Source organism: Phocoena phocoena, chromosome 3, assembly GCF_963924675.1.
Source record: "Phocoena phocoena chromosome 3, mPhoPho1.1, whole genome shotgun sequence".
Lineage (NCBI taxonomy): Eukaryota > Metazoa > Chordata > Mammalia > Artiodactyla > Phocoenidae > Phocoena > Phocoena phocoena.
The window spans coordinates 40,589,296-40,718,622 of record NC_089221.1 but is presented as its reverse complement, the minus strand read 5'-3'; the positions used below and the strand labels follow the sequence as shown (position 1 = coordinate 40,718,622).

The window sequence follows — 129,327 nt, the reverse complement described above, 5'->3', positions numbered from 1 at the left end:
ATTTAGAAGGACTCCACGTGGAGTCAGCTGCATCTAGTTCAAGCTGAGCTGGTTAAGACTGGATAGGAACATTGATCCTTCAGCTGGGCATGCCCGTACAGTCAGCACACGGAGGGCAAGGTGAGACCCAAGAAAGAGGCAGGCCACTACAGATTGGTAGGTGGCAGTTTTAATAAGCAAGGGAACTTGCATATGAGGCTTGTCTTGGGTAAGATGAGTGGATCTCTGTGCCCTCCTGCAAGATGATGAGTTTATATAGAGGCCTTAATAGCATTCAGTCACATGTACAGTTCAGATGGTCTCAGTAACATTACTCTCTCAAGGCTTGGAGTGACTCCTGCTGTGGGAACAGTGGATAGAAGGTACTGGGGGGCGGGGAAAGCCTGTGAAATTGCCTTGGTCCAGCTCACAGTTATCCTCTCGGTGACCTCCTCCAGCACCTGGTGCACTAAACTTCATTGGTCCGTTGAGTATTTTGACTAGATCTCATGCAAGATTTTGTCTCATTGTGGCTTGCATTGTTCATTCGGAAAACACTAGTTCATGGAGTGATGCAGCTCTTTGTTGATACATCTCATTACACGATATCAAAAAACTCATATCGCCACCTATCTCATGAGAAAAGCCTTTACATATCGGAAAGCTGTCGAGCTCATACTGGCAGATACACATTTTCCAAACTTCTCATTTTCATTTGAAAGCTTGAATTTTATCATTGGCAAAATAGACTATCGGTTGTTTCACTTGAAATGAAAGGCCCACTTTGTTCATTTTTGAGAAATGTCTGTGAAATACCCAAGTCTGGATAATCATAGTTTGTCTACCAGTTGCTCTTTCAAGTAAAACTGGTGTTCCATGTGCATTCCTGAGACCACCGTTCAACTTCAGTGCACAGCAGAAGTGCTTTGTATGTACCACCCGATTTCCTCATGCAAAATATAAGACATGTACTCGAGTCAAGATTTAATGAAAGTAATAATTTTTACGGGTTTGTCAAGGACATTCTCAAGTAAAACTAGCCTTCCTTCCCTCCCTCCCTCCCTCCGTTCCTTCCTTCCTTCCTTCTCCTTCCATTCTTCCTTCCTTCCTTCTTCTCTCCTCCCTCCTCCCCTTCCCTTCTCTTCCTCTTCCTCCCTCCCTCCCTCTTCCTCCCCAACTCTCTCTTTTCCCTCTCACCCTTTCTCTCTCTCTGCTAGTGCTCAGGGTTGAAGAATGCAACGATTACTCTTACTGATCATTGTTCTTGCAATGCAAGATCAGGGCACCATCCCGTTGCACCATCAGGGCAAACATGAAAACAGTGAAAAATGCAACTAATGTCTCAGTATTATTATAAAAGTAGTTTTGACCTACTGATCACTTAAAAGGGTCTTTAGGGCTTCCCTGGTGGCGCAGTGGATGAGAGTCAGCCTGCCGATGCAGGGGACACGGGTTCGTGCCCCGATTCGGGAAGATCCCACATCCCGCGGAGCGGCTGGGCCCGTGAGCCATGGTCGCTGAGCCTGCGCGTCCGGAGCCCGTGCTCCGCAACGGGAGAGGCCGCAAAAGTGAGAGGCCCGTGTACTGCAAAAAAAAAAAAAAAAAAGTCTTTAGACACCCAGGGACCACATTCTGAGAACGGCTAAGAACTCTATTCCTCCCTTCAGCTCTAGGCAGGAGTTCCGGGGGAGGAGGCTCAGATGAGTTTTTCCCAGCATTCCCTTCTGATCTCTTTTTATCTTCATATCAGGCTCTTCTCTGCTTATCTCATTTCCATGTATACATTCACTTAAACCACAAACCTCTGGTTTTTGTCCTCAGAGCTACCACCAGGCCTCCCGGCCACCGCAGTGTATCAATTCTCTCTTTACCCTCTACCCTGGTTATCGATGTCATCTCCTACCTTCTGTTCCATTGCTACTCTCTTTAAAGCCCTTTTGATCTTGTACCACGAGACAGTCTCTTAAATCGTCTCTCTGTGCTTTCTCCATCCCTGTTTCCAAACCACTTTTTATACCATCATCACAGTTTTCTTTCTAAAATGCAGGATTTGTCTGCTGAAAATCTTTGGACGTCTACCAGAAAAAGTTCAAGTACCTTAGCGTTTAAGCTCCCACTTGAACCCCAACCTGCCTCTGCCATATCTCATGGTTCCTCCCTACACTTAGGGCAAATTCACCCATTCACTGGCTGACCTCTCCCTTCTTTGCTAATTTTAGCTATTTTTTCCACCTGGAATAGTTTTCTCCCTTTTCTGCATTTCTTAAAATTCTACTTCAAGGCTCCAATAGAATTGTGTATTAGCTGCCCAGCCTTTCCATCTCCTTTATTCATAATGAATTATTCTTTCTTGGCTCCCATCTCCCACAGTTTAAAAAAAAAATCTTTCTTTTGTATGTATTATGGTGTGACTTGAATTTAGTTACATGTGTATACTCCACCTTCGCACTTAAATGCTAGATCTCTTAAATATATGTTTATATCACAAGAGTCTACTCCTATACCTGGCAAATAAGTTCCTAAAAATAGTTACTAAATTGAAATGAATTCCCTAACAGTTTGATATTCCTCTCCCTAGACCTGAAAAAGGCAATGAATGTGAAATTCTGTGTAAGTCCTGAAAATTTTGAAATGAAGTAACCAGTGGCTCCTCAAATGTCACCCAGTAAATCCATGACAAGTCTGAGTGACATTCAGAATCCACTGAGTTTGACTCACCATGGGTGTCCAGGTGCTGGTTGAGTTGCATAATGTCCAAAAGTAAGAGACATTTCAACTAAAAAACAAACAAAACAAATAAGCAAAAGTAAAATACTTCTATGTTTCTCAGTTCTCTGCACTTATCAATATACCTACACATTTTAGATTGTCCGTATCTGTCTTCATACGTGTGCCAGATGCACAAAGGGTCGGCTCTGCCTGTAGGTCATTCTGAGGTTGCCGTGACTCTCCTCCAGAAGTCACTGACTCACATCACCCTGCCTCCTAGTGATACGGGTAGACACCTGACCCCAGCTGATCGATCAGACTGTCTCCCAGGGATTTGTATTCAGGGTATAGATTCTAGAGACTTTGCTGACTACATGCACTAGAATTCATGCTCACCCGGGGCAACCATTTTCTTTAATGAGTATAGAAAAAGCCAGTCTGTAGCTATTCATAGAAAACAGAGATGCAGAGATGAGAGGCCTAGAAACTGAAGCACACATGCGCTAGGGAGAGAGGGAGTGGGAAGCGAGAGATTGCTTTAGTTATTACCTCTTTCTATTTTCTGTTTCCAGTCATTTGTGAGATCTGCCTGCCCTTCCAAACTTTATTTCCATGAAATGCCCCAGTATCCTCCTAATATTTTTTCTTTTTCTTTTAATCTGGTTTGAGTAGGTTTCTATGCTTAGAACTAGCTTACCTTTAAGGCATATGTGTCTCTCCAATGGGAAATCCTTGAGGACAGTGAACACGTCTCATTAACTTCTTTTACTCACGGTCCCTAAAACAGGGCCTGGCATAGAGCTGATGCACAATAAAGGTTTGTACATTTGCTCAACTAAGGACTAACGTCTTAATTTATTAAGGGAAACCAGAGAAAAGGAGTTAAGTTTATCTCTTAGAACTTAGGAAAAGCTCGATGGAGGGGAAACATTATTCATATATACTTTAGATTCTTTTAAAGAAATGCGTCATATGATGGATCCAGCCAGCTGTATGGCTCTCTGCTGTTCTGCTTTCTCGGGAAAACTTAGTTATGTTTCAGTTAGAAATCAGCTGTTTTTCAGAGGGGAAGAAATCAATCTTACTTGGTCTAAGTCAAAGAATAGTTAAGTGAATGGACATGAGGAAATTTCAGAGAACCCAAAGACATGAATTAGAGCCTGGTCTTAGGGACCTAAAGTGGAGACTGGGAAGGCAAGAACACAGTTCATTCTATAACTTTTAGGGATTGTGTGAGTTCTTGGCTTTGCCTTCCTGTGTGTACCTGCTCCATTCTCCTCTCTGTAGACTGACTTCCTCTTTAATTACTCATCATTCCCAGTGTCCTGTAACTTCACCCAGCAAGTACCTTTAGCTTTCCATGGCCTATCTCTAGTCCTGATTCTATGAGACCTAAGTTTAACTCAATACGCGGTCTTTAGTTTGACACACTCATAAACCATTCACGATATCTTTTTTCTTAAAGTCCTCTGCCAATCTTTGATTCTTTAGGTAGCTTTTATTCTTTTCTGAAACCAAGACCCCTCCTTTCTCAACCATTTGGCAATTTAACTTTTAATGCATCCTATGAGTGACATTAACTCCTATCTTATTTGAAGATAAGATAACTTTGATTATCCCATTTGGATTGGAGTCAATCCTTTTGGATGGAAATGAATTTCAAATGTTTAACATCAAAAAGTCAAACAGAGCCAATTTTGCCATTAGGATTCATCTGACTGGCAGGCCAGTGAATTTTGTTTACACATCAAAAGAATGAAAACAGTGAAGATGGGAGAGCCTCAAAAGATTTTGAACTTAAATTTTGCCAGGAATCTCAGTCTTAATCATCTAATCTAAATCTTTTCTGCTTCTACATCCCCTATTATGCTATGTGAGAAAGCAACAGCTACATTCCTGCCTCACAAACTTTGGTCCATTTCATGGTCTTGTAATATTTGCCTCTAAGTTTCTTGTATAATTCTTTTCCAGACTTTCTCTCTTTCTTATAAATTCTTATAGTTTCTAACATGATCTTTCACTTGAATTAAGTTGAGAATCTTGCAATAACTTTTACGCATTCACTTAACATTTATTTAGCACCTACCACGCACAAAGTAATGGGCTCAGTACTGTGGTGAGGACCAAAATGTTAACTGCCTGTCCTCAGTGAGCTTGAAATCTCATTCCCAAATATTGTCCTTAGAGTCTTGCTCTAGCTGAAATTATATGAAGCATATGAGCAGAGGATACGGAAGTTCAGTCTGGTGTATGCCATTCAGTTCAATGAAAGAACATTTAGGCTCATTTTCTTTAGATTCAGTATGAACCTTTATAAAGGTATAGTTACATGAGAGGTGGTTTATACCATTGAAAACCTCTAAATCTGAAGGTCAGTGCAGATGGTTCAAGGCTTAAAGGTGAGGAGATTTAACATTTTTCAAGCCCTTAGAACAACACATTTTCACATGCTACACTAGGGTAAGGCCATTCCTTTTCTTCTTAGAGTTGCCACCCGTGACATGTACAAAGAGGTTGTAAACTGAAATTTGTCAGCTGCCAGTCTCTGAGTACAAATGCGATCCCATTCATGCAAATACCCAGATGTCCTCCTCTCACTGTATAGGGCCCTTCTTGAGTCCCTGGGCTGTGACTTACACACCTGTGCTCGGAGATCAGTTGCGACTGCTGTTGGCCCCTACAGCTTGAGAGTGGTTCTCTCCTCAACCACCAAGTGTGTGTAGATCCCTTTCCATTTTCCCTCTTGTGATAACTTCAGACTTCATGCTGCCACACTGGCTTATGAATCTGCCTAAAAATGAGGAGGCTGCAACCTCCTCTCAATCTGACATTTTCTTAGAGGGATTCCCCAAAAGGCTTTCTTTTGCTCCAGTGTGATACCCAGAGCCAGTGAGATTCACCTGTGGCCATACTTCCTTCCCCCTCCCCCAGGGTGCATATCTGCATCCTGGGAGGCTGAGTTTCAAAGCATTCAGACAAATTACCACATTATATCCAGAAACGCTATTTCCTCCTGATCCTTGGCTTTGTTTCTGAGCCTGGCTCAGCATTTTTTCCATCATACTTCCTTGAATCTTGGCTTCTGTTCTTTTCCATTCTCCGCCTTCTCCTTCCCCAACTACCTAATTCCACATGACACATATGACTAAATCTCAGCTCCAACCCGAGCACAAACCCTTGCCATATACTTATATATATATATATTTTTTTTTAAGCAGAAAATTATAATAGTGATTATATTTGTTTTTCTTTAATAATTGCATTGAGGTAGAATTGACATGTGAACTGTACATACTTAAGTTATATGATTTGATAAGTCTTGGCATCACATATTTATATTTTGAATAAACTTTTAAATAATATTAAAATTTTTTTTAAAGTACCAACACTCTTATGTAGGAGTGTGTGTGTATGCATGTGAGTGTGTGCTCCCACATGTGTGCATATTTGTGTGTGGGGTTGGAGGGTGAGGAGGATGTACTCACAGGAGGCAAGCTAACTTGAGGATCCAGAGTCTGGAGGGCTAATCTTACAGACCAACATATCCAGGGGAGGAACTATCCCTGAGACATAAATCAGGTGTGAAATATTAATCCAAGAAACAAGGAGTTTTTCAGGGGGAGATATTAATTTGAGTAAAGCAAGGTGTCAGCTCTAAATCCCAGAGCAGGGGGTGGGGGGAACATATTAAAAGGATTACAGAGAGAATGGTAGACGGTAGTATCATACTAGGAATAGAGTAAAAGATAGTGCTATATTTTGGCTAAGTTATACCACAAGTGGTGTGGTAGATAGCTTCCTCATTTCAGCAAACACAGACTGGATTATGAACCAAGAGGAGGGACTGACTACAAATCAGAAGCCACAGAAGTGGTTCAGAGTCACCACAGAGCATGCCACTTTGACATAAAGGTTATTTTGAGCCCAAAGCAATTGAGAATAAACAGACTGAAGAAAGACCCTGCTTTCTCCTCTCTACCAGGAAGTGCAGGACAATTCTTAATCACCAGAGATAGCTCTAGACTTACCAACCAAGAGAGGGCACCAGAGAAACCTATATGACAAGCCTTATTAACCAGCCCTTTTCTTTCGTTTCCCTGTATATTTACCTTTCCACGGTTTGCAACCCATAAAAGCCTAAACTACTTTTCCTTTGTCTTGTCATTTCTCTACAAAATTATTGTGCTTTGTTAAGATGCTATATAAACCCCAAGTTCTAACCACCCCTCCTGTTGGAGAAGGTCATCTAGCAGATGTGACCAGTGGTTGACCCTCAAGCTGGACAGGCAACTGGAAGCTCCTCACCTCATCCCCTGTCCTGGGAATGTGTGTTCCACCCACTTACCCACACTAGGAGCCCCTTCAGGGATACAGCTTTGAGAGACTAATGTGCTGTTGAGACCAACTAGACTGTGTATGTGACTGAACCTCTTTAAGGCCTCTATATAAACTTTGATGATCCTGGCAGGTGACTGTGCATTTCTACTCATCTTGCAGGGGCCCAAGACAAGCCTTGAATGGAAGTTCCCTTGCTTTTTAAATCTGCCACCTACCAATCTGAAGTGGCCTGCCACTTTCTTCGGTCTCTCCTCGCCTTCCTAAATGGCAAGGGACCAGTTTGCAAACCAACACCTTTGAATTACTCATCGCTGAGTTTCCCATATATATGCTCCATGCACATGTTAATAAATTTTGGCTTTTTCTTTTCTTGTTATTCTATCTTTTGACAGTCAGATTCACAGGGGCCCAGGCTGTGAACCCAAGAGGGTAGAGGGGAAGAGCACCCTCCTCCCCGCTAACACCACCAAGCATATCCAAATGATCAATATCAAAAGCAGAAACAGCCAACTATGACCTGGGCACCATACTATGCAGTCTGGACCATCTTCCTAGTAAGAGGAGCAAAGGAAAATGAGGACAGTCTTGCTGCTGATTGATATCTGTGAGATCTACATTCTAGTGACCCACAGAAGATCAGAGGAAAGATTTAGGTCTGGGGGTCCTACACATCTCTCAACAGGACTTGATTCAGAGAAATCTTATTGTAAAACTCCAATCCATTTACTGTATGCCGCTATAACTGCTCTCATGCCTGAGAACCCAAGGGTTACACACAAATGCTTGGTATATTACAGGCAGATCTCATTTCATCGCGTTTCTCTTTACTGCACTTCACAGGTTTGCGTTTTTGACAAATTGAAGGTTTGTGGCAACCCCGTGCCGAGTGAGTCTATCGACGCCATTTTTCCAACAGCATTTGCTCACTTCATGTCTCTGCGTCACATCTTGGTAATTCCCACAATATTTCAAACTTTTCATTATTATTATGTTTGTTGTGATCTGTGATCAGTGACCTTTGATGTTACTACTATGACTTGCTGAAGGCTCAGATGATGGGTAGCATTATTTAGCAATAAAGTATTTCTTAATTAAGGTATGTACATGAGGGGTTTTGAGACATAATTACATTACACACTTAATAAACTATAGTATAGTGTAAACATGCCTTGTATATGTACTGGGAAACCAAAAAGATTGTGTGACTTGTTTTCTTGCATTATTGCTTTATCGTGGTGGTCTGGAACGGAGCCCGCAGTACCTCTGATGTACGCCTGTATGCACTGCTGCATGTAAGTTGCCTTTTGTTTTTGTTTATGGTCTATTTCCACCCCCAGCCCCAAAGTAGGATTTCCTTATATACTCCTCTTACTGGCTCTCAGTAATTGCAGCAAAGCAACAGAACTTCCTGTATTTCTCTTTGAGTTGTAGGCTGCAAAGATGAACATGAGGATGGAGGGGAAGGTCGGTGACAAGCATCAGTGCTGATTAGAAAAGATTAGATCAACCAGTTGCTGAATCACTTTCTATCCATTGACACACAGTTTAATCTGAACCCAAACCAAAACTAACTCTTGCCATTTCTATATGCTTAAAATTATAGATGTATGTTCTATAAACTGTGGCAAAAAGAAAATGTGTCTATTTTTGACTAAAAAAATATTTGTTAATGTCAACCACAGTGGGAATTACATTTGAAATAGTTTAAAAAATTTACTTGGAATCTAAAGGAAAAACAATTTTCTTGTCCTAAGTTATTACAGAAATTTAAAATCTATATATCTCACTAAGAAGAAAGCAGTGAGATAATTATTTGACTGTCTACCATGTGTTAAGAATGTATGACATGCCACATGTATTATTATGTTAAGTTTATTTTCTTTTGGCTTCTCATAACAACTTTATGAGCTATTGTTATGATGTCCATTGTGTGAGTGAAGAAGCTTATTCTTAGTGGGCCAAGGTCAGGAAACAGGGCCTAAGAATGCACACCTAGTAAACAGCAGAACGGAGATGTGGACCCAAGCCCCCCAGACTCCAAAATCCATTCTCTTTACAGTATATTGCAGGGCCAAATTACACTTTGAGATACAAAATCCCAGCTTACACTCTTCAAAACTGCATTATAGGGAAAAGAATCACATAAATGTATTAGGTTGTTTTTGCAGCATTTAGGATCTGAGCATTTCAGCCTGGTCAGTACAAGTAAATATGTAAGAGAAATATCCGTTCTGTTTCATCAGTTTCTAGTCAAGGAAGCCATATGGGCCTAGATTGAGAATATCTTTTAAAGATGTGATTAAATATGAATAATTAGTCTCTCTTCTTTCCTTTCCTAGACATTGTGGCATTAATATTGGCATTTAGTTTCCTTAAATTGCATCCTAAAGTCCACGTCCACCACAGCTCTTTCCCCAGATGTCATTTCTGGAGCCTAGAATTTAACCCACACACACCCTTGCAATCTCCTTTTCTATAGACTTATATTTTATTTTCTTTTTTAATGTGTTTTTAATAAAATATCTATTGGAGTATAATTGCTTTACAATGTTGTGTTAGTTTCGGCTGTACAACAAAGTGAATCAGCTGTATGTATACATATATCCCCATATCCCCTCCCTCTTGAGTCTCCCTCCCACCCCTCATCCTCATTTCAGAAGTAAAGACAACACAGCACCTTTGTACTGAGGATGCCAGCGGCAGGACATGCCAGGAGCAAGAACTAGAGGAAGAAAATGGCAGATGCCCCTTGATAACAAAGAAGCTGTATTCTTTCTTTTTTTTTTTTTTTTTTTTTTTTTTTTTGCGGTACGCGGGCCTCTCACTGTCCTGGCCTCTCCCGTTGCGGAGCACAGGCTCCGGACGTGCAGGCTCAGCGGCCATGGCTCACGGGCCCAGCCGCTCCGCGGCATGTGGGATCTTCCCGGACCGGGGCACGAACCCGTGTCCCCTGCATCGGCAGGCGGACTCTCAACCACTGCGCCACCAGGAAAGCCCAGGAGCTGTATTCTTCAGCATGAGACAGCCTTTTGGGGAATTCCAGAAAGAGCTGGGCTATTTGTACCTAATGTCTTCATCTCTTGAGAACCTTACAAGATTTTCTCTCCAGATCATATTTAAGGTTGTGCCTCTTTAAAACAATCTTGACTGGAACTTGGTGAGCCTCTTTCATCTGAAAATTCTAAATTTTTTTCAGTTCAGGGAAATTTCCTTCTGTTATTTCATTGACTATTGCTTCTACTTTCATCTCTACCTTTCCATCTCTCTAAATATTATATGCATAGTGGGTCTTTTCCTTTTCAGTATTTTTGTTGTTGTTGTTCCTGAGAACGCTATCTACTTCTGTCATCCAGCTTCACCATCATTTGAGTTGCTGACTTTCCATCAGTCTAGATATTTATAATTTCCATTTAAAAATCTTTTCTTCTTATTTTTCTTACCTTTGTTGTGATATACTGTCATTACAATAAAATGTACTAATTTTAAGTGTGCAATTTGAAGAGTTAGGACAAATTTATATAGTCATGTAACTATCACCACAAACACAACGGGGAACTCTTCCTTTGCGCTAAAGAATTTCTCTCACGGCCCTTTGCTGTCAATCTCCACTTAGTATTATTGATAGAATTAAAAAGCATAATGTTGACAAATTCCTTAGCCCAATGCCTGGCATGTGAGATATAGGCAATAAATATCAGTGTCCTCCCTTTTCCCCCTTTCCTCTGAGTAAAATGGGAAACTTCACCAAGCCTCACCAGCTTCATGCAAAACTACCTGCTTCACATCCTGCAATTCCACTCCTGGGTATACAGCTGGGAAAAATGAAAACACTAATTTGAAAAGATACATGGACCTCAATGTTCATAGCAGCACTATTTACAATAGCCAACCCAAATGCCCATCAACAGAAGCATGGATAATGAAGATGTGATATATATCACATCAAGAAAAGAAAAAGAAGAAATTCTGCCATTTGCAGCAAAGTGGATAGATGTCAAGAATATTATGGTTAGTGGAATAAGTCAGACAGAGAAAGACAAATACTGTATAATTGATATGTGAAATCTAAAAGATAATACAAATGAATGTATACGTAAAACAGAAACAGACTCACAGATATAGAAAACAAACTACTGGTTACTAATAGGGAGAGGAGGGGCAAATTAAGGGTATGGGATTTAGAGATACAAACTACTAAGTATAAAATAGATAAGCAACAAGGGTATATTGTATATCACAGGGAATTATAGCCATTACCTTGTAATAACCTATAATGAAGTATAATCTGTAAAAATACTGAATCACTATGCTCTACACTTGAAACTAATATTGTAAATCAACAATACTTCCATAAAAAAATTATTAGGAAACAAAACAAAATAAAACTACCTGATCGCTCGCATGTCCCAGCTGTAAACCTCTTGCAGAATACAAATGACTCCATTTAAATATACAGTCTTCATTCATGATGATGTGGTCCATCTTAGATGGTAGAAAACTGAGGTGCTGTCAAACAATGCACTAATTGGAATCTTTGCACAATTACCCACCTTATAATGGTGAGGTATGCAGAGTGGGCAGGAGTGAAAGAAAGGTTTGAAAAGTGTGTGAAAAGGAACAACAGATGGTACTTGGGTGCAAATAGAATAGAAAAGTCTGAGAGTAAAGGAAGGAAATAGCAAATGAGAGACTCAGCATGTAAAACTAAAAAGCCCTGGGCCTTTCATCAAGGACGGTTAGATTCTTTGGCATGGCTAATTTCCAGCTCCACTAATTTCCAGCTCCACTAATTAATGGTCAATTCTGGAGGCTATTCTTTATTTTCCAGGTTGGGCATTTCCATGCTTGCCTTTGGAATGCCATTTGAGATTCTGATATCTAAATGAATTCATGCCACACATACTCAGTTGAAAGATACAACAACAACAACAACAACAAAAATATCTGGGTGAAATGGCAGCTAAAGACCAAACCTGCAGATGTTTCAATGCTGCTTTTATTAATTCAAGCCAGTACTTGCCAGTCGAGTACTAACTAGAACTCTGGCACATGACCAAACAGCATTCATCTGTGAAGTGGCTGGCAGCCTGGGTGCTTGCCCTATTATTTCTGAAATCAGGAAGGAATTGGACCATTGTAACTAAACTCTGTGCAGGTCAGAGATGCTATACACTTTTAAGACGCAAGTCTCAGAGTGAGATGACTCCATGATTCGGCTCTAATCCACACAGAAGTTTAATTTCAGGCACCAATGAGTTCTTGAAAACCTGCAAGACAACTAAGTCAACTCAAGTATAAATCTAGGATTTCTATATATTTAGAGGAATTCCAGGGGTCTCCTTCTCCCTCATAAGGATAGAATCTTCCCAAGTCTGGAATTGCACTCATCTTAAAGTTCATTTTGCTTGATATTAAGATAGCTACCCCCAGCTTTTTTATGGTTACTGTTTGCATGGTATATCTTTTCCCCATAATTTTCCTTTCAATTTATTTGTGCCTTTGAATCTTTCTCTTTTAGAGGACATGTAGATGGACCTTATTCTTTTATCAGTCTGACAATCTCTGACTTTTGATTTGAGTGTTCAGACCATTTACCTTTAATGTAATTATTGATATGTTCAGAGTTATGTTTGCCATATTACTATTTGTTTTCTATCTGTCTCCTAGCTCATTTGTTCCTGTTTCCCCTTCACTGACTTCTTTCTGTTAAGCTTGTATGATACTGATGCCAGGCCTTGTTTTTGGCAAAAATTCTTTCTTTTTCTAGGCTTGTTTAAAAAATAACCCAGCTGGTTTTGCATGATAAATGGGGTCACATTTGCTATTATTCTTAGTGAGATTACCTTTCCCATCTTTCCCTATCTACTCCTTGTTCTCTACCCTGTCCCACTGCTGCTTGAAGAAGTAGTTAAAGAAGTAATTATTTGACACTTGGACTATGGAGAATTCTAGTATGTCATGTGTATATGTGTATAATGGTTGTCAACTTGAGAGAATGTGGGAGTAATTTTCCTCCCTGTTGTCAACTCCAGAATAAGGGAAAGACGTTGATGGCTATCACCCTTTTAATGTGAAAGAAGAGTTAAGAAATGTAATGTTAAAATTTTTTAAAGTACAGGGAACCATATTCTCTGCGATTTCAAGTATGTCAAAATAGAAATATGGAAAAAATAAACATGTTTGCTCAGAAACAAGACAACTTAATGTTAGTAATTTCTGGTGCTGTGTAATGACTGTTTTACAATCATTTTTCTGAATTCCAAACTTTTTACAATGTGAATATATTCCCTTTAGCCCTAAATAATTTTTTTCTGACCTAAAAATTGATATTTATTTAAAAACAATTCAAATAATATAGCTATTCTAAAGAAGAAAACAGAAATCACCTCCGTCCCTTTTAATGTTCACTTGTATTCGGTGAACATTGTTACTGAAATCTGCTTATGATTATCACGTTAATTTTATAATCAGACATCACGAAGGGAAAGAAAATCAAATATTGTGTCTATGCTCCAGACTTATAAGTAATAAATTTCTATATATGTCATTTATTTTACAGAGAATATATCCAGATTCTTTCTAGTACCTGCACTGCATTTTCCTCCTGGGCAAATGGTGAAATGGGAGAATTACTTACCTCACAGTAAGAGAGAAAAGACAGCACACTGGGGCCATGTACTGACACACATTTAGTACAGGACCTTACAAATAACCTCTTCAAAACTCAGTCTTTGTCTTCCATAAAAATACCTCCCTCACTCACCATACTGCATAGTTGGAGGATAAAACCTTTTACAACATGAACATGTTGGGACTTCCCTGGTGGTCCAGCGGTTAAGAATCTGCCTTCCAATGCAGGAGATGCAGGTTCGATCCCTGGTCGGGGAACTAAGATCCCACATGCTGCGGGGCAACTAAGCCCGCGTGCTGCAACTACCGAGCCCACATGCCACAACTAGAGTCTGTGTGCCACGACTACAGAGCCCACACACTCTGGAGCCCACGCCACAACTAAAGTGAAGCCCACACGCCTCAACTAAGACCCGATGCAGCCCAAAATAATAGAATAAATAAATATTTAAAAAACCAAGATGAACGTGTTATTACTACTCAAACTTCTTCCTGCATTTTCTTCTAGCCCTTATATATGAAATAACTTTACTTCTTTAAACTATAAGCTGAATAGAGAAAATACCTTTTTTTTTTTTACTTCTTAGTATTTTTTTGTTCTATACTATGTGGTCCAATCTATTATTGTATAGCAGACAATTTATTAATAAAACATCTCATTAGAAGAAGATATGTAGTAATAATGGATTCTGTGGTTTTTGTCTCAAGTTTGCAAAAGACTAATCACATTGCTATATTGTGTACAGGAAACACCACAGACAGACTTAATTTGCTTTCTGTTTTTCCCCTTTAGAGCATCAAAGTGAAAGCCTACCGAGGAGCTAAAAAAAAAAAAAAGTTGGTGCATTGGAAGAAATATTAATCTTGGATAAAATTTATGTATTTAAAATCACAGCAGTCACATTCTTCTTTTAAAAAGTCATCTTTTTAAATTTAACATATAAAACAGGATGCTCATTTACCTTGACGTAAAATACACAGCTGATGCATAAGATAAGACAGAATTATACAAAAATACCAAACCTCTGACCTCAAATCAGTATACAGGATGCACCATACATAGGACATTCAAAACACTCTTTTACTCTTTCAGCTATTTCTAATTATATCAACTTAAATCATTGTAATCTGATGACCCATTTCTTTTTTCAAATGGGTTGAAATTAGGCACTTAATAGATTATTAGAATCAACAAATTTCGTGCTTCTTTGTTCTTGAATGCAATCAAAATATTTTCTTCTAATGAGTTGGTCCAATAAAAGTCTTGTAGAAATGCACACACCCTTAAGCTATTCATTTTAATGAGTTTATTCTGAGGTAAATAATAATAATAATAATAAAAAGCAATGAATATACTTTATGTTAGACCATGCAGAAAAGTTTATTGGAGTGAGTATGATACATGCTTCAGGGCAGTAGTTATTATATGCAGTGTTTTACTTTTTAATAAAATGGACACAATTTTTTATACTGTCTCTTAACAATTTTACAACCTAATAGTAGTAACACACAGTACCCCAATCTCCCTTCAGGCTGGTCCTCCTGATAAGGAACGCACAGGGTGGCTCTCGTAACCTGAATAAAGGCAGTGGTGTCTCTCAATTAAACACTAAGTATCGGGATGCACTGTGTGAAATGCTTCTGGAATGAAGAAGATCTGAGCTGTTGTTACTTCAAATGATAGCTTTTACTTGAGCCAAAGCACGTTAAACTTCAGGATATTAGCCCTAGTTAATAGACAGGTAAGAATATACTTTTACTCTTATTTAATCAACAGTTTACTTGTGTGAAGTACATGTGTTAGTATTGTAGCCAGGTATGATGTAGGCTAAGGAAGCTTACAGTATTTTTGAGGAGTAATGGTGTGTACATAAAACATGAATAGCTTCATCCCCTCCCTCTCCCCACATTTTTTTTTCTGTCTCTCAAAATGCAAGATGCCTCGGGGGCATGGCAGGAAGACCGTCACCTGTCATTGGACCTATGATGCTAAGATCTCGCAGAAAGCCACAATTAGTGTGCCGTGTGGTGACTTCCTTCTGCTTGGCAATATGTAGCAGAAAGAAACAATTATGATACTCACTTTTCCCCATCCAATCCTCTTTCCGCTTCTTGAAAAACAGGACTGGGGACAGGGACTGTCAGCAGGAGATTGCTGAATCCTGCCTTTCATTCTGTCATTTGGAACATTTCTTTTAAATTTTGTCCCCAATCTCTATGCATAGATCAAACTGAAATAAAAGGTTAAACACTGAGTCTCAGTCTCTTGCAGGAAAGCTCCTGAAATTCCAGACTTAGTCGTTTTTCATCAAGATGTGACTTCAAATATGGTAAGATCAAACATAATCACAGTTATGAGTGTCACTGGTATCTGCCTAGTATATTGCCGTGATTTCCATGGTGTGTCAGATAATTAAAGGATTTCCAAGCCTCAATTCACCAGTAAAGAATATCTAGATCTCAAGGCCCTGCAAGGAGTACCAGGCTTAGAATGGCCTTGCCAAGAAGACCCAAATTAAGACCAAACATCCCCACTGTACAGTTGAGAAGAGAAACAGCCAACTGGAAGGCAGAAAGCAGAGAGATCCTGCAAATGGGCCCTGGGTCCTACTGTCCAGTCTTCATGGTATTGAAATTCTCTAGCCTGTAATGGGAGGAAAATGCAAGGAAGTCTTGTGTAAAGTTCTGAACTCATTAGCTATGGGAGAAAGCCTTTAATATATTTTAAAAGGAAAAAAAAAAAAGGCTGATCTCAAAGCAAGGAGTCCAACATTAGAAGTGAGAACTTATCCTTGTATATTTTTCAGTATGGTAAAATTTCAGCACGTGCTTATGTGTGTGTCTGATGTGGGAGGGCTGATCCTGGGATGTAGTGGATTTGGGAGCTTAGGCCATTTACAGCAGCAGAGGATCCATTCTCATCAGTTAGGAACTGGACCTCCTGGGCACCACATATTGTAGGGGACAATGCACCTGGGGCTGAAGAGCCGGCACAAGCTCCTTTACTTTTCCTCAAGGTTGATGGTTAAAGGCTGTTACTTGGAATTGCCAAATTCAAGGTTACATTTTAATATGAGGATCAAAAATACTCGTTCACCAGATTACAATGCTAGATTTTAACTCTCTTTTTATCCTTCTACTTAAGATGTTGCACAACAGTGCTCCCATTGAAACGGCAGCCTTTAGCCTTCAGTGATGCACTGCAAAGTTCACTTCCAGTGGCGGTGTCAGAATTTCTGGGCAGGAGGTATTTAGAGACAGCAGTCTGATTGGAAGGGCTGTCTAGTGGATTCACCTGGAAGTTGTGTTTGCATTAAAATGCCTGCTGTTTACAATTAAATTGGAAATCTTAGTTAGAAAGTAGCATCATTTCCAGGATTTTAAAGCTCTTCTTTTCTTTCTTTCTTTTTTTTTTTTTTTTTTTTGCGGCACGTGGGCCTCTCACTGTTGTGGCCTCTCCCGTTGCGGAGCACAGGCTCCAGACGCACAGGCTCAGCGGCCGCGGCTCACGGGCCCAGCTGCTCCGCGGCATGTGGGATCTTCCCGGACCGGGGCACGAACCCGTGTCCCCTGCATCGGCAGGCGGACTCCCAACCACTGCGCCACCAAGGAAGCCCATTATGTTTTAGATTATAATTTCCATGGGTGAGGACGGGGATTGGGGGTGTGCTGATGGAGACCCACCAAAGGGCTAAATCCTGCCAGCTCCCCACTGGAGTAGCTAGCTGCTGACAGTGTCCCAGTAACAGTCTGTAAATTTCTTCAAGCTGTTTCATCTCTTCAAGCCTTTCATTCTGTCCCTATTACATTTACCATACCAACCCTTTAGATTGCCACAGAACGGAGGACTGACATCCTGTGTAAATGATCAAATCACAGAAGCTGGTATTCGTAGCAAACAGAGCACACATTTTAAAAAGATTTTTCTGTAGTAGTCTTCTTGAAAATCTCCCTTGGGTGAGAAGACTAATCTAATGGAGGGAGACTTGAGAAGTGTTGAAAATCAATGAAGGATACATAGGATACTATTTTTAAAAGGCTGATTTGCCAGAAGCCTCTTTATTTGAACGATACTGTGACTATACTGGGCACACGGACCATGCTCCGAGCCCGGGTCTTTCTTAGTTTTCTCACTGTTGTGCAAAGCAAGACAGTTAATTCACACGGAGCAGATTACAACATGTTTGACAGAGAAGATATCCTGTAGGAGAGCGCAGTGCGTAGACGCTGGCGGGTAGCCTTCACACAGTGCAAGCCGCGGCCCTTCGGGGGACCGCCTGGAGAGAACATGCCAGCCCTTCTCTCAGCTTCTCCTTCCACCCAGGTTTACTCAAGCACTGCGCAACCACCTTTTGCTTTGGTGCAGATATTTGTTTTCTAATTGAGCCTAGATATTGGTTTTATAAGAGGTAAAATTATAAATTACTGTGGTTGAGTAAACATCAAATTTTGTAAAATATGTCCTCCCACAGCCTCATTTCAAGCACAGTTATGACATAAAAAATATTCAGAGATTAAATTGCCCATGAATCTAGTGCTCGGAGAAAATAATTGAACAAATTGGATCACTGAAGTTCAAACTGGGTCATAGAAATTACAAATATTTACAAAGGATGACCTTTCACAGTATGGCTGCAGGGCTCTGGATTCTGAGAGAAAGTGAAACAGCGACTTTGTGGTTGTGTAGTTCTGATTTTCAGTGTCACCCTTTATATATATATATATATATATATATATATATATATATATATATATATATATATATATATATATTGCTTTCAACTCCTTTTCCTGCAAGTTCGTATCATTTTATTAACATTAAAGGAAGACTCTAATTTTAGAAATTGAAATTGAAGAATGGGAAACTATGTAGCACTTTGCTGGGTTTGAGATCAACGTTTTAAGAATAATTTGAAATATGATTGTATTGTGCATGTTTGTGTGTGTGTATATATATATATGTATTCATGTTACATTTCTGTTTATCATCTACACCTATTTATCTATCTATCATTCATATTTATCAATCCATCTATCATCTATATCTATCTATCTATCATCTGTCATCTATCTATCTATCATTTGTCATCTATCTATCTTCTATCTATCATTGTCATCTAATCTATCTCAATGGTGCACTGAAGTTAGCTCATACTGGTTCTTGAGAACTGACAAATACATTTTCAGGAATTCTGCAAGCTGGTTAGGGCTATGTTGGTAGTTTGAAAATGGCCGTGACAAAACTATTTAGACCATGAAAACTGGTAAATGACACAAATCAGGGATTTTTTTTCCTCCTGGAGAGCCAGTTGTTCAATAATTTACCAATATACCATTGTAGGCTTGGTATGGAAAGGGACTTCATGCATAGTTCAGTCCACAGTGGAGGAAATAATTAATTAAAAAAAATACCAAAGTTAAAAAAAGAAACTATTTTGCAATTTAATTTAATGAATAAGCTCATAAATTGTCTTAAATATCACTTTTCTTATTAAATGTTTTAAAATAAAATAATAGAGGTTAGTATATTTCTTAATCATTGTCTCTGTTTTAGGATATCTGTACAAAGCTAATTTGGGACATCTGTTGACTTATTAATTTAGTCAAAATAATAATTATACATTTATGATTTTTAGATAGTTGCATAAATGTATGCTACAGTTAAATATTAATGAAAGTGAAAACTATATGCAAAGTGGATGAATCAAACTTTTCTTGTGGTGTAGCTTTTGTGTGTTTATTTCTTGTAAACTCTGTTATTTGGTGTTGAGGTATTTTTTCTCCAATTTGTGTCCATGCACGCATGCGTGTGTGTGTGCATGTGTGTTTATACACACACATGCACAGATGCACAGACACATACATACATAAACCTCAACAAATCACCATATTAAGGAAATAGGATATCTGGCTCATTTAATATTCTACTTAAAAAACAGGAATGAATTATGTTAAAAACTGTGCTGAGTTTATAAGTAGCTATTTGATTTGGCCAAACAGCTCTTACTCTCTTTTCTAAAATGTTAAAAATGCCATCTTTTCTATTTTTCCCCTTTACGTTAACAACATGTTTAGTTGAAATGTGCATACTCCTGGTTCAGTAAATACTTTGCCTAGGAGTCAGAGGACAAGTGTGAATTTTTAAAAATTTTATCTATTAGATTTATTTCTAAGAATGTGCTGAGCTTGGATCAGAGCTGCTGATCAGGTTGTGCACCGGAGTTGTGCCCCATGGTGACTGAGTATGAGAGACCTGAGTTTTGTTGGGCAAAGAAAGAACAGGTGGAAAGAATGATTTTGGAACCTGGAGATAGATAGCAGGAATGAAGAAAATTCTAAAACTGGACACTTCTGAGCAATCACAGGCCAGGAAGAGGATACCAAATCTCTGGAAAAACTTAGCTTTTCTTCTAGCTACTGAGGACCTCAACACTCCCCAGGTGCATGTCTTTGACCATCAGGATCTCAGATGTAGATGTAGAGAGCCATGAGGTAGGCTGCCTCTGAGTCCACAGATAATTCCCTGGAAATTAGTTTTTAAAAATTAAATGTATGGCATTTAATTTCTCCATTGATTTGCTGCTTTTTGAGAAAAGTAGAGCCCAGGACTTTCCAGATAAGTACAGGTTCTGATCTTGTGATGGTCAATCGGGTGGAGAGATAGAGTTGCAGAAGTATCAGAAAATTTTACAGCCGTAGTTCACATGTACATTCATTCATTGTTTTTTCCCTAAGAAATGGAACAACCTAGGAGCTTATGCTACAGTAGAGTCCGATGCACCACGGTGATTACTTCAAGAACAAAGAAGCTCATACAAAGGTGTGATGTCTTTCTGTTGGTGCGAGGTTTCAAACTTGAAATTCTTTAAAATACATTTCCGGAGATCCATTTAAACATTCATATGCCACACTCAAAAAGCAGTGGCTTGTTGGTAAAATACAATACTGAAATGGAATACTGCTTTTTCATAAAAAGAAGAACCGCGTTTGGAAAATTAAATATCTTTTAAAATATTAAAAATAAACATACTCTCACAGCTTGAGGGTTTGAATGAACCATGTACCAAGGAGTTGAGACAATTGCTACTTTGGGTTACATCCTGGGACCCCCTCACGTTCAAAAGATGACCAGCATTTCTGCGGCATCCATCTACATTGTCAGTTCCATTCAGAAACCATTTTAGCATCTCCCACACACAACGTGACTTTTCATGACAAATCACTGTTATGCCACATAAAACTGCTGTGCTTTTTCAGTATAAAAGAGTTTTGAGTTTTAGAGTTCAATACTAAAACTAGGCGTGTTCTGTAAAAGCTTAAATTAATCCATTCAGTGCACTTGCTTTTAAACAAGTCTATCTTGATTTTCTATCCTAGATAGAATTTCAGCTCAATTGTACTATTTTTCAAACACTTTGGAAAGAAAACTTTCCCAGTACAGAACCCAACACAAAGATGCTGAATATATTCTCTGTGATTTAATTCTATTTTCAGTCCATATTGTATATAGACTCTACCTGGGAAATTCTTCTCATTTAAATGGGGGGAAGTGATCTTTTTCAGGTAAAATTCCTTTCTTGACATTTACAAATATTGACCATCATGCTGAATGTGGATATCCATCAGGAATCAATGGAAAAAGCTTAATTTATATTATTTTGAAAGTAAATGTTTCAATGATCATAAAAATCTTTTTATGTATTCCTTAAATACTTGGAATGGTGATTTAATATATAAACATATTTGTACAGGTTATTTTTCATCTTCAAAACACTTTGTAAATTTGATTAAATACTCAACAAAAATGAGTAATTATTTAAAAATATTTTTCAACATTTTATAAAATAAAGCTTTAATGTATTGTTTTTGGATCTTGCTTGATCTGTCATTTTCTAAGTGATTAATCCCTGATGGATTACGTAGAGTTATGTGACTATGTCTTTAATTGTATTTATAAATTTCTTGTCACATATTTGAGGCAAACCTGAGGATAGATCATTGAATAATTATTTCTTCTAAAATATTTCATTTCTCCATTTTCTTCTTTAGTGGTCTTTTGAAGAATCCAATCTGTTGAGAAAATACCAAACATAATACAATTAGTTATTTGAATTTAGGTAATAAATACTAATCTCAGATAAAATTTAGTTTAGTAAAATGTTAGCAATTGTGGGCATACAAATAATATAATCAAGAGGTATTTTTTTCATTGATCTATTAAGTAATACTGAATGTCAAGACATGTCATTTATCAAATTGCTATTTCATTTTTAACTTTTTTGTATTAAATATATCATGTCTCCTAGTAAAAACTAGTATATGTAGCAAACTAACTTAAAGGGTTTTGGAAAAATATTTTGGGAGACATACAAACTGCAGTTAGCTGGCACTGTCTCTACTTTGCCATCACCTTTCTTTTTCAGGGATGTTGCAGAGAAATTTCCATCAAGTAACTGATGGTCATAAATTGAGGTAATTATTGCTGATGGTGAATCTCGTAGGTACACTATGGCTAAGGGATTGGGGAGGATTTCTGAGTTGTCTGGATTAACTTTAAATGTGGTAGCACATCTGTCTATATAGGCTTGACATAAAGAGTCTCTTGAAAACACCCTGTATCATTTGGATATGAAAATGAAGTCACTGAACATATGAAATATTTCATGTAGTGGTGAATGTGGGTCCCTTTTCATTATGCTTTGTGATATGGGGCATCATAAAAATTACAAGTGCTTTATTATTTCCAATTAAAGAGTTTAATAAAAATAAGGATAGGAGCTAGAAGGTACCTTTGCAATATTCTAATCTAAAATGGATATTTAAAAAAAAGAAATTTAAAAAAGGGTCCTAGAGAAGTATTCTCTTTTTAAATCTGTGTTTGTTTGTTTTTTAATTTGAGAGTGGATTATAATAGTTCAAGCAAAGACAGTGAGTTAATTCTTTGAAAGTGTGGTACTTTCATGTCATTTTAATCATGAAGTTAGGGTAAATTATGCAAGGGAATTATATATTAAAAAATAATTATATTGAACAATTGAGGGCTTTGAGGGCATAAATGGTCAAACATATGCAGTTTTAAATTAGAGAAATTTTACTCAGGGCTTTATGTCTTTCTCCATGCCAGAATCTAGTTGGTGGTAGATGTCACAGAAAAGATGACAACAGAACAAATGAACATGAAGAAACAATAAATGTGTCTTCCTTAGAATGCCAGTTCTCCTGCATGTATCAGGCCTTTTCCTTTGAGCCAACTATAAAAGTTCTGGATTCACAAACCATTAAGCCCTTTAACTTGTACCTGCATGTTCTGAAAATAAATCAGACAAGCCTTTTACAAAAGCAAGTGGTGAATCATGACTTTTCTCTTTCCTGCCTCGCCCAGTTCCTGACCTTTTCTTCTTCTTCCTCAAGTCTTTTTGCTTCTTTTCAACCTTCCTTTCCTTTCACATGTTAAATGCTTTATTTTAAAGCTTAACTTCTGTTATCTAAACTTTTCCACCCAACTGATTCTATTAACATTGGGTTTTCAGTGGAAGTTGGGTGATTAGAGTGGAGATTAGGAAAATACAGTTTATAGCTTCAAACTGAACAGGGCCAATACTAGCCAACATTTGCAACAAGTTAAGTTTGTTTTGAGCACCCAGACTTTCTTGGTAGCTTTCTCTTTCCTTCTTTTTCTTTTTGTATTTACTTAGTGATCTTATTTGTGTCCCCCTAGTTCAAAACCCTGTGGCAAAGGTCTGATTAAACAGTCCTTGGCAGAAATACACGCTCAATGACTTTAATATAGAATAAATGTTGAATGAAACATTTATATTAACATATAAAAGACTAATAGGTGGCAGTGCTATTCCCCATCCACACTCCCTAAGGATATGCATATTGCATGAGGAACAAAGCTTTGGGATTAGTAAATAAATCATCAAGGGTGGATCAGACATCAGTATGAGATCAAGTAAAGAGAGGAACGATCTGATTTCTCGGGGATCCTCTGTGGACCGAGTCTCATTCTATCCTATTGGCTATATTAACTTGACTGGGCATCTCCCTTAGTGTGTGGCACCATATTTCAGGACATGTTTCCCAACCTATTTAAACCTGTGTCCTCTACAAGCCTTCTCCCTTCAACATCAAGTATATTAAGCACCTACTAAGATTGTGTCAAGCTTTAATCACTGCTATGCATGTTATGAAGGTAAAGCTATAAAGACTGTGCCTTTTGAAATGGAATTCCAGCTCTAGGAGGAACCTTTAGCCTGTTCCCTGCACAAAGTCTCAGACTGAGAATTTTGATGAACTTCCAGACTGGTGGGATTTGGAAGAAGAAGGAAGAAAGGATAGTCCTGAGGTTTCTGCTCCATATCTAGTTAGTCTAAAAAGATGCCTGGGGGGCTTCCCTGGTGGCGCAGTGGTTGAGAGTCCGCCTGCCGATGCAGGGGACATGGGTTCGTACCCCGGTCCAGGAAGATCCCACATGCCATGGAGCGGCTGGGCCCGTGAGCCATGGCCACTGAGCCTGTGCGTCCGGAGCCTGTGCTCCGCAACGGGAGAGGCCACAACAGTGAGAGGCCTGCATAACGCAAAAAAAAAAAAAAAATGCCTGGGGATGAGAGTAGCTCTTCTGAGCCTACCACAGACCAAATTCTTCAGGGAGGTTGGAGCAGCAGGAGGGCCAATTAATCTTTTCAGTATAATGGAGCTGCTGAAAGTCTGAATCCAACCGGAGGTTCTCACTACAGTACCAAATATTTTTATACATTTCAGAGAGTTTATGACCCTCTTAAACAAAACCCAATTCCTGGAGCTCCAGAGTGAAGAGCCTTGCCTCATAGCCTGCAGTGGTGGGACGTATTGGATAAGGGGTGGGCTTTGCAGATAGAGCATTGCTTGAACCCAGTCCCTTACTAGCTGGTAACTCTTGGGAGAGTTACTCTCTGTTTGCTTCAGTGTCCCCAAGGGTAAAATGTAGTTAAAATACTTAGTTGAAGAGGTTGTAAGGAAAACAGAGTGAATAGAAGCAAGAGAGAACATAGAATGGGGGGGGGGGGGGGGCTAATAGTGTTGACACAAAAGTGAAATGCCCAGATTCAGATCTTTACTTTGAAACTGACAAACCATGTGGCCTTGGGAAACATATTTAACTTTTCTATTTATTCAGCTTCCCCGCTTACAAAATGAGGTGCATAACAGTGTCTTTCTCATAGTGTTGAGGTTAGTATCTAAGCGGAAAAGCTTAAAACAGTTCCTGGTATATAGTAAACACTCAGTAAGTGCTAGTTCCCCTCCCTTCTACTGTGGAATCACCGTTCTCATTGCTGGAGCTCCCACTGATGTGGCTGCTGAACTAACTATACCTACTGGTCAGGACAGGCCAAAGGCTGTTAAATGGTCTTTCTTTGGGCTTAAAAAGAAGATCTAAGAAGCAATCAGAATGTGTCATCAAAACATATCCTGGGGCTTCCCGGGTGGCGCAGTGGTTGAGAGTCCACCTGCCGATGCAGGGGACACGGGTTCGTGCCCCGGTCCGGGAAGATCCCACATGCTGCGGAGCAGCTGGGCCCGTGAGCCATGGCCGCTGAGCCTGCGTGTCCGGAGCCTGTGCTCCGCAACGGGAGAGGCCACAACAGTGAGAGGCCCATGTACCGCCAAAAACAAACAAACAAACAAACAAAAAAAACCAAAACATCTCCTGGATGGAAGAATGTGTTTGTTTTTATACTTATGCTTTTTCAGACTGATGACCAAAAAACAGGGGGCTGAAACTTATTTGTTAGTTTTAAAAAGAGGTATACAACTAGAGAGACTATCCAAATAGTCAGCTCTGGCTTTCCTCTTCTCTTGGCAGCGGTGTCCTAAAACTATACGAGCAAGTGCTGTGCTTAGAAGACCATACTGAAAGAAACCAACAGTAAAATCTTCTATTACAGGTGCATATGAACAAAGAAACCACATTCTGCATTTCAAGCACAACCTTGACACCACTAAGCCGGGCCTTGGGTACCACAGTGTGGCAAAGCCAGGTATTACAGACAGAGCACGGATACCCTGTAAAGTAGGAGGAAGAGCTGGAGGTTTGAGATGGTGGAGAATTCTGTCCTGGAGACTTTGCTGGAGAAAAGCAATGGATTCTATTTACTGAACTAAATCCTCCTGATATACATGGCTTTGTTCATCTTCTCTGAGAGTAACCCCCCCAAAGAGGAAGTTAAGTCATTATAACTAATGTTAGTCAGAATGGGTAGGAACAGTTGGTAATTTGGTGGGAGAGAAATTTGTTATTTAAACTATTTGATTGAAAGATAATTCTGTTGCTCAGGTATCAGAAAAATGAATATGTAACCGCAATCTGTAGTTTTAACATAGCTTAGCTTTTAAACAAGACGATAAGTAAAATCTAGGGTGATATATGGTAGAATAAATGCCAATTTGATATTTAACTAGAAAAATATTAAATTCAACTTTTTATGAGATTTTATGCTCTATTAAATTTATCCTAAAAGCTATCATTTCAGTTCTGCTTAATTTGGAAAAGATACAATTAAGTGTTTGAAAAATTTTGCATATCTCAGTTTAAGCAAAATGTCTATGTAAATATAGAGATTGACCCGACAGAAAATAGATGATTACTCAGTTTTACAGGAGGATTTGAAACAGGAGTCTATGCAACTATAAGATTTCCATTTCATCGACTAATTGAATAAATCTTTCATTTCTCACTCAGGCATGCAACTATTGCATAAAATGTGGTATTTTTATATTGTAAAGAAGCATATACTTTTTAAGATACACAGAGATATGTGATTAGGATAAGGCTTATCTTTTTTTTTTTAACATCTTTATTGGAGTATAATTGCTTTACAATGGTGTGTTAGTTTCTGCTTTATAACAAAGTGAATCAGCTATACATATACATATGCTCCCATGTGTCTTCCCTCTTGCGTCTCCCTCCCTCCCAGTCTCCCCATCCCACCCCTCCAGGCTGTTCCAAAGCCCCGAGCTAATATCCCTGTGCCTTGTGGCTGCTTCCCCCTAGCTATCTACCTTACTACGTTTATTAGTGTGTATATGTCCATGACTCTCTCTTGCCCTGTCAAAACTCACCCTTCCCCCTCCCCATATCCTCAAGTCCGTTCTCCAGTAGGTCTGCGCCTCTATTCCTGTCTTATCCCTAGGTTCTTCATGACATTTTTTTCCCTTAAATTCCATATATATGTGTTAGCATACGGTATTTCTCTTTTTCTTTCTGACTTACTTCACTCTGTATGACAGACTCTAGGTCTATCCATCTCATTACAAATAACTCAATTTCATTTCTTTTTAAGGCTGAGTAATATTCCATTGTGTATATGTGCCACATCTTCTTGGATAAGGCTTATCTTAACCATAATTCTGTTGCTATATATTCTTAAATTGACATAGGAATTCATTCTTCCTTTTTCTATAAAAGAGAGTTTTCATTCTTCTCTGTTTATAAAAGTAATGCATACTTAATTTAAAATTTCCAGTGTTATAGACAAATGAAGATCCCCTATAATCCTAACCTCTAGAGAGATCTTCCATAACTTTTGGATATGTCTAGTTTTTTTCTTGTACAAAAATGGGATCAAGTTGTGCACAATGTATGAGATATGCATTTTTCTTTTTAATTTTTTCTTGGTTATCATTTCAATTGCTGTGTGATACTATATTTCACAGCATGGATAAATCACAATTTGTTTCACCAATATGCTGTTGACAATTGAAGTAGAAAAGTCAAAGGAACTTTGGTTCTTACCTTCCACAGTGCTAATATGAGCAGCATTAATAGCAATAATCCAGCAAAAGCACTCAACAGGATAACCCATAACGGCACTCTGCCTGGTAGCCCATCTTTGGATATTTGAATAGCAAGCTGAAAATTATTAAACAAGATTGTTAACATTGATAAACTTCTATTAGAACTCCCAGTACACTGAGTTCTTTCAGGCTATAATTTTCTACCAAACAGTGTACTTAATCTCATTACTACATACAGAGAAAACAATGAGTTCATACTTTAAAATGCCCTTCATCTATTCTAAATCTCTAACCATGTCATATTCATTATTACCAAAACAATTTTATAATTTTATCCTTCAGAAATTTATACATGAAGAGTAAACTATCTATGAATCAGAATTCTCAATGGTAGAGGTGAATTTAACTCAGGGAGAACCAACAGTATTATATGTTTTAAAGTAGCCTTCAGTGCATCATCACAATAGCATAAGTTGGGGCTGGAACGTTGTCACAGGTTATTGACACATAAACCTGAGTAGGTCTTCTAATTCTAACTGTAACTTTAATTCTAATTCTAATGTGCTTTATTTTTTGTTTACAAATTGAGGTATAATTTTCATAGAGTAAGATGCACAAATCTCTAATGTACAGATAAATGGATTCAGGCATACATCGTCCCAGTGTGTTTTTTAATTATACCACACTGTCTATTCCAGTTGACATACTCTTAGCATCTGTAAATTAGGTCTTAACTGAAGTAAATCTTGAAGGAGACAGCTTTTAGAGTTCCAGCTACTCAAGCTCTCTCAGTGTGGCACCCAAACCTCAATGAAACTTGTCTGCCCTGCATCCCATCCCTTAGGTTTCTGAGAAAAAAAACTAAGTCAGGGTAGCTATCAATGACCAATAATAGCTCAATGTTCTGCCTCTCCGTTTAATGGGGAACATCTCAATTCCTTAACCTAGAGGGGAAGAGTAGGGGTTAAAAAAAAAGAAACTGACAGGGGAGATATTTTCATACAGTGGATATTGATCCAAACCCCTCAAATGGCTCCGGGTAGGTCACTACTCATGCATCTGGAAGACAGAGCTGGCAGGAGTATAGATGTACAGAGAATCAGACCTTTGAAGATAGACTTTAAACACATCTAAAACATTTCCTTGAACTTAGAGGTACAGAAAGGGAAATCTGGATGGGATCAGTGACTTCCCCAAGATCATAGAACTACAAAATGATCATTTTTAGTGATTTTAACAATTTAAGTATAATTTGTCTTTAGGATAAAATGTAAAATAAAGAGCTCCATGCGGAATTTTTAAACTAACATTTAGGGGAAATAAAGCTAACTATAATATTTTAACAGTGCATATTTAGGAATCAAATATACTCTTTTCCAGTATAATATATACTCATATTTTTTGATGCTTACTGGCGAAATTTTAGCTTCTCTACATGTGGAATAACTTTTCATTTATTGGGTTAAGTGCTCTTTATAAAGTAAGTAAACATTATATCCAGATATTCTATGTATATATTCTTTAAAGGTAACTATTTATCAGAGGCCACTGGAATTATTTAAAATAGGTACTAATTTGAAATAAAAACATTAAAACATCAGGGTTAGGTAGCTTCCAAATAGAATTTTATGACTCATGATATCCACGTGAAATATTTAAACTCTCATGATAAAAGGGGAAATTATGCTGAAGTGCTCACATCTATAACAGGTATTCTGGCTTTACTTTATAACAGGATGAGAAAAAAACGCACACTATTTTATTTTTACCCAGGACTCCAGCGTGAATTTGTATTGGGGAATAGTACTTCATTTTTGTTTCAAATTTCCCAATGACTAAATGAAGAAATCTTTTAAAATTTTACATGTATTCCTATACAGTATAAAGACACTTTGTGTAAAGAAATTGTTTTTTCTAGTCTGTTCTTCAGATGTCAACTACATTTTATAATATTGGTTTTTAAGGAGGAAAATTACTAATGCATCATTTGTTATCAAGGTGAGAGTAAAAACATCAATTTACTGTGATAATTATAAGTAATCAAGTTAAACACGGCAGGTTAATTGGAAATATCATGGTTTTTCCCAGTTTCTTACCAAGAAGAATGAGACTGAAATCACACTTGAAGTTAATCAAGTGTAATTTGAAGCAGAAAGTGTCTGTCACTTATTGAGAGCAGTGCTAGTCACTGCTTTAGGGACGATAAGCAAATATAAAACATACGTTACAAACAGAGTGAAATGTATAATGTTTTCAAAACTTGGAGTCACACTTACCTCTCTTTTTTGATTGCCAGCACTTAAAACTAGTGATGTATTTTCACTCTGAAGTTCTGCCCCTATAGTAAGATTTAAGCTGGAAAAATGTGCCTGAAATGCAAACAGGATTTACTACTTTCAATATATTGAGCTAATCACATTGAGAGCTAGTCGTGTTTTAGTGCAATTTTTCAAACTAAAATTTTTCTGACAGATTGAAACACTGGTTTAACATCCAGATGGAACTGATGGTGTGAAATGATGACTGTGTACCCACCATTCCTCTCTGCACTCAAATTCTCACTTAGATCCTTGTTATAGAATGGGGAATTTTTCTGAATAACACAGTTTCTGTTCAGATTTATCCTTCGCAAAACAAACTCCAAACCCTGTCCTACTTTCATGTAGCTGGATATGGAATAGCTACTCTCTGGTAATGAGGTTTACATAGGAGCTTGTTTAGGATTAAGCATGAAATTACCAATATTCAACAGTTTGTGACTTATGAAAATAGCAACTTAATATGATTAAATCTAAAAATGGAAATTTCATATAATTAACAAAATACTTCTAATAGAGAAACAAATAATATAAAATACAATGGATTAAGTTTTAAAGAGCTAGTTGTCAGATGGATTTGACTTTATTAGGGGTTAAAAATGTCCTCCAAAATAGATAGATAGATAGATAGATAGACAGATAGCTGGATAGACAGTCTGATCTAATACAATGAGTCTATAATATATGTCAGCTCTACTCTTTGTTAATGCTGTCAAGGATTGTCTCTCTATAATTCTTTGTCTCTTAACTGAGTTCTAAGGTATTAAGATAAGTGCAAACTTTGCTATTGTATAGGTGTTTATCTCTTGAAGTGTAAAGGAAAGAACAAGAGAGACTAAAAAGAAGCATATACATGAAAGGGGACCTTGGAGATAACTTAGTTACTAACAGACAAGGAAAATGACAGCCAAATAGCTGGTTTAGTAGAGTTGGGCTTGGACCACATTTTTCCAGACTTCCAGTCTTGTGTTCTTTCTAGAGAAGCACTCCGCTTTGCTTTTATTAAGTGTTGAACAAATATTTGTTTATATTATTCAATTATTGCAGAGAACTATACAATCACTTACTTTTACAAAAGTTGGTTTCCATAAGATAAGTGAAACATTCACTTGGCTCATGTCAGAAGGAATCAGATTACATGTGATGGTGGCAAATTTACATGCACTGCAGTCCTGTTTAAATGCCCAGAGGTATAAATTAGTATTCCTGCCTTTTGATAAAAGATAGTATATTAAAATATTCTACAACATAGTTATTTTTAGGTTGGTATTGAATTTATTCACTTGGAAAGCATGAGGTAAAATTAGTACTTGTCTTGGTAATCTGAATTTACCAGAATGGTGCCTCGTTTGATATCTTCAGATTTGGATATTATCATTTTCTTCCCAGAGTTGATACCAAAAGGATCCTGGAGGCTACTGGGTCTGCAGTTGACATTCTAAGAAATAAAAATATGTCTTTTATCAGACAACATCTGATGTCAGAGGGAAAAATGACTTGGTGCAATAATGTGAAGAATCTGTGAATGATAGCCATTGCCATACCTGAAAGATCCATCTTCGTAAGTGTGCAATATGGAAGAAGCTATTCTGCACCAGCCATATACATATACTATCCCCCACCCCCAATAATAATTATTGTTACCATTTTCAATTGTAATAGATAGCAGTGAGGTTGTTATGGAAAAGGAAGGATGCTAGTAGAACTTACTATTACATAAGTAATACGTTCATTAATTTGTTTTCGTCAAACATTAGTTTGTAGAGTCCCATAAAATAGAGAGAGAAAAAAATTTAACTCTACTGAGGAAAAAAAGAAAAAAAGGTTAGCATCTGTTAGTCAATATGTTGGCTCATATAATGGTTTATAAAATAAACAAACCAAAAAATCCAGAGAGGGACTTTTGTCTGTAGTTATGTATTCATCCAATAATATTTTTGGAGTCCCTATACACCAGGGTAAGACACAGTGTGTGTGGGAGGGAGATGTAAGAAAGTGGCCCCATCGATGTTAAAATGCCATGTTTATAAGTTCGCTGATTCTTGGATGGTTTTTCTAGACTTAATCTAGTAAACCTTTTGCTTCCCTAGGACTCTCTACATCCTTGATAAAAGGTAATAAGGATGAAGGTTCGTAAGTAGTAGGACAAGTCCACTTTTATTCTTTCTAGGTTCCCACAAACCTACTTTTTCGGATTAGAGGTAAATGCTAGAGGTTTATGTTCTCCTTGCCTTTAGGAAAACATTTAAATATTACAAGTCAACCACCACTGTTGCTATTTCTTGATTTCTGAGAATACCTTAACTTAAAATCTCTGCAAAGAAGAGACTGTCAAATGCTGAAATAATGCATGCATTAATTCAATACTTATTGTGATTTTCTATGTTTTAGATACCTAAACCATAAAAATAAACTACCATATCGACTCATTCAATGCTATAGGTACAAAGGGGGCATGATATTGCTAACTCTTGGGATGAGTAAGTAGTATTGTACCGTTCTGGGTGCAGCTGTGTGTGCTTAGGAGCAGTGGATAAGTCTTTTTATAGGGTGGTTTGATCACTTCAAGCAAATCAAAGGTGCAACAAACTCTTCGGGCATAAGTCAACAACTTGTTATCTAAAATCTGCTCCAGTGGATTGAATAGTGAGCCCCAAAAGATATGCCCAAGTCCTAATACCTGAAACCCGTGAATATTACCTTATTGGAAAATAGGGCCCTTTGCCGATGTAACTAAATTAAGAATTTCCAGATGAGATCATTCTAAATTTAGGGCAGGCTGTATAGCCACTGAAGGGTGTGCTTTAAGAGACAGAAAAGGAGAAGACACTGAAACACAGGGAAGATGGCCCTGTGAAGACAGAGATTGGAGTTATGCTGCCACAAGCCACCAGACGTTAGGAGAGAGGCATGGAACAAAGGGTCCCTCAGAGCCTCCAGAGGGAACCAACATTGTTGACACCTTAATTTTAGACTCTGGCCTTCAGAACTGTGAGAGAATAAATTTCTGTTGTTTTCAGCCACCCTGTTTTGGGTAATTTGTTACCACAGCAGCGGTAAGGAACTAATGCCTCTACTAAATAACTAGTGGAAGTCATTATTATTATTACTACTAGTAGTATAATTTTCTAAATGCCTCTCCATGTTACTTTGATAAAATCTATTTATCACAGAGAATAAAAGGCTTTAGATACAAACTGAAGAAGATAACATAATGACATAACTCCGAGGCACACATGACTTACCTCAGAAGATGACCACCCACTTGAGTACAGTACAGGAAAACCATCTGATGTCATGTTGGGGAATGAAATTGACAGCTTAAGTTCTGGCATTGGAAAATGCCCACTTTTTCTAATCTACAGGGGAAAAAAAGAAATGTAATCCTTTCTTCCTCTTTCAACAGCAGTTTTTCTGTCTTACATAGGATTTTGGTTCTTAATTGATGAATTAAGGTGTGAAATATTTTGAACGCCAAAATAAATGCAGAGGGTTTATGGCACTGTACAGAGAATTGGCATAATTAAACAAGCAAAAAATAAAGATGTTTCATGGTCAGTGGTCATATGCATCAGCTAAAATCATATATTGGTCCTTCACCTTCCCAAAATGAGTTAATTGTTTTTGAGTCAATTTACCATGCTCATTGTACTTTTCAACACACCAGTCTTTTTGGGGGTGGAAAGGAGGGAGAACACTTACCTGATTCACTCAGAACAGGTGAGCATATTTTTGTTTGCCTCAACCCAGCTTGCTATAATTCTCTGAGCCCACAAAGTCATTTCTCACCCCAGCTAGATGGTATCTGCCACAACGGTACAGGCAAACCAGACAGCCATCTGCTTCCCTTCACAATCCTGTCCCCAGCGAGGGTTGTTGTGTCCCTGGCTGTTGGTAATCCAGTCCGATGAGAGTCAGACTGACTCTCATTTCAATCCCCATCTCTTTTATCCACTAACCTAAAATTATCACTTCACATCACATCCTGCCATCAATGGCGATGAAGTGCATAGGGGAGGAAGTCTGGGTGGGCTGAAGCTCAGCAGGAAGCTGGACTCACTGTCCAGAAGTCCTCGCCTGCTTAGGAGAAGTGCATTGAACTGGGCCAACCAGGTGCAATGCCCACCCCCTTGGCCCTTCTTCAGGTCCTCAGCCGTCTCCTTGGCCCTTCTGTGCTGAATTCTTAGGCGAGCAGGGTGCTCCTTAATCTACAGAGACAGATGCCAGGAAGTCCAACTGACCTCCCTACCTGAGCCTTCTAGACTGAGAGCTATTCAGATCTGGAGGTGTTTTCTGTGGTTGCTGAAGATTAAATGCAACCCTTAACCCTGGAATTCTGGAGATTCCTGACCACCTGTGCCTGGTCTCTTAACCATGCTCCCTGACTCTTATCTTCTAATTGTAATATGCCCTGGCCTTGCCTGGCACGGCCTCCCAGTCTAGTTCCAATTGTTTTTCAGTATTTAGTCAGAAATTGGGTAATCTGTAATGCACACTTATTCTTTCTGATTAAAAACAATGTTCCTTATAGATACATTGGAAAATATTGAAAAACAGTAAGTTTCCTACAATTCTATATTGGTAACATTTTAGTGCACAAATTACCTTTTATATTTGCATATTATGTATCTTATAAAGTTTGTATCATATAAAATATGAAACTTGGTGTCCCATTTGTAAAATTTATTATGTCATGGCATCTTCCCATAAATTTAGAGACTCTTTGAGAATATGATGTTTATTAGCTGCTTAATGACAACCACAACATCAATATTTATTGTTGACTGTTCCAGACACTGCTAATTTTCTCACTTGCATTATTCCCTTTAATTCTGTTAACAGCCCTATGAGGTAGATTCTCTTATTATCCCTGTTTTATCTATGAGGAAATAAGGTTAGAATGAGAATAAAGACTTCCAAGGTCACTGAGCTGGTAGAGAGCAGAATTAGGTTTTTCTTTTTCAACTCCAAAAGGTGCCCTCTCAACCATTATAATAGCTGTCTCCCCATGCCCAGGTTTTAATTTTTAAACTAATATAAATAACATTGTTAAGAGTATCTCTGGTATAAATCTGTTTATACCACCAATAATTTCCTATGGGAAATTTCTAGCAGTAGAGTTACTGGGTCTCACCTAAAAAATGTTCTTTTTTTTTTTTAATTCCATTACTCCAATTTTAGATTTTACCCTGGCAAAGTAATCAGAGATACAAAAGATTTATGCTCAGGGATATTCTTAACAATATTATGTATATTGATATTATTTATAATAGTTTGAGAGTACCTGTCTCAAGTCTGGACCCTAAAAAGTGACAATTCATGAGGTTCTACAACATTCAAAGTCTTTCCCTCCCTTCCTCCCTTTCTTCTTTCCTTCCTGCCTTCCTTTTTTTCTTTCCTTCCTTTCTTCCTTGTTGTTTGCTGAATTCCCTAATCCAGGAAAAGCAAGTGGGACTTGAAAAACTGGGTAGCCTACATTTCAAAAATTTACCCCAGTAGAAGGGTGACTGGCATTCATACTAACTTCCTGGGTATAAGTTGCATAGGCATTCAGCAAAGGGCACAAATAAAAACAATGAAATGTTCTTGAGAGTATTCATTTATTTCCACTTTGTAAGAGAATTCCCTTTTTTCATCGTTGCCAATTCCCAAAGAGATTGAGACCATCTTCACCTCTCATAATGCTGTATTATTTCATACTTTTGAATACAGTTTTAAATCCATCGTTTGAATTGGACTCTCTTTTACTTGCATAATATTAACTTGAGTCTGTGTCTGTAAGTAGGCAGTACCTAAAATGACAGCCTGGCTCAGCTCCATAATTACTTATTATAATGGTTAGGAAAAGTCTGTTATGAAGAGTTCAAAATTAGAAATATAATTTCTATTTAGAAATGATAGTAATATCATTAATAGAAATATCAAAAATAGAAAATATCACTTAAGGAGTCGATAGTAGGAACACCAGTAAGTTATGGTATAATACATATGAAAGGTAGCAAGGAGCAGAATAAGATACAAATTTATTTGTTGAGTAGGGAAATTATTACCAAGACAATCTGAAATAATCAATTTCTGAAATAGTCATGTTATTTTTTAAAAAGTGCTTTTCTCAGTTATACTAAAAAATGCAAATAAAGTCTATATGTTTATAGGTAGTGTCTACTTGGTTCCCTATTTTTTCTAGGAATTTATGATAATTAATTGTGTCATAAGGAAATTAGGGACTTGAGTCTTTAAAGTAGCTTAAAAGTATAATTATCATCAATTTCAATAAAATTATTTTAAATTAGTGAAATTATAAAGAAAAATATGCTAGAACATAGAGATTAACTGTTGAACAAACAAGTCTGTACGTGTCTGTTAATACTTTTATTTAACTTATAAGCTTACAAATAACTTTTACAATACTAATTTAGAGGTAATTTCTTACCAAGTAGAAGATATTAATTTCATTTCCAATGTCCTCGGTAGAACTAATAATTTCAGGGACTGTCTTGTTGGCCGCAATTGAAATATGGTATTCACTTGCAGAGCTTAAAAGAATTAGTTGGAAAAAGAAAAGTAAAACACAACAAAGTTTAACTTTTACTTGACCTCACTCTTTTTCTTTCTTTATACCAGGTAATTCCACAAAAAGTACTTATAGAGATTTCAAATCAAAGGCAAATTCTTTTACCCTGAAATCTAAAGTTAAAACTTTGAGGAGGGTGCGAAAGATTATAATTTAATTCCATAGTTACTGATGCTAAAATATGTACAGTTTTTAAAGTAAAAGTTTCATTGTTACCAAGTGAAAAGTTTTCATTAATTCACTAATATCATATACATTTAGTGAATAATCAGGCTAAAACTTGGTATTTTTAATAGTGCTGAATTTAAATAGATTTTAAAAATGTGTTACCTTTTCACAACTTAAAGTTCTATATTTACTGCTAAATTTAAAAGTTCAGTCTTTTTCATACAACTTCTCCATGTTCTTTGGATGAACTTGGTAGAATGAAATGTAATATAAACATATTTAAAAGCAGTACTTAAGTTTAGAGAAGACAAATAAGAAATATTTATTAGTTTAAATAAATGAAAAATTCTTGGGAGAAGTCAGTGTACCAAGAGAAGTGGAAGCAGAAAAATAGAAAATAGCCAATAGAATTAAAGGCTAAGAAATAGAAGCACAATCTACATGTATATCATACAATCCTTACATTTTTGTCATCTGTTATCAGTAAAAGGAAAGTGCCATAGAAAATAAATGAATAATATGACAAGACTCTTAGACTAAACTTGCCACAGATTCTTGAACTCTTTGTACATTGTGCACATGTATCTAGCAAAAGCCTTGAGTCCTGCTTATACAAATTTGCCAACATGTGTGGTGTTTGGATAGATCAGACGTTCTTAGGATAAAGGATGGTTTACGAATAATGGGAGAAATAAATAGCCCTTGTCAATGATCAATAGTTTAATCTTGAATGTCCAGAATGGGCAGGCTAATCAGATCCCATACAATGAGAACAAGAGCCAAGAAATATGCTGGTGACCTCTAAGAACATCGCCTTTTGTGACGGATTTCTGAGTCTTCACCTTGCGTTTTGGAGTTAAGATGGGACTGCTAATGCAATCCAGTATCATTAGCACCTCACAGTTTAGATTATCTGGGATGCTGATTCTCAATTTTTAGAGTGCACCAGAATCACCCGGAGAGTTTAACACAGATTTCTGGCCCCCTCCCACCCCCCCAGAATTTCTGATTCAGTAGGTCTGGGGTGGGGCAGAGAATCTGCCTAATAAGCTCCCAGGTGATTCTGATGCCCTTGGCCAGGGACCACAAGCTGAGATCCACCGGGCTATAGGAAGCATCAACATGAAAGTGTGGTGTTCTCCTACCTGTAAAACTGTAGTCCAACTTCATATTTTACAGGGATGGAAACATTTACTTCATTATCGAAAAGGGCTTCAGGTGGCTCTTCACTGTCACTAGAAAACATACAGCACAGTTGGACAAATCATTAAACCACTGACTATTTATAGACCTTTCTAAGCATTTGAATGAGAAGTTTATTTTGGCAACTAAATAAAGCACACACACAACATGTGTGGGATCCTTGATTTTTTAAAAATTTTAGTGTGGAGAGCGAGATCAGAGATGGGTATTTTTAAAAGTTGTTGAGGTGATTCTGAAGTGCAGCGAGGGTTGAAAACCACACTGATTTAGTATGAGGTTTCTCAAACTTCTATGAGAATAATGATAAGTATCCTTGGGTCAATGGTTAAATACACAGATTTTGGGGCTTCTCCCCTAGAAAAATACGGATTTAGTAGGTCTGAGTTAGGACTCATGAATTTGTGTTTTTTAATACAAATCACACAGGTGATTCTTATTTATCACAGATGAGGCCCTTGTGAAGAGACATGCCTAGGATCACACAGTTGAGAGTAAATCTGAAATTTTTTGTCATTTAATAGTCTTTCTATACCTTGTACTTGATGATTGTATTATTTGTTGAGCACTTATTCCCCTGATTTTAGTTATCGTTTCAATTATATATTATGTAAATGCATGCATATATTTTATACGTACATATACACACACATATCTCATACTCTTCTGTCTTACAAAAGAGTACGTCCAAATAATATAATAGTAACCAACACTGGCTCTGGGGTCAGAGTGCATGAAATTGCTCTTGGACATAGACCCACTTTGGGAAAGTTATTTGATCTCTCTGTGCCTTGGTTTCTTCATCTATAAAATGGGGGTTTTACCATTATATTCTTTTTTTTTTTGCGGTACGCGGGCCTCTCACTGTTGTGGCCTCTCCTGCTGCAGAGCACAGGCTCCGGATGCGCAGGCCCAGTGGCCATGGCTCACGGGCCCAGCCGCTCCGCGGGCATGTGGGATCCTCCCGGACCGGGGCACGAACCCATGTCCCCTGCATCGGCAGGCGGACTCTCAACCACTGCGCCACCAGGGAAGCCCTACCATTATATTCTTAATAAATGGTGAGTACCAAGCGTAAAATACTTAACATTGTGCCTAGGACATACTCAATAAATATTAGATTTCATTATTATTATCACACACACCTCTCTACCAAGTGACTAAGCACCTAGCATTTTGTCTCACAGAATGGGCAAAGAGTACCCATTAATGGCTTTGCTTATTCCCAAGTGTATCAGCGGCTTGGTATGCATGATGGGGCAGTGAAGGCAGCTCCCTGCCCTGGGCTATAGATGTATGTGTGATTGGGCTTTTGCTGTGAACGGTCCCGTTCCACAATGCAGCTAAGTTAATATTCCAAAGAAACAGCTCTGTATTTATGACTTCACCCCTCAAAAACTTCTCTGGCTCCTCATGGCCTGTTCAACTAAGAAAAGATGCCTTATTTTGAAATTCAATACTTCCTATCACACGGTAAGATGTACACTCACTGTAACATAGTAAGATGTACACTCCGTGTTTATCTTCCATTACTCCTTTATGTATTCTGTATATTTGCACTAAAATGGGTCAGCCAATATTCCCCCCAATAGATCTAGTGGTCTACCTTTGAGTTTTTGCTCAAGCTGTAAATTTTGCCTGAAATGTTCCATCTAACTACTGACCAACCTCTCTGAACTGCTACCCACCCTTTAAGGTCCTTCTCAATTATAACCTCCTTGATAAAGCTTTCTTGGATTCTCATTGCCAAGCAGATGTAATTTCACCCTCCATTAAGTCTCTGACACATGGCTTATAATTCTCTAATGAATTTTCCTTGTTCTATCCTGTATTATAATAATTTAAATACTAGTCTCAGTCCCCTACTGTAATATTCACCACATGAAGAGGTTCATGCCCTTATTTAATTTTATATTCCCTAAGTGACGAATTCAATATTTTGTCCATAATAGATCTCAAATAAATATTTATTGAATTGAACTGAATTGAGCATACAGAATTAACTCATCTATTAATTCATTTTCTCACTTATTCACTACTCACTAATTCATTCATTCTCACTCTACATTTATTTAGTGATTATTAGACTTTTTTTTTTTACTGGGGAATAAAATGACAAATGATAAAAGTTTATCTCAAGTTGCTTATGGTCCAGTGGATAGTTATACTTAGAAGAAAGGTAAGCGCTATTTCAATTTCCTTATTAGACTTTTGTTATTTTTAGTTTGTGTATTCTATGCCATTTCAGAAGCTTTGACTGATTTGAATAAAATTTATTAAACTACAAAAGGGTATCATAAAACTTTAAGTCCCTCTAATGATTCAGTTGACCTTGATGGGCAGTCAGTAAAAGTTTTTAAATTAGAAAAGCCTGTAAAATTTTAAATGGATTTAAATGCAATTTGGCAGATATAAGTGACGTGTGATTACAACATATTTTATAGCTCACAGAACCAATGATTTAATCCAGTTAGGTGTATTATGTCCATTAAATGAAAATTTCTTTATTTTGCTGATTATTCATAAGGATGTTTTTGTGAAGCAAAGGGGTTCACTGCCTTCTACTTCTACTGATCCCATAAAAGCTGTAAGAAGTTCTAGTCAGTCTATAAAACAAAATATTTTAAATACATGAAAGAAATTATATGCATGCATACACATACACTCATGCACACATAGGAACCAACCTTGTTGTACTTAAATGAATAATCACATTTTCCATGAGATAAGATGAGTTAAACTGAAATAATATTTTGAATGTTACCTATAAAATAAAAATATCTTTAGTAACAGATAAAGAAGTAGAATGTTTGCTTTGATTAAAACATTAAATTATATAAATGATATTTTATCATATTACCATTATCTAGCAGATCACAATCATAAACAATGTTATTATGAAATGGTCATAATTAAAGCCTCTTTAAAATGGAAACGTCAAGTACCAGTAACCATCTATATCTATCCATGATAAAATAGGGGAACACATACTGAATTCCATCGATTTGATAGTATAAAAAAGTTGTGGACCTTTAAGGAATAACAAAGACAATATAAAACAAGATAAAAGGCTTGGCCATTTAAAGTAAACTATAAGAATCATAACTTAAAAAAGCAGTGAGTTTTGTTTATAAATTGCAGAATTAAAATAATATCCAAGGAAAGCTGGAAAATGTTTTTGTTTTACTGACACCCAAATACAGGAAGTAACTTACTTTTGAGAAACTATGCCTGAACACATGTAATTCATGGCTCTTTATAAACACCAACAGGCAGAACAAAAACTAGATTACTCATTGAAGAAATATGTCATCAGCAGAATTCTAGTCCAAGAGGCCTCATAATAATGCTTTACACACCCAATAATGTGCTGAGGTATCTTGGAATTTGGGCCAGCAAAATTGATAGTTCAAAACGTACAATTAATAAATGTTACCTAAAATTTTATCTTTGTGACTAGACAAGATTTGATACTTAAAGCTCTTTTATTCAATTTAGGCACCATTTATAGAATTCAGGGATCTTGAGATTTGCATGGTCGTACACTCTAATGTGTGGGATTTTCTTCTCCCACATATTTTTTTGAGTTAGTTTTTAAAAAAATAGTTCTTCTAAGAATCTGAAGCTCTATAGTTTTCTTCTTGCTTTGAAATAGTAATCACAATTCCAGCAGAGGCTTTATTGGGTGGGTCCAACTGCCAGAGTCTCTCAGTGAGCTCCTGTTTCCCTGACTGTCCTTAGCCCTCTGACTGGCCTGGACATTTGTCTTGGCATTCCCGAGGAGGCTTCAGATGGAGGGAAGAGACTAGCAGAGAAGCGGGGCTGAAGAAGCTGCCTATGCATAGTGACCTGATTCTGAAATGCTTACACTGCAAATCTAAAAACATATTCTAAGTGTAAAGCCCATGTAAAAATTACTTGCACGTTATCTTTCCATCTCTCTACTGATGACAATGACACACTTTGAGTAAAGCTTTTGCCCTAAGCACCAAAGAATTGCTAAAGAAAGGAAGAGATGGTTAAGAAATTATTAAGATTTCAATGAATGTCTCCAATGATTGGGATATAACAGAGGGTATATCATTATTCTTTAGGAAATAGAGATAATTCCAAGGTTAATTGAAGTGGTCAAAGGAAGGAGTAGACATGAGTTGACATTCCTTATTTCCATGTCAAATTAGAGGAATTAGGAGTGATGTGTATTTTATAGATTTGTAGGGAGCGAATGCAAATTCACAGTATATTTCATTTGAAATAGTCAAGAACAGACTTTATGATGGGGTTCCAAAAGTAAATTGGTACATCTAGTTAGTTCTATAAGCTAAAATGGACATAGAAAATATTTATTGAATTTAATGATAATTATTATGATTCGTGGTTTGTATCCTAAATCGCTAGTAACCATGCCACATGTGTTAAGAGGAGAGGCCTTTTTGAATTCTCATTTGCAAAAAGAAGAGCTAAAAGATTTCATTATCGATAATTTGTCAAGGATTTCACTATAGATAGACATCTGCCATTTCCAGATGTCCAAACCAGTGTTTGTCAGCTTTTTAGGATGTGTGTTAAAGATGTGAGGGATCTATTTTGAAGTCTTATAAAAATATTATAATCTAAGAAAGTTGAAATAAATATTGGGATAGTATTTCTCCTTTTTTGGTTAAGTCTATGTCAAGTAAATAAAATACCTTCTTATTTTAATCATTTTGATTAATTAAAGATTTCCCTCCTTAACTCAATAGTGAATAAGGAGCAAATATTCATACCGAAAAGCAACGTTCACTGAAAATACATGCAAATACCATGTTTATCATTAAATGAGATAATTATTCTCTGCTGTTCATGGAAACAAATATTTCTTTATTTTATTTTATTTTTTGATTTATTTAGTTAATTAATTTATTTTTGGCTGTGTTGGGCCTTCATTGCTGTGCATGGGCTTTCTCTAGTTGTGGCGAGCGGGGGCTACTCTTCATTGCAGTGCGCGGACTTCTCATTGTGGTGGCTTCTCTTGTTGTGGAGCATGGGCTCTAGGTTCGTGGGCTTCAGTAGTTGTGGCACGCGGGTTCAGTAGCTGTGGCTCACAGGCTCTAGAGCATAGGCTCAGTAGTTGTGGCACACAGGCTTAGTTGCTCCTCGGCATGTGGGATCTTCCCAGAACAGGGATGGAACCCGTGTCCCCTGCACTGGCAGGTGGATTCTCAACCACTGTGCCACCAAGGAAGCCCACAAATATTTCTTTAAAAAGAGATGAAAGAACTCTTCTCTCTTCTATTCAATTAGTATGGTTCTAGGCAGGGCAATTAGGTAAGAAAACGGAATAGAAGGCATTGGATTGGAAACGATGCCTCTATTTGCAGATGACATGATCTTATATATAGAATATCCTAAGGAATCCTCTAAAAAAAATATTAGAACTAATAAATAATTCCAGAAAGATTGCAGGGTAAAAGATCAGTATGAAAAAAAAATGTATCTCTATGCATTAGCAATAAACAATCTGAAAATGAATTAAAAGAAGATTTCCATTAAAACAGCATCAAAAGGAATAAAATGTTTAGAAATATATTTAACAAAGGAGATGCAAACTTGTATTCTGTAAACTACAAAACAGTTTTGAAATAATTAAAGGAGATCTAAATAAATGGAAAGACATCCCATGCTCATGGGGCAGAAGACTTAATATTTTAAAGATGGTAACACTCCCCAAATAGATCTACAGATTCAATGTAATACCCACCAAACCCCCAGCTGGCTTTTTTTTTTTGCAGAAAATGACAAGCTGATTCTAAAATACAAATGGAAATGCAAGGGACGTGGAATGGCCAGACAATTTTGAAAAAGAAAGCATAGTTAGAAGACTTACAATTCCTGATTTCAAAACTTACAACAAAGCTATGGTAATCAAAACAATGTGGTACTGTCGTGAAGACAGACATATAGATCAATGAAATACAACAAAGATACAAGAAATAAACCCATGTGTTTATGGTCCACTGATTTTCAACAAGAGTGCCAAGACAATTCAATGGGGGAATGAATAGTCTTTTCAATAAATGGTGTGGGAATAGCCACAAAGAATGAAGTTGGACTCTTTACTTACACCATACACAAAAGTCCATCAAAATGGATCATAGATCTAAATATAAGGGCTAAAACTGTAAAGCCCTTGGAAAAAACAGGAGTAACTGTGACTTTGGGTTAGGCAAAGTCTTCCTAGATATGATACCAAAAGCATGAATGACAAAAGAATAAATAAATAAATTGGACTTCATCAAAGTAAACACTTTTGCGCTCCAAAGAACACCATCAAGAAAATGAAAAGACAACTTACAGAATGGAAGAAAATATTTGCAAATCATTTCTGACAAGAGACTTGCATGTAGAATATACAAAGATCTCTTACAACCGAATAATCAAAAAGATATCCCAATTAAAAAATAGGTAAACGATCTGAATAGACATTACTCAAAAAAAAAAAATACACATGGCCAATAAGCACATGAAAATATGTAACTTCATTAGCCATTAGGGAAATGCAAATCAAAACATCAATGAGATACTACTTCACACCCACCAGGATGGCTATAATAAAAAGACAGGTAGCAACAATGTGGAGAAATTGGAATCCTCATACATTGTTGGCAGGAATGTAAAATGGTACAGCCACTTTGGAAAACAGTTTTGCAGTTCCCCAAAATGTTACATTAGTTACCATATAACTCAGCAATTCCACCCCTAGGTTTATATCCAAGAGAATAGAAAACGTGTGTCCATACCAAACCTATACACAAATATCCATAGAAATATTATTATAGCAGCAAAAAAGTGGAAAAAACCCAAATGCCCATCAACTGATAAATGAATAAAATTTGATATATTCATACAATGGAATATTGTTTGGAAATTTAAAAAAATGAATTACTGATAAATAGATGAAACTTGAAAACATTATGCTAAGTGAAAGAAGCCAGTCAGCCCGTCACAAAAGACCACATATTGTATGATTCCATTTATATGAAATGTCAGAACAGGCAAATCCACAGAGAAAGAAAGTAGATTAGTGGTTGCCTGGGATTGATGGAGGGGTTATCGAGGAAATAAACAGCAGTAACTAGTGATGCATACAGGGTATCTTTGTGGGGTATGAAAATGTTATAGGATCCATTGTGGTGATGGTACACAATTCACAATTTGGTGAATATACTAAAACCCACTGAACTTTAAATGAGTGAATTTTGTGGTATGTGAATTATATCTCAGTGAGGTTATTATTTTAAGAAAAGAGAAATGGAAGTAGAGTTTCTAAAATTCTAAACCAACTGGTTTGAAAGATTCTTTTTCCTACAGTAGAAAAGCCTACTACATAGGCGACACTAATACCAGAATTTCCCAGCTCCATTTATCGTATAAGCTGTAGAGTAAAAATTCTTAATTTTGTCCTGGTGTCTGAGTTTGACCCATGCCACAATTGCCTTTTGATTTCAAGATCTCACAATTTTGAATTCAGTCTTGTTCATCTATGTCATCCTAAACTACCACTAGAAGGATTTATATATTTGGCTTTGAGCAGATTACTTTTCATATCCAATTGCCACATGTATTTTCTATAATCTGCTTACCATTTCTCCTCTTCTTAGGAAAGGATATCCAACCTTACACGTGATATTATGATTGGATTCACAACTGTCTTTTTGGATAGCCTAGGAAGAGAAAGTAAACAGAATTAGAGCAGACACGCAGGTGAAATACTTCACCTTGATGGTCTAGAATTTTCCCAGCTGAGCCTTAGACTGCTTTGCTAGGATTTGTTTCTCCGTATAGTTGTGAGAGTCACAGCATTCTGGGATCACTTGTCCCACAGCCCAGGGAAATGTGAAAACATCACTTCGGTTAAGGATGGCTGTAGGATGAAGTGCATCACACCAGCCTGTCTAGATCTTCCACTGAAAAATGGGAGTACTAACAGCATCTACCTCACGGCGTGAATAGGTGGCTGCACAAAATAACCCACGCATACTGGACCGACATATGGAAGCCCACAGTGAATGGTCGTCACTGGAGGAGTGGGTAAGAGCTTGAGTTCTGACCTGGAAACACCAGGATTTAAACTCTGATTCTACCACTGTTAGCTTTATCCTTGTCGGGACTCCTCAATTCTCTGGGCCTGATTTTCTGTCAAGTGGGGTTAGTCGAACTCTATCTCATCAAATTGAAAATGACCTTGAATATGAGACTCACCAGTATTTTACATACCAATAAGAAGGAAACAATAATGCTGCCTGTTAAATTAACACAGCAATTGTAAAATGCAATTACAGAAATGTTAAATTGTGAAAAAAGGGGTTTATCTTAGAATCTCTGTAGTATAATAATAGTACAAAGGAATTAATGAGAGTTAAATAACTATGAATAAGTAGAACTTGTAGAACAGTTTCTGACACATAATATGACTCAAGAAAAGACTGCTATTATTATTATTACTATTGTTGTCATTAGTAGGAGGAGAAGAGAGGTCTTGTTGATTTCATAGCTCTGCCTCTCTGCCAAGGCCATGAAGTCATTTGAAGAAGGTACAATGATATTTAATATAGTCCTCTTTTCTGAGAAGAATTCAGTGGTAATACTTTCCCAGCATCAATTTGCACATTTGGATTTTTAATTAACATTCTTTTCTGAATCTAAAATAGGTGGTAGTATAGGATGGATAAACAAGGTCCCACTGTATAGCACAGGGTATTCAATATCCTGTGAGAAACCATAATGGAAAAGAATATGAAAAAGAATATGTATATATATGTGTATAACTGAGTCACTTTGCTGTACATAAGAAATTAACACAATATTGTAAATCAACAATACTTCAATAAAATAAAAAAAACTATAAAGAACTTAGAATAGTACATATCAGTAATAAATGTTTATTATTATAAAATAAAATAGGTGGTAGTAATATAGAACATTTTTAAAGCCTATCTTAGTATCATGTCCCTAAGTGATATCCTAATAAATGGAGAGAAATGTCAGCGAAAATCTGAATTTATAGAAACTAGACAATTAAAGTGTTTAATATTGTATATAATAAGTATATTTGCTTTTAATATGAATTATATATATTACTAACTCATATATACTGAATTTTAATTCAGTATATTCATTCAGAGATCAGAATTAAAAGCAAAGTTCAAATTTGGAAGTATTAATTAATCCTGATAGAGCATCTTATGCAGCTGTATGTTATTGCCAAAATAATAAAAAACTTCTGGGGAATTCCCTGGTGGTCCAGTGGTTAGGACCTGGCACTTTCACTGCCAGGGGCCTGGGTTCGATCACTGGTCAGGGAAGTAAGATCCTGCAAGCTGCGTGGCATGGTCAAAAAAAACAAAACAAAACAAAAACTAAAACAACCTTCTGTCATGACAATGAGACATAATCATTTAATACAACTCTCTTGCCAGTTTAAGGATTGTGTATAGAAAAAGTAGGGAATGGTATCGATTTTTTTGCGTGTAAATATTTTGTTATCATTCAGCACGTGTATTACTCCTTCTCTGCCCTTCTGTTAAACTTTTGACTTTGAGTGTTCTGTTTATTTTTTTTCTTGACTCAAGTCTCAATTTCAGTGGTGTAAGGTTTCTGTGAAGCATAAAGTTTTTTTTTTTTTTTTTTTTTTTCTGTACGTGGGCCTCTCACTGCTGTGGTCTCTCTCGTTGTGGAGCACAGGCTCCGGACGCGCAGGCTCAGCGGCCATGGCTCACGGGCCCAGCCGCTCTGCGGCATGTGGGATCCTCCCAGACCGGGGCATGAACCCGTGTTCCCTGCATCGGCAGGCGGACTCTCAACCATTGCGCCACCAGCGAAGCCCATGCATAAAGTTTTGGTATATCAGAGATCCTCTCCTCATACTGAATCCAAGAAGAGTCGTAGAGCTCTAAAGAACTATATCCAGAAAAAGCTTTTAAAAAAATCTTAGTCCTTTCACCATCAGTGAGTACTAATTTTGTACAAAATGCTTTCTATTCTAAAATCAATGTAATAAAAATTTACCTCAGTAGTATGAAAAGTAGGTTCAACGTGTGAGTATTACAAGAATAAATAAATGTAAAACTAAAAGTTTACCTCAATTCCTGAAAAAATTAGATTTGGAGAATAATTCACTATGGTTCTGGTGTTATAGGCACTGTCCTCTTTATTTTTGACTGTGAGGCTAACATTGAACTTATCATTGTGGGACCTGACAATAAGCAGGCCCTTTTCTGTGGTGGAGACATCCAGGGTGAGGTCCGAGATACATTTTTCCTTGTTTCCACAATCTTTGGCAAAGGGAATCTGAAATGTTCACAGAAAAACATTTTTCAAACTTTAGCTAGGCATTACTGAAAATTACCTATGAACTTGCATAAAAGAAATGACATACTGCCGAAAGAAGAAAATCATAAAGAGAATAGATTTCACTGCAGAAATCATAAGGAATTTTTACAGTTGTTCCTATAATTGATAGGGGAAAATTATAACCTTTACTTTTGGTTATAAATTCTTCCATTCCTTTAAGGAATGCACAGTTTTCACAGATGTTTTTCAATGGTTTTCGTCTGCCAGAGTAGAACAGTTTCAAAGAAATAAGTCAAGTACTCTACAATCCAAAGTTATGAGAGAACACTGTAACACCCACCTCTGATTATGAGATTTTCTATCTAAAAGAATCAAATACTTAGGATCATAATAGCCTCAGTCAAGAGGGTAGAAAATGAGCAAGCCACATAACTGGGAGCTTCCCTTGACTCCTCTTCTTCATTAAGCCCTTCCCCTTATCTAATCCATCACCAAGAACAGTCCATTCTACCGCTGTTCTAAATATTTCCCACAGCTCTCCTTGCCTCTCCATTTCCACCACCACCTCTAGTCCCACACCCGCTCTTGATTCCCTCCAATCATTCTCCACTGCACAGCTGAAGTAATCCTTAAAAAAAAAAAATCCAGTGCTATCAGTGAACCAATTAAAACCAACAATGGCATTCTACGGCTCCTCAAAAACATTTAAAATCTGTGCAGTGGCACAAAGTCCTGGTGATCTGGCTCCTGCTTGTGCCTCCTGCCTCATCCCACATGACCTTCTGCCCTTGCTCTTCAGCTTCAGCCATGCTAGTGATTTTAGTTTAGTTCCTTTTATGCCTCAGAACCTTTGCACATATCCCTGTGCTTGGACCACTGCTCTTCCACTTCCTAGGCTTCAGGTCTCAAATGCAATGTCATAAGTTCCAGGGAGCGGCCCTGAAACACTTCAGTCTAGCAGAAGATCCCGTTGAGCTCTGGAAGTTCTCCAGAGCATGTGCTTTAATTACTACCTAATACCTATTTCCTAGGTTAGACTGTAAGCTCTGATGTCTGGTACATATTAGACACTCAATAAATATATTTGGAAGGGAGAAGGGAAAGCAGAAGATAGGTGCGGGGGAAAGCTAATTCTCCACCACTAGTGATTCCTCCATTGGTGCCACACTTGTGATCCCATCCTTTTACCCACTCACTCACTCTTTCTCAGGGGTGGGACAGTAGACTCTGTGAATTTGGAAGCAAAAACTAGGTGAACACAGCTCAGTCCCTTCCTGTCTCTTCTGCTCTTGGGGCGGTGGTGAGCTCATGGGAAGCATACATCTACGTTTCCATTCTGCAAGTTTTACAAGGTGGGCCCCCGGAAAGGCCCGAGATTGCTGGCCTGAGATTACTGAGCACTGCTAATGACCTATTTGGTTACCTGTGGTCTATGCCTGGCTCCGTAGGAGGACACCCATTATACCCAAACCATGCCCTGCAACCCAGTGTTCATCAGTAATAAAGGGGAGTTCCAACTGGCCAACCCATGTCTTTCTTTTGATTGGTCCTAAATTTAGGGGTGATAAAAATAGGTGTCATTTATAAGTTCCCTTAAACTCCAACAGTAGGAAGTTAGAAGAATTGGGAAAAGTCTAGAAGAGTCTAATTCTTTTTTTTTTTTTTTTTTTTTTTTTTTTTGCGGTATGCAGGCCTCTCACTGCTATGGCCTCTCCCGTTGCAGAGCACAGGCTCCGGATGCGCAGGCTCAGTGGCCATGGCTCACGGGCCCAGCCGCTCCGCGGCATGTGGGATCTTCCCGGACCGGGGCATGAACACGTGTCCCCTGCATCGGCAGGTGGACTCTCAACCACTGCGCCACCAGGGAAGCCCTAATTCTTTTTTTTTTTTTAATAATATAATTGATTTAGGCTTCTGTGTATACATCTGTTTATGTGTTTCAGTTTTTTTCCCCAATATATCCACAAATAAGTATTCTGAATTTTAAAAAATCTGACTCACATATTCATGTACTGAATTTGGTAAAGAATCATCAAGAACGGGCCCATTTTCTGGATCAGTAAGATTAAAATCCAAAGTTATTCTCACAGAGTCCCGAAAGTCATGCTTGTCCTAGAGGTGAAAACATAAAATATGTTATCGGCATCATATTAATTGGATGTTCTGATCTTGTCATGGCTTCCTTCTTCTGCCCTGTGGGCCAGGCTCACTGGACATTCTTGTGTACCTGATCTGACATATGACCTGATCAGGCTTATGCTTCACTGGAGAGAGACTGCCCTTCTACCTTGACAAGGGACGCTGCTAGAACGAATGCAGAGGCTTCCTATTGCGACCAGTTGACTCATGTCCAGCTTCTCAGATGGGCCTGCTGGAATGATGGATAGGTCGTACTTGGCCATGTCAGGATGTACCCCTCAAAGCTACTTACATAATAATATCCTTTCTCTTGAGACCTCGAGCTAAAAATCACTGTGTAATACTTATAGGAAAGTCTTCCAACTTCAAGGGAGCAACCCTTCTTTAAATTGAGTTGCATTTCATTAATATAATATATACCTTGAGTTGTAAGAATTTTATATGTGAAATGATATGAAAATAATATGGATGTGATGAACATTGTTTATACTATCATCGACGGCCATCATTCATGACATATCCAGAATTATGAGCTTTATACACATTATTGAGAATTATTTCAACAATCCTCCAAGATGCATACTAATTACAGTCTTTATTTTACGGATAGAAAACTGAGTCTCTAAGAGACTAAACCACTTTGTCAAAATTACTCAGAAAGTGAGGAAGCTGGGATACAAATTCCATCCTGGCTGACTCCAGAACAAATGTTAAAGTATCCATTAAAATACAGAAGAATTTTGGAAATTTTGAAACTAGTTCATTCCTTTTAATCCCAGTGCCTAGATATAGCTAGATACTAAATTTTTGGAGAAACATATACTACAGTGCTTTTTTAGCAGGTTGGAGGCACTGCCAAATCTGGTTTCATGGCTTTTCAAATCTTATCCCAGTTCTAACTCCTAAATGTTCAATTCTGATGAAACAAATTTTAAAAAACCCTCCATTTTTATTTTTCTAATCATAAATTGACTTCAATGTTGACCAAATAAGCTTATTTTGACATATGTCATGGGGAATATTGACTTGAAAATCACTGAGGAAGAGTAAACATGGCACACCAGCACGCATGTCTTCTGTCACTTTCCTGCCCCTGACTACAATATTTTCAAAATATGGAAGATGAATGCATCAAGAATACAGAAATAAGTCAGAGGGGGGGCAAACAGGCCTATTTCATTTAAAATTCTAAGATCATGTTCAAGTCTCTAAGTCTCAATCTCCATTAACAAAATCAGTGTTTTCTCAGTACATCCATTCTTCTTTTCTTCTTCTTTAGTGTCATGTACCTTTTAAGAAAATGTTTAAGAAACTCCTGTCCCACATACACAGTGACCCGATAAAATACATTTAAAATGGTTCAAACTGGCTTATCAGCCATCTCTAGAGGTTCATCATTTGCTTCCCAAGGCTCCCTCATCCACCAAAACAGGGACAGGTAGCACAAAGTCTACAGATGATAGAAAATACCTGATCTTTTTCCTTTAATCTAAAGTCAAAGAGTGAAACACATAGTTCAGTGGACAAGAACAGACCCTGGAATGCATATGGCCCAACAGTTTCCCCTCAGGGCATTTAAGCACTTCTGACGGACAAGGCCCACAAAAGTTCAACGAGTTAGATTCTAACTTGTTGTTAAAGTTCAAGTTGAAAGAAAGAAAGAAAGAAAGAATGAATGAAATGAATAAATGAATGAAATACAAGGTCTCTATCAACTGGTGTACTGTGCCTTTTGATGTTCCATAATGTATGGATATTTGATAGCATACACAGGGAAGATGAAAGATAGTTTTATGAAATGTATTTGGAAATTAGAAAATCAGACCTGTGATTTTCTGATAAAAGTGAACAAAATTTAATTCATGATTTGCACTTTGAAATAAAAGTAAGATTGACTGACTTGAAATAAGACATCTATACTTTATTTTTGATTTGGAACAAGGCAGCTATTATATATGATTTACTTGCCAACATGTAGAAGGAATGCTTAGTGCATTCTGATTCTCGAACTGTGATGTTTCTTTGAATCTTCCTCTCTTGAGTTCCAGAGAAAAAACTCCGTGATATCTGTCTTAGAGAATCTAGTGTGATACGGTATTGCATATCTATAAAAATAAAAGAAGAATAATTGACAGATATGTTCATTTCAGGTCATTTTCATATGATCCAGTTCATTAAATTAACATTACAGAAAAATCTCTTGGGCAATCAGTCGACAAAAGTTCTCTGTTATTCAGCATATCCATACTACTGTAATACAATGTATTTGCAGTCATGAAGATAACCTTGAGGAACTCTATAGAACTGCTTTCTGAGTTCACAAGGCTTTTAATGTTTAATTACGCTTATTTTAAAATGTATATGTATGTTTACACACACACACACACACACACCCCTACATACCACCTAATTTCTTGTCCATGCCTATGTTTACTGGGTTTTCACTTAATTTTTTTCTTTTTTTTAGTGTAGAAATGTTGGATCCCTGATTGGAATATTTGTTATGTTGTATTTCAATGGAGAAAAAAATACATTAGTGACATTTTAACCTATTTTATAAAAAATGTCATTTTAGACTATGTTCAAAGGATATAATAATATAAGCCTAATAAATAAGTTTAACAAAATAAGCATACCACAATGAGCAAAACAAGTTAAACCTTATACTTTCTATGAAGGCAACAATCTTTCTTACTTGATTGCTTAATTACTACACAAAAATAAGACAAATAATGTTGCATATGAAAACGTTAATTGTTATTTTACATTCCTATACCTCATTTATCTTCCAGTCAGAGGTCCACTGCAGATCATAAATATGCACATGTAGAAAAAATTTAGAAAAATAGATTTTAAGGATTAGGGGTTTTTCTCATTCTACTTGTATTTGGTTTACAGAGTAAATTACTCTTCGGCAGCCAATGGCCTTCATAGTTTTGACTCCAACATGTTTCAATATCATTAAAAACCGCTTTAGAAATTGTAGAGTGCAGGAAAAAGGGGGATACCCAGGCTGACGTGATGTGCCTGAGAACATACGTGGAATCTGTCTGACACTCAAAAACCAGGGTCACCTCCTGACTGGAGCAAAGGAATCTCAGGAAGGTAGGGTGGCTGGCCAGTCAGGTCCTTACTGGAGAGAGCCCAGTTTCCAACTCTGCCTCTCAACTGGTGTCTCTGTCTTTCTCTCTCTTTAGCACTTGACTGTTCAGAGTCAATAGGAGAGCCAGAGGGGAAACATGGAATCCAGCTGTGGAAGGCCACCAAATATAAGCATGTAGTTTCTGCTCCAGAATTTACTGGGTTCCATAACCTATTCTTTCTGCAATAGAATTTTTTTCAAGGTTCAACCCGTTTGCAGGGGCAAAGGTGATGTGCAGATTCCTATCATCGAGGGAAATAAAAAAAATATCTCACTTAATTTCATCATGCAGGAGCAAATACATTGTCCTCCTGCCCCAAAGTGCTTCTGTATATACGACACTTACCAGCTTCGTAAACCCTGTCTTCTTTGGACTTCAATTTCACATCAAAACACACTGTGGCATTTATGCATACTGTTTCCTTTCCCTCCACGCGGCAGTTTTTCTTTTGAATATTCACTTTATTGGGTTCAAAATTCATGGTCACTTTAACTACAGCCACATCTCGGGACCTGCAAACACATAAGCCATGGTGATGACTCACACATTTTTACATTTAATGCATGCCATCATTTTGGGAGTGCAAAGTGAGTGCATCCAAGAGGATTCTTCTTTGTATACAGTATGGGTTCTCAGGACTCCTTTCTCTCTTGAATCTTTGATATAGAAGAAATTGTAATTGATGTTCTGAAGGCACCCAGGTTATTCTGGAACCATGTTAGGCTTTGGTTTCTGAAGGGTAGCAGAATATGCAACCCTAAAATATGGCTATAGGAGTTTAGGACAGGCCACCCCCAAACATGCCGCTTTGGTATATTGATTTTGAGCTGCAGGCACTTAAAACACAAAAAATGCAGGGAGAGGCTTTCTCTGAACTCTGCTTACCTGCTTAAAGACAGATCCTCCAAAAGAAACTCAGTTGTCATAAATCTCTACCCAGGAGTTTCATCAACCAGGGAAAATTGACTCATTACAAGAGAGGAGGTTGCAGTGGACACCACACCCAGACAAACTTTGTTGCAAACCATCTTACCTCCCATCTATTCTCCTGAGGGCCTATTCATCTTTCCTAAAAAAATCATTTACTCTCCCCTGAGGCCTACAGCCCCGTCCCCTTTCCCTATTAAGATGATTTTTAAGTGTGAATGTTAAGCTACCTGGGGAAGCTATTCATTTTTCCCTGGGATCTCCCATGTATACATGAGGTATACGTGTTAATAAACTTCTGCGTTTTTTTTTTATTTGTCTTCTTTTACTACAGTCATCTCAGCCAACAACTCAGAAGGGTAAAGGCAAAATTATTTTTCATCCCCTACAATTTATAGGCCGAAGACCCATATTGCCCATGATAGAAAAGAGATAAAACCAAGCAACCAGGTGCAACCTTAGAGCCAAAACCATATTTTCGGCACTTTTGAGTTTGCTCCCAATCTGGAAAGAGTCCAGAGGCCCCTGGACATCGTTTCTGCACTATTAATACTTGTCTGTTCTTCTTGTAGGTTCAGCCTTGTCCCTGTTTCTGAGAAGGAGAAGCAGAATAGCATTTGAAGCGCTGTGCTAGGCACACATACTATTTATTATTCATTTAAATTTTAAATTAACTTTCATAACAAGACATGATATTATCTCTCTTTCATATGTGAGATAACTGAGGCTCTGAGAGATCAAGTATATTTTATCCAAGGTCAAAAGCTGTTCAGAGGGCAAAATTGGGATTTTAAACCCAGTCTTTTTAGTTCCAAAGCCCAGTGATTTCCAGTAATCTGAAGTGAGAGCAGAGTAATACAAAATTAGGCAGAGTATACGGAGCTTGATGCTAATGCCTTAGAATAAAGCCAGCATAATTGTTGAACACCGTTATCTGGTTTCTGCCTTGTAACCAGACTGGCTCTTTAGAGCTAGGTATCTTGTGAATACATAGGTCCCTGCTTATGCTTTTGCGTTTGAAAAGAAAAATTATAGTTATTTTTCTTTTAAAACAATTTACACATAGAAAATATGAAAATATAGTAAAGGAAACAAAGAAAATACAAATCAGTTGTAATTCTATCATTCAACAATAATCACCATTCATATACATATATATGTACATCTGTATAGAGAGAGACGCATACACACACATACATGCATAAGTATACACACACACACACACATACACACACACTGGCCCATATACATATACAAGCATAAGTACTTTAAAAACATAACATAATAAACAACCTTCCAATATTTCTATTTTTCTGAGAACATTATTGTTAATGGCAGTACACGATTCCAACATATGCATGAACCATAATCTAGTTACTCAAAGCTCTCTTACTGGATATTTATCTTACCTTCTTCAAAAAAATATCTATAACCTACAGCACTGTGATTACTCTAAAGACCATACATCTTTAACCATAGACTATATCTTCAAAAAATTATTAGGAGGTAAAATTAAAAAGTATGAACATTTTAAGGCTTTTTAACACTTCAGTGACAAATGCCTGCTAATGCGTTTTAACCAGTTTACTGTTTCACCAGCAACGAATGAGTGAATGAGCGTGTCTAGTTTCCTGCTTGGAAGTTTGGATCCTCTGGGCATGAGGCTGCCTTGACCACTCCCCAACCCACATCTCGTCTCTGCCCCATGCAGATCTTTACAGCGTCTGTGGCTCAGTCTACCCACAGGATGGGGTTCTCCCATCTGCTCCTGGATGTCCCTGACTGCTGGGTGGGCCTACGTTTGTCACCTGTCATCCATATTTACTCTCAATACCTCCTTCAGCATTGAAAATCTTGGTCTTCACGCTGCAGTATACTGGTTTAGTCCATTTTGCTGGGCAACAACAGGGACCCAAGTCTGTCATTCTGGCCCCTCGATGATAAAGCCTTGACTGGGGACAGGAAAGGCCAGAAACAAGTTTTCAGGGCTTTGTAAGAAGCCCTTGAGGCAAAACTGGAGAATAAAAATCGTCCTTAAAATGTATGTATATTTTTTGGGCTTCCCTGGTGGCGCAGTGGTTGAGAGTCCGCCTGCCGATGCAGGGGACACGGGTTTGTGCCCCGGTCCAGGAAGATCCCACATGCCGCAGAGCGGCTAGGCCCGTGAGCCATGGCCGCTGAGCCTGCGCATCCAGAGCCTGTGCTCTGCAACGGGAGAGGCCACAGCAGTGAGAGGCCCGCGTACCACAAAAAACAAAACAAAAAAAACTATGTATATTTTTTAATATACAGGGGTGAATACAATAAATATTCCTGGGTAAAGATTATCTTAATGAATTAATCCAGGATTAACAGTTCAAACAAAAACTAAATGTTCTCTTTGTTCCCGAAACTGGTGACTTCTGGTCTGGACCCTTGGTTTCGGGTGGGCTCCCCCGAAAGTCACAGCCATTGCTGCCCAGCATTCTCTCCTCCTAGGCATCACCTTTCAGCTTTCCTTTCCCTCTACTGTACAGTTAAAAATATTTTTTAAAAAACATAATGGTTACTCTGTATAGTTTAGTGTACAACTTTTACTTGACCATTAGTTCTTAAGGATTATCTTAAATTATGACAAAGTCATATTTTCCAGTCTCTATCTTCACCTCTTTCACAATTTTCTTTACTATCCTTCTACATAAAGTTTGGCAAAAGACTATCTGAATCGCACTAAACTAATGATTAATTTGAAAGAATCAACATGTGGACTTTCCATTGAGGCACATGGCATAAATATTTTTTTTATTTATTAAATCCTTCCTTTTATATGTCTTAACCAAGTTTGCAACATATTTCAAAATTATCACACAGATTTCTCGTTAAGGTTATTGACATGTTTTCGTCACATTTTTTTCAAATAGAACCTTTTTGAAATCATGTCTTATTAACTAGTTAAAGCTAGTTATTAATGCTATAAATTATTTTTATTAATAAGTTAATTGATTAATAAAATGGTATTGATGAATATACGTGACGATTGATGAGGATTTTACAGTTAACTGAAGTTAATTTGGGGATGCAGGCATTTTAAAGGCTGAGAAAAGATATTACTGTAGACGCTTCTGTGCTTGACCAACAATGTAAACATAATCAGACAGTGGTGCGCAAATGTCGTTCTATGTGTTAGGTAAATGAGGGAAAGTTTCTTGTTTATATACATCCTGTATGAGGCTCACTTTCCCCCTATGCTTCCCTACAAGCAGAATACTTATGTTAGTGACAATTACATAATAGATACCCCAATTAAGTGTTGATTCTATTTGTTCCTTTAATATGGTTTCTCTATTTTTAAGATTTATCAACTTCTCAGATTCCCAAACTGCATAATTTTTATCTGAATAATGGAGCACAAAGAGAAACAGACATTTGGTGTATAAATTCTAATCATACTCTGAGCTCTGGAACTGTTTGGAAAATATTATCATATTAATTGGATGTTATTCAAATACATACCAGAAGAGGGCAGCACCACCAAGGCCCCCAATAGTGACATCAGTCAGACCGTCACCATTTAAATCCATTTCTCCGTGGATAGACTGGCCAAAAAATTTCAGTGTCTCGCCATCTCCCCCTGATGGAATACGCTGTGAAAATCCCAGCAGAGAGTTTTTAATGTCAGAAGAGTCTCTTCAAAAACAGTTTCAAATAAATCTGAGAACTTGGATTGGTTAACAAAAAATTAAATTAGAGATCTTTTGGAAACCTGCCCAAGAGGCCCCTCATGTGGAGACAAGAGGAATTACTCAGATATTCCCAAAGGATATTCTTTTTATAGTGCAGACAAAATCATTTCAGGGTTATTGACACCAGGGAGAGGGGAAAATATATAACGTCATCTTGTCCAATCCTCAAGGAAAACATTATGAGTAATTGGCTCTACTTTCTAGTTCCTGTTCAATTCCATTACACAGAGATATTTAAAGGTGCTGTAAACACATCATACAAGCAAGAGGGGGAGTACAAAATTATCCTAGGGTCAGTTTGGGGTTCACTGAACTCTGAGGCTGGGTATAAATAATACATGCTATCAAATACATTTTTCAATATGCAATCTTTACTGTCTGTCAAAAGTGGTTCTGAAAGTCAAGAGCATAATAGACTCAATTTCATTCATACGTATCCACAACGTTGGGAAGGCACAATGAATATGGAGTTCTCGAAGACTGATCTGTGCACATTACCATACATAATATGTTTGACATCTGTACTTCCTGACTTAGCTTGGGTTCAAGCTGATAATATTTTAATAGAACCTGATGGCAGGGAAACCCGACTGACAGACACTCCCTAAACTCGGGATCTCCTTATCCTCCTGTTTTCCCACTTAAATATCATAAAATAAGAAGCAAAATAAGGCAAACCAGATGGAAACATTTTTCATGCTTAAATGTTTGTGGCTCAGTGGAAATTATTTCCTTATTTTTTCAGCAAAAAAATCAGGAGTTATCAGCCCCACTGTTGCTGGAGGACTTGATTCAGTTTGGTTCTGGACCATTCCATACACAAGCAGCACCTCTAGTTACCATGGAAATGAATGAGCACATCCTCACCTATCTTTGGGAAAGCATTTTGCCAATAATTAAACAAACTCAACTCTAATATTCTTTATTGTTTTTGTTGCTTAAAGCTGCACCTTGATTTAGCACCATTTTACAAAATTAATTGCTTATGGCAATCTAGTCTACTTACTAATGATTTAAAAATCCTTCTTTTTCTACTGCTAATGCCACTCCATTAAATGTGAGGGATTGAAACTGAATGAATAAAGGGGTAGAACACAAGAAACTCCTTCCTTCAGTCCCTGATTCTATCACGCCCCCATAGTTAATACAGCCTATTTCCAGTTACAAAAAACCACGAAGATTTTTAACAGAAGCAAATCACTTATTAAATGGATAGCAGTGTCATTACAGAAATATGCTCTTTATTTTGTTGTTTCACTATTAAGGTCATTATGACTTTATGAAAAATTAAGCACAACTTCGCAAGACATGAATATATTTTGAGAATTCTATTGACTACAGAACCGAAGAACAATCAACTGTAAAGAGAAATAACCGATGTTCTGCTTTTCTTTTCATGTTATGTAAGCTAGAAAAGTAGTGAATTCTATTTTGTTTACAAGTAGTTGTTCAATGCCTAATTAACTATGGTTACTTAAAAACAGACAACTACATTAGAAGAATTCCTTTAAACTCTTTTACTTTTATAATGCATGAAACACTTCTGTAGATGGACATTTTTCTCAGGTAGGAAAAAGTTACATTTGTGTATTAGAGTCATTAACTGACAATAAATTTAAAACAAGAACAAAAGAAATCCCCTGAAGGTTAAGTTTAATTATTCAGATTATTTTTTTCCAAGAGGGATTACTTGGGAGAAAATTATAAACCTTCAGAAGCCCAAATTTATTTGATGAAAATATACCAGTTTAATTCATAAATATAAACTTAATGTGATTTTACTATAAAAACATGGGTATTGAATATAAAAACAATTTCATCTCCTTTATTGGCCAAATCATGTAATTATTGTTCTCTTACTCAGAAAGTGGTATCCTCTGTTTATGATCAGGCACACTGTAGATGTTAAATAGCATTGTTAAAAAGCGTTCTTTTGTTTTGCTTTTTTTTTTTTTTTTTTTTTTTTTGTGGTACATGGGCCTCTCACTGTTGTGGCCTCTCCCGTTGCGGAGCACAGGCTGTGGATGCGCAGGCTCAGCGGCCATGGCTCACGGGCCCAGCCGCTCCGCGACAACATGTGGGATCCTCCCAGACCGGCGCACGAACCCGTGTTCCCTGCATCAGCAGGCGGACTCTCAACCACTGCGCCACCAGGGAAGCCCCTGTTTTGCTTTTTTTAACCATTTCAAAAGATCAGGTCATGGAGACAAGGCAAATAACAGAAAAAAGAAAAAAACTAGATAAAAGAATAAAATTACAAGTAATTCTTCTATAAAGAAAACAGAATTAGATATCTAGTTTCCCAAGAGACAGAGGAAAAAAAATAACTCATGAAACAAGACATTGGTATTGAACCCACTTATCACTTAAGGGCAAGAATCACAGAATCAGAAATATACGTGTAATATAATAAACCAATGTTATCTCAATGAATAATAAAGCTAAAAAAACCCATATATTGCTACTGATTGTATGACAATACACCACTGTTGTATTGCAGTAACATCCACTCCTGCTACACTAAATTATAATTAAATAAAAGAATCTGTAGGTTTAACTTCTTACTTGTGCATACTCTTCCCTTATAGTCTTGCCACTTCCATGATAAATGTACACGGCTCCCCCATGATCATCTTCCAGGGGTGCTCCTATCACGATGTCATTAAATCCATCAAGATTGAGGTCTTTCACAGCAGAAATAGCTGTTCCAAAACGAGCTCCACATGGTTCATTTTTGTTTTCCTTTGTGCATGAATTGTGCTTCAGAGACGAACAGCAAGTCTGCTTCATGGGTTCCAGGCTCATTTGATATTCAAACCTTGTCTGGAAGAAAGATAAACAGGATACTTATGGATTTCTGTCATTACTACAGAAGAGCGAAGTTTCTAAGTACATACTAAATCAGTGCTACTAAAAACCATTTGTACCTCAATGGTAAAGTTTGTAAAATTTCTTAAAAAGTGTGTCTATCTGAGAGCAAAGTTAGAGATTTCAAAGAACAGACTGTAGAAATGTGGGAAAGATGATGTACTGAGGATTTTAATGGATTCTCCTTTTAATGTAATCAAGTGAGTACATAACTCACAACAGCTTTTTAAAGCTGAAGAGCTGAATTTTAAAATCCTCAATTCGTGTCACTATCCTTTCTTCACCCATTATTGTGCTTTTTGGAAAAGTCTCTATTCTCCCCTATAAAGGACGGAAAGTGCTAGCAATGATGAACAGGAACAGATTTTCTTGGGAAAAAAGGGAAAAACAGCACAGGGCCAAAAAAATGTTGACAGGAGGAATCAAAAAGATGATAGGAAGAAAGATATGTAATTTATGATTTAAAATAATTAATATGGGAAAGACTCTAATAATTTAACAAGCTAAATAGATACAAGCCAACTTTGCAAAAAATCTAATGAAGATTTTTTAAACATCAAAACATCAAAAAATTTTTCTAATGAAGAAATCAAGAATTATTTCGCTTAGCAAATGATGGCTAAAGTTAGGATCAGAGAAACAAAATCTCACTGTAGCAGAGTGAAGTATTCCAAAGACCATAGCAGTTTGCTCAAAGTCTTTGGTGTCACTGCCTTAAAAGTCAGTGCTTCTCCACAGTCTCTCCCCCTTCCCCCTTTACACACACACACACACACACACACACACACACACACACACACAGAGCTTGAACTGTTAACGTGACCCACCTCTAGACCAGAGCTCATGAATGGTTGCCCTGTGAATTTAGCAATTTAGTGAGATTTATTTATCTTTATTCTATATACTCTTTAAAAAGTTCACATTTACAAGCAGAAAATATCTAACGGTTTGAACTACTTTATCAGAATTCTAAATGTTCGTTTAGAGACTGAGGAGTTAGTGAGGTAGGCTGGCCCTGAAAGCTTCTTTGCTCCTTTTGCCGAAGTGAGTGAAAAATTAGAACATTATTAATTGAAATTTTAAGAAAGAAAGATTCTCCCAGATTTCAACCAAAGTTATCAGGTTACGGTTACCATTACCTGATTCAGAGCATAGATGTACACTTTTCCTTGTTCCTCCTTCTCTGTTCCCATGAACATGGGAGCCCCGACCAGAAGAATGTCAGTATTAGAATCTTTATCAATGTCAATTGTTGTCAAAACACTTCCAAAGTAGGAACCGATCTAGGACACAAGACAAAACAGAACAAAACAGTCTGATGAACATCAGAAATTCTCAAGGAAACTAAAAACCTGCATTTCTCTTACTTATACCAATTGAGAAGAGTATTTGGGAGTCAGATGACAAAGGAAATGAAATATAGAAACTGATGCTACCTGAGAGCTCTTTATTGGCTCTTGCATGAAGCTAATGAATATTAGGTCCATCCTGGGGGATGAGCAGTTGTCATAGATTCTGTAGCTTGAGAATAAGAGAAAGGATTTCCTCTGTATTTCACCCTAACCTCTCTTCTCCATAAATCAGAAAAGATCAGTAATAATACAACAATTTTTTAAGGAAATAAATGAAATAAACAATAGAAGGCATTCCTGAATGGCTTCAGTATATGTTTAAATACACCATGAGGAACTGAATTATCTCAGAACACTGGGGCAACATATTTCACCTTAGAGTCTTAGAAGACTGTCTACTCAACAAAATCGCTAAGTCTTGTCCCAGCAGCTATGAGAGATAGAGAAATATAAAAGGATTGCTGGGGGACCATCCTCTAGCAGGACTGTGTTTTCTATTTAATGATAGGGATGAACTTTAGGGAAATTCAGGGTACTTGTGCTTCATTATCCAAGTGCAATAACTTTCTCAAATGTTGACCTGTGTTTGATATTCGACATGCTGTATAATTTTTTCCTTGAAATCTCCTGTCATCTTCCATGACTTTACTTTTGCTCTTCTGATTCTGCCACAGTATCACAAACCATTCTTTCTTTCCATTTTGCTGGCTCCTTTCTCTCCTTCCATTCCCTAGATTTTGGCCTCCCCTGAGTTCAGACATGCAACCATTCCCTTCCTTAGATGACCAATCCTCCCCTACCAATTCCCACTATCTCAAATGGCAAATGCACTCCATCTTCCTTCTCAAGACTCCCAGTTCTACATTTCTACACATAGCCAGACAGCTGCTAGACATTGATTTTTTTGAATGTCCTTTTCTAACAGGCTTATGAAAGGTTTCAAAGGTCTTTGTTTTAGGTTGAATTAATTACAAATGTTAAATAAAATGTTGTAAGATCTGGCAATATTGGGTCTTCATTCCCACATGGCAATAGCCATCTGAAGCTGAGCAGGGGCTAAGCCTGTAGATGGTTCACAAGCTGCCCAGCCCATGCCTCCCACTTTCTATTGTCTTCTGTCCAGCAGCTTTTTTATTTGCTTACCTCCCTGCCACCTGCAACCATTTGGATTTGTGCTCACTGTTACAGAAAACATGTCTAAAACCAAATACCATTTAAAAAATATCTAAACTGCTTGAGTTGCTGACATGCTTTCTTTTTTCTGAATTTTATTTCATTTATTTTTTTATACAGCAGGTTCCTATTAGTCAACCATTTTATACACATCAGTGTATACCTGTCAATCCCAATCGTCCAATCCAGCACACACACCGCCCACCTCCGCTTTCCCCCCTTGGTGTCCATACATTTGTTCTCTACATCTGTGTCTCAATTTCTGCCCTGAAAACCGGTTCATCTGTACCATTTTTCTAGGTTTCACATATATGCGTTAATATATTTGTTTTTCTCTTTCTGACTTACTTCACTCTGTATGACAGTCTCTAGACCCATCCATGTCTCTACAAATAACCCAATTTTGTTCCTCATTATGGCTGAGTAATATTCCATTGTATATATGTACCACATCTTCTTTATCCATTTGTCTGTTGATGGGCATTTGGGTTGCTTCCATGACATCGCTATTATAAATAGTGCTGCAATGAACATTGGGGTGCATGTGTCTTTTTGAATTGTGGTTTTCTCTGGGTACATGCCCAGTAGTGGGATTGCTGGGTCATATGGTAATTCTATTTTTAGTTTTTTAAGGAACCTCCATACTGTCCTCCATAGTGGCTGTATCAATTTACATTCTCACCAACAGCACAAGAGGGTTCCCTTTTCTGCACATTTGTTGTTTGTAGATTTTCTGATGATGCCCATTCTAACTGGTGTGAGGTGATACCTCATTGTAGTTTTGATTTGCATTTCTCTAATAATTAGTGATGTTGAGCAGCTTTTCATGTGCTCCTTGGCCATCTGTATGTCTTCTTTGGAGAAATGTCAATTTAGGTCTTCTGTCCATTTTTGGATTGGGTTGTTTGTTTATTTAATATTGACCTGCATGAGCTGTTTATATATTTTGGAGATTAATCCTTTGTCCATTGATTCATTTGCAAATATTTTCTCCCATTCTGAGGGTTGTCTTTTCATCTTGATTGTAGTTTCCTTTGCTTTGCAAAAGCTTTTAAGTTTCATTAGGTCCCATTTGTTTATTTTTGTTTTTATGAGTTGCTGACATTCTAATCATGGCGCCCTTTCTCCCAGACTCCCAGGCTTGAAACTCAAATCACTCATGATTTACATTATTCGTGATACTCTCCTCAAGTGTTCATAAGCAATTTTTTTCACAAAATTTTACACTTCCTGTCTTAGAGACAATCAATAGAGTGATAATGGGCCTAAGATGTCACCCAAATGGTTTCTTTTACAATCTTGTCAATTCTTCCTTATTTATGTCTGCCACATCCCTTCCTTTTCTATTTTTATTGTTGATCTATCATTTCAGGTTCTTCTCGCCTCATCCTTCAGCTCCAATAAAAGCCTTGTTTTTTATTGTTTATGCATTTTCTGATTATAAATGTTGTCAAAGGGTTAATAACACCCCCTCAGCTGGGAAAAGAGAATCTGACCTTTGGCTTATTCTAACTCTGTCCCCCTGGAAATATGATCATCATATTCAGCTATAACACTTAGCAACATTGAGTGTGGTGAAAAAAACCTCTGATTGGAACATTGCATTTAGGCTGGGTGGAACTATAAACACCCGATGGAGATAACATATTTTGGGCTTCCTAGATTGCAGTGACTCTTCTAACTGCATGCCTTTAGCAGGACTCAGGGAAGCTATGTCTATGGTGCTGTTATAAAAGATGTTGGCTCCTGTAGGGCTTTAAAGCCAGGGCAGCTCCTGCACCTGCTTTAAGTGTCTGTCTCTTGGCATCTCAGCTGTGCTGTTGTGCTGGGCTGCTTCCAGGGCTCCTACAGGGGAGGGAGGCCGGTGCTGCCCTGCCCTTCTGAGTAGTTTGTGTGAGTGTGTGTCGGGGGGTTAGTCTAGTGAGTTGGAATGTTTAGTGAAGCCCAAGAACACCCCCATCCTATGAGGAATGTAGAATAAAATCTCATTCTAGAATACCTGGAAAATGCAGAAAACTATGAAGAAAGGAATAAAAATTACCCAAATTATCACCATTTAATAATAACCAACAACAGCACAGATGTTTCTTGCAGTTTAAAAAAGACTTATATATACTTATGTTTGCATATTGCATATATAATTTCTTAAACGACTTTTAATATTCAATATTATCTAATGAGAATTCTCTGACTTTACACATTACAAATTATTTCCCATCACCTCCAGGGGAAAATCCAAATTCCTTAGTCTACCATTCAAAACCTCACACAGTTGGGCCCCACTGGCTCTTTCACTGTGTTTTCTACCTATCTACGTTCTGTCTTTCTTCTAGACTAGCCCACATTTTATCTCTTATTAAGAATTTCTGTACCATCCTAGCTTAAAAGAATCTTTCTATGTTCTGAATTTACTGTCTGTGGCCCTGGCACTTTCATGCTTATTAATGTTTTAGATTTCTTTGCTTGTGTATATGTTTGTACATCTGTATCTACATCATTATCTACACATCCTACACCTACCTCCATCCAGCTGAAATATTACTGATGCCAAAGACAGAGACACTTTAGATTCCTCCGAGGAACTTAACGTGGGGTCCTGTTCACAGTGCATGTTGAATATGGGGGTACTGTTTTTTAAAAAGTTTAGGACAACAGACAGTTTAACTTACATAGAGTGTGAATGGATTAATTTAAAACAACGATTTTGAAGTTTACCTGTTCTCCATGGAGTGTCTGGAGAATCCTGATGTCTCCATCCTCCATCCTGTAGATGACCACCTGGCCTGTATGATTGTACCGTGGCTGTCCGGCAATGTAGAGCACATCTCCAGAAACAGTGGCAGAGTTTACTGTGTAACCTAATGAAAGACAGACGCTGGATATACTCACTGCCCCCTTGGAGTTTGCATGGAATAAATTAAGATCCATTTTAAACGGTTGGGAGAATCATTGTTATATGTTTATATGGACTTCTCTTTTTTTGAAAATAAATATATACACTTTAATGCAGGAAAGTTTGTTTAGGTAGAAGCTTTTAGTGTGCTCCCTAATTATCTACCACAACTGCTTCATTCTGAAAAGGTATTTTTCCCCAAACCTCAGTTTTTCATTGTTTAAAAGCACAAATGATATAACATTGACAGGAAAAGAAAACACACACACACACATACAAAACTCTCGCAAGCTCAATTTACCCCTTTGAAATAAATCAATTGTATTTTATTTGGATGCATGTGTCTGTGCTATAGAAATCCATAACTTTATACAGTTGTAATCATAGTAAATGTAAACGTTTTCTGTATTGCTACCTAGGTTTTTAATTGTAATTTTAAATGGTTGAAGCTTCCTTCTCAGTTAAGGTATAAATGCCTTGTGTTTATACCATAGGACCATTCCCTGTTGGAATGGTGGAATTTAGGTGGTTTTTAAATTTTTTGGCATTACACTTAAGCCTGCAAAGACATCTTTGAGTATTTAATTTTTTTCTTTCTTTTGGATTTTTTTGATGACAAATTTCAAGGAATAGATTACTGGAGCAAATTTTTAATGGTTCTTATAATATCTGACAAATTGTTTCCAGAATATTTGTACTAATTCATTCCATGAACAGCCACTGGAGAGAGTAGTTTAACCAAATTCTTACAAACATTAGGTACATTACTTTTATTTAAAATTGTGCATGCTGTAATAAATGTTAAACAATATCACCTTGCTGTGATTTAAATTTTCATTTGCTTGATTAAAAGTGAGCTTGAACAGTTTTTCACAATTATTCCTCTTTTTAAATTGGGGCTTCATGACCTTTAAAATTTTAAACTGTGTCTTTAAAGCAGATTATTAATTTTTGAGTGAAGAATTAGATTTATTCTTTGTATCTCTAGAGAACAGAGCTAAATCAATAGATAAAAATTACCACGTGGAGATTTCAACTCTACAGGAGGAAGAAATGTTCTTATAACCAGAACTGTCCATCAATTGGAGTAGAAGGCAGATTATTTTTCCAAATGCCACAGAATAGCATTTTTTACTAAAAAAAAGATTATATTGATAACTTACTTACCAAGTATTTTACCATAAGATAATAGTTCCACTTTCTTCCAAAACTTTAAAAGAGGAACAGAAGTTTTATACTGAAATATGTTTATTCTTACAAGTCCTAAAGGAACACAATTCCTCAGCCATATTCCCCTTCATGAATATTTTTCTCACATTTTCATTTATTCAACTTAGAGCTTTTTAAAAAATTTACTATACATAATAGAGACTGTAAAATATTCTTTTTCTAATGTGTAATGTGTTATATTTTTATGTTACTAACCACAGTATTGCTTAAAAAATAAAAACTTTAGGGTCATGTTTATACATAAATAAAATGGAAAAGAAGACTGTGCAAAACAAAGGTTGTATTTCATGCAGCTCTATTAGAAATATTAAGAAGAGAGTGGGGTGAGTGGGGTGAGAGTACACAGCGATTTTTTTTTGCAATTTTCAGAGCTATGAATGCAAACTGATAAAAGAACCTTTAAAAAATAAGTTGAAAATTATGTGTGAGGCTTGGAGTTGTGTGATTATCTACTTGACTTTGAGGATGCGCAATTGATTACTAAACCGTTAGCTGAAATCTTCACAGTGACAATAACAACCAGTCAGGTAGTCCTGGTTGAAGCTCGGGCATCTAAAGACAATAAAGGAAAAGTGAGAACAAGGGCCCAGTAAAGTCTAGTCGTAATAGAAGGATAATATTTATAAAGATTTAAAAGCTTAATATCACTTTCTGAAAAGGAGAGGCACATGATTGAAGAGAAAGGAAAATTGATGTCATGGTTCTGTGTGTAGATTTATAAAGAGTAAATCCTGTCAGCTCTCACGATTCACTTCTTGGGAAAAGTGCTAGGATCTGGTGAGGTAAGGGGAAACAGGTAGGATTTGACTTGATGTCATGAATTGGCCTCACATCTTTACTTTTCCTCGTGAATCAGTCTAGCGTGATTAGAAATCAGCAAACTGTGGATGGGGGGAGGTAGGGAACAGGATCTCGACTGTATTCTCACCAGCAAACCCACTTGCCGAGTGCATGTTGGCAAAAGGCAGTTACTGGGCTATAGAAAGACAGGTGGATGATTCCATCTTGAGGGAGGTTGCACAGCTTCAGTTCCTGCTTCTTTCTGATTATTATTGGTTATTATGGGATTTTTTAATAAACTGTCTACCTCTCACTTTTCTTCTTCAGTAAGAATTTCCATAGTCTAACAACTTTCAATCCACATGGATTGGGAGAACACATTCAAACTCTTCTTAATGTGTAACCTATACAAGGAAACATTTTGAAAGCCTAATTTTAGATTTAGAATAATATTTTGGGGAAAAAAAGCTATTTTTCTCCCCTGACCTCTTTCTGAGTGCTTTTCTATTTTGGAAGAAATCTTACATATAATAGACTTTATGTTGGCAAAATGTCTAAAGCACCAACCTGTGACTAAGATAATGAAAGGATTTCTGAAACAAACCAAAAAAACACATCATCTGAGCAGACTGTAGACAACATACCCACAAATTTCCTTTTCTGGGCAAACAGGAGTCAGGTATTATAAATACTGTGGTCAGAAATGAAGGTTGTCTTAACTTTTTTTGCCTACAGCAGTATCTTTCAGTCTTGAATTCTCTAAGTCTGCTCTAAGCAAATCATTAACCCAAGGTTTTTGAGAATAATAGATTTAGGGTTCTTTAAGTTTATTTGTTTTTAAGGAATTCCATGATAATCACTCAGAATACCAAAATTACTATAGTGTTATTTATAAAATAACATTATTATTTAATATATTATTAAATATCGTGTTAAAGTGTGTGAACTTCCCTAGAGAAGTGACAATGTCACTCACATCTTTGTGGACTTCAATGTCTTTGTGGGTAATGTCTTTAATGTTTTAACTATTCAATACTAATTAGTAGTAGTATTAATGTCAGCTACTCTTAGTAGGTATATAATACAGCTGTATTAGTTTTCTATTGCTGTTGTACCAAATTACCATAAACTTGATGGTAACACATTACAAATATATTATCTTTTAAAGTTAGAAATCAGACCTAGGTCTCCCTGGGCTAAAATCACGGTGTTGGCAGGGCTGGGTTCCTCCTGGATGCTGTAGAGGAGAATCCATTTCCTTGCCCACTGTGGCTTCTAGAGACCACCCACATTCCTTAGCTGTGGCCCCCCTTCTCCATCTTAAAAGCCAATATTGCATATCTCTGACCATTTTTCTATAGTTCTATCATCCCCTGTCCACATCCAGGAAAGCTTCTCTGATTTTAAAAATCCATGTGATGAGATTGGGCCCAGCCAGGTATCTCAGGATAATCTCCTCATGTCAAGATCTTTAACTTAATCACATCTGCAATGTCCCTTTTGCCATATAAGATCTGGATCTTGGGATTAGGACATGGACATCTTTAGGGCATTGTTCTGCCTATCATAATACTAATAATAAGAGGAATGTTTTCTATACAATATTACATAATATACAACAATAGACAATACCTATTGAGGGTCAGCTGTCTGTCAAGCACAACACTAAGCACCTTACAGGTATTATTTAATCTCATTTTCATAACAACCCAAATTTTATATATATTTTTTAATAAATAAGCAAATTGAGGTTTTAAGGAATAAGGCAATTTGTCTAAAGTCATAACCAGGGGCAGAGTCAGAAAACAAACTCAAGATTCTATGACCTAAGAGTATCGCTGTACTGTCTGACTGTATACACAGTGCCCAAACCACTTCAAGTCACTTCAAGTATGATGGGATCAGCAGCTTTATAATTTTTATTTTTATGGGTTCATGATGTTCCATTAAGTGGATTTACTATTTACCACTTACTTAACTATTCCCTTATTTTTGAACATTAAGGATATGCCATTTACCTCAATAAAATACTATGAAAACAACTGTTCCCTTGGCATTCTTAAATAATTGGATTTTTTCTTTAGGTTAGATCCTCAGAAATGAAATTTCGAGGTCAAGGTGATGTAAACATTTTTATGGCTCTGGATACACACTGTCAAATGACTTTCCTAAAAAGTTATATTACTTTATATGCCACTGTTACATATGAGGACAAATGTTCTCAGATTCTTCTATCTAGGATGGAAAGAAACCACAGGTTAAACTGGTTCTTGATTTCAAGGTATTTCACATAGAACAGTCTCATAGAATCTTAGAACATGAAGAACTTTTAGAAATTATTTAACCTGAGATTGGCTCAAGATGGAGGAGTAAAAGGACGTGCTCTAACTCCTTCTTACGAGAGCACCAGAATCACATCTAACTGCTGAACAATCATTGACAGGAAGACACTGGAACTCACCAAAAAATATACCCCACACCCAAAGACAAAGGAGAAGCCACAATGAGATGGTGGGAGGGGTGCAATCACAATAAAATCAAATCCCATAACTGCTGGGTGGGTGATTCACAAACTGGAGATCACTTATACCACAGAAGTCCACCTACTGGAGTGAAGGCTTTGAGCCCCATGTCAGGCTTCCCAACTTGGGGGTCCAGCAATGGGAGGAGGAATTCCTAGAGAATCAGACTTTGGAGGCTAGTGGGATTTGACTGCAGGACTTTGACAGGACTGGGGAAAACAGAGACTCCACTCTTGGAGGGCACACACAAAAAAGTGTGCATATTGGGACCCAGGGGAAGGAGCAGTAACCCCACAGGAGACTGAACCAGACCTACCTGCTAGTGTTGGAGGGTCTCCTGCACAGGCGAGGGTGGCTGTGGCTCACCGTGGGGACAAGGACACTGGCAGCAGAAGTTCTGGGAAGTACTCCTTGATGTGAGCCCTTCCAGAGTCCGCCATTAGCCCCACCAAAGAGCCCTGGTAGGCTCAAGTGTTGGGTCACATCAGGCCAAACAACCAACAGGGAGGGAACCCAGCCTCACCCATCAGCAGACAAGCATATGAAAGTTTTACTGAGCTCTGCCCATGAGTGCAACAGCCAGCTCTACCCACCACCAGTCCCTCCCATCAGGAAACTTGCACAAGCCTCTTAGATAGCCTCATCCAACAGAGGGCACACAGCAGAAGCAAGAAGAACTACAATCCTGCAGCCTGTGGAAAAAAAACCATATTCACAGAAAGACAGACAAGATGAAAAGGCAGAGAGCTATGTACCAAATGAAGGAACAAGGTAAAACCCAAGAAAAACAACTAAATACAGTGGAGATAGGCAACCCTCCAGAAAAAGAATTCAGATTAACGATAGTGAAGATGATCCAGGACCTCGGAAAAAGAATGGAGGCAAAGATCAAGAAGACGCAAGAAATGGTTAACAAAGACCTAGAAGAATTAAATAACAAAAAAACAGAGATGAACAATACAATAACTGAAATGAAAAATACACTAGAAGGACTCAATAGCAGAATAACTAAGGCAGAAGAACGGATAAGTGACCTGGAAGACAGAATGGTGGAATTCACTGCTGTGGAACAGAATAAGGAAAAAAGAATGAAAAGAAGTGAAGACAGCCTAAGAGACTTCTGGGACAACATTAGATGCAACAACATTCACATCATAGGGGTCTCAGAAGGAGAAGAGAGAGAGAAAGGACCTGAGAAAATATTTCAAGAGAATATAGTTGAAAACTTCCCTAACATGGGAAAGGAAATAGCCACCCAAGTCCAGGAAGGGCAGAGAGTCCCAGGAAGGATAAACCCAAGGAGAAACACGCCGAGACACATAGTAATCAAGTTGGCAAAAATTAAAGACAAAGAAAAGTTATTGAAAGCAACAGGGAAAAACGACAATTAACATACAAGGGAACTCCCATAAGGTTAACAGCTGATTTCTCAGGAGCAACTCTAGAAGCCAGAAGGGAGTGGCATGACATATTTAAAGTGATGAAAGGGAAGAACCTACAACCAAGATTACTCTACCCGGCAAGGATCTCATTCAGATTCGGTGGAGAAATCAAAAGCTTTGCAGACAAGCAAAAGCTAAGAGAATTCAGCACCACCAAACCAGCTCTACAACAAATGCTAAAGGAACTTCTCTAAGTGGGAAACACAAGAGAAGAAAAGGACCTACAAAAACAAACCCATAACAACTAAGAATATGGTAATAGGAACATACATATTGATAATTACCTTCAATGTAAATGGGTTAAATGCTCCAACCAAAAGACACAGGCTCGCTGAATGGATAAAAACAAGCCCCATATATATGCTGTCTATAAGAGACTTACGTCAGACCTAGGGACAAATACATATTGAAAGTGAGGAGATGGAGAAAGATACTCCATGCAAATGGAAATCAAAAGAAAGCTGGAGTAGCAATACTCATATCAGATAAAATAGACTTTAAAAAAAAGAATGTTACAAGAGACAAGGAAGGACACTACATAATGATCAAGGGATCAACCCCAGAATAAGATAGAACAATTATAAATATATATGCACCCAACATAGGAGCACCTTAATACATAAGGCAACTGTTAACAGCTATAAAAGAGGAAATCGACAGTAACAAAATAATAGTGGGGGACTTTAACATCTCACTTACACCAATGGACAGATCATCCAAAATGAAAATAAATAAGGAAACAGAAGCTTTAAATGACACAATAGACCAGATAGATTTAATTGATATTTATAGGACATTCCATCCAAAAACAGCAGATCACACTTTCTTCTCAAGTGTGTACAGAACATTCTCCAGGGTAGATCATATCTTGGGTCACAAATTAAGCCTCAGTAAATTTAAGAAAATTGAAATCATGTCAAGTATCTTTTCTGACCACAATGCTATGAGATTAGAAATCAATTATAGGGGAAAATACATAAAAAAGACAAACACATGGAGGCTAAACAATATGTTACTAAATAACCAAGAGATCACTGAAGAAATCAAAGAGGAAATCAGAAAATACCTAGAGACAAATGACAATGAAAACACGACGATCCAAAACCTATGAGACGCAGCAAAAGCAGTTCTAAGAGGGAAGTTTATAGCAATACAAGCCTACCTCAAGAAACATGAAAAATCTCAAATAAACAATGTAACCTTACACCTAAAGGAACTAGAGAAAGAAGTATAAACAAAACCCAAAGTTAGTAGAAGGAAAGAAATCATAAAGATCAGAGCAGAAATAAATGAAACAGAAACAAAGAAAACAATAGCAAAGATCAATAAAACTAAAAGCTGGTTCTTTGAGAAGATAAACAAAATGGATAAACCATTAGCCAGACTCATCAAGAAAAAGAGGGAGAGGACTCAAATCAATGAAATTAGAAATGAAAAAGAAGACGTTACAACAGACACCACAGAAATAAAGCATCCAAAGAGACTACTACAAGCAACTCTATGCCAATAAAATGGACAACCTGGAAAAAATGGACAAATTCTTAGAAGGGTATAACCTTCCAAGACTGAACCAGGAAGAAATAGAAAATATGAAGAGACCAATCACAAGTAATGAAACTGAAACTGTGATTAAAAATCTTCCAACAAATAAAAGTCCAGGACCAGATGGCTTCACAGGTGAATTCTATCAAACATTTAGAGAAGAGCTAAGAGCCATCCTTCTCAAACTCTTCCAAAAAATTGCAGAGGAAGGAACACTTCCAAACTCATTCTATGAGGCCACCATCACCCTGATACCAAAACCAGACAAAGATACTACAAAAAAAGAAAATTACAGGCCAATATCACTGATAAATGTAGATGCAAAAATCCTCAACAAGATACTAGCACACAGAATCCAACAACACATTAAAAGGATCATACAACATGATCAAGTTGGATTTATCCCAGGGATGCAAGGATTTTCTTCAATATACGGAAATCAATCAATGTGACACACCATATTAACAAACTGAAGAAGAAAAACCATATGATCATCTCAATAAATGCAGAAAAAGCTTTTGACAAAATTCAACACCCATTTATGATAAAAACTCTCCAGAAAGTAGGCATAGAGGGAACCTACCTCAACATAATAAAGGCCATATATGACAAACCTATAGCAAATATCATTCTCAATGGTGAAAAACTGAAACCATTTCCTCTAAGATCAGGAAAAAGACAAGGATGTCCACTCTCACCACTATTATTCAAAATAGTTTTGGAAGTCCTAGCCACAGCAATCAGAGAAGAAAAAGAAATAAAAGGAATACAAACTGGAAAAGAAGAAGTAAAACTGTCACTATTTGCAGATGACATGATAGTATACATAGAGAATGCTAAAGATGCCACCAGAAAACTATGAGAGCTAATCAATGAATTTGGTACAGTTGCAGGATACAAAATTAATGCAGAGAAATCTCTTGCATTCCTATACACTAATGATGAAAAATCTGGAAGAGAAATTAAGAAAACATTTCCATTTACCATTGCAACAAAAAGAATAAAATACCTAGGAACAAACCTACCTAAGGAGGCAAAAGACTTGTATGCAGAAAACTATAAGACACTGATGAAAGAAATTAAAGATAATACAAACAGATGGAGAGATATACCATGTTCTTGGATTGGAAGAATCAATATTGTGAAAATGACTCTACTACCCAAAGCAATCTACAGATTCAATGCAATCCCCATCAAATTACCAATGGCAGTTTTTACAGAACGAGAACAAAAAACCTTAAAATTTGTGTGGAGATACAAAAGACCTCGAATAGCCAAAGCAGTCTTGAGGGAAAAAAACGGAGCTGGAGGAATCAGACTCCCGGACTTCAGACTATACTACAAAGCTACAGTAATCAAGACAATATGCTACTGGCACAAAAACAGAAATATAGATCAATGGAACAGGATACAAAGCCCAGAGATAAGCCCACGCACCTATGGTCAACTAATCTATGACAAAGGAGGCAAGGATATACAATAGATAAAAGACAGTGTCTTCAATAAGTGGTGCTGGGAAAACTGGACAGCTACATGTAAAAGAATGAAATTAGAACACTCTCTAACACCATATACAAAAATAAACTCAAAATGGATTAGAGGTCTAAATGTAAGACTGGACACTATAAAACTCTTAGAGGAAAACATAGGGAGAACACTCTTTGACATAAATCACAGCAAGATTTGTTTTGATCCACCTCTTAGAGTAATGGAAAGAAAAGCAAAAAAGAAAAACCAAATGGGACCTAATGAAACTTAAAAGTTTTTGCAAAGCAAAGGAAACTACAATCAAGATGAAAAGACAACCCTCAGAATGGGAGAAAATATTTGCAAATGAATCAATGGACAAAGGACTAATCTCCAAAATATATAAATAGCTTATGCAGCTCAATATTAAAAAAACAAACAACCCAATCCAAAAACAGGCAGGAGACCTAAATAGACATTTCTCCAAAGAAGACATACAGATGGCCAAGAAGCACAGGAAAAACTGCTCAACATCACTAATTATTAGAGAAATGCAAATCAAAACTACAATGAGGTATCACCTCATACCAGTTAGAATGGGCATCATCAGAAAATCTACAAACAACAAATGCTGGAGAGGGTGTGGAAAAAGGGGAACCCTCTTGCACTGTTGGTGAGAATGTAAATTGATACAGCCACTATGGAGAACAGTATGGAGGTTCCTTAAAAAACTAAAAATAGAATTACCATATGACCCAGCAATCCCACTACTGCGCATGTACCCAGAGAAAACCACAATTCAAAAAGACACATGCACCCCAATGTTCATTTCAGCACTATTTATAATAGCCATGTCATGGAAGCAACCTAAATGCCCATCAACAGACGAATGGATAAAGAAGATGTGGTATATATATACAATGGAATATTACTCAGCCATAATGAGGAACAAAATTGGGTTATTTGTAGAGACATGGATGGATCTAGAGACTGTCATACAGAGTGAAGTAAGTCAGAAAGAGAAAAACAAATATCGTATATTAACGCATATATGTGAAACCTAGAAAAATGGTACAGATGAACTGGTTTGCAGGGCAGAAATGGAGACACAGATGTAGAGAACAAATGTATGGACACCAATGGGGGAAAGTGGCTGGCGGGGGAGGGGGGTGGTGTGATGAATTGGGATATTGGGACTGACATATATACACTAATATGTATAAAATGGATAACTAATAAGAACCTGCTGTATAAAACAATAAAAAAATAAAAATTAAAAAAAGAAATTATTTAACCTAACCTCCTTTCCTCTTTTTTAGGTATTCTGTGTCACAGCTCATATCATACTGACAGGATTTGGTTGGTTCTGTTATTGTCTCTTATCCAGAAAGGTAAGCTTCATCAATACAGGGATAAACATCCCTTATTTATCTTGTTATCCTCAATTTATAACTGAATGTTTGGCACATTGCAGGTACTCATTATTTATAAGTGCTTCCTTGATCAACCCAGAATCAGGCATTTTAGCATGGCGAAATGAACACTGGAATAAGAATCAAAAAACCTAGATTCTACTTTCAGATTTGCCACAGTTAGCGGCGACATAATATTTCTACTCCTCAATTTCTTAATTTGGCAAATTAGATGTGTACCATTCGCTTTCTAAGATCTCTTTTAATTGTAAAACTCAATATGAATTTTAATGCCAACCCCTTTATTTTATATCACAATCCTCCAAATATTTAAAAGACATGTAGTGTATACTTTGTTTTCTAACCACAAGTTTTTTCAGGTTTGGTGGGGAGAAGGATGTGTAGATGGGGATTGTTTTTAGATCTGTATCCTTCAGATAGTTTTTTACCGGCAATTCTAGTTTGGCATTTTCTTTTGTAATGTGTGATGCTTAGGACAATGCTTAGAATACTTTAGCTGCTCCGACTAGGGCAGAATGAAATAGGACTTTTATGAGAAATAGACTAGACTTCCATTAGCGCAGTTTAACATGTCTTATGGGGGTTTAGCACTCCCATTATACCTGCTGCTTACCACTATATTTTTAATTATCGAAACTGCTTAGACTCTTTATTCTTCTTAAATCCTGTTGCCTCTACAGCTTTAATACGTGCCCTTGAATAAGATGTATGGCTGTGCCAGTAAAGACCTGCCACCTTCCTATAAAATAGAAAGAAACTGGGATAGAGGGAGAAAAAGACTTCCAGGACATAAAGATCCCAGACAGGACTGCTAACATGCTAAAATATGAACACAGCACGTATTTGTTTTCTTTACCACTGTATTCCCAGCACCAAGAACAATGCCTGGGGCAAGAGAGATGCTCCCAAAATATTTGTTGAGTGAAAAGAGAGAGCTGAGAAATCATACCCTGAGGGTCCTTTCCATCCTAGTCCCTCCCAAGTGTTTACTGAGCTCGACCAGTGACAGAAGAGTCCCCAGCCATCCCCCAGGCAGCTCCCAGCCTGACACAGATTCAGAATAAAGTGACACCAGCCACACACCTCCTCGTTCTAGGCAAGTCTTTGGAAAATCGTTACATTACTGGGTTTCACTTCAATATGTATCTGATTGTGAACAGAGGTATTAAAGAAGTCATATGACAAAACAAGTTAAAAGTTTACTTTCCAAAATTAGGACCCATAGAGAGAAACTAATGACAGAGGATATTTAAGAGAATATGGGAGTCTGATCTTCAGGATAGGCCGAGTCAAGTTTTCTTTTTCTACCTTTGTTTCCTGTCCACTGGGTCTGAAGCACTTCTTGACATTAACACGAATACCAGACACAGAGAGACCTCAAAAAATGTGTGTTTCAGCCCAAATCACTTCCCGTGTAGCAGCCCTTCTGAGAAAGGCTCCTCCACGTTCTGTTATTTTTGCTAAGGCTACTCAGAGGCCATCATGGGTCTCTAACATCTAAAATATCTAACTCTTAGACGTGATCTCTCTTACAAAATACGCCTATATAAATATAAGCAAATAATACTAAAAATAAAAAACATAAAAATTAAAAAAAAACAAACAAACTTTCTCTCAATTACATACAAACTTTACCTAAATAAGAAGCAAGAGGTTCATTCTTTTTGGTAGACTCAACATTAAAGGTCGTGTTTTGGGGAATTAGGATTTGATTAGCCTTCTGCATGACGACTGTTCCATTCCAATCATAGGCTCCTACTGCTCCAAGCATGACCCAGTCCTTATATCCAAATAGAGAAAACAATGATATTTAACAAAAATAGTAAGAGCAAACACTTACGTAGCATTAACAATATGTTAAGTACTGTTCAAAGTGCTTTACATATATTAAATCATAAAATTGTCACAATAATCCATTGGGCTAGATGCCATTATTACCACTTCTTTTACAGAAGAAACTGAGGCAGAATAAGTAAATTTCCCTAGGTCATACAGTACAATTACACACTGAAATGTCAATATTCTTGTGCAGGGACCATGGTACCATTTCTTCCATCAGCTACAAAGGATATATTTTCTAATCTTGCCTTTCTGCTTTATGACTGCTAAGAAGCCTGGGTCTTGAACATGGAATTCTAGCAAGACCCTTGAATACCTTGACACCAAGAAAAAGATACATTCCATATCTTTAGCAAATATGTTAAATATTTTATTTAGCTAGATGTATAATTATAGAAGGCAGACCTCAAACTGTCTGATTCACAATTATTAGTACAATGTAGTCAGCTGTGCATGATAACATGCTTTCCTAATAAGAAGCCTGTGAAATGCTGTTTCCTATTTGGATTAGAAACAACATGGTCTGAATAACTGCTCATGCCATGAGCTGCAAGTTGCACCTGTAATGCTGATGTCTGGGTGTTGACTCTGGGAAAGGAAACCTCAAAAAAAAAAAAAGTTTTCTACCAAGTGGTCAATGTACCTGTGAATAATGAGCACTGAAGCCGGTCTGAGACATTTCCATTTCAAAAGAAGCTGCCGACTGGTCAGCTGTAGCTGTAACAGAGGAGAATTGCCTTTAGCACACTGCTGATTTGCAGAAGACAGAGACCTAGTACAGTCTGTGGTCTTGACCAACCAGAACTTCTAGCATCTTTAGGGCATTTTCAGCCACACATTTCTCAAACTCAAAATTCCTAGGTAGGGCTGGGTGGAGGACGGAGAGGGTTAGCAGAAGGGCTGTGTCTCACATTCCTGACTGTTAGTTTCCCCATCCTGGCTGGAGGAGTTGAATTAATCCTTCTGTTCTTATACTCTAGCACTCTTACAGATCCTATGGAGCTTTGGATCAACGTGGCTGAAAGCTCTGTGTCTCACCCTCATGCCCTGGGAATCCTCCTGAGATTAGGCTAAACTTACCTGATATGTCACAGGGATAATAACATTTGATTCACATATTTAAAGAGGTTTCTTTTTTTTGTTTTTGCGGTACGAGGGCCTCTCACCCCTTTGGCCTCTCCCGTTGCAGAGCACAGGCTCGGGACACGCAGGCCCAGCGGCCATGGCTCACGGGCCCAGACGCTCCACGGCGTGGGAACCTCCCGGCACGAACCCACGTCCCCGCATCGGCAGGCGGACTCTCAACCACTGCACCACCAGGGAAGCTCTAAAGAGGTTTCTTGATTGTACCAGCCTCACTTGCATTTCCTGCCCTATGTCAATCTCAGAATTCCATTGTGTGATAAAGGGTTTAGGGATTCTTGGGTTGGTATTTGCTCTGATTTCTGGCTGTGGGTGTCACTCACAGATCAGGAGGGGACTTTCTGACAGGGCTCCAGGCCACATGCCGTTCAATCACGCTTTTTTTTTTTAAAGATCCTGTGCCCATTTTGAAGCTCTTTACTGAAACACAGAAATAATCCAGAGCATTCTATGGGAGTGTGCTCCTCTCAGAATATTCACAAGCCAAAGCCACAGCCTCCTAAGGGGATTAAGGGAATGTTGATTAATTTGCTTTCAGGAGGGAGTTACTGATTTATTTGGCCTTGCTGATAAGTTAAAAATAGCACATAATTTTTTAAAAGTCAAACTACTCTCACTGAGGCATGAGAACAATCAAATTTGTGAAACCAAACTTATTTACTAGTTATTTACCTGCATAAATTTGTTAACCAATACATCAGTAATTACCTTTTTATAGGACTAGATTAAATGGGGAAATTAACATTAGGTTAGAATCAATCAAGAATTCAACTATATCATTTTAATCTCAATACAAATTGCCCTCTAATTTAAATGACTGAGATGCACTTTAACTTTAATTTGAACCTTTATTTTAGGCCCACAATGGTGTAAGGTGCTTTCTCATTTATCTCTGCAAGATCAATTATAAGAATGCAGTAGCGGAGACCTACATAGTTCCAGCACCTTCCCCTGTCGCTGTTCTGAGGACAGAGAGAACAACTGAGAACAGAGAGAAGGAAGCTCTGTGAAATTCTGCCTGCTGAATTGGCATCTTGGCAAAGCACAGTGTACATGCCGGAACTTCTTAATGTCAGCTCCTCCCTGGACTTGTTCATGGGTGTTGCGATATCTACTCTGACCACTGTGCAGCTTCTGGTTAGGAATTTCAGCATTTTTCCCAGTGCCTGATGGGAACGGGAGACAGTAGTTTCCTGATTTTATGGGCAAATAGCTGGTACGCTCACCTCACTAGGTGGCACTGTCCTTCAGCAAGCATGGTTTTCACAATTGCTGCTAGTTGTCATCTAAAGATAAATGTTGATAGGAAATGGAGATTTCCAAAGTAACAAGGAAATGAAGCCCTTTTGGATGTCATTGTGAAAAAAGTCAGAAATAGGCTAGTAAAAACACTGCTTTTGGTTAGCCCTGAAAGTGCAGCAATGAAGATATGGGAGACATTTTTAATCTGTGGAGTTCCTCATAAAATGATTTTGTTTTTAAATATGGAGACATTTCTTGGGTATGTAGGCACTTCAATGTATAACCTTTAACTCATGGTGTAGTTAGGTTAGAATGAATCTGAAAACGTCATTTAAGGCAAATTGATCCCTCCTCCACCTGATAGCTGTTACAGGATTCATTTCTACAAGTCTTAGGTTATATTTACTTGCTTACTTAAGATGAGATTTAGAAATGAAATAGAGACACAGATGTAAGCAACAAATGTATGGACAACAAGGGCAGACTGAGAAGGTGCTTGTAAATTTCTATGTTTAAGATGAAAAACAACAGTGCTCAGTGTGTCCTGTCCTCACAAGGACAAAGTCAATAGGATTCAGACAGAGCAGAAGAGCAGAACTGTCTGGTGGTTTCTCATCCTAGGTTGAGAAAAAAAGGCATGTTCTCTGAGTCTCCAGATTTTCAGAGAATGTGAAGGAAGAGGCTTTTTCAGTTTGCCTGGTGGTTTCTCATCCTAGGTTGAGAAAAAAAGGCATGTTCTCTGAGTCTCCAGATTACCAGAGAATGTGAAGGAAATGGCTTTTTCAGTTTGCCTGGCATAAAAATTCTGAAGACTTCTTTTTTTGTCAGGGAAGATCTAGTTCCAAAGTACATTGTTCCTTGACATTGTCTACCTAAGGCAGAGGAGGGAATGCCATGACTCATTATCCCCAATGGCCAGCTGCCGTTGAAAAATCAAAGAAAAAATTTACAAAGAAGTAACATGACTCAGACAAATATAGTGAACCAATGTTTCACTGCCATGGGTCTTGAGACAGAGTTCCATGAAGACCTTTAAAATGGACAAGGAGAAAAATAGGAGAAAATAAATGAACAAAGAAGTTATTATACAAGAACTGTCCCATAGAAGCCCAAAATGAAAAACAAAGACAAAAACAAAACTTGAGTTAGTGTCTCCATTTTCTAAACCTGTGTCACAGAAAAGGAATAAAACACATGGGCACATTTTTGTTCTTGTGTGTCTACACTGACCATTGTCTTCATCTGGCCCTCACATCAGTACTGCCAGGTCCTTACAAAGAGAGCTGCCAGCAGACACAGTGCTATGTGAAACAGCCATCTATGGACAGATTTATATAAGAGGACATTGTTCCATGGTGGCTATCGTACACAGTAAAAACGCATTAGCCACGTGGTAGAAATAAATACCAAAACCAATTACGTTGAGTTTGAATTGTAGAGAGAATATTCAGGCTTATGAGAACCAGTCATACCTTCCAGGGCAAAGATTCTTTCTCCCAGAGCTTCAACAATAGTGACTAGTGCCAGTTCATCAGAGACATTGAAGAAATGCTTTTCCGTGGGTTCACTTGCAATTGATTTTATTTCCTCCACAAATTTTTCAGCGCTTAAATTTCCTCGATTATAGCTGCCAAGAATCTAAGACGACAAAAACAGCAAGAATATCTTTTAAATTCTATACGTTAAACAAGAATCCCAAGCATTTTGTCAATAAGCAAGAGAGTGTATAGTACTGTGGCATAATGAAATTTTTATGTACTTCCACATTCTTAGAAGGGTAATTTTCAGAATCTGTAGAATATTAACAGTTATATTCTATAATTGCTGTAGGAAAATATAAAGGGCATCTTGTATGTTTGCAAAAGTTTCTTCTCTGGCATTCCTGTGTCCCTGTTTATCAACAGCTGTATCTTTAAAGTCTGATAGTTCAAAAGTAATGTTACAGTTTCTGAGTGTTTCTGATATTATTCCAGTCAGTGACATCACCATTTGCTGGCAAAAGCAATTAGCCAGTGAATTGCTTGATCTCAAATAGGCAGTACTTCCTGAAACTCTTACCAAGGGGAAGTCAGACACGTATATTTTTTAAACAGATGTTGGACTAAGTAGTAGTCTAACTTGGCAATTTAGAAAATAAACAATTGGGACATTCCTGTCTGAAACAAAATGCTCAAGACGGGGGCATTCTTTTAAATAGAGAAGAGAGAGAGGCAGGAATTGTCTACTACAGTTAACCATAATTTAGATCTTCTAGCGGGTTTTCTCAAACATTTAGTTTTAAATTTTTTAAAGTAAGGTATATTGAGATATAATTTATATACAATAAAATTCACCCTCTTTAGATGTACAATTCTATGAATTTTGACAAACCTACACAGTGCGTTACTAACACATCGAGATTAGACTATTTCCATGACCCCAAAGAGTTCCTTCTTGCCCTTTTGTAGTCAGTCTTCTCTTCCCTCTAACTCCTGGCAAACACTGATCTACTTTCTGTCCTTATAGCTTTGCTTTTTCTAGAACATTAAATTTAAGGAATCAAATAGCACGTCGTCTTTTGTGTCTGGCTTCTTTCACTTTGCATAATGCTTTCAAGAGTTATCCGTGCTGTCACATGTATCAGTAATTTAGTCATTTTTATTGTTGAGTAGGACTCTACTATATAGAAGCACAATTCATTTGTTGAGGACATTTGGGTTGTTTTCAGTTTCAAGTGATTAAGAATAAAGCTGCTGTAAGTTTTTGCACTTAGGTTTATGTTTTATTTTTTCTTGAGTAAAGACCTAGGAATGAGAGTGCTGGGTTCTATAGTAAGTGTATGTTTAACTGAATGAGAAACTGCCAAAATGTTTATCAGAATAACTGTTCCATTTTACCATTTTACCTTTCCGACCAGTGATGTGTGAGAGACCCAGTTGCTTTGCATCCTTGATAGCACTTGGTTTTATCAGTTTTTTTCTTTTTAGCATTTTTTTTTCAGTTTTAGCAATTCTATTGGTGTGTAGTGGTATCTCATTTAATTTACATTTCCCTAATGACTAATGGTATTAAGACCTGCTTATTTGCCATAGTATTTCCATTTTTGGTGTGGTGTCTGTTCAGATCTTTTGCCAATTTTTAAGAAAATGGATTGTTTGTTTTCCTGTTATTTAGTCGTGAGATTTTCTATATATTGGGTTGGCCATAAAGTTTGTTTGGTTTTAAGTAAAAGTAAAAGACAAATTTTAAATTTTCACCAAAAATTTTATTGAACAATGTATTCACTAACTGAACGAACTTTTTGGCCAACCCAATATTCTGGATACATATCCTTTATGTGTTTTGTAAATATTTTCTCCCAGTCTATATATTGGCTTTTCCTTTTCTTACAGGATCATTTGAAGAGTAGAAGTTTTTAATTTTGATGAAGTCCAACTAATTTTTTTTTATGTTGCATTTTTTCTTCTGAAAAATTTAGTTGTTAATGTAAATATTTCTTAATATTTAGAAATGTATATAAATATGAAAATGTTCAAGTTAAAGTAAATGAAAAAATCTTTTAAAAATAATATGTAGGGCTTCCCTGGTGGCACAGTGGTTAAGAATCCGCCTGCCAATTCAGGGAACATGGGTTCGAGCCCTGGTCTGGGAAGATCTCAAATGCTGCAGAGAAACTAAGCCTGAGTGCTACAACTACTGAGCCTGCTCTCTAGAGCCCGTGAGCCACAATTACTGAAGCCTGAGTACCTAGAGCCCATGCTCTGCAACAAGAGAAGCCAGTGCAATGAGAAGCCCACGCACTGCAATGAAGAACAGCCCCCGCTCGCCGCAACTAAAGAAAGCCCGCGCACAGCAATGAAGACACAACACAGCCAAAAATAAGTTAAATAAATAAATAATATGTAAATTAAAAATGCAAAAAATTAAAAAAACCCAACCCGATGTGTAGATAGGACATTTCTATTGTTTTTTTTGTTTTTGTTTTTGTTTTTTTGCAGTATGCGGGCCTCTCACTGTTGTGGCCTCTCCCGTTGTGGAGCACAGGCTCCGGACGTGCAGGCTCAGCGGCCATGGCTCACGGGCTCAGCCGCTCTGCGGCATGTGGGATCTTCCCGGACCGGGGCACGAACCCGTGTCCCCTGTATCGGCAAGTGGACTCTCAACCACTGCACCACCAGGGAAGCCCTACACGTATTTTTTAATGTTAGATTTAGAATGGTAGATTTAAAAACTGACATTTTTATTAAGATGGGTACAGATTTTCACTTGCAGAAAAACAATAACTAAAATTATTGTTTTCAGTGTTGTTGTTTATAACCTACAACATACTTGTTTATTTGTATCATAAAACGCATAATGGATTAAGATCAACAACTGAATCACTGTAATGTACGCTAAATGTTAATGTGACAAAAGGAGTTGGGCACCAAGTAGTCAAGCAGCAATTTCATTGGTTCTCAAATTTTCCTTCCTAGTGAGAAGGGGGTGGGGGATTTATTCCTGGCTCCTTCCCCTTGCTGAAGGAGCCCAGAGGAAGTACTGCAGCATCTGAACCCCTCCTAAGCTCCCGGACCACAGCGGAGTCACTCCAGTGCCCTTGTCAGTTTTGTAGCTCCTACATCTGTAAAACGTTCTTAGAGGCAAAATGCCTCAATGTATGTGACTAACTTTGAGCTGTTTTGAAGAAAGCACACTATTTAGGAAAACTAGAGGTGGCTCTAAGACAATTGGCACACTGTTTGGGGAGTTTTTTTGATTTTTGAAATTACTCTCAACTACTACGTCCAGATTTATGTAGGAAGATCTATACCAGCAGCTTACAAATCGAACCAGAACACAAAAACTTAGCTCTTGTTTATCTGGCTGAAAAGCAAATGCCAAACATCAGAAGCGGTTTATATTTGAACAGAGGCCACTAGTGCTTTCCCCACTTTAGCTGCTTGAGGGGTAAGAGAATTAATGGAATGGTAGTAGAGAATTGTCCAAAGAGAGAGGGAAAACCCAAGGGCCACTTGCTCTTATTACATTGAACAAATCCTCTCTCATTTAAAAACAATTAAGGGCTTCCATGGTGGCTCAGTGGTTGAGAGTCCGCCTGCTGATGCAGGGGACACAGGTTCGTGCCCCGGTCCGGGACGATCCCACAGGCCGCGGAGTGGCTGGGCCCGTAAGCCATGGCCACTGAGCCTGCACATCCAGAGCCTGTGCTCCGCAACAGGAGAGGCCACAACAGTGAGAGGCCCACGTACCGCAAAAAAAAAAAAAAACAATTAAGATGCTCTTCCTATAGTTGGGTATCTCACCATAGCTGGATGTACATGCCCTAGACTGAGGATGGAAAAGGCAGTCTCCGAGCTCTGGAGCCTCCATTCAATCCATGGTGTGGGTTTCAGGATCACTGGGACCTTGCTCAACACCTCACTCTCTGCTTGGTCTTCTCCTCTGGACACAATGGCAGACTCCTCTTTTGTCAGCAGTTTTGCTATGCATGGATTTCTTTTAGATTTATACAAATTCCGTATGGTGTGAAGCCTTCTGAGTCCCCATTGATTTACCTCATTTATTCTGTAAGTTATATATATGACATCCAGGGCTGAAAAGTCACTATTTTTCCTCCTTGGTTCCTATTTACCATATTCTAGATTCACTATTGAATTGACATGTTAACTTCCATTTCACTTACAAGTTGATGTTGTTGAAAATACACAAAAATTGTAAAGACTCCTGGACTATGTGTAATTTAGGTTCTTAACTATGATGTAAACATTGTCAGATATTTAGTGCTCTATGTCACAGACAAATGGGTAAAGTTCAATGGGGAAGATGCCAACTGACACACTTAATAAAAGTAAAATGTATAAATGTAATATGGGAGCATATATTTAGGAGAAACTATAAGAGAAAAGAATTCCCTGGAATTACTATCACTTGCATCCAGTTTGAACTATTTTGCATCACAGAATGAAAATGAAAACAGGGAGAAATGTATTTTGATCCTTCACCCAAGGGTCTGGTAGCTGGTAAAAACATTATTTTCCATGAATCAAAAGAGACACAAAATAATACTTAAAAATTACTTCTGTTTCACTTAATACAAATACGTCAAGCCCAGGCATTTGGTGTTCTGCTAATATTTACCTGGAATAGACATTCAGAATTGAAAGTCCCTTGAGGCAAATATGTCAAATGTAAAGTGTAAGGCTCATTTACATGTAGCACAGTGCCTTTTGTGTGCAAATGAATGAAATTCTAAGATACTTTCTAAGTTGCTTATTTTCATTTGAATGCTGTAGGTGATACACTTTCACAGCCATTATAATCTCCCACCATTATCATCTAAGATTAGAATCTGAATATAAAACAGTCTCCTGGGCTTCCCTGGTAGCGCAGTAGTTAAGAATCTGCCTGCCAGTGCAGGGGAGAAGGGTTCGATCCCTGGTCCAGGAAGATTCCACGTGCCACGGAGCAACTAAGCCCGTGCGCCACAACTACTGAGCCTGCGCTCTAGAGCCCACAAGCCACAACTACTGAAGCCCGCGTGCCTAGAGCCCGTGATCCACAACAAGAGAAGCCACTGCAATGAGAAGCCCGCGTGCAGCAATGAAGACCCAACGCAGCCAAAAATAAATAAATTTGTAAAAAGAAAAAAAAAAGAAGAAAACTTAAAAAACAAAACAAAACAAAAAAAAAACCCCCCAAAAAACCCACCAGTCTCCTGCTAGCAATGTCTAATATCCTCAAGTGACAGAATAGAGACCATGTAACAGGGTCTCCAACCAGCTTAGCACCCTCACCAAATCTGGATGTTTCACAGGAAATGTGTGCAGTTTTATTAGAGTGCTTATACGTTCGGTAATCAACCTTTTTTGAGTGTTGTCTCCCCCCAAAACATATGTCTCTGGTGTTCAGGATCAAATGGTGGGGGAAAAAAAAGATGGAGGGGCTTCCCTGGTGGCGCAGTGGTTGGGAGTCCACCTGCCGATGCAGGGGACACGGGTTCGTGCCCCTGTCCGGGAAGATCCCACATGCCGTGGAGCGGCTGGGCCCGTGAGCCATGGCCGCTGAGCCTGCGCGTCTGGAGCCTGTGCTCCGCAACGGGAGAGGCCACAACAGTGAGAGGCCCGCGTACCGCAAAAAAAAAAAAAAAAAAGATGGAGTAGGAGGAATAGTCCAGGAAATAACAGGGCTACAGACCCCCATGAACATTTGATCTCATGCATCATGAATAGACGCGGAGAAAAGTCTGAAACCTTTCTGTGTGAATAAACAAAGAGAGAAAGTAAAATAAATGGCTTATTTCCTAGGCACAAACTAAAAAAACATATAAAGTTCACTGAGGAAAAAATATGAATTAGGAAAATAAATAATTATTGCTAAAGTGAAGGTTTCCTATTCTTTGTTTATACCATTTCAAAGATCAAGTTGACGTTAATTCACTGATTAAAATGGGAAAGGAACTCATAAGTTTATGGTTCTCCAGGAAGATTAATGCAATCATGAGACCTCTTTTTGACCAGATAAAAGGCAAAGTATGAATGATCAACCAGGGATACAACAAAGGGAAATAGAGATTTAAGGGCAAGAAATACTGATTATGTAGCCAGATACAATGCAAAAGTGATATAAGATTCACTTAAAATTAAGAAGCAATCCATTGATAGATACTTTCTTTCCACTGAAGTTTCCCGAACGTTGTTAATGCTGCTGATGGTTAATTCAGCTCATGGCCTGCATCTACGGGACCTGGAATGCTAGACTATATCCTCTGGGAAGAAAGTGAACAAATGATGGCACCTCTGGTACCCAGTTGTGTGGGACAAACTGGGCATGCGCTGGCTTTGCATACTAAAGAGACCAAGCATAGACTCTAACTGTGGACAGTATCTCTGAGTGAAGCCTGAGCCATATGGAATTATTCTCAACCACCAAAAAGATCAAAATAGCTATAGTAACAGGAGAGGTAATAATCGATTGAATAACAGTTGGCAAAAGATAACTTACCGAAGTAACAACAAAGGGAAAGAGAAATAATGAGATGTTTTAATTTTTTTTTTTTTTTACATCTGTACCCCAAATGAGAAAGAAAATGTTGCAACTGTTTAAAACCTAGTTATCTTGGTTATAAAATAAGAAGTACAGTCACCTTGCCCCAGGGAAGAAGTGAATCAATTGTGTGTTCTGGGACTTCATCAGGGATGAATCTCTTTTTCTTCCCTACCTACTATTGGTGGAGTGTCTTTCACTGATCGCACTTTTGAAAGAGAAAAAGGAGATATCACTGATTAAATGCTGAAAAACAATTGTGGGTAATATCTGTTGTTACTATAAATAAAAGGGATTTTGTTGAAAAACAATTTTGGTTGAACTTTTAGAGTTCTGAACTCTTTTGTTCTCTGACTTATTTTAAAAATCACTTTAAGAAACTCCCCTCCCCCTAGGCTGAGGCATATGCCTTCCTCCCTCCATCTTTTCCCCCTTCCCCTTCCTCTTTTCCCCTCCCTATTTCTGTCCCTTTCTCTCTCTCACCCTTCCTTCCTTCTTCTTATGTATTTTCTTCCTTCTTCCTCCTTTTATCTTTCCTTATTTTCTTCCTTCCTTTCTTGTAGTGATTGTTTGCTGAGTCTCCATTTGTTTGGCACTGTGTCGGGTGCTGAAGACACAAAAGGGGCAAGACCCAATCCCCCATAGAGTTTACTTCCAAATGGAGAAGTTTCTGTTTTTCAACCTTGTTTGTGTAACTCTCATAAAATAACCATGACATGCACACAGCTTTTCTCTTCACACCACAGCCTGAAAGCCATCTCTAGCCCTGTACTTACAGCTATGGAAAACCGCTGAATGCTTTCATCGTCACAGTCCTGGATGACCTTACTCAGTTGATGGTTGTCATGGGACTCTCCATCAGTCACAATTACCATGACTTTTTTAACCCCTCTTCGGGCACCCCGGGCTTCAGTGAAAGCCTCTTTCCTGAAATAATCACAGACAAAAGGGCAGCAAATAAAACACCAGCCCAAGGTTAGGTAAAGTGACAAACAAAATGAAAACACTGCCAACTCCAGGTAGCCCAGTGCTTTCCCTCCAAGATCAACGTTGCTGCCCATTGTTCAAGCTGGGAGGCATGGTGCTCATTGTTTGTAATAGTTTAAGACTTATTCTAGATGATGGAGAGGTTACCATTTTGCCAGTCACCATAGATCCCATTAACAAAAGGCAGCAGTCTCTCATTCTTTGGAAACTTCAAAGGGGGAGTGTGACAAGCATACAGCAGATTTAGAGAAGGTCAGATTTTAAATACTTTCCCAGTCACTCCTTTTTCTGTAAACACTCTTTCTCTTGCTTGACAGGCCTCTTTCCTTCTGCTTTTGGCAGAGCTTTTGCTTTAGTGCTCATTTCCCCCACCTACTCTGACAGTCACAGAACAGCTTGGACATCCTGTAAGCTATGGAGGGGGCATGGGAGAAAACAGAGTATTTGTATGGCTGTGAGTGCTTGAGAGTGTGCTTGGACGTGGGGTAAAAATTCAGACATAGGAATTAAAGACTGCAGACGGCAGTGGTCTGAGTCAGTGACAGAGTAGGCTTCTGGGGGGCAAGGAGGGTTTGGCAGAGCTATGAAAGTCTGAACTAGGTTTTAGGACACAAGCTGCTGGGGGTGAGGTGGGAGGAGGTGGCATGGAGAGAAAGGAAAAATGCTATAACCTAACTTCAAAGAAAGGAATTTTGATTTAATTCAACATGCATTTATGGAAAGAGATGGAAGATATGGGAAACTGACAATTTTTGTTTGTTTTGTACCTTCTACACACACACACACACACACACACACACACACACACTCACTCGGGCACACTTTCCCTCCATTACTCCACTACTCAACTACTTTCCCCTCTGGAGCCTTGGAAAAGAAGAGTACATTTTACTTAGGACTGAAACAGTGAATGGATTTCATATAATATTTTTTAGATTTTGGTGTAAAATGCAGCAATCATTGTGCTGAATAGTCATTTTAAGTATTTTACTTTGGTCATAAGGACAAACAGCTGCAGCTGAGATATACCAAAGAAACACCTGTCTTTCACCTTCCAACAGTTTGCCACAGTACACATTAGCTCTACTGTAGATATATAGTAAATGCACAGTAGTGGGTATTTTGTGAGTAGGGAGAGAGGATCCTTGTGATGTGAGCAAGGCGATTTTATCTGTGTTTATTTTTCCTTTAAAAGGACTAACAGCAAATATGACAAGATGTTAACAACTGTTGATTCTGTTTGATGTGTACATAGGATTTTGTTGTACTGTTTTTTACATTTTAAAATTTTCCTAAAATTTTCAAAAGAGAAAAAGAAGCTATTTAAAAAAAAATATATTGATCACTGGCAAACTGTGTGTCTCTGTCCTCTACACCACACAAACAGATTCTCTGAGTTCTTTCTATGTACAGACAAAGGTGAAAAATAGATGTTAAAGGCTAGTCTCTAAATGAAGTTTGGACATGGATATGATAAGATTTAATCCTTTTTACAGTTTTAATTCCTTAGAGGATCACCAAAACTTCCTAATTCTCTTGAAGATCGAGGTCATAACTAAATGAACATCAGCTGAAGGAGATGATTAAACCACCTTCCTTAAAGAAAATCTGGTAGCTCTGAAACCAGGGCTGGCTTTCTATGGCAGAGCTCTTGAGTATACCCTTTCTGTTTCAAATTTCTTCAGCAAATTGCCCTTGACTCCCAATTACCACCATCCAGTATTCTTTCTTTAAAATAAGCATTGACTTCCCTGCATGTTTTTAAACATTAACATATCCCAGGAGAATCCCTTTCTTTGGAACAGGAGAATCCAGGCCTTATGATTAAACACTGTGAAGCAATGAAAAGAAAGAAAATTTGGGATAGGGTTAAGGGGACACAAAAATATTTTGAACTGGGAGACACTGAAAATGGAGGTAAAGGATTCTAAAAATTTAGAAATATTATTTACAACTGGTCCTGCCTGAAAGGAATAAAGAACAATTAAAAATAAACTTAAGAGCTTCCCTGGTAGCGCAGTGGTTGAGACTCCGCCTGCCGATGCAAGGGACGCGGGTTCGTGCCCCGGTCCGGGAAGATCCCACATGCCGCGGAGCGGCTGGGCCCGTGAGCCATGGCCGCTGAGCCTGCGCGTCCGGAGCCTGTGCTCCGCAACGGGAGAGGCCACAACAGTGAAAGGCCCGCGTGCCGCAAAAAAAAAAAAAAAAAAAAAAAAGAGTACTTAGTAATATCATTATGGAGTCTTATTTATATACAAAACTCAATAAACTCTGTGTCCTACAGCTAGACCCTCTGTGAAACACATAGGCAAAAACCATATAGGGACATGGTATTTAGAGTGGTATTTATGCAGGCGCAAAAGCAGCCAGAATATTTCTTCAGTTAGTTTTCAAAAATGAATATTCATCTTAAGCGGTTGCCTTTGGAAAACAAAGTTCCCTACAGGCTCAGAGCTTTCAAAGAACGCTCTGATTTACTTTGAATGTGCGGTCACATTTTAGTCAATTATTTAAGAATGCACACTCAGCACACCTAAACGTGTGCACTTTTGTGCATGCAAACTGGTGATCTACGGGCAGGTAAATGTAAACTTACCCCATCTGTTTGTGGTTATTTTTCTCATGGGCCCCATATAACTAGAACCACATGCTTTTCTAACATTTATGAGTCTAAAGCTGCACATGAAATTTAAAATTTTTGAAAACCCAACCCATTCTTTGGAGTATTCATATTAACTGTTTCAGCCCCTTTAAAACACTGATCTTAGCAGGCAGGTGAAGTGAGGCCATGGGTAATCAACTCTTCAGAATCAGTTGAGTGTCCAGAAGTTGAAGGCACTTAAGAGAAGAACCCTTAACATTAGTCAAACTGACCATTAGATTTCCTGTGATTTTGGTATTGTTTAGTTTTTGTTCAGAAGCTTTCATGATGATTAAGGGGAGAAACAGCAAAAGATAAGAGCTGGGTGAGATCAGATAAAATACAGTGAAGGGGAGCTGAACATTGTAAGAAAAGGACAGTTCTGTAGGTTCTTACAGAATGAAATTCAACCACAGGGTGGGTTATGTGTGCTCCATGAAGGAAACTGCAGAAGGGAGGAAGGGAGGGATGTAAATTAGAGGGAATTTGGAGAAAGTAAGGAAGAAAGAGAGAGAGTACGAATCATGAAATCCTTTCTACTTCTTTTTTTTTTTTTTTAAGATTTTTTTTTGATGTGGACCATTTATAAAGTCTTCATTGAACCTGCTACAATACCGCTTCTGTTTTATGCTTTGGTTCTTTGTTGGCCGTGAGGCATGTGGGAACCCGCACCCCCTGCATTGGAAGACAACGTCCCAACCGTTGGACCACCAGGGAAGTCCCTCCACTCCTTTTCAATCTTTTCACTGAAAATGATTTCAAATAAGACAATATTTAGTTTGCCCTCTTAAAACCTCTTATTTGAGAGCTTCAATAACCCTAAATCCGTAAAATTTAAATCTGTAAAATTATAGACATATTAGGGTATAGATATATATTGAGTAGAAGCAGACTGATATGAATCCATTTTTTTACATTGAGATTCCTAGAGGCTGAAAACAAAGAATAAAAGGAAAAGATATTATCTAATATTATGTCTTAGTACCCAAGAATGTGATGCCATAGACTACAGCGATTTTTTGGACTGATTCTCCATCAGTCAAAGCCTTGGAATGAGAGGAAAGATAAGAAGAGTGATGAGATTGTAATATAGAAAAATTTGATCCTATAACTATTAGTTAATCAGTTGAATCTCTTTTCAACAAAATGGCTTTAAATATTGCTAAGGCAACTGTTCAATTAATACTCCAAAGGGCTAGATCATAAGCAGTAATTTTTGCACAGTCTTTTACTTTGGCTTATTTTTTTATCCATATACCTTGCTGTGTCTATTCCAAGGGCTGTCATCGTCTGGCGGCCACCTCTCTGGACTATTTTATTTGCTGCAACAAGCACCTCTTCCGTTGATGAGTACTTATTGAGGTTGAACTCATGGGTTACATTTTCTCCATACTGTACAATTCCAACCTGAAATACCAAGCCACTGTGAGTTATCGATCTAGCAGACTACCCTGTTTCAATTTTTTTGCGTTTAAACATATGCATCAGATGTAATAATACATTTTAGTCTTTCAGATGAGTTTAAAACTCTATCAGTACACAAATCTTTCTACTTTGACAGTAATGATCACTGCCATTTGTGGATGCCAAAGAACACAAATGGAAGTGTTGTTATTAAACCTCTCAAAGGACTGGCTTATCTCTTCAACAGTGTTTACTGAATGACTCTGGTAAGCTTGGGGAGGGGGTAGAACATGAAACTGACATGGCCTCTGCCTTCATGGAGCTTCTAAACTAGCTGGAGAGAGACATTAAACACAAGAATCATTTAAATACAGGTTCAATCGCAAACTGTGAAAAGGGCTGTAACAGAAAAGCTATTATTGGCAAGTATAACCTAGGAGCCTAATTTAAAGTGAAGGCTCAGGGAAGGCCTTTCAGAAGTGATATTTGAGACTTAAAAGACATGTGCTAGAAGGGTGGAGACCTGTTCAGATGGTGGCTGAGAGGGAGGATGGGGTCCACACAAAGGGAACTGTGTAAGTGAAGAAGCTGAGTTGGGAAAGTGGTAGGTGCTCTAGGAACAGAAAGAAAGTCAGTGAGTCTGGACCAAGCTAGGAGGGGAGAGTGGGGCAAGATGAAGTTGGAAGCATAAGCAGGGGATGTATCTGGCAAAGACACACATGTGCTTCCTGCTTTATGTAGCTAAGCTGTAGCGTCACATCTCCTAAATCAGCCCTTCCCTCTCTTTTCTTGTTCTCTGTCTTCCCTCTCTTACTGCCATTCTCCTTTCATTCTTTATTTCCTACAGGTTGGATAATGCAGGCAGCTAACTGCAGAGCCATCATGAAGGAAAATGACTTAGAAGGTTAAGTGCCACTGCTTCGATTTCCCTTGCTCCATACCCTCTCCCACCCCTTGCCTATTTTCCTTATCCTTTTTCTACACCCTCCTTTGAAGGTTTATGTGAACCAATAAACGAAACTATATCAAGAATTGTGCCTGAAGTTACTTTTTGTTTAACCTTCCTACCCCAAAATTAGGGACTCAGAGAATCCTTTACCCAAAGGAATGTCTTTTTAATGTACGAGTTCTGGGCACTTCGTTTCTTAGGTAGGGGAAGTAATTTGAGAAAGGGCTGCTTTCTTTCCAGGCAGTTGTCTAGTTTGCCCATTGTTCAGCCAGTCCTATTTCCAAGTCTGATCCTATTTCCAAATGGCATAAATGATCAGCATCTACCTTGTACCTCCCTTGATGTCACTGTTGTCAGAAATCTTTAGGCTTAATTATTTCTCTGATTTATAGATACATTTCTACAGCTTGGTCCTTTTGGAAACCAAAAGCATACCCTGGCACTTGCAGAAACAAATAACAGAACTCCCAATTAAACATAATCTTTATCGTCTCAACGTGGAGCAATTATGCCACCATGCCTGAATACTATCCTATATTTTTACTGCTTTTTTTAGCTTTCTTTCCTAACTTATTCAAATTATAGTAACAGAAATTAGTGTCACATTTAATAAATGAAGAAGTTGAGTTAAAAAAACCTCACTTTCCATAATGAAGGGGCAGAAGGAGGCCTAGTCTAGGATGTGTATCCTTCACCTCTCTATTTTGTCTCAGTAAAAACTTACCTCGCCCAAATCCCCTCATTTTCTTTCTTTTTTTTTTTTCTAGTCATATTTTGTTTTTTAGGTGCTTGTGTTAAACCTTTATAGGTATAAACTCACTTGCTACAGCACATAGAATTATGTTCCCACTTAAGTCTCCTCTTTTATTTTTAAATTAAAAATTTTTTCTTTTTTTAAAAATTGACATATAGCTGACTTCCCCCCATTTTCTAATCACCTCAGCTTTTGCTAAATGCTGCTGCTACTTCACGGTCACTCAATGAGTTCAGGTAGCTAGCTAGCCAACTGAGATACATTAGAAAATACGATAAAACAGACAAACAAACAAGTAAATAGATCATATTTTTTAGAAAAGAAATAGAATATACGAATCCTTCCTTAGAATTGCTGAATCAGGTATAAGATAAATAAGAAATAATTAGAGAACATATGCGAGTATAAGAGAAGGTACACCGTAAGCTGAATAAACACAAAATCTGCTCAATCCATGTCCAGGTTAGGTTTGCTCTTTGACTGTATCTTTCACTTAATATCTGTCGCCTTCTGTTCCAAGATTATGTGCTGTTATAATTGGAAAAAGACAATTATTAGTCTCCCATGACTCCAATTCAGGTTATTTCCTTGACAATTAAATGTTATGTACAGTTATCTGTTACTCTCTGAATAGATTTAAAATTCTTTTCCCAATGACCCTAACAGCTTTTAATTAGTAATCCAGAGAGACACTGAATAATTATTAAGGGAAACCATGTAGGTTTGACATTGTCTTTGTGTATATAAATGCTCAGGGTAAATAAAAGTAAAATGATTTTGTTACTTAGATAATCATTATACCTAATTTATGGTACCAAGGTGAATAAATGCTGCTGTGGAAGTTAATTGCTCATCCATTCAGGGTGCCTTACAGAGTTGGTTTTGTTTTTATTTCTCTTTGTTTAGATTTGATTAAGCAGGAGACTAAAGAACGTTGAAAACTGTCACTCTTGTCATTATTCTTGGACATTTTACTATCTGGATGAATCTATTGAACACCCTAGTCTCTCATTTCTTTGACTTCCTTGGCTTTAGTAATATTTTCCTCTAGTTTGCCTATGTCATCCACTTCCAAGGTCTTAGCCTTCACCTTGTCTTCTGGAAAAATCGCAGCACCTCAATCTCAATGTCAAGTGTTCTTCTCTCTGGTCATTAACTTTGGCTCATTTACCTAGTATATCAATTCATCAATTCCTTGACCACATTAAGACGTCTAATTAATTCACAGATCTTAACTTTTTTTTTTTTTGTACCCAGCCTAGATCCCATGATCCATCACCATAATCATTTACTTGCAAACATTTAACTACCTTAACCATTTTTTCCCTCCATTAACTAACTTGGCTAACTTCCAACTCTGGTTAAGTCCAAATATCTCCTTCTCTGTGTGTGATCCTATGACACTGAATTTTGTTAGACAAAAATCACATACCTTGTAGACTGGCCTCACTTTAAAGTTTTGTTCATGAATCCCAAATGCGGTTGCACATAGCACTGCCCAGCAATCCTACTACTTTTTACTAATGAGTGTACTGTTCCCTTCGATCAAATTCTAGTGATAAGCTATTAACTCCTCAGGAAAAAAGTAGCATCTCATTTATACATGGGGAGGAGTTCACATGAGAAGAGATGGAAGTCATGCCAACTAAATAAGCCTGCTTTGTGATGTAACATTTACAACGCACTTTCCATATCTCATAGAACATACTATGAACTGATTACTATGAATTGGATTATCTGGAAAAATTATCTTCACACCAGGAACAGCAGAAGGTGTAACACCTTGGTATGTCAGAGATCAGTGCTTTATATCTTCTATCTATCTCTCTATCATCTATCTGTCTTACTACTTAACACATCTCACTTTCATAAGCTTATTTTTTGTAAATGTTAGGATATAAGAGAACTTATAACTGCCTGTTCCCTTACCCTTTCTGTACACTTTGCTTCTAACAGCTCCACCTGAGACTTTCCCCAGATGATTGTCCTTGGACTGCTAGAGCTGCTTTGCCCCAAGGTTCAAAGAGTCAGAAGTGCCTGGGAGTTTTCTCCTTCTTCACCCCTTGCCCTGATCCATAGGTAATGCCTGAGTGCAGGAAAATGCAAAACCAGCCCCTTGACTTAACTTGGAGCCCCTTCCAGATCAGGCTGAGGCCTTGACTTCACCTGAACTCACATGCTTTCTTTTTTATTATTATTATTATTTTTTTTGCGGTACGCGGACCTCTTACCGCTGTGGCCTCTCCTGTTGCGGTGCGCCGGCTCCGGACGCGCAGGCTCAGCGGCCATGGCTCACGGGCCCAGCCGCTCCGCGGCATGTGGGATCCTCCCGGACCGGGGCACGAACCCGTGTCCCCTGCATCGTCAGGTGGACTCTCAACCACTGCGCCACCAGGGAAGCCCCTCACATGCTTTCTTGTCCTCTGTGGCTGCTCTGTTTTGTTCCCCCAAATCCCTTCCTATTTTCTTTTGGAAGCACCCCCTTCATGAATTGTTATCACTTGACGACTCCTCTCAGAGTTTGCTTCTGGGGAACTGGATCCAAGGCAGCTATTATCTATGTTTCTTCATTCCTTCTCCAGCCCAGGCCAGGCATCATTGCCTTGAATCTGGACCACGGCAGTCACGGGTCTTTCCACTGCTGATCTCCCTCCCTTCATTTCCACTTCCTCAAATCCTTCTACACATTAATAGTAGATTAACCGTCTTTAAATTCTGCTTTTATCATGTGTCTTCCTTGTTTAAAAACTCCAATAACTCTTCATTGCCTACATCAAGGACTTTGAAATATACTTTAAAAGAGAATTGTACTTCTAATTCAAATAGAAACTAGATAAAGCTTCAAGCTGCTTCTTGAAATACTAGGCCTATAGGTTAAAATTCAGTTTTTTCCTCCTGACTTTCAGCCACTCAACAGTCTGGCCCTACCTTCTTTATTCATCCTCACCTTCAGGACTCCTCGGGATGAACTCTATCCAGACCAAATGCCCTTCCTTTTCCCTCCAACTAAGCTAAGTCTACCCATTTGGTAAGATTCAATTCAAGTTTCACTTTCTCTGCAGCTGTGTCCACCTAGTTGCCAAGAGTCCATACTGATCTTCCCCTTCTTCAAACTGTGAAGCAAACTTGTCTGTGCTGCTCCTGTGAGCCCTGCGTTCTTCTCAACTTCTGTATGCATGCTTTATCTCCCAACTCCATTATAAATTAGGAAGGGGCAAGCAGGGGTAAAGAGTATGGACTACATCATAGCTTCTGGTATTCTCTTATCCTCTACCACTGTTTTGCTTTGCTCACAGTTGACCCTCATACATTCTTACTAGATGACTATAACATTTCACATAGGCAAGTAGAACACTGAGATAGTAGGGAAATAATGATAAACAGAAAAAGAGAGACATAAAGAAGTGTGGGAAATTAGAAGAGTGGGCAGTGGGAACTCACATCTCAGGAAAACGACATTCAGTGTAGGTCTCCGGCTGACACAGGGGTTCCTATTTCCTTAGGAACCAGATAGAATAAGGTCAGCTATGTCTTCCCCAGAAAAGGGTGCCATTTATTAATTTTCATCACGGGAGAATGCTCAAATCACAAGACATATGTAATGCTTTGCTGAGTACCGGTGAGACCCACTTTAGTAGAAATAGTTTCAGTCCCAGCTTAGTTTATAATTTAAGGCAGGTGAAACAGATTTGTACTAGCATAATGGGTATACATGCATCTACAACCGAGTCAAATAAGTATGAGAATTAAATAATGAGATAAAAAGTGATGAACACACATGGTGAGGAAACAGGGGAAGAGAGAATCACAAGCACATTTATCGTCTCATTTGTAAGGCCCTCATGGAGGAAGGAGGATCCAGATTTCTGAACGAGCTACCCAGGTAAAGAACAGACAGCAGAGTATGATAGTAGAATGGGAGGAAGTAAAGCAGGCTTGAGCCTGGAAAATCTGTCAAGGATGATCATTAAAGACATTTAAAGCATTCCAGAATTTGCGGAAAGATAAACAATCAATAATCACCATATTTGACTTGAAGTGGCCAATTGCATTGGAATGGTACAAGACCCAGAGGGTGGAGTTAAGAAGAGAGCTGGTGAGGAATAGTAAAGATGGAAAGGTTCTAGGCATTTTTGCTAAATGCAGAAAAGTAGGCAGAGATGGCAGCTAAAAGGAGAATGGGTTAAATGTGGGCTATCTTTAAGAGAGAATGGGTAGAGCAGCTTATGGCATCAGTAAAGAGTAGATGAAGATAGTGACAGTAGATTCTTATAAAGGGGGGATAAACCACAGTAGAAAGAAAAGTTACTTTTCAGAGACAACTGTAAGGGACACATTTAGCTCCTGGGGAGATGCTGTTTGAACTTCTTGATTAAGCAGTTGTAATTACAATCTAAATCCAAAGAGAAGTAAGAGCTGATTCACATTATAGCATAAACCAGGCACACAACTGGCTGAGGATTCTGTTACATGAACAAGGGGTTTGTAACACTTAGAACTTTCCACTTAAACATAAAATTTGCAATCATGTTTCAGATAAGCCCCAAACTAATACTCCCTTACCCCTTTTCCAGGGAATACTAACTTTCTCAGTTGCTAGGTATGATTTTTTAAAAAGAGTCCATGATCAAATAATCTTGGAAAGCAATTGTTAATACAAAGTATAACAGTTTCTCTGTCTCTGTCTGTCTGCCTCCCTCTGCTATTTATATTAAGTAAAAAAATGCCACAAATTTCAAATGGAGCAAAAGAGCAAGGCTTTCTCTCACTCCTGCATTGCTCTACTCTGACTCATAAGTGGATTCTTTTGAAAGTGCTCCCAGAATCTTTAATATGAAAACATGCGTTGTGAATCATGAATTGGAAGACCTGATGTATTTTATTTTTATTTAAGAGAATATTTTTTTGTAAGGAACATATTCAACACCTCAAACAACATAGCTTGGAAAACATTGCTTTATTCTAATATTGAGTTATCTACTCGTAAAGATCAATTAATTGTTCTGCTTTATTCACCCTTGTTATATTTATGTCACACTGTCATGCATTGCAATTATCCAAATACAAGACTTTACTTCATTTCTAAGTTGGAAGATTTACAGGATTAGGGAAAAAGTATTAGAGTCTGTTATTTATATTGCTATCACAACTAGCATAATACTTGACCAATAAGATACTTCATAAATATCTGCTAAATTAAAATGAATTAATTATCCAAATGGCTTTTTCTCTTTTGAGGGTAGAAAAGAACAAGGAGGAAAGTGAGTGTGAGGAATATGGAAGGAATGATGCTGTTAGAAATCACAAAAACCACTAATTTTTTCTTGTAAAACTTAAAGTCACAACAGAATGACAAGGGAGTTTTTTAAAAAAAAGAGAAGCGCTTAAAATAGCTATTAAGTATACTGAGTCAAAGAATCATGAAGGAATGGAATTATTTCCTCATTTAGAATTATATGATTACCTTGTATTCTTAAGTTAGACTTATAACACCAGCGCCTAAATTTTAATGCCCCAAATGAGCTAAGTTTCTGGGTTTTCATTCAACAACTAACATTATCCAATCAATAGCTTCTTTACGGGTGTAATGACAGGGAAGCACAGTAAAGCTTTTTGTGTTTCTGTAGGATACACAGTTGCTTAATCTGATAAGAGCTCAGACTTTGCATCTGGTCATTTTATATTTCCTTTTACCAAAGTAAGGTGCAAAAGCCCTGCCCTACAGCATGCTTCTACTGCAATTAAGTGAGAGTATGAATGTGGTGGTAATACAGGCTGCAATCCAAATCAACTGTCAACACAAACCATTCAAGGCTGTGTTAGCTGAAACCTGGCTTAACCTTTGTCACTATGGACAGGGATGAACAGGACTGGTTCATAGGTAGAAGAAATGATTCCTCAGAAACACAAATAAAGTCGGTAAATTAAAGATGTAGGTCCTGGGCTTCCCTGGTGGCACAGTGGTTAAGAATCCACCTGCCAGTGCAGGGGACATGGGTTTGAGTCCTGGTCCGGGAAGATCCCACATGCCGCGGAGCAACTAAGCCCGTGCACCACAACTACTGAAGCCCGCGCGCCTAGAGCCCGTGCTCCAAAACAAGAGAAGCCACAGCAATAAGAAGCCCACGCACCGCAATGAAGAGTAGCCCCCACTCACCACAACTACAGAAAGCCCCTGCGCAGTAACAGAGACCCAATGCAACGAAAAATAAATAATAAATTTATTAGAAAAAAAAAGATGTAGGTCCTAAGAAAAGGATGTCTTTAGCTGGTCTCTTGCTTGATGGAAGATGCTGCAATGAAATTGACCCATGCTCAAAACTGTAAGGCTAGAAGATGTTAAAATGCGGAAGACTATGGGAGAAATCAGGACCAGCGGTGAATGGGGCTAGATGTGTTGAAAACCTGCAAAGAAAAGCCTGAAACACAATGTAAAGGGGAATCTGGGGTGTCTCCCACAAACAAGTCCCTTCCAGCTCAATGACTTCACGAAGCAGAGTGAGAGATGGTGGTCAGTACAATAATGATTTTTAACACAAGGAGAAATTAAAAATTCCAGAAATTACATTTTTCCAACATAAATGGCTTGCCTCCTATGTGCTAGGCAATGTAGGAAACTCTGAACTGTATTCCATAAATAAAAGGATTAAGGCACAACGCTGTCATTGTGGAATTCACATTCCACCAGGAGAGACGCACTCACGAAACAAAAAGCGATGCCACTGAGTGATGAGAGCAGTGGACGAAGGGTGTGTAAATGCTGTGGGAATATGGAGGGGAAGGGATTTTTCTTGGGAAGGGTGGGGGGAATAACCACAGAAAAGGACAGAGCAAGTGACGCTTGAACTGAGTCTCAGAGGTTTACCTCGCACATGGGGCCTGGGGTGGAGAAGGGCCTTCCGGGCAGAAAGAATCACGAGAGCATAGCGCAACGTGTTCAGGGAAGGCCAGGATAGGAGTGGCTACAGGGCAAGAAGGGAAGGAGGCAGGAGACAGTGGAATGACAGCCACTAGGTGACGAACGTCTTATAAGTCACTGGAGAGCTTGGGTATTATTCCACAGGCAAGGATAGGAGATTTTTATTCGGGGAAATTCCATGATCCAGACTCTATATGGGGAAAATAACTCAGATGAGTGATGAATGGAGGTAGAGGACAACGGAGACCGGGACGCTAGTGAGCAAGAAGATTCACCACATTCACAACATCGCTTTCAGAAACGACAGCCTGACTGACAAGGATATGGCTGCACAGCTCAGACAGGTTTCTTCTCAGACCTCCAAACAGTGAATAGTTTAGGCTATTAGCCTAACCTATGAGGAGCCTCACAGTTTAGGCTCCTAGGGAAATGGCCATAAAATGTGTCGTAAAAAGAAAGATAAATAATATTCCTAAAATTTAATTAATTTCCCTCTTTCATTTTGCCTGGTTTAATATTATGCTATACTCTTGAAAGGAACAGTCTAGACATTGTTCCATTAGTGTATTTCACTTTTATATCAAGCCTCACACTTTACTACTTTTATTTAGGGTAATGTACTTGTATATGGCATATTTATATCATTCTCACTTACTATTAAAAGCAATGTTATGTTTAGGTGTTGAGGATCAATAAGACTTCCATAATGTTTATACCATCATATCTTTTATGGCAAGCTCAGAATGTTTCAGGTTTATTTTTATAGGTGGTTTTTTACAAAACAATTTTATAGCCTTTACTCTGTCTTGGGTAAAAAACTGGTTTGCAAAAGTTCCTTGACCATGTTTGCAAAAAGTGTTAATGGGACTACACAGAAACATGGGAGAAACTTTGAGTAACTATTTAGGGTGAATGTTTTTGTCACTTGCATTGCATTTTCGTAATGTATACTAATTGTCATATGGAAACTTTAATGAAAGTTTTAAAATTTATTTTCCTTCCTTCCTTCCTTCCCCCTTCCTTTCTTCCTCCCTTCCTCCCTTCCTTTTTTTTTGCTGTGGAGGTGAAAATTACTTCCAGAAACATTCCATATCTTTGATACTCCTTTCCAATAATTGCAATTACTAAATGAAAAATCTGTGACTGCAGAAAGTAGGCCATAATATTTGATCTTTACCTTTTGTATCAAGTGAATAATTGTAATTAATATCGATATAACAAACAAGAACTCATGAGGTATAATTAGAATGTAAATTTTTTTTTTGGCCCATGATCCCTTTAAAACTTATTTAGGGTCAAACTCTTCTGCTCTCACTGGATGGAAAGATAAATGTCTTATGACTTTTATTATTTTTAGTTTTAAAATGTCTGTTTAAAAAAAGCTCTATATTTTAATTTAGGTTGTACCACATGAAAGTGCTGTATTTGTAGGTCAAAAAAGGATCAAATAGCAACAATTTCATATGGTTCAACCTAAACTAAAACAAAATCAATAAGACAAAATATCAAAGTTGATTTATAGTTAAATCTCTCCTCCCCCTACTAAAGCTTATGGGAGGTGAGAAGCCTGTAGTTGAGGAAAGGGCATGACGGGCTGTTTCTTTGTTTCTCTGCCCCTCTTCTCTCAGATTGCTGACTATAATATCTGACATCTCCACCGTTGGAGGGAGGGAAGATAAATACAGGGTACAGAAATTTGTACTTGACTGGTGCTGTCCTAAGATGGAGTAGGTGCTAACAGGTGTTATCTTTCTGGTGGGCTCTTTGGAGATCTCCCTTCACCTGCATCCTTGCCTGAGTGAATGCATCTCACTACTGTGGTCCCTAGGAATCAGGGATAGCTTCGGTTGTTCTGTGCAGAGGCCTCCACTTACTTCCAGGAGATTCTATGGACAGGAGCTAACTTGATTCCATAATGATCCATGGGAAACACATTCTTTGTACCGACAACTCTGGGTGTGAGGCCAATCCCACTGCCTTAACTCGCCCATCAGCAGCCAGACAGCTATCTTGCCCTTTAGATATTTCAGGCAGCAGTCAGACACTCATCAATTGCAAGTCCCAACTTTCATAGACACACACCAATCTCACTGTATGATCTCACTGAAGCCTTTCTCACTAGGCTCTTTCTACAGAGAAATCCGCTTCACAAATCCGTCAACTTCATTCTTAATGCTTTTATATTCTTGATATGGGAGAGGAGTTTAAAGAGTCCTGTATCTAGCTTGTAACTTTCCATCTTTGTATCTTCTTCTGGGTAGTATCTCTTGAAATTCATTTTTACATTTAAGTAGGGGAAGGAAAAATTCCAGAAGTTAATTCTGCCAATCTTAGGGCAGGATTGGGTGCCTCAATTGAAAATAAACAAAAACAAAAGACAAAAAAAAAAACCCTTATTTAAACTATGTTATCAATAAATCAGGAAAAAAAATGATTGTTAAAATAAATTGTCTATGTTTTTCGAGAGAATTACTGTAAGACCACATGAAAGAAAAGCATACATTTTAGTACGTATTTCTTTGAAGTGAAAGTATCTTTCCAAATTTCTATGAAGGAATTTCTTGTCTGACTCCACTGAAGGAAGGTCAAATTTAAAGGGTATTTAAATGTGTTGTACATAAAACACTATTAAATACAGTTTAGCAAAAGTGATGGCTTAGTAAATGTCCTTCTCAATCCTTTTTGTTTAGAGGGTTACTTATGAAAGTAGTCATTAATACAACTTAAACCAACATAGAAAAAGATTAGAAATGACTAAAGTATAAACCCTAAAGCCTAATATATAAATAATATACTTAAAAGAATACTAAAATGCCAGTTATAGAAAAAATCTCATTAAATATTCACCTATCAGAGAAAAATACAAAAATACATTCATTATGATACACACATTTATTCAACAGGTGCTCATTAAAGGGCCACTATGTCACAGCAAAGCACTGGGCTGGCCACTGACAAGGATAAAAAGAGACATAAAGCTTCAGTCTTGAGGTCCCTGTAATCTGGACAGTGCAGCAAAGCACAGACACACACACCACACACATCAATTTAATAATGCATTTAATCCCCTGTTCCTCAAATTTAACCTATTTAAGAATCATGTGGGTCGCTTACTTAAAACGCAGGCTCTGTAGCCCCACCCTCAGAGATGCTGATTCTTAATGTCTGGGGTACAGTCCAAGTACCTCTGGGATTAAGAAGGAGGAATTCCACGAGCCACATCTGGAGAAACACTGCTTTTTACAGAGGCTCCATGAAGGCAGTGGCCGCATCTGTCTATTCTCCACAATTATCCAAGCCCTCACACAGAGCCTGGTACATAGTAAATCCTCAGGAAAAACAAGTGAATAAATGAATGAATGAGTCTGGCTAAGCTCCATAATGAATGACACAAGCAAAATGTGACATAAAAACTCAGCAATTTAAGCAGCTCCTCTGCAGATGCTACAAATGACTCAGCGCACAGGGCTGCATTCTGAAATCTTCCTCTTTGAGGAATGGGGTCATGGAACCAAGGAAATGTGACCTGACTCTTCTCAGAGTAAGTTTGTGTCCCTCTCATTCACTGGCAGCATCTAGACCCCAGGGATCGTCCCCATTCCTCTGAATAGAGCCACTGTTTCCTCCCAGAAAGACATAAAACTCCACGAAGCCCACTCTGGAAGGCTGGAATTCCACTGGTGCTGGACAGAATAGCTCCTCTATTGGGACTCTCACTACTGAAATGTAAAATTAATTATAGTTCTCATAGATGGAAACATCAAACTGCAGCAGAATGGGTTGAGTATATAAGCAATTGATTGTTAGCTATTTCTTTACAAAACTGAGCCACGGGCACAGATCTCCACTGAAACAGTGATTATTCCTCTAAAACAGCCTTGTAGGTTTGCTTCCTGAAGCTGTGGAGAAACTTCAAACATGTCACAGCTGCACTAATTTCCACAAATAGCTACAAAAACATTAATTTTTATAGTGTAATAGATAAATTTAAAAGTAAAATCAAATATTCAGATGACTAAAAAAGAATACACATTTTAAAATATTCCAAGACTGTCATTAGCTTTGGAAAGAAAGGATTGGATAAGAAGGTAAAATGAGGTGGATAAAACAGGTGGAAAGGAGGAAAATTCATTGTGGGGAACGTGTTGAGAGAGGGGAGACCTGTGATCAGCAGTTTGAATTTAGGTATGTCAGGGCAGGCAACAGAGCACCAAGAGTCCTGGACTGCTTCCAACCAGGGGGCTGGCCGAGGAGGCACAGGGACAAAGGACTAGAGACCACTGTTTAGGGACATCAGATGGCACCTGCTCTGAAACTTCTCTAGTAGCAGAGGTCTCAGAAAGGAAAGACAGCTGCACTGCAGTTGGACAGCTGTGTGTTCAAATCTGCCATCAACAAGCAAGAGCCACTGCACAAGTCACTTAGCTTCTCAGGTCCCCTCCATCAATTGAGATTTGGGGCTAAATGACCTCTAAGACCCCTTCCAGCTATAATTTTATGGCTCTAGAAATCTTATTGACCAAGGAGAGAAAGGATAAGGGAAGAGAGGAAAGGAAGAAGGGAGAGAAGTTCTCAGAAGGGAAAAAAAGGGGTCCATGTGGAACATGTACAAAAAGGAGAAGCAGGTCACCATTCTGAGTGGTCTTCTAAAGGATGCAGGCCACCTGATGCCCTGTGGCAAGAAGAAGGATAATATCCTCTCCAAACTTCCAGCAATCCACTTGGGAAGATGACTGCAGATAAGAAGCTTGCATCGAGGAAAACTGACATTTTGTGATATGATTATAAGAAAAGTACAATTTCCTATGATAATTTTACTCTGATTTCAAGAAGTTCCCTGTTGTCCACTAGGATATACACAGAATTTCCCCTCACCTAGCTCTCTAAAGAGATCCATTCAACCTTGGAATACAGCCATATGACATTTCACTTTGAAGTTTGAGTTCTAATTTGCAATTTTCAACTACCATCCTTTTGGGAAAATGTATGATATATATATATATATATATATATATATATATTATAAAATATATATGTTTTAAATATGTGTTATATAAATATATATTATAAAATAAAATTGTTATATAGTTAAAATAAACATAAAGGTATAAAAATATATATATACACAGATATAAAAATAGAAAATATAAATATACAGATACATGTATGTATATGTACATATGCATGATGTAATATATGTATGTGTGTGTATACATAGGTATACACACACATACATATATGTGTATATAGATGTGTCTATTTATATCCCATTTTTTTTTTTTTTTTTTTTTTGCGGTACACAGGCCTCTCACTGTTGTGGCCTCTCCCGTTGCGGTGCACAGGCTCCGGACGCGCAGGCTCAGCGGCCATGGCTCACGGGCCCAGCCGCTCCGCGGCATGTGGGATCGTCCCAGACCGGGGCACGAAGCCGTGTCCCCTGCATCGGCAGGCGGACTCTCAACCACTGCGCCACCAGGGAAGCCCATATATCCCAATTTTAATGCAGGTGTGACAAATATTAATGCAGTCATACAACTTTTTCAGTGTCCCAGAAATTCTTCCAAGAGTAGAGCTCTCAGAGAAAAAGAAAAGAACACTGGACTGCGTGTACAGCCCAGTCGTCTCCTGAGGTCCCCAGACTCTGCAGCAGCCATTTTTGACTCTGATTCTAGTGTTAATTCCTACCCTCAAGGCACTGGCCTCACTTTGACATTTAATTTTCCTATTATCCATTGCGTCTTATCCATATTTTAAGCCATGTGGCCATATAATATTAATGAACGTTAGACTGATTAAACCGAAACTCACTGTCTAAAGTGAAAGAGCCATGTGAGAAGTTCCACTTTATTTAGTGGCAATAAAGGGGGATGTGTTTAGAAACAGAGACTCACGGGGAGAAAAATACCCAATTATTCAACTTACTGCAGCTAAAGCCTGGAGCATTTGCTTTTTACTTAAGAAAAGAAATGATTAAATATAGGGGAAAATAGACTTACAGCAGTATCCTGTGGCCGATTCCTAATTTATCTGTACAACAGGAGAAAAGACACTATGATGGCATATCAGAATAGTTTCTACAAATTCTGAAACCCTGCTCTGATATTACCAAAGGTGGCTATGCTTATTTCATAATTAAGAATTAAATTATGATTTTATAGATATCTATAGGGGATATTTTCTCAGAGCATTGAAAATGCAGCTTTCATAATACTTTCTGCTTAGAAAATAAACAGCCTGCCAGTAACGTGCAGCAATAAGAACAGGGATATGGAATACAAAGCTCATCCTAAATTTTAGCTTTATTGATTAATTTATTTTCAGAAGAATTTGTCATTAAAACTCCATGCATTTGTATCTTTAGGACAACAGAAATCAAAACATGAAGCCTTACCTGTGTCTGTTTAGGACCAATATCCATTCTTTCAAGAAGGTCATTTAAAAAAGCTGTAACACTTTCCCAGGGGTAAATACTGTTGGAACCATCCAGCACTATGACTATGTCCAGCTGAGTGCTGCATTCTGCAAGAAAAAGATTCAATCGTGCAAATTTGGTGTCTATCTTTAGAGGTATATGAAATGTTTTCGCAGCTAAAAGGAACTCATTTTAAAAGATGAACTGATATCCTACAAAGTGGACACATTACTTTTAAAATCAGAAAAAAGAGTTTTTTAAATCAGAAGAAGAGTGATAAGAAATACTCTTTGCATTCAGTAACAATTGGTTTGGGATTCACATCAAGTGAAACCCATACCTACTTAATTTTAATTAACACTGTCTGAGTTATCTTTGGAAATTTTCTCAATATGAATTCTCTATACAGTTCTCATTCTGTGTATATTTCAAATGAGGTTACTTTTCTCAAAGAAACTCACCCTTTAAATAAAAACAATGTGACAGCTTTAGCTCTGATGTTTAGACATGACTCTGTAAAGGTTATTTACACTAATATCAATTCCAAAATAGCAGTGAGGTTTGGTTATATATTGGCAAAGCAAACATTTACCTAAATTGGTAATGCTGGTAGCCGAGAAAATACTTCAAGCTTTTTGGTATGCTCCCGTGTATATATATGTCTCATTCATTGCTTACTCTTTTCAAACACTGCACAAACATTGCATAAAATCTGTACCTTGTACAGGGGCAATGGAGTTCACGACTTGAAATGTGGGGCTGACATCAGAACAGATTCCCGTTGTGTAATGCAAATGTCCACATCTATAGGCATATAAGGGCCCGCATGCCTTTTAAAAAATTAAAAAAATTAAAGTCATAAGATTAAAAATTATATAACAGATTTTATAAAGATTTGTAATATAATTCTTGGTTCATTAACTATCTTGACTCTTCCTTTTCTTACCAGAAACCCTCCATTTGGGTTGGTGACTAAAGTTGATCCAAATGTCATATTCTCCTTTACTTCTGTGACATTGGGAATTGATGTATTAACTAAAAATAGAAGAAACATTTATGATGGTGGAAAACAAAGTAAAATTAAGTGTCTTCTCATTAAAACATTCTGGCTTTTGTCTCAGAAACTTTGTCTGGATCACTGTCTCACATACTTTTGCTGAACTGTAAACTATCAGGGCAATGAGAACATGGGATAGCTTTTCACATATTTTTGCTAATTGAAATAAATAAAATATTTAGTCTCATAATATTGTAGATGCAAAGTAAACTTATACAATCATCCAACATGTTACATCTACATGTTATATATGACCAATGATGAAACATGATTTCTGGCAGGAAGAAGGAAAATGGGTAGAAGGCCAGAAAAGAAAACTCAAACACAAGATTTTGACCATTAGTTTCACCATCACAGGGACATCAGGAGGGTTACAAAGAAAACTGGAGCAAGATTAGAGCAGTGGTCAGGAAGTTTGGGTAAAGACACAATGAAGGGACTACATCTGACAGAACAAATAAGAATGTTGAGCCCTAAAGCATGCCAACCTGGCAAAAAGAAGTTCCACTCACTCACAATAAAAAAGAAGAAGAAAAAAAGATTGGACAGGAAAGGCAAAAGCTTCTAAACCCTGCTTAGCAGAGCACTAAAATAATTCAAAGTGGCAAAACTCAAGTTCAAGAAAGATTTGTCTCACTGTTCATCCCTAGAAGTTTTTCTTACCTTAAGATTACATGTAGATTTAATGGAATGGAAGCAGAGATTCCTGAAAGGTCACAATCACCTCCTAATCTGAGCATTGGTCTTTGTCCCAGAATCCAATCTGGTTTACTTTAAAAGCATCTGGAACTGGTCTTGAATAATCTAGATTAGAATTTTTTATACTACCGTTGACACAGGATGAGCATTCCTGGGACATGAGAGACTACAGCAGAAACTTCCGTACTGTTCTCAGTGTAGCCAACATCTTCACACTAATATAAAAACTCTATTCCAGTTTCCAGTAATGGAGGAGTTGCTCTTATCGGAACAACTCTTCTGCAAATAACAACTATAAGCTCTAGGAAAAGGGAAAAAAAATGTATGAAACAACCGTCTGAAGGCACTGGAAAGCAACCAAGAGCAGGCAGAAACTGGAAGGGAGTCTATACTTGTAAGAAGAGATTAGAACTGGATGAGTTTCCTGTTTTTGTGTTTGTTTGTTTTCCCCTAAGGGAAGGCCTGAGTCAGTGGCTAAACCTCAGATAGACCTCACAGTCTTCCTGTCTAGAAGAAACAGAGGACAGAGAATGGGGCAATGACAGCAGTGCCAAGTGAAGGGGGGGGGGGGTATCTTGGAAAGTAGAGCCACAAAAGGAGAGTTTGAGTATATACAGATATTCTTTCCAAACATCTGAATGACCTGAACTGTACATGTGCAGGGTAAACTTCACACAGCCCAGCTAAAAAATTAGAAGAATTGAATAGAGATTTTAACTGCTTCCCGCTGTTGTTTGGAAACTGAGTTCAGCCAAGTAAATTGCCTGCTAAAACTAAAAGTTAAGACTTTTCAAAGGCACATAACAGATCTAGAATCTCCACACTTAAAACTCAAGAGTTTAATCCAGGATACAATAAAAAATTAATAAACATAAGAAGAAACAGGAAAATATGACCTAAGGTATATTTGGAAGGTATATTTGGAAGGTATATTTGAAAGGTAATAAATGGAAAGCGATGTTGAGATATTACAGATGTTGGAATTATCAGGCAAGACATATTAAAGTAGCTATGCTCTTGAATGTAAAGAAAAAATGCTCATAATAAACAAGTAGGAAATTGAAAAAAAGGAGAACTGAAAAATACAATATCTTAAATAAACCTGAAGAGGATGAGTCATTTCCATGGTACTTAATATTGCACAGAACACTGACAGGTTTCCAATTCCTGGATAGTTCTAGTAGGAATTTTCTAGTCCTGTTCTAACTATGCTGATACTTTTATCAAAGACATACATTTCAATATAAATTTACCTTTTGCAATTCTCTTTTTAAAATTTAAATTTCTATTTCTCATGTTATTTTCTTTAAAAAAAAACAAACACTGTTAAATTTTGTGGAGGAAATGGGATGGATAGGTTTATTTAGAGGAGTTCTTTTTATGTTACCACTGGTTTCACAAAGGATTCTGAACAATGGAGGTGGTTACAAGTTACAAAACTAGTAAGACCTTCTATATATATAGATATTCTATGATGAATTTCTAAAGCAAATGAAGGGCAGAAGGCATCAAAATGCCATTTTATGTAAATCTGAATAATAAAATGGAAGAATGTTTATAGATTCCTTCTAATCTTTTCCTGAGTTGGTTGAAATTCACTTTCAGTGAGAATGCTGGGCATAATTTAGGATCAGACTTTTTTTTTTTTTTTTTTTTTTTTGCGGTACGCGAGCCTCTCGCTGCCGCGGCCTCTCCCGTTGCAGAGCACAGGCTCCGGACGCGCAGGCTCAGCGGCCATGGCTCACGGGCCCAGCCGCTCCACGTCATGTGGGATCTTCCCGGACCGGGGCACAAACCCGTGTCCCTTGCATCGGCAGGCGGACTCTCAACCACTGCGCTACCAGGGAAGCCCCAGACTTTAATATTTTGACTTTACATACCTGGAAGATCCAACTTTATGCAAGGTAATGATTCACCTCTCCCAACTGGACACTTATAGACATCTCCAGTTCTGTTCTTGGGTTGTCCAACTAAAGGAGAACCAACAAGCACCCTGGAAATTAAATAACTCAATTAATATTTTTGAATAATGAGAAACATTTTATTTCTGTATGACTAGTTCTAAGACAATTGACAGTAGTTCCCATAGACATAATTAGATAGCCATCCTCAGTTAGTAACTTAATGTTATCTAAAATAAGCAGAGTGTCTTCTTCAAATTGCAGATTGATTTAAATTAAAAAACAGTAAAATATATAGGAGAGAGACTTGAGAATATTTTATTTTCTTGTATTATATGTTACTTTAACACATTTTTTTTTATTTGGGGGCTGAAATCATAATTATTGTTTAAACCTGCTGCTGTGTTAATTTACAAAACACACATGGAAGTATAAATGACTTTTTCCCACGAGGAATTGATAATGTCATAGAGAGGTCAGGAAATATAAACATTATATCATAAGGTTTAATGTTAGTATATACTAGTTTGTAGGCACTTAAAATAAGGATAGTTATGAGACTGAGGTTTAAAATCACTTATTTTTTTTTAGACAGAAGTATGAAATCACTCTAATAATAATTAATGGAAAAAATGTAATCATGATTTATTTTAGTCCTAGCAAGCCATTTAACAAGGTTTCCTATAATATCTTCAGGAACAGGATGGGTGAATGTGGTTGAATGTTAAGGTACTTGTTGGGATCCACAGCTGCTGATTCATTGCTGGCTAAACAGCTATATCCAAACACACTGATTACTAATATGTATAAAATGGATAACTAATAAGAACATGCTGTATAAAAAATTAAATTAAATTAAATTAAAAAAAAAAACAAAGACACATTACTAGCAACCAAAGGACTCTAATTATATACCATAAGACTGCACTTGGGATTGACTTAGCCTATATCTTTGTTAATGACTTAAGTGAAGACACAGAAAGCATAAAGGTACTCATCAAGTAAATCAAAATACCAATTTGGGCATTCAGAAGTGTCAACATTCTGGAACAAGAAACTTGAACTAGTAAAGTTTAATAAGAACCTATGTAAATAACTTCACTTAACTGTGTACTATTATCTACATCAGTACAGAATGTGGGAAACCTGACTTAATAGAAGTTCGTGTGAAAAAGTCATGGAGGATTTGGTTGACAGCAAGAAAACATGAGCCAACAGTGTATTTTAGTGCCAAAAATGGTAATGGTAATGTGACCTTAGGCATCATTGCTAGAAATAGATGCCCTGGTCAAGGAAAGTGATAGCCCCTCTGTGCTCTGCACTGTCGGGCCATGTCTGGAATCTCCAAATGAAGAGGGACATAGGCACAATGGAATGTATTTAGGAGACTATGACTCAGATAGTTAAGATTCTGGTAATTTTGTCAGACCAGAGATGCTTGAGGGAAAGTTGAGGACGTTTAGCATGGAGAAAAAAATGTCTGAAGGAGAGTTGAAAGGTTGTGAAGGAGTGCAGGTGGATTGGGCATTCCTTTTAAAAATTTTCAAAATTTGAAAGTTTGTCATATTGAAAAGGGATGGGATTTATTTTGTGTAAGTCCTTTGGACAAAGCTAGTATTATGGAAGTAAGTTTTACAACAATTGCAAATACTGAATTGTTGAACAGACTGCCTAAAACATAGTTGTGATATAATGCCTTTGCAAAGCCATTTCTGATATACATAAATAACCATAAAAATGTTCAAACCCCTTGACGCATAATTCTTCTGGGAATCTATCCTAAAAAAAAGACCTAAATTAAAGGAAACAAGCTTAATGCATAAAGATATAATACTTATAGTGGTATATATAATCATGAAAGTTTAAAAGAAGTGTGATCAACAGCAAGACTAATTAATTATTGTAGGTTCATTCCATAGAATATTGTGCAGTCATAAAAAAATAGTTAATAAGACTGCATGGTAGGATAAAAAATTAGTTATGACCTAATTTAAAGTAAAAACCTACCTAATTTGTTGAAAACCTATGACAATTTGAAGTGAAAGATACCAAATTATATTCAATGTACTTATTATAACAGCAATGATAAAAACAGCCAGCATTTATTGAATTTATACCATGTGCAGAACACTGTTTTAAGTGTTTTCCATGTCCTAAGTAATTTAATCCTCTCCATAAAATATAGCATGAACTTTGGTGCCAGACTTCATGAGTTCAAATCATGGTTTTACCCTTTACTTAGCTGTATGGTTTAGGACAAGCCAGTTATCCTCTGTGCTTTAGTTCCTTCATCTGTAAAATGGAAATAATAAGAGTAGCTACCTGACACGATCATCATGAACATTAAATGAGCTAATGTATATAGAATGCTTAGTACAGTATTTGGCTTATAACATGTGCTATCTAAGTGTTCGTTCTTTTTATTATTATATACATATTTTCAGATGATGGACAACTCTATCTATGTAGAACATAGATTAAAAGGGAGTACACCAAAAAACAAATTCTATTAAGGAAATTATGGTTAGGCTTTAAGGTTTTCTTCCCCAATTTTTCAAAACCTTTTGTAATGTGATTGATTAAACAAGCTTTATAGTTAAAACAGTTTGGAGAAAAGTAGTGGATATGTTATTAAAGTATTTAAGTTGAGACTAGACAGATTGATTAATGTTTATTAAGAAAATCCTACATGCTCAGCATTAATGCCAGGCACTGGGAATATAAAATGGATAAAACACAATTTTTTTTTTTTTTTTTAGGTTGTCTTTTCTTTTTTTTTTTTTTTTTTTTTTTAAACATCTTTATTGGGGTATAATTGCTTTACAATGGTGTGTTAGTTTCTGCTTTATAACAAAGTGAATCAGCTATACATATACATATGTTCCCATATGTCTTCCCTCTTGCGTCTCCCTCCCTCCCACTCTCCCCATCCCACACTTCCAGGCTGTCACAAAGCACCGAGCTAATATCCCTGTGCCTTGCGGCTGCTTCCCCCCAGCTATCTACCTTACTACGTTTGTTAGTGTGTATATGTCCGAAAACACAATTTTTAAGGTTGCTTAAAACTTAGGGGAGAAGCAAAAATATAAATGTACTATTACTATATTGAATAGTTCTGAACTTGGCGCAGTTTCAGCAAAGTCTTAGAAGCAAGAAGGGATGCACATGGCTCTTTCGGTAAGTTCAAGTAACTCAGGGTAGCTGGAGTGGAACTTGAGTCTGGCAAGGTAAGTAGGGTCCAGATCACATATGTTCTTACAGTGCACTTTAAGAACTTTGGATTTATTGTATGGAGGGGAGAGTTGGGAACTATTGAAGCTTTTAAAGAGGGATGTGGGACTTCCTGGTGGTCCACTGGTAAAGAATCCACCTTCCAATGCAGGGGACACAGGTTCGATCCCTGGTCAGGGAACTAAGATCCTACATGCCGTGGGGCAACTAAGCCCGCGCACTGCAACTACTGAGCTTGTGCACCTAACTGGAGCCCACATGCCGCAAACTCCAGGCCTCCAAAGACCCTTCCAATTCTAAGAGTCCATCGTCTGAATAGAACAAATTATAAGTGTATGGAGGAGTACTAATTAGCTGGAAAACATGAACCATTAACTGGGGAAAATCTAGAACAATCTATAAAAAAGTGAGTTCTGAACAGTATGTTAATAATAAAGTTATTAGGTTATAAGGCAGGAGAGAAGAGAGATCACAGATATCCCAGGCAAAAATGTGGAAACAGGAGCATGAGGGCTGAAAATGGAAGGTAATGAGGAAGTATGGGTGACTGGAACACAGCATAAAGCTTCTGTATAACCTAGAGTAGGAAGGTTGAGACTGGCAAGCAGTAGACTTTGAAGGAAAGGTTCTGGAATTTATATTTGAACTCTAGGCCAATAGAAACCTCTAGAGTATGATGATAATTGGAAATAACCTGATATAGCAACTGGAGCCATGGCCTATTGTATATTCTGGATAAGTAAAGCCTGGGGTGTGAGAACTCAGAAAACGGTAGAGTGTAGTAGGCTAGGACTGAGACAGGGAGTTTGAGAGTTGGGATCAGTGATAAAGAATGGGTAAGCAGGACACAGGACGTAGGATATAAAACAAATTTGTGTATTTCTGACATCAAACATGCAACTCTGGAATATATCCCACCCCTTAATCCTAAGAAAGCCTCACTTTTCCCAAGCTGCATAAAAATGACAAGATCCTAGAAGAATATCAGCATAGAGTTTATGGAATTTTAGGAATCTTCAGTATTCTCAAGCCCCACTATCTTGCTCTATTTCTTCTCACAGCACTTATTACATTCTGACATATAACCTACCTGTTTAAGTTTATTATTTGTTTTTTGTTTGTCCATCCCCAATAGAATATAAACTCCACAACAGCAGGAATTTTCACCTATTCATTCACTCATATATCCTGAGTGACTATAACAGAGCCAGATATAAAAATCAGCATTCGATAAATATTTATTGAATGAATAAATTATGACTGCATCAAATGCTCTAAGAATCTGAATAAGGAATACCTGGTCATTCATGTGACCAGCTAAGAGGTCCTAATTGTGAAGTCTTTTTTTTTTTCACTTTAGAGGCTGGATATTTTGCTTAAGCAGAATACCATATATGCCTTTGGGTGACACAGCAGGCATTTCCACAGGTCAAGGTTGTAGAGAATCCTTGCTGTTATAGGAGCAAACTGGCTGAAGGCATAAGGCTGGGGTTCCACATCCTGGCCCTGTCACACTCGCTGTGTTAAACCTTTGGCAATTCATTCTCTGAGTCTCAGTTTCCTGTCTAGAAAATGAGGATAACAGTCATATTCACTCAAACACACAGGGTCAAGGTGAAGACCCAAAGCACATTGTTTCATGAACGATGGATATTGTTACTTTAAACTTTAATGCAAGTTTGCTTTAACTCGTTAAATTTTATTTATATTAAATTTCTGCTTTTTATATGATATTATTGCAATGATTTGTATGCAGATTGAGGATTAAAGAATGTTCTGGGTCTCATTATTGATCACTAGAGAAACACCTGATGAACTCAAAGATCATCAAAGTGAGAGAAACACTTCTTCTCCATGAAAAAGCTCCAAATATAATAAAATTTAATAAACTGAGAAATGCTTCCTATTCATAATAGTTATTTTTGTCAATATGACTGCTATTATATTAATTTGAAGGGTAGCTGGCCTCTGACTGCTCTGTTTCATATTTATATGTTTTTCTTCTGTAAAAGATAGTTTCCTGGAGATTGTTGTCTCATATTTACATTATTTCTTTTCACCTAACTCTTTCCTGGTCTCCAAGCCAAAGTCTATATCAGAGTGCCAAGTACCTCCTGCCAGGCATTAAAAAACAAAAAAACAACAGAGTAAGTGTTTGGTCATCTTAGAGAATGAAGTTATACAGTGGCCCTATGAGCTGTTGTGCTTTTCAGTCATGAAAGGTAGAGGGGTAGAAATGAGATGAACCAAAGAACTGACATTTGGCAAAGAGGAAATTTCAACTTCAAAAGATGTTATAAGCAATTTAAAATAAACTTTATATTAAAATATGTGAGAGAAAATTTGATAAAACTTTAAAAAAGTCTTTTCACCCCAAGCTTGAATAGGCTTTATTTAAAACACACATACATTGGGCATCAGTCACTCGAGCCCACTAGTAAACCTTACCTGGCACAAAGCAGGGTCCTCTAGGGTAAAGGCATGAAGCCAGTACATTTTGATATATATTGGGTTGGGGATTGGCTAGGGAAGTATTTGCATCACGAGAATCTATTTTGAAAAGACAGGCCCACTGAAGTCACCGAAGCCCCTAAGAATGGATGCTTAGATAGCACTCAGAGGGGTGGGTGCACATGCTGGAAGGAAGGAAGCAAAGAACAACAAAGAGTGGAAAGTCCCACACCAGCATCTCATTTTTTTCCCATCTGGCAGAGCCCTGCTGTACTGGTGATAACAACTAACTCTGGAAGGCTGCTCAATGCTGAGCACATTTGAGTTTCTTCTCTTCAAAGCAAAATTATTAAACCAATTGTATTCTTTGTGACTCTTCTGAACCACGTTGCAGTTACTTGGATGCTCCAGCTCATGCTAATCATGATGAACAACAGCTGAATTTAATCAGAAGTATAATGTGTTCTGCTACTGAAAAAACATGTGGCTTCTGAGCCAAAGATATAAAGTAGGTTGTACTCCACAGGAAACTTCTGAAACATAAAGGGGGGCATAGGCCGCCTTTTCTGTTAACTGTTTATTCTTTCCAAAGATTTAAACTAATGCTTTTCAAATACACAGACTGCACTTGTTATGGGTCAACAAGTACTCCTTTACGAATACTTCAGCAAGATGTAAGATGGGTCAGGATGATTTTAAAAAAAAAAAATTTTTTTTTTTAATTAAAAAAAAATCTCCAGATTCCCACCTCTGGAGAAAATTAAATGACAAAATTCATGTTCTCCCAAATATATCAATTATTTCATAGTCCATTTCTTAAAGTAAGTCTGCATCCTGATTTTATAAACACAGAATATCCAAACATATTACTAAAATTTATTTTGCATGACCAGTGCCTGGATCTCTTTAGAATGGTATGTTGCTACCATGCCATCCTTAAAGATTTGGACATTTAGATTTTTGTACTTTATTTACTTTTAAATTCAATTGACCACACTGTTTTTGTTTCCCTGATTTTTCACACCTTTTCCATAAAATCATTGTAAATTTGGAATATCAGAATGGAATCAAAGTATCTGATATCCATATATACATTCAAATGCTCACAAACTCTCACACACATATTAAAATGTAAAGTATTATATGCCAGATACAGTTATTATCAACATTTGCTTTTTAATATAGTTCTAATAAGGACAACAGTCCTAGACTGGGAGTGCAGAGACTTGAGCCCTATTTTCTGCTCTGGCCCCAAGTAGTTATATTTCCCTAGGGGAGTCACTTTAAAACAACAACAACAACAACGGGGCTTCCCTGGTGGCGCAGAGGTTGAGAGTCCACCTGCCGATGCAGGGGACACGGGTTCGCGCCCCGGTCTGGGAATATACCACATGCCACGGAGCGGCTGGGCCCCTGAGCCATGGCTGTTGAGCCTGCGCGTCCGGAGCCTGTGCTCCGCAACGGGAGAGGCCGCAACAGTGAGAGGCCCGCATACCATAAAAAAACCAAAAAACAAAACACTTTATTGAAGTATGAAAGACATACACAAAGTTGTACCAATTTAATGTATACAACTTGATGAGTTTGGAGATAAGTATACATCCTTAAAACCATCACCACAATCTATGCCATAAACATATCCATCACCTCCAAAAGTTTCCTCCTGCTTTCTTTAGTAGTGGTTGTTGTTATTTATTATTATTATTTTGTGATAAGAACACAACTTAAGATCTACCTTCTTAACAAATTTTAAGTGTACAACACAGTATTGCTAACTATAGGCACTGTGCTGTATAGTAAATCTCTAGGATTTATTCATCTTTTTTAACTGAAACTTTGTACCCTTTGACTAATGTTTCCTTGTTTTCCCCTCCTCTGAACCCCTGGTAACCACCATTCTATGCTCTGCTTTTATGAGTCTGACTATTTTAGGTTCCTCATGTAAGTGGAGTCATGTGGTATCTGTCCTGCATCAGGCTTATCTCACTTAGCAAGACGTCCCCCAGGTTCATCCATGTTGTCTCAAATGGAAAATTTTTCCTCTTTTTTTAAGGCAGAATAATATTCTACTGTATGTATATAACATATTTTTAAATTCTATTCATCTGACAATGGACATTTTAGATGGCTTTCAAGTCTTGGTTATTGTGAATAATGCTGCAGTGAACATGTGAATAATGCAGATATCTGAGATCTTGATTTCAATTCCTTTTGATATTTACCCAGAACTGGGTAGCTCTATTTTCAGTTCTTTTGAGGAACCTCTATATTGTTTTCCATAGTGGCTGCACCAATTTACTGTCCCACTAACGTGTACAAACGTTCCCTTTTCTCCACATACTTGCCAACACTTTGTTTTGATAATAGTTATGAGAGAGTCACTTTTAACCTTACTTTTTTATGTGTTTTGTTTTTTCATCAATGAGGACAGGAAGTTAAACTAGATTCAGTTGTTCAGCCAACTGAGTGGAGTGCATTACTGAGTGCATATTATGCTTAAGGTCCTGTGCCGGATGCTGGGCAATGCGCAGGGCTGCAAGCGGGAACCAAAACCAGTTCTTGCTTTCTAAGCATGTCCCCTGATACATTAACTTCTCCCTCTTTCTGTTTTCCATTTTGAAGTTTCCAAGTACCTAGACATTACCTTGAACTCAAGCTGTTTAAAACCATACTCATCAACTTCCTGATAAAACTGATTTTCCTTTCTTGTACATTTGTCTCTGAATGACTACCCACTTCCCGGTAATCCAGTGTAGACATTTTGGAATGTGTTTGACACCTCCTACACCTTCATTTGCCATTCCCAGACTTCCGCTAAGATTTAATTATTCACCTACATTTATCTTGGGTACACTATTCTTTCACTGCAGTTCGCCCTCCTTGTCCAGGCCTCATTGTTTAAGCAGATTGCTGTCCTTGCTTGCCTATGGATTTCCCCGATTTCAGGCACGCCTTTCTCCAATCCAATCTATACATAATTTCCTAAACTAAGTTTCATAAAACAACCTATAATGGCTTCTCAGTACCCTCTACTTAGGTACAAGCTCCTTTGTCTGGCTTTTAAGATCTTTCCCCTCTATCATCCCAATGTCAGATCTGTTTGCTTACCAACACTCTCACTTATCCTCAGGTCTATGCCCTTGTTTATGTAGCTTCCCAGCTTAGAGTGACATCTCTTATGTTATTGAAAGGTAAGTCATCTTTCAAGATTCAGCTTAAGAATCAAGCATCACTTCCTCCTTCTTGAATTGAAGAAATCGTGTGGGTGCACTAAAGTTCCAAGAGGAAGTATGAATGCCTTCTTACTCTACTAAGATCCATTCAGATAATTCAGGGTTTCTGATAGCAGACTGCCCTAAAATCAGAGACATGACTGGATGAGGGAGGAAGCTTACAGGCTTTCCTCACTATCAGAGAATGAAAACCAGACTTTCATAAAATCTGCTAACAATACAGTCATCCCTCGGCATCCGTGGGGGATTGGTGTCAGGCCCCCCAGTGGCTACAAAACTTCGCATATGCTCAAGTCCCTTATATAAAACGGCCTGGTACAGTCCGCCCACCGCAACTCTGGTACCATGGTTGGTTTAATCAGCGAATGCGAAACCTGTGAATAGGAAGGGCTGACTGTTATTTGACTATTCTTTTTTTTTTTTTTTTTTTTTTTTTTTTTGCGGTACGTGGGCCTCTCACTGTTGTGGCCTCTCCCATTGCGGAGCACAGGCTCCGGACGCGCAGGCTCAGCGGCCGTGGCTCACGGGCCCAGCTGCTCCGCGGCATGTGGGATCTTCCCGGACCGGGGCACGAACCCGCGTCCCCTGCATCGGCAGGCGGACTCTCAACCACTGTGCCACCAGGGAAGCCCTTGACTATTCTTTAAAAAGACAGTTCATTTTAAGTAGGTGGTTTAAGACTTTAAGTTTTGCTATTCCTCTTTAAAATTTATGTAACTATTAGTAATAAGTGAAAATTCACGGTAATATGTGTTTTATGTAAAAGTTAAGCTTTTTAAGAAAAACATGCACTGAGTGTCAGTCTATTCTAGCTTATGCACAAAGAGAAGCTTGACCAGTTGGCCCACTCACATTATTCTCCCAGAGGTAGAACTCCCTGAATTGCAGACATAATGCCTAAAAGAATAAAATTGGTGTCTAGAGGGGTGACTTTATCCATTTAACCTTAAAAAAGGAGGTGGGTGGTAAAGTGAGAGCATAGGATTGAAAGACAGAGGATATAAAAACTCATACTCTATTATTAGATGTCTTATCTGAGATATTTATAGGGAGAGAAGAAGAGTGAAGCACCTCCACAAATTTTAGTTTATACCCAGGATACAATATCTGTACTTGAAAAATGTGAGAACTCAAATTCTTACTTTGATACTATTTAGAGGATTATTGTCAAATTAAGCAAGTCTAGCAGGTAAAGTGAAATATCAAAAAGTCACATCCTTTCATCTGTGAAATATAGTAGAGAGATAGCTCACTGTTTTCCAAATAGATATAGATCCATTTTTGTTTGTATTACTGTAGTCACTAGAAAAATGGGCTTGTTTAGTTACTAAACTGAAGCAAAGTTTAACTCCTGTTCTCTTTTTCTACAAGGTCCAATTAAAAAAAAAGACTCCCTAAAAATTATGTTAAATATAAAGCAAAAGAACTCTAATAATTCTGTATAATTTTCAAAAGTTAAATATGCTTTAAAAAAAACATACTAAAGTGAACTTAACCAATATTAAAGGGTTTTTAAAGTGTATAAAAGAAATTCAGTAAGGTTCATTATAAGTAATAGACCAAACTCAGTAGGTCAGTAAAGCACCAAAAATATAAGCCCAATATTATATTATGGAAGTGATCTCATCTGCCTCCCAATACCTCCTGCTGAATTTCAGCCATGCTAAAATGAGAACAATTAAAGAACTCTTGCCAGAATAACATACTTACAAAACAATGACTATTTTGGATAAGGATCTTCCCTGAGGTCAACCCAGGTTTCAACAGAATCACTAACCATGTCTTTTAATATTGCCAAGGAATTTTTCCTTTTTCACTTTTTCAGTTTCCATTACCAAATGATTAGACTGCATTTCCTACCATAAACGATTCATTCTAAGTCTCATTCATAAAACGAACTGTAACCAAATAATATTTTCCATTACCTTGTAAGAAAACTAAACAACAACAACAAAACCCATTAACTTACCATTTTCCTTCTGCATTTTCATATTGTTGAACAGTATATCCAAACATGTCCTCCACTGGGCCGCTGAAAGTCAATGAGTTTTTCACATCAACATTGAATGATATGCAGAAGCCTAGAACTTTAAGAGGGAAAACAAAGTCCAGTTACACAGAGTTAACTAAGATTCCACTATGTTTTGAATTATGAAGGCATTCTTGAGGTTACCATTCAAAGCTGAGCGCTTATTAAAAAGAGCAATGACGCTCAAAGAATGGGAACAAGAAAGGTCTGCAATGTTAACTGTATTACTGACTGGAAATCAACATAATGACTTTGAAGAACATAGGTATTAACATTCAAACAAAATCCCATAGTAATTCAGTATCTGTACCCTTCCCAGAACTAAAGATTTCAGAATGTGTGGGAAGGAGCTGGCAGAAACTCATGCTCACACATGACTAATGCAGTCACAGATAATTTTCCAGTAGTGATCCCTACAGCAAACCATGGCCACTATGAAATGTAAACAGCTTCATTTTCCTGTTTTGACAACGGAGGATACAAGCATCACCATTTAAGCCTCGAGAGGTAGCTTTCTCCTTGCTGCTACGAAAGGGAAGGCAAGCTGACTGTTTCCACCCAGAGCTGGCTTATGCAGGCTCGAGATTTGCTCTGCTTCCCTCTCTGAATCAAGCAGTGGGTGGAAGCTTATACTTAGCACTGACGTCTCCTTCTAGTGTTGTTGGTGGTGACAGCCTCATAGGTTGAGAGGCTAATCTGTTGAGATTAAATTAGATGATATATCTAAAGAGTTTACTCAATGTCTGGCACACACTACATATTCACTGAGGGTTAAATCTCTTCAATTTCTTTGTAGTTCAGGTAATGGAAATCTTTTATAGGTGAGACTCTCTCCTGAAAGTGTTCTGGATGGTGCCAAATTCCATCTCTGGTACTGGTTTTTAAAGCATACTTGGGAAGTTCCAAAGTATTCCCCTCCTAGATGTAACTAAAAATTCTTCCCAAAGAGTACGCCCTTATAAAATCACACAGCATCATAAGATATATTCAGAGGTGATTAAATTCACTCTCCTCTGTTAAAACCATGATATACAGCTACGTGTAAACAGAAAAAAATTTCTTTCCTTATTCACTGTAAACTCTGCCATAAGAACAGTCTAAATTCAGACTCCAATTCATTCCATGCTCTAATTAATAACCTTCAAATTTTGGTAACAATATTAAATGCATATTTGATGCACAAAATTTTACATAACTTAGAGAAAATTATTCTTCATAAAAAGATACTTCTGTATACCTACTTATAAAGTCTTCCTTTGATCTCCCCACCTGGAAATACTCTTTTAACTACTAAGCCCTCTTCTTTTACTTTTTAAAAAATCCCTCAGAGAAATAATTATTAAATACTACCTATGTTGTAGTTACCTGTGTAGATTTTTTTTTCCCCTAGATTGGAAAATTCTTAAAGGCAGGGACTCTCTTACTCATCTTCCTTATCCTTCCTCAAAATCTAGTACAGCTCCTTGTACATAGATGGGCAATAACATATTCAAAGAATGAAAGATAATACATTGAAGGAGATAGTGGGCCAGTGGTATATAGAAGTGAACTGGAAACTATTTCATCTTAGTTAAGGAAGACTTCATGGAGCTGGAAATTTTAAGTTAGATTTTTAAGGAGAGGGAGAGATACAACTTTGCAGTGAGAGGAAAATATGTCCCAAGGATTTGGGAGAGTCTCTGCAAGTAATAAGATACAGAACGGGACAAATATGGTTGCAAGATCATGGAGAGATTTGCCTGGCTGGCGTGGAAGATGCAGAAAAAGAATGGATGGGTAGCAGAAGTCTGTTTATGTACATTTCCTGTTCATTCTTCAAGGATGATGGAGAACAGCTGGTTACCATCTTCTGCATAATGGCCTTTCATATATTTGAAGACAGTTTTAAACACTGTTCACTCTCTACTCCAAACTAAATAGTACATGTTCCTACTCTTTCCTCACAGTTTTTTTTGAACACTTTCAACAGATTATTTTTGATACCAGAGATACACAAAACAGTACTTCTACAGCAGGATTTCTCAACTTTGGCACTACTGACATTTTGGGTCAGGAAATTCTTTGTTACCAGGGGATACCCTATGCATTGTAGGGTGTTTGACAACATCTGTGGCCCTAGCCATGTGATGTTAGCAGCCCCTCTGAGTTGTGAAGATCTAAAATGTCTCCAGACACTGCCAATTTACCCTAGGGCTAAAATCACCCAGAGTTGAAAACCACTGTATTATAGATAAACAGCAGGAAACCACCACCAATGATTTTGTTGAAGAAGGTGCCTGAAAACCAACTGTGGCCTGCAGACCAGCAGCAACTGCATCACCTGGGAGCTTGTGAGGGATCCAGAATCTCAGGCCCTCCCCAGATTTCCTGAATCAGTATCTACATCGCAACAAGTTCCCCAGAGAACCAGACTCCTGTTAAAGTCTGAGAAGTACAGTTCTGTAATATGGCACTCCTCTCTCATAATGTTGATGCAGGTAACAGAATTTACCTAAATTAAAACTACTCACCATACTTTAGACATAAGGGGGAAGTTGACCCTTTAATCAGGGTCAACTTCACCCCTCTTGAAGGGTTTTCCCAGAACTTCATCATCTTTAATATATGCTTTCCCAAAGGGCATTCATGGTGCTCCTCAACATAAGACCAAGAGCTTTTGGTTTCCTATTTGGGGCCTGTTTGTTTATTCTACATGTTGTGTGGAATGTCTGCGGGTGGGTGCTGCACTTTTTTTCATTTCCTGTCCTCAGAATTCCACAGGCAATTTGCCCAAAGTGGTTGTAAATCAGCCTCTTTCATGTTTTCTAAGGCACCAAGGAGCCTGAAGCACAGGAGATGACATAAATAAAAAAGGTTTACATCTTGTTCTTTTGATTTAAAGGAGTACATAAACAGTAAAAGCAGCTTCTCATAACTTTTAGTTCAATGTTCATGTTGTTATATTAAGTTGTCTTGGAACTTTATGTACCGGAAGTAAAGCAAAATCATACTTATTCTTTTTTTTTTTGTCATACTTATTCTTAATCAAAGTTAAAAAAAAAAAAAGAGCAAACAGACCGAGGTGGCTTTAGGGGGCAACATAGGGTGAAAATGTTGGGAAACACAGACAATAATCAGATGTCAAAAGTAAATCCTGGAGAACGGAGCCCGCGTTTCCGCAGAGCTGGAATTCCCAGCTCGGGGTCTCTTCCCTCCGCCGTCACGGAACTTCCCCGGAGCCCGAGGGGAGGGCGGCCTCACTGAGGCTGCCGACTCTGGAGGGGCCCCAGTGGCCGAAGCCGCGACAATCGTGGGGACGGCGGGCCGGATCACTCATCCTGGGGTGAGCCAGCTGCCATGTCATGAGGACACTCAAGCAGCCCTAAGGAGAGATCCATGTGGCAAGAAACTGAGGCCTCCAACTGCAGGCACGTTATATTGGTGATGATGGGTGCCATGTGAGATATGACTTCATTAAACAGAATAGGTTCATCAGCGGTGCTGCAGAAGGCATTGTTTCATCTTTTCCATGGCTAATATTCGATTGTGTACATGTACCACTTCTTCTTTGTCCATTCATCTGTACATAGACATTTTGCTTGCATACATGTCTCGCTATTATACACCAGACATACATCTACATGTGGAACAACTCCTTCAGAACACCTACTGAACGCTGGCAGAAGACCTCAGACCTCCCAAAAGGCAAGGAAGTCCCCACGTACCTCAGTAGGGAAAAAGAAAAAAGAGTAAACAGAGACAAAAGAATAGGGATGGGACCTGCACCAGCGGGAGGGAGCTGTGAAGGAGGAAAAGTTTCCACACATTTGGAAGCCCCTTCGCGGGCGGAGACTGCGGGTGGCGGAAGCTTCGGAGCCGCGGAGGAGAGCGCAGCAACAGGGGTGCGGGAGGCAAAGCAGAGAGATTCCAGCACAGAGGATCGGTGCTGACCGGCACTCACCAGCCGGAGAGGCTTGTCTGCTCACCCTTCGGTCAGAGCGCAGGGAGAGGACTGGGGTTGGCGGCATGAATACAGCCTGCAAGGGGTTAGTGCATCACCGGGAGGGAGTCCAGAGAAAAGTCTGGACCTGCCAAAAAGGCAAGAGACATTTTTCTTCCCTCTTTGTTTCCTGGTGCGTGAGGAGAGGAGTTAAGAGCGCTGCTTAAAGGAGCTCCAGAGACGGGCGCAAGCCGCGGTAATCAGCACGGACCCTAGAGATGGTCATGAGACGCTAAGGCCGCTGCTGCCGCCACAAAGAAGCCTGTGTGCGAGAACAGGTCACTATCCACACCTCCCTTCCGGGGAGCCTGTGCAGCCCGCCACTGCCAGGGTCCCAGGATCCAGGGACAACTTCCCCGGGAGAACGCATGGCGCGCCTCAGGCTGGTGCAACGTCCCGCTGGCCTCTGCCGCCGCAGGCTCACCCCACACTCCGTACCCCTCTCTCCCCCACCCCCCCACCCCCCCCCCCCCGGCCTGAGTGAGCCAGAGTCCCTGAAGCAGCTGCTCCTTTAACCCCGTCCTGTCTGAGCGGAAACAGACGCCCTCAGGCGACCTACACGCAGAGGTGGGGCCAAATCCAAAGCTGAGCCCCGGCAGCTGTGAGAACAAGAGAAAGGGAAATCTCTCCCAGCAGCCTCAGAAACAGCGGATTAAAGCTCCACAATCAACTTGATGTACCCTGCATCTGTGGAACACATGAATAGACAACGAATCATCCCAAATTGAGGAGGTGGACTTTGAGAGCAAGATTTATGATTTTTTCCCCTTTTCCTCTTTTTGTGAGTGTGTATGTGTATGCTTCTGTGTGAGATTTTTGTTTGTATAGCTTTGCTTTCACCATTTGTCCTAGGGTTCTATCCGTCCGTTGTATTTTTTCTTTAAAAATTTTTTTTTCTTAAAAATTATTTTAATAACTTTATTTTATTTCACTTTATTTTATCTTCTTTCTTTCTTTCCCTTTCTTTCTTTCTTTCTTTTTCTCCCTTTTATTCTGAGCCGTGTGGATGAAAGGCTCTTGGTGCTGCATCCAGCACTCAGTGCTGTGCCTCTGAGGTGGGAGAACCAACTTCAGGACACTGGTCCCAGCTCCACATAGTATCAAACGGCAAAAATCTCCCAGAGATCTCCATCTCAACACCAGCACACAGCTTCACTCAACGTCCAGCAAGCTACAGTGCTGGACACCCTATGCCAAACAACTAGCAAGACAGGAACACAACCCCACCCATTAGCAGAGAGGCTGCCTAAAATCATAATAAGTCCACAGACACCCCAAAACACACCACCAGATGTGGACCTGCCCACCAGAAAAACAAGATCCAGCCTCATCCACAGAACACAGGCACTAGTCCACTCCACCAGGAAGCCTACACAAACCACTGAACCAACGTTAGCCACTGGGGACAGACACCAAGAACAGCGGGAACTACGAACTTGCAGCCTGCCAAAAGGAAACCCCAAATACAGTAAGATAAGCAAAATTAGAAGATAGAAAAACACACAGCAGATGAAGGAGCAAGATAAAAACCTACTAGACTTAACAAATGAAGAGGAAATAGGCAGTCTACCTGAAAAAGAATTCAGAATAATGATAGTAAAGATGATCCAAAATCTTGGAAATAGAATAGAGAAAATGAAAGAAAAATTTAACAAGGACATAGAAGAACTGAAGATGAAACAAGCAATGATGAACAACACAATAAATGAAACTAAAAATACTCTAGATGGGATGAATAGCAGAATAACTGAGGCAGAAGAACGGATAAGTGACCTGGA

General features: G+C 38.0%; 1 protein-coding gene across 1 annotated transcript; it reads right to left on the bottom strand.

The window, feature by feature from the left end:
- Positions 1-21,681: 21,681 nt before the first annotated feature.
- ITGA1 (integrin subunit alpha 1) lies at positions 21,682-127,577 on the bottom strand. The gene is made up of 29 exons (XM_065873644.1): positions 127,511-127,577; positions 123,511-123,628; positions 112,606-112,718; positions 109,916-110,004; positions 109,688-109,799; positions 108,949-109,076; positions 93,790-93,938; positions 89,680-89,830; positions 82,354-82,519; positions 79,140-79,213; positions 78,293-78,437; positions 66,064-66,206; positions 61,963-62,106; positions 60,521-60,778; positions 57,726-57,856; positions 53,652-53,818; positions 52,132-52,268; positions 50,026-50,136; positions 47,812-48,021; positions 45,315-45,395; positions 40,380-40,456; positions 37,638-37,727; positions 36,184-36,286; positions 32,996-33,109; positions 31,084-31,188; positions 30,818-30,922; positions 29,709-29,801; positions 27,431-27,547; positions 21,682-21,726 (listed from the first exon to the last, which is right to left on the bottom strand). Exons 1-29 carry the CDS (start codon positions 127,575-127,577, stop codon positions 21,682-21,684), a joined length of 3,543 nt encoding a protein of 1,180 aa, XP_065729716.1.
- Between the last annotated feature and the right edge of the window lie 1,750 nt (positions 127,578-129,327).

Bases quoted from the DNA above. Each gene is read 5' to 3' on its own strand.
- ITGA1 (XM_065873644.1), bottom strand. From the start codon at position 127,577: ATGCCGCCAACCCCAGTCCTCTCCCTGCGCTCTGACCGAAGGGTGAGC. The intron at 79,214-82,353 runs GTATGACTGGTT...CCTCTGTTACAG, and splicing joins AAGAATCTTTGCCCTGGAAG to CTACAGCTGACCAGTCGGCA. The intron at 21,727-27,430 runs GTAAGAACCAAA...TTTTCTCAACAG, and splicing joins TCATATTAGCACTGTGGAAG to ATTGGATTCTTCAAAAGACC.